This window comes from Ceratotherium simum, chromosome 8 (assembly GCF_057802395.1).
Source record: "Ceratotherium simum simum isolate JZ-2026a chromosome 8, ASM5780239v1, whole genome shotgun sequence".
Lineage (NCBI taxonomy): Eukaryota > Metazoa > Chordata > Mammalia > Perissodactyla > Rhinocerotidae > Ceratotherium > Ceratotherium simum.
In genome coordinates this window covers 19,279,677-19,423,855 of record NC_141907.1, presented here as the reverse complement: position 1 = coordinate 19,423,855, position 144,179 = coordinate 19,279,677, and the positions used below count along the sequence as shown (strand labels likewise).

The 144,179-nt window shown below is 38.4% G+C and overlaps 1 protein-coding gene across 1 annotated transcript; it reads left to right on the top strand.

Moving 5' to 3' along the window:
• The first annotated feature begins 41,697 nt into the window (after window positions 1-41,697).
• PPARGC1A (PPARG coactivator 1 alpha) lies at window positions 41,698-134,638 on the top strand. The gene is made up of 13 exons (XM_004432316.3): window positions 41,698-41,796; window positions 47,333-47,512; window positions 97,392-97,586; window positions 99,400-99,522; window positions 100,410-100,614; window positions 104,795-104,840; window positions 104,950-105,023; window positions 116,444-117,359; window positions 117,903-118,007; window positions 118,158-118,278; window positions 127,831-127,952; window positions 128,285-128,436; window positions 133,896-134,638. Exons 1-13 carry the CDS (start codon window positions 41,749-41,751, stop codon window positions 133,997-133,999), a joined length of 2,391 nt encoding a protein of 796 aa, XP_004432373.2. The 5' UTR covers window positions 41,698-41,748; the 3' UTR covers window positions 134,000-134,638.
• The last annotated feature ends 9,541 nt before the right edge of the window (window positions 134,639-144,179 follow it).

Below are 144,179 nucleotides of genomic sequence, written 5' to 3'. Positions count from 1 at the left end.
GTTATTAGCTCTTGAAATCATTTTAGTAGATTAGTTGGATCTAAAGGCTTTGTGAAGATATTGGCTTATCATTTAAAATTAAATGAAATGGATTAAACATTTTTGTGGATGTGGGCATGAATTAATATGCAGTAATGTCAATACTTAATATTCACTAAATTAAACAGATGTGCTAAAAAGATCTTACATGTCAAGAAGACAAGAAAACTTAATCCATTTGCCTTTTTGTCTTCTTGAAAAAATAGAATTAAAGGTCTGCTTATATATAGGGTCAACATTTAGATACTAACCAACTTTGCAATTCTCTTTTAAAGGTTCACTTCTAACTGTATACTAGGGCATCAGTTAGGATAGTGAAATAGTTAACGATATGAGCTTTGAACTTAGGTAGGCTGAGTTTGAATCCTGCTTCTGCAACTTACTAGTTGTGTTGCCATAGGCAAATCATTTAAACTCTCAATACCCATTGGTTTCCTTATCTGTAAAACAGAGATACTAATGCCTACCACATGGTTTGTCGTTATGATAAAATGAGATACTGCATGTAAATCATTTTGGTGCCTGGCATAAGGAAAGTCTTCTATAGAAACAGCCATATCGCACAACTCTGGGGGGCACTATTCACATTGTATTCTATGCTAATGGCATCCCTTTGAGCTGTGCAATAGGTGGCCCTGATACAAAAATTGGTTTCTGCTAACATTATCATTCTGATGGTACAGCTAGGAAAAGTGCCTTTGAGCCAGAAATACATGATCATCTGCTCTTTCTCTGCCAGATGTGTAAGCAGAAAAAAAATGGCCAAAATTGGAATATTAGATACTACTGGATGTTGTCTCTCTTTAATTTCACCAATTCATGTCTGAGAGATCTCCTGAATGTGTGTTGTATTTATCAATGATCAAGTCTGTGACTCTTATGAAACTTAATGGGGGAAAGAGCAGGCATAATCTCTTCTTGCTGGCTGTCCTGGTTGCCAGTGCTTGATCCTTCTCACCCCACCTCCCAGGCACGCGGGTATTGTAGACAGCTCTTTCAGGAGGTGGTACCAGGACACCAGTAGTATTTTGCAAGAAGGATCCTTGGCTTTGCCTGTGGAGCAGGGAATGTGATCCCTAGCTGGGAGCCAAACCACAAGCATGTGAGCGAATCTCGAGCTTGGTTTCTGCCCAAGTACATGTAGGGGAGTGGAAAAGACAGGGAACCTTTGTGAAAATGATGCAGCTCACATGCAGAGACAATTCCACAATGTCTGGTGGGATATTCCACCTTTGTGTCAAAGGAGAGAAATTGTTTCTTGTTTACCTAGAATCATCTCCACTGGAAAGGGAACCAGCTCATCCACTTCTCGGATCTGGGGTCTTAGGCAAGCCACTTAACGTAAATAAACCTCCATTTCTTCATCTATAAATTTGGACTAATAATATCTTCTCTGCCCATGTCATAGTGTCTGACCCAGAGTTGTTGCTCAATCAATATTTGTTGTAAGTGTAACCAATATGATTGGCTTCACCAGCATGGGCCACACAGTTATGTCTCTTATTATTGTTATTGATCAACAGAGTGTCTCAGATGCCATTGTTGCAGGAAGTTGAAATTGCCCTCCTGAAGTCTTTTCATCATTTCAAAGATCACAATCCTAATTTTTCCAGATAACTAGGGGTTTATTTAGTCTAAGGCATTCAGCCTGTTTTATTAAACACGAGGCTAGCGGGACAAGTGGATGCCGTGGTCTTTCTACTAGCACCCCTACTTCTGTTGCTACCCCACGGTGTCATTATTGAACGGTGAGCCTGCATGGCAGAGCAGAGGCTGGTCCACTGCTCTGCAGGGCCTTTTGTTGCTGCAGATCTCTACACAGACCCAGTGATATTCCCTGGCTTGGGCTTCAGTGTGCAACTTCCTTTCATCACACTCACATGCTAAGTTAGTGCTCCTCGTATCATTATACCAAGACAGGGTCGGTCACAGGGTCTGGGTGGATTTCCAGTCTCAGCCAAATCCAAATCCGTCCTTCCCCATGTCACCTAGTCAGGCTCCCTACCCTTCTTATGGGTCCTCTTTGAGAACTTAGTTGAGGCTGCCTCATTCTAATAGAGGAATTCCAATAACATTGAACATCAAATGAGACCTTCCAATTTTTCTTTCTGGGAGTCTCCTTATCCCCTATGACAATTTGTTCACCTCTCTCCAGTGGACAGTTATGCACAGCAAGGGATATTGGGAGATGTTTTTGTTAGACCACACAGGATACATTACATCTTTCCTGGAAGGAATTGGTGCTCATGGGCCTCATCTTGACATAGCTAAAGAAAGATTTGCTTTGTCCGCCCCTGGCAGATGAGTGGCCGGCAGCTGCCAGTACCCAGTGTCACATGAATGATTAAGTAATGTATGTGAACATGCCTTCTAAGCGAACACACTGTATATAAAATAAGCCCTTATGATTATTACTAAATGAGCAGGGATGATTTGTACACATGGCATAGGCAAGGCTAGTAGTCATGAACTTCAGGTGATAGCCAGAAAGCTGTCTGAAATAAAATGCTTTCCAGAGCCTCAGAGTATGCTGGGCCACTAGGCTATTTTCCTTAATACTGAATCGTGTTTCTACTTTTTCTCCCATTCTCTATGTTCCTCTGTCATCCACTTTCATATTAGTTTCTCTTGCTTAAGCTTCATAAGCCTCCAGCCAGTATGGGGTGAGCAGGTGTGAGTTAGTCTAACCAACAGACTAACATTTTATATGGTGAAGAAGAAGCTGCAAACACATGCTCCTGGAAGCAAAGGGAAAATAATAGTATTAATAACTTTTAATGTGCCAGGCACATCTATACTAACCTATTCAATCCTCAAAACAACCCTTTACGTCCGAGGTAAAAGAGATGGAGATGGTGAGCTTTAGGGACAGGCCCAGGTCCACACAGCTCTTGAGTGGCAAAAGAAAGAGGCAAACTTCATCATCTGTGATTGTTTTCTGTTGTAGCACACTGCTTGGCTTCTGGAAGGGGAATGGCTTCCACATAAAAAAAAAAATTCACAGAGCTTTCAGACATTTTGGCGCTAGAATAATTGGGAAGAAACTCCAGGCAATGGCTCCAATTCCTTCCTGCAGAGCTTCACCTTCACTTTGGGGTGTTCTAATTTTCATTCCCCTAGAGCCACCACTTGTAGGGAATAGTGGGCCTACCTGGCCAATGCAAGTGTTCTTTCTTTTTGAAGCACCTGCCTAATGTTAACAGTCTAGAACCAGCAAGACTCGGATTCCTGGAACCCATGTGTTGGTGGCTTGCCCTTCTTCAGAGCAAGCTGCTATTGGCCTTTGTCAGGGGAATCTTAGAACATGCGGTACCTGGATAATCAATAATCAGACTTGGGTACGTTAGCAGGAAAGGTCTAGCTTTCCTCTTTCCCAGTGGAATTCTTCTTATTTAGGTTTCTCCATGAAATTCTAGCTTCCTTGATTTATCTCCAATAAGATGTCTTTCTACTATATACAATTTTTATTTCCCATTTTTCAAATTTTTACTTTGTCAAATTACCGTTTGTGTTTATTGAAAAAAGAAAGCTATAGTTTTTTTTTATTTGCCCTATTTTAATCAGGAATTTTTGTCTGATGCCAATAATTAGCTTTCATTTAGTTAGTTGCTCGTGTTTCTTTACTTACATGGAATTTTTGTTATGCTTTTTCTTACCCACCTATCTTTCCAAAAAGAGCCCGCGCATGCTACTTCTTAGCTGTGTGATCCTAGAAAAGTCATTACAGATCTCTGAGCTCCAATCTGTAAAATGGGAAGCATAATATATTGACTCCCTGGAGGCAGAGGGAGGGTGGACTAGGTAATTTCTAACTAAAGGAAGTATGGTTAGTCCCCCTCAGGGCATTCTCTGATGTTCCCTGTCTTCTCATGTATTTGCATCCTTTTGGGAACCTTTCAATCTTTGTTGATCATTACCTTTGATTTTTAGTTATCTATTCACTATAACTTTGTATAATTTTACTTTTACTTGTACTTCTTGCTATTTCCATTTGATGAGTAAATGAATGAATTTGCCTTCTTGCTACCTACCTACCTACCTACCACCACGGCCACCGCCATTGCCAGGACCACCACCACTGCTACCACCACTGTTCCTGTCTACTGAAAACCTACTACATGCCCGACTTTGCGCTGAGTGTTAAACATTGCCTCTGTAATTCCTTTCAATAACCCTGCCAGTTGGGTATTATTATCCCCATTTTATAGATAAGGAGACTGAGGCTCAGGAAGGTGAAATAACTTGCCTGAGGTCACATACTAACAAGTGGCAGAGCCAGAATTAAGGCCTGGGTATCTCTGACTCCAAAGATCATCACAGCTTCTGTGGCTTCCCAGTAGCTACTATTTATCCAGCACCTACCACATGTTAGCTACTTAGCATATATCACCTCTTATTATCCTCACAGCAATATCATAAATTAGGTATTATTATCCCATTTTACTGCAGAGGATAATAAAGCTTAGGGAGAGATGTTAGGTAAGTACGCCAGAGGCACACAGCCAATAAATGTTCTCGAATCCAAGGTCAGATGACCTGCCTTTCCTTTCCCTTCTGTTCTCTGCTTTGTGAATGAATCAGTGAGTGAATGGGTCACCTTCCTTCCTTCCTCTTTTTCCACTATGCTTTGCTTCCTTTATTCTCCTTCTTGAAAAAAAAAGATATGACTTTACTTTTCAAATTCAAAATCTAAAATAGGCAGGAGGCAAAAAAAACAGAGGGACAGCAGAAAAGCACAAGTAAAACAGAGCCAGTCCATCCCAACCTTCCACCCAGAGGTAACCACTTTCCTTCCTTTTCTGCCCTTGCCTTTGGGTCCTCTTAGCCAAGAGTCACATTCCTTCTCTACCTCCTCCGGCACAAACTCCCTTTGGGGGTCCGAGTTTCCCTGCTGCAGCACTTGGCTTAACGTGTGACACACGCATTTGCAAAACTAATCAAGTGTGGAAGGGACAGGGAGTCCCAGCACAAGCTCAGAAAGGCAGTGCCCCCGCAGCAGCAGATTCCCTTCCCTGGCCCCAGAGGTGGGGGTGGGCAGGCGACTCCCTGTAACTGAGCCCCAGCTGCCTCTCACAGGGACTGTGAAGCAACAGAGGCCCTAGCAACGGAAAATGCCACTGGACACTCCAGGCGGCGGCATGTGCCGGGCCGCCTCTGGGAGTCTTTCGTTCTAAGCCAAAGTTCAGCTGAAGGGCAGTAGCCAAGCCAGAAAGTCATGTGGCTCTCATGTTGGTTAGTGTGTCACTTTGAACAGCTCTTATCTGATATTATTATGACTAACCCAGTGCTGACAGCATGGGACAGATTATAGGGGCCATGTGACGATTATTTAAGGCATCACGGAGGGCGCTGTGCAGCTTACATTAACCCATTCTTTCCAGGATCACTTTCCTCCATAGGTTTGTTCTCTTGAGAGTCTGAGTAGGGAGGGGGAGGGAAAAGAAACAAAAAAGTCCATTGGAATTTGAAGGATCTTACTGGTTCCTATTTGGGTGGCCTCTCAGCAACAATTTATTTTTGTCCCCATAGTGTGAGTGGTATATACACTTTTGGCTTAAAAAAAAATCAATGGTGATGGTTGTTCATATTTCAAAACCTTTCTTTTCTTACAGCTTGTACTGATAAAATTCTATGCCTTTGTTGTTGTTGTTGCTAAGGTTGATCTTTAAGATATTAGAGAACTGCATTGAAGTCTTAGCTAGAGAAATAGTCCTTCAGCGTTGTACCTAAATGTCAGCAGTGAGAAGGTGTTAGTCCCTACGATATGATTGGCGTCTTGGACGGTGCAAAGCAAACATAAGAAATGCTATTATTTATTATTTATGTGCTGCCCCAAGTGTACACGGAATGGCACAATGGTAGGCGGCTGCACAGGGCCTGCCATGCCAACAATCAAATTCAGAACCACTCACGTGCCGAGAGAGATTTTTGTCTTGCTTGAAGCCATGTGAAGCAGTGCAAATGATCTTTATGTTTGACTGAAAAGAAATTTCAAACCTTATTTGGGGACTTAAAAGTAAATAAAACAGAGTGTTTGGATCAAAATTTGGATAACGTCATCTAAAAGATGTCCTGGGTGCTAAAATGTAAATATGTTGAGTGGTGTCCCCTGGAATGACAAACAATGAAACAATGAGCTCTGCAAACCTATAGGATACGTTGGACAACAGCCATGTTTTGAAGATTTCCTTGGTGAGTTCAGACCCTGTTAACACTCAGCTGTAAAATGGAATAATAATAATACCTTCCTCAAAGGGTTGTTAAATAGATTTAATGAGAAGAGGCTTAGAAGGGCTTAGCCTAGGGCACAATGAGTGCTCACTGAAAGGTGGCAGGCGTTATTATAGTTATTATTCTTGTTGTTGTTATTATTTGCACGCACAGCAGCAGAAGGCAGAAAACTTTGAACACAGACCTGAAATGTGACATTTCCAGGATGATTTCAACCTTGGGGCCATTTCAGCCTTTTCCCATTGAGGGTGAAGCCATTCCCAACCTGCCCCTGCTGCAATTCCTCACCCTACAATGTGTACCACTCTTCTTCCTCTCGGTAAAGCGCCTGCTACTGCCTTTGTCAGTGGCATCCAACAAAGCTCACACATTGTTACTGCAGAGGGATCAGGAGCACTTGGAGCAAAATGATAGAGGGAGTGGGAGGACCTTGCCCCTCTTGCCCAAGCAAGTCAGCTCTGCCCCCAAACTTGCATATGCCACTCAACCATACAGAAGGCCACTACATCCTTAGATGGTGGTTTAAGGAGAAGGTGTTAGTCCCTACGGTATGATTGGCGTCTTGGATGGTGCAAAGCAAACATAAGAAATGCTATTATTTATTATTTATGTGCTGCCCCAAGTGTACACGGAATGGCACAATGGTAGGCGGCTGCACAGGGCCTGCCATGCCAACAATCAAATTCAGAACCACTCACGTGCGGAGTGGTTTAAGATGGTGGTTTAAGGAACATCTATTATGATGTGAACACATCCTTGGGCATTTCATTCTTCCATCTGGAGCAACTTATCAAAATTTGCCTTCCACCACATGTAGCAGACTCTTTCATTTTGTCTCCAACAGTACTTTAGCACCCTTTATAGATTGGTGCTCTGTGTACCTCCCCACTTGACCTAATATTTAACCCAGTTTGGGTGAGCTACTTATTCATTTATTTAAAATACTTATTGAGTGCCTGTTTTGTGCCAAGTACACTTCCAGGGCCAGGAGATAGAGGAGCAAAAGAGCCTAGGAACCTAGAATAATTTTACTGCCTCTGTTCTTCCGCCAGAGAGTGTGGATTTTCCCTCCAAGGAAATTCCGCTCAGTGGCTGCTGCACACAGGACAATGACCCTTGGGAGAGTAAAACACCAAATTCTGAGAACAGGCCAGACACTTTTTCCTGATATCTTTATTCTGATGGATCAGACCGGGGTTGATATTCAGCTGACATTATGGCAGTGTCAGTTGTCAAAACGTTGAAGTGCAACTGGGTAAATAGCTGCTGCCTGAGGTTTCTGAGTGCCCACCCCCCTGTCACCTTGGCCTCTGTTCTTGGAACTCCTTGGCTGTCTCAGGAACCAAAGGATTAATTGTTATAGCTTGGGCCTCTAGGACATGTTCTGATTGGTTGGTGTCCATTTCCATATTGGTTGTTATGTTTTTAGTCATAGCACAATTCCGTTCCATGATATAGAAGCCGATCATCTTGAGCTGAATTTTGGTTGAGGGCTGTGTAGTACACAATTGAAGAACCTGGATTGCATCAAGATTCCATCCCTTCTGACTTGTGTGGTTTGGATGAGTTATTCTCAATGCTTTAGTTTCTCTTTGTGTAGACCAAGAGAATAGTAATACCTAGACCCAGGCTGCCTAGGGCAACTGCAAGGACAAATTAGTTCAGACATCTAAAGCACCTAGAATAGTGTTTAAACAGAGCAAGTGCTCGGAAAGGATTATTATTTATTATTATTGTTCTTAGAAAGTTTGGCAAAATTCAGACTCAAATTGGATCAATTTTAAAAAAGAATGAAACAACTCTTATTACCCTCTTCCCTAACTGCAAAACAAAACAAGACCCAGGAAGAAACCATAAACCTTTTCTTGATGGATGTGAAGAAGTAAACGTATATGAAGTTCTTAATTTACTAGCATCATAAAATGATAATATTTTTAAAATAGCTATGTGTAGGTTATATGTGTGTATGTGTTTTTGTAAGAGAGATCATGTATTCAATTGTTTGTTCTTATGTGGATGGTGGATATAGAGATGAATAACAGAGAGCCCCTGCCATCAATGAGCTCATTATCTACTGGGGGAAACAGGTGTATAAAGCAATGATTATAATGTGCTGGGTATTGTAGTAGACGAGTACCCCAGGCACTCAAGATCCCTGAGCAGATGGACCTAACTTAGCTTCAAGGGGTCAGCAGGACCTCCTGGAAGAGTTGACATCTTAGCTGATTCTTAAAGGATAAAGAGATGTAAGGTAAGGAAAGAAGGCCCAGAAAGAGATTTCAGGTAGAGCTTGAGCAAAGGCATGAGAAAGGGCACCCTTTTGGAAGTTGGAAGCAAGAGGTGACAAGAATTCAGTCTGGAGGCACGGGCAGGGGCCAGCTCAGAGAAGCCTCCCTGTCACATTAAAGAGTTCCCTCTAGGTCAATGTGGAGGCACTTAAATGACGTACATGGAGGTGGAGTGTGGCCAGAGTTGTGTTTGAGAAAGATCACTGGGGTAAGGTTGATGAGGATCTGAACTAAATGAGGGCATTTAGAGTGGAATGGAAAAGAAGGAACAGATTTTTAAGAGTGATGAGGAATTAAAAGTGATGACTCTATATTTTTGGCTGGATGGATCTTGTTGCTACTTTCCAACTGATAGAAAAAAAACACATAGAAAACACAGCAGGGATTGGGGGAGGATAAAGTCCATTTTGTCTACTTTGAGTTTCCCTGGTCCTGCAGGATATTGGTGGTCGGCCGCCGGCTGACTCAGAGGCTGAGAGGGGGCGGTCTGGACTGGAGACATAGATATGGGAATCATTATTGCAGTGATGGTGGTTAAAACCTTGAGAGATAATGACATCATCGAAGGAAGAGTGAGAAGGATAAGCAGAGGGGGCTGAGAACAGAATCACAGGGAACACCAACACTGAAGGGATGGAACACCGAGAAACAGCGTTTGGAGAGGCAGAAAACCAGAAGACAGCGTGACTAAAATCAAGTTCAAGAGGGTCAGGTAGACATACAATCATGCACAATTAATACTGCTCTCTTACCGTACTTCTTTGCTAACAATTGCGGATCGAAGTTTTATAGGAACTGCCTTGACTGGAGATTTAAAAAAATTTTTTTCAGTATTTTCTTAGGTGTAATGTTTCATGACAGGTAACTATTAAGCAGTAAACTGATTTTGTTTTTTCTTTTTGCCTGTGGACTAAAACCAAAGTATAAAGTGGAACGTAAAAATGATCCTCCTATATCCCCTCATGTCTCACCCCTTCCAGTGAAAATCAGACTCATAAAACCTTTTGTTTGAGTCCCGGACAGAGTTTAGGTCAATTCTTTTTTTTTAACTGAATCCATTCCATTTTCTCTCATCATCCTCAAAATGTCTTCCCTTCACTGCTTTTCACATCCTTTTATGAAATGTTTGTCCTAAATCTCTTTTATTTTGAGTGGCACTTATAAACTAGACTCTAGCATGGAGCAGATGTATTCATTTAATAGTTTGCTTTGATGGCTCCTTTAAGAGGCTTTATAATCTTTATATTTTACCATTGGGTTTGGAATTTTATGTTCCTTTAACAGGTGTATTACCTTCATCAGATGTTTTCATTTTAAGCTGTTGACTTATAAACACATTGCCTGCGGGGATCGGTGTGCAGAAAATTTATTCACTTACAGATTTATTCTCCTATTCATTTTTGTATTTAGTGCAGGGATATGCAAAGAAGTTTAGATTGATAATGACAGTTCATTTGTAAAAATGACTCTTTCAATGACCAAAATAATTGTTTCCTCCAGTTGACAATGGGTCAGTGAAAGATCGCTCGTATTGAGAGGATTTTTAGAAAAGTTAATTAAAAACAAAAAGCTTTCAAGTCCATGTTTAGTTCTCTGGGTTTGCATTTTAGGATAAAATTGTGCTTACACATCTCTTCTGAGGACACTTGAAGGTTTGTCTTTTAAACTATTTAATTGTTCAAGTAGTTCATAGTTTTCAAAACATAATGTGTTTTGCTTCAGACTGATGTGTTCTGATCTTATGACCATAAACCCATCACGTTTCTATAAAAGAGAGGAAACGGGGAGAAAGCCGTCTTTCTTCTGTTTGGTGTATGAAGGAGCACGGAGCAGGAGAGTCTTAAATGAAAACAGTGTGTGTAACCAAAGGGGTATGACAGGTGGCCATGTCCCTTATGGATGGAGGAGGAATTCAATGAGTAACTATGTGAAGAAGTTGGGAGGAGGAATTCAATGAGTAACTATGTGAAGAAGTTGGTCCTTTTGCATGGAAGTTTGTAGAGGCAAAAGGTACATACTCCTAGAGCCTTGTGATTGGAGTTCTGTCTAAGAAATGAAATGGAATAAAAGACTCTTCCTTTACTTTTTGCCTTAAAACCTTGGACATCTACTGTGGATCTACGTTAATTGAGCAACCCTTCCTCCAAGCAGTGCTGACAATCCCTGAAAAAGGAGTCAGGAATCTCATAGGAGGGGTAGGGCAAAGGCTGGGTCTCCACAGAGAGGGATGCTAAAACGTTTAAGACTGGCCCATTCAGTGTCCAACCTGTTTTGCAGTATTACAAAATGAAGTTGATGGCCAAATCCATCTCCTGTGACTGATTATCTTCATCATAAAACCACTGTAAGTGATTCAACATAGTTTGGTATCATTTCTACCTGTGCCCAGGAGAGGCCAGGACTGAGCCAGCACTGAAATGGAATTACGCTCGCTTTCCAGCCTCAGAGGCGTCATTTATTCAACAATTGTTTGTTGTTATGTGTATGATGGATATAGAGATGAATAACAGAGAGCCCCCGCCATCAATGAGCTCATTATCTATTGGGGGAAACGGTGTATAAAATAATGATTATAATGTTCTGGGTGTTGTAGTAGATGAGTACTACTGTGAGGGTGAAGTAGGGAAGAATGAGGGTGTAGGAAGGAAATTTCATGATGTCTCCTTCCCCTCTGAGCTGTGGTCCTCTCAAAGAAAACTACGTGGCTTCAACAACAGTAAAAAGAATGAAAATATGAAGAAGGTATTGAGGGTGGGAATAGAGTTAAGGAAAAGGAGGTGGACAAATTATTTCAAAAGTGTAGTTTTTGGGAGATATTTTATCTCAAGGGAAAGGTGAGGGGGTGGATATGATGCCTCTCTTTCTCATGTGAGGAGGTCAAGTTAAAATTTTACTTCAGTATAAGTGGAGTATTTTTGGTATCTATTTCTAATCATATGCAGATCAGTTTATACTCCCTCCCTTCCTTTTTATTCTGACAACTCTTTGATGCACTTCTTTTCTAGCAGTCATTTCATTCTTTTTTTTTCATCAAAATTTTTTGATGTGCATTTTTCCTATGGGACTGTGACTTCTTTGAGAGGAGCATCCATACCTTACTCACTTTCTTGTTTCCATCACTAGCATCCTGTCATAATACCATAATCTTTCTCATATTAAGCGCTCATTTGTTGAATGAATGAATAAGTGGATAAATAAATGAATGAATGAGCAAGTGAAGAAGTTATAAAAGGAACAGATACCAGAATAGGATTGTTTTCAAATGGGCGAGTCAAGCCTAGGGCCATGTTCTTCAGTTGCCTCTGCTGACCTGTATACAATTTAACGCTCTAGATTTAATTCCATACCTCAGTCTGCCCATCTATCCAGCGTCTTCAGAAACACTTCTCTAACACTCGAAACTATGGTGAGATTCAGTTGCTAGGGACAAGGAACCTCGGTATCCTTTTACCAAAAAAACCTCCACTGTACTGGGGCTCTAATATTTTCAGAAAAAATAACCCAGGGTTGTACAGCACTGGAAGAGTTAACAGCAGTCAACAAAATGAAACCCAAAAGCTTCTGGGGAAAAGTATAGAACTAGAAAACGCAATAGTTAGCTGATAAAATGTCTGCTTCCGTTTCGGCCAACTTCCTTGAACCTTGCCCCGTTTCAGTGGCCCCCAGTTGAAGTGGTAAAGAGGTGTCAGTGATAAATCACCCTGCCATGAAACAGCACAAACTTTAGTAAATTACATGTGGAAGCCAGAGTGGGTACAATAATGGTGTAGCATGGGAGAGCCAGCAGGCCTCCAGTGGGGGTGAATATTTATCCCTCCTTAGCCACAGGATGCCCTCTGTTCATTCATAGAAGGAAAATGAGTTGGGTGTTTTTCATGGAAGCCTTCCATTGTATCTGTCAGGAGTAAACCAAACAAACACACAGAGAGCTAAAACGCAAGCAGAAGCCTGCACCTCAGACCCAGAGAGTTCGCCTGACCGTGGACTACTGAAGGCAAGTCCTGCTTTAACTCTCGGTTTGTTCTTAACATTAAAAAACCAAATGAAAGTGACCCAACTGAACTAATAAAGCTAATCCTCTTAAAACATGACAGAGTTAAAAAAATAATGAAGCTTAGCTATTGTGAAAACACATCTGCTTCCCTGCTGTTAACTGGGGGAAGAAAGGAGGAAAAACCCCTTGATAGCTATAGAAATTCAGACCACACATGGATGTGTACCTGCATATCTTGGCAAGAAAGTGAAGTTGTCTTGGAGATGCTCCTTTCTTGATGTGATGGGATGTTGAGGACTCCCTGTCTTCTGTTGGATACCATAGCTGAGCAATATACTTTGCCCCAGCTGGAATCAATTTCTCTTCGAGTGTCAAACATGCAGTCCATTAGGGGCCAGTTGCTAACATGCCTAACATTTCTCCCTTGCACTGAAGGATCTTTGGTGTTTGTGTATCGTTTCCCCTATCAGACTGCAAATTCCATAAGGTCAAAATCCAGGTCTGATTATCCGAGTATCCTTCCCTGCTCTGCCTACCTTCTAGCATGGTAGGAACATTTTATGAAGATTGTGGATATTCAATAAATATTTGCGGAATGAATGAATGATATTGTTCCCTGTCGATGGACAATGAGGATGGCTCAAACCTGTAGAAAGTTTCTCTAACATTTCTAGCACCACCTTATAATTTGGGGACTGGCAGAGGCATTCTGTTTAGTTGAATGCCATATTTTCCTTGAAACCACAGAATTATTATTATTTTTCCTTTCAGATTGAGCTTCCTTTTGAAAGCTGAGTCCAAATAACTCCCCCCTCTAATCTAATCCACAAAATTTGCACCAGTAAAATTTCGCTTGCATTCTGTAGGCTCTGTGTGCCTTTTACAATAAATTCCAGAAGAGCCCCACACAAAGTGTGCTTATCTTGTTAACCCCTCCCCTGCCACCTGCCTGTGCTTGATGGGATCTGAGCATTTTCAGACACTTCTATAGTCGTCAGTGAAATGTCAAACAAAATGGTGTTCAGTGTTCCCCAGGGGCTTTACACAAGGAGCTGCCTGGCACCCTGGAGTCTGGAGTCTACCGTGTAGTGTAGTGCATTTGTTAATGTAAGTGAGGGCAGCCGAATCAAATACCACGCCTGGCCTGGCTCAGGCTGAGAACTGGAGACACGGGAAGAAACAGTTTTAAATGACAAGGTGTTTCATTCACAAGCATTTCTCTTTGTGGAGACTTTCTCAGGAGTGGAAGAATCTCCTTATTCAATTCAACTCCTTACACTCTCCGCGTCCTCCCTTCCGACAAACACACACATACGCGCACACACACACGCACACACAGTTGGTTATCTGAGGACAAGAGTTGGGTTGTTTACTGTTTTCCCAGAGTACAAAGTCTTGAAGAGTTTAATTGTGAATGTAATCTGCAGAATCAAAGTCAGCCCCGTTCCTCAGAAGAATGTGATGAGTGGGAGAAAGGAATCGTTCCTTTGCCCGGTGCTCAGAGTGGTGTATCCCACTCCTTTCCCTTTGAGATGGGTGGTAGGAGGAGGGTGGGAGGGTGGCATGGAGGACTCAATCATCCTTTTTATAGACGAAGCCCTAGTCTTCTGGGTTGTTCCCTCCCAGCTCCTTGCTGTTTACTTGGTGGGCAAGTCCAGGCTGGGTCGTGTAGCTGGTATATCCTCTGCAGAGATTGAGTTCTGGCTGAGACAGGCTCCTGGTTGCTGAAACTGGTTGAAGAACGGGAGGAATCTCTTTGTTTTTTCCAAACAGGAACCTGAGTCTGGCCTGGCCCTGGTCATTTCAGTAGCAGGGCAAGCAGGAAGGAATATTCTAGAAGCTGAGTGATGACATTGTAGGATACAGGAGATCACATAAAAGAATTCCAGTAAAACTTGCCCTAATTTTCCCTTTTCTGAGTTTGGGGGAGGGTTGGGATGAGGGAGATGGGAGGAGGAAAGTTGAGGTGGGAAGAGGAAAAGACAAGAAGGATAATTTCAGCGTTCTTCGTAGACAAGTTTAGGGTTTCAGGGAAAATGAAGCTTTGGTTTGTTCGAGTACTACTTAAAGCAAAAAGATTATGATATTTATGCCTGAATCAAATTGCCCAGGGACAGGAGGCATTGCTTACCCCATCTTGGGTTCCATTTCCCTCAATGCATTGCCAAGCTGCCGGCCAAGTTTTCTGCACTTTAGTAGTTTAAGTATTAAGGGATGGCGAATTGAAGACTTGACCACAGGATAAACAAACTACCATTACGAGGACCAGTACAGATATGAACCTTGGTTCCATTTTTATCTTTTTAAAATTTAGATAGATCAAGTCAGAATAGCGAGACGCTCCTTCCTAGTATACCTTCCTAAATACCTGGTGGTTCACTGAGTTAGTTCATCACCTGCCACAGCAGAATACAGTCCACCAGTAGAAGCTTCTCTGCACTTGATCTTAACCCATACCCTTATATTTATGATGCTCCTTTGAACAATTTATGTTTTATCTTTTAAAATCAGTAGATAGTTTTTGATGGAATGTGATGGGATTTCTTTATACATACCAATCTTCTGGCTGAGTAAAAAATTATAGTCTTTAAAATGATTTCATTTACAGTTAATCCTACGTGGACCTCGAGGGTCAAACAGAACAAGTCAGACCTTTGTATCTTCACTCTTTTCTAACCTCCTACCCACCACTGGTGAATCTTGCTTTCCTATCCCACTGTCTTGTTGACTATGTTGGCTTCTGTTATATCCTCTTGGCAAGGTCTCTTATTAGCAAGAACCTTACAGTGCTGACTCAATTCTTCCAAACTGACCCAAGTTTCAGGTATTTTTTCTTTGTCCTCCATTTAGTCTGTGTGTTTGCTAAGCTACTTTATCAGCACATGAAAAGGGAGAACATTCTGTCAATAACAATGTTTTATCTAGGGCTCCTGACCAATTAGTGTAAGAGCCATCACTCAGATCCTATTTTCTATTAGTGAGAGGGTGGACTTTTCTAAATGGCTGAAGCAAGAGGAGAGAATCAGCATTCATTTATTGGGAACTTAGACTAGAGAAGAAGTGAATGCTGAGCTGCCTCTCAAGAGGATTTGTGATTCACTTCTTTTTCAAAGTACAAAAACTCTTGTTTTATTAGATGAAAAGAGATATTTCAAACTGCAAAAGTCCTCCTGGAAGCACAATATCCTCCAAAATATGTAAAATCCTTGAATGCTAGGTTTATTTGGGACCTTAGAGATTTTCTGTTGCCGCCTCTCTATTTTAGAGATGGGGAAACTGAGGCCCCAAATAGTTACGAATTTATGCAAAGTCATGCATGTGGTAAGTGGAGAGCTGGTATATGCAGCCAGATTTTCATGGCCCTGAGACTGATCCTTTCCCATGCAATCATACAAAAAGTATTTGTTGAGTACTTTTGATATAGCTGGCAGTGTGTTTAGTGCAGTAGAGGCTGAAAAGAATGAGGACAGCAGGTTGCTGCCTTCAAGGAGCTTTATGATTTAATTTACAAAAATAAGACATATCCAAATGAAGAAACTGGAGAAGAGTGAAGCTTGACATATAATCAAGTGCTCGACGGTGCAGCATGAATGGGGTCAGCACTCCATATTAATCATGTTGGGTCATGGTTTATAAAATAGATGGGTCCTCAAATAACTTACAAAGAGCCAGGAGCACAGAGTTATTCAGAGAGAAGAGCAAAGGACAGAGGGAAGATATGGAATACATAAATTTATTTCATATGGAATAAGAATGGCAGGGGATGGCCTGGTGGTGTAGTGGTTAAGTTCACGTGCTCCGCTTTGGCAGCCTGGGGTTTGCGGGTTTGGATCCCGGGTGCGGACTTACACACCACTCATCAAGCTATGCTATGGTGGCATCCCATATATGAAAGTAGAGGAAGGCTGGCACAGATGTTAGCTTGGGGAAAATCTTCCTCAAGCAAAAAGAGGAAGATTGGCAACAGATGTTGGCTCAGGGCCAATCTTCCTCACCCCCCCCCGCCCCCCCCAAAAAAAGGAATAAGAATGGCAAATACTTGATATACTGGCCACTTGCCCCACTCTCTTTTCATGGCAGACATCACTCATTTACTGCAGAACTTTTCCCCGAGTTCAGACATGGTTGAATTTTTTTAAACAATGAATTTCTGGTAGCCATTATGCAATAGCTGGTACAGGCAGGAGAGGATGAAATCTATTCGCTAACTTCCATGTTGGGATAAAAAGATCTTCCTCATGAGAGTGATGAGTTCCTGTTTTAATATTAGGAGATACAAATACATCAGCCCTACCTTTGAGCGTCATGAATAATATTTGTCATGATGACCCATTGTTGAGAGACCTGAAATGTTTATGTGTAATCTATTTGAATTTAAATTGTTATTTTTTGTCATGTCGGAACTCCCCAAATCTAGTGCTTACTGCAGTGACTGGTATGTATTGGGCATGCTGTAAATATTTGTTGAATGAATGAAAATTACAGAGAAGTTAATTGTAGGCTTGAAGAGGTGAAAGGCCAGAGTTTCATAAGCTGAATCCATCCAACTCATGCTGGGACCTAAGCCAGGAAGTAGAATATCCACAATATATCTCAATGCACAAACTGCCTTCTTCTGTAAAACTGGTACCAGCAGGGCCCCCTGTTTCCTGCCATGCACATTTGTTCTAAGTCACAACATTAATTAATAGAGAAAATTTATTGTAAAAAAAGAACAGTAATTCTAAATTACTTGTTTTCGTGGATTTGGATGCCTTCTCCAACTCCATCCTACCAGAAATAATATGGAAGTTTTTATTTTCAGAGAGTACGTTGGCACTTTTATTTTAATTTCAGTTATTAATCAATGAGATTGTAAAATATGTGAGATCAAGGACTTTGGACATTATTTCAACTGCTCACCCACAAGTGAACAACATTTACTAAGCATTAATCTTGTGTGGCATTCTATTAGGCAAAAGTGAGGCTACAAGGAAGGACAGGATGTGGTTTCTAATCTGAAGGAACTCAGAATATAGGAGGGGCTGTGATGTAAATTAATATAGCTGCAAAATCTGCAACTTACAACATGTGTACCTTACGTGGTAGCTACTCAGTGTTTGTAGATATCACCTTTTTCATTCTTTATATCTTCAACAGGGGGTGAGCAAATACACTTCATCTCTCCTGCCTGTTCTGTTGTTTCATAATGATTGCTTTGAGTTCATTGTCAAAAAAGATTCTGAAGCCATGGGCAGATTCTGGAAAGGGTAACAAGCAGTGAGAGATGTCAGTCTATGAGCAAAGGAGAGTGTGTGAGGTGACATATGCCAGGAAAAGGTACACAGTCTTTGTACTGAGAAATGGGCTTTTGGGAATCTTCCCCAACATCTTCCCCTAGTTCTGAATTAGTAGTTCATATGTTTTTTATGTTCAGATGTGGGATCCCTAAATGCCATGCTCTTTGAGTGATGGTGTAAATACAATTACATAGAAGCATCATTTCCAGGGGGTTAAAGAACTAGTGAAAGAAGACCTTTCAAGAGTTTAGTGGTGATGTCTAGATATTTATTTTAAAAATAATGGTGATGATAGCTAACATTTGTATATTCCTTTGTAGTTTACAAAGCACTTGCACAAATTGGAAACAACCTAACTGTCTGTGAATGGAGTATTGGCTAAATAAATCAAGGTACTTTTATATAATGGAAAACTAGGCAGCTATTATATAGAATGATGTAGATTTTTATTTGCTGATATGAGATAACACTCACGATAAGTTTTTAAAAAGCAGGTTTCAGAGCAGTATATTGTATGTGTCTAACTGTTTAAAAATTATGTTTTCATAACCACATATATATCTGTTTGTGGATGTGGCATAGAAAGAAGTCTGGAAATTTATACAAGAAAATGCTAGTAGTGGTTGTCACTTTACTGGGATAGTGAGGATTTTTACTTTCTCCTTTCCATCTTTCTGCATTTTTTGAAACACCTGCGATGAACATATGCTACTTTCATGAAAATAAAAAATAAGTCATTCATTAAAAAACTTAAGCACATTAACACTTATTAAGATCACTTCTTCCTTATGACTACACCAAGGGTAGTTATTGTGCATGTTTTACAAGTGAGGAGCAGAAGTTTAAATTCAATGCCAGAACTTAGTTTTACTATGTGCCAGGCATTGTTCTGATTGATTTATGTAAATAAACTCATTTAATTCTCACAGTAATCCTTTGAGGTAGGTCCTATTTTTACCCACATTTTAGAGGTGAAGAAACTGAGGCACAGAGAGGCTAAGTAAATTGTCAAAGGTCACACAGCTTATAAGCTTTTAGAGCCAGAATTTAAAACCAGGTTGCTTGGCTCCAGCGTGCATGTGCTTCACAATTATGCCATGCTGCCTAATAGAAGGCCCAGGGTGGGAGGAGGTGGCCTTGTAGCTGAACTTAGATTTTCTGGCTCCAAATTCTGTTTCTTTGCCACTAACATTTGCGTCTGCCTTTTATGTTATGCTTGTCATGGATTGTCAGGCCATTATCTCCCCATCCCAATAAAGCCTCATAGACTGGTGTAATTTATTTAGGGGACTTCTTGATAAACTTCTCTTGGAATTCAGTATTGAGAAGAAAATCACTTGACTACATATATATACGTGTGTGTGTATGTGTGTGTGTGTGTATATATATGTATATATGTCATCTACCATGGGCCAGGTACTATTTTAGGAACTTGAGATATTACTTTTACATCAGTATCTTCGAAACAAAAAACAAAGACTCCTGTCCTCGTGAATCTTATGTTATAGTGGAAGCGGACGGAAAATAAACAAAAGATATAGAATTTAGAAAATTGATAAATGCTACAAAGAAAAATATAGAAGGAACAGAGGTACTAATGACTGGGTCCTGGGAGTGGGGGCGGGGTTACAGTTAAACTAGAAAGATCAGGGAAGTCCTGTTTCTTTTTGTTGGATAATGAATATTTATTTAACCCAACACATGTTGATTTTTGTCCAAACAACCAAGATTCTTAGAGCTAAATTCAGAACTCAGTTACAAAAAAAGTAGTGCGTTCCAAGTATAGACTAGCATTTACTTCCTTGCTCCTTTTAACCTGATTTGATCTGGTTTTCAATTTTATTGTCTTGTTTCATATGTCTAACTTTCTATGTCATCCAGAGTCCCGTTTTAGAAAGTAGATAGGGTACACATTTTAAACATCAAAAAAATGAATGGAGTCAATGAAAAGTAGGAAAGAAACCAAACAGCCCATTTTTCCTTTAGCCCAAAGGACTCTCTGATTTTTACTCATTGACTGTTAAGTAACCTCCTCTCTGATCTGACTGGGGACTCTTCCTTTTCCTTTATTGCTTTCTCCCCAACATGCGCACAGAACACTCTCTCTCTTTCCTAATTTTCACTTCCAAGAAGGTCTAGTTTTGTGTTTCTTGGATAGAATTGGCCTTTTTCTTTTAACATACAAAAATCTTTACTCTTTCGTTGCTGTAACCTTTTTGAGTGACTGTCGAACTTTCTAGGACCAAGGTGATACTTAGCAAGAGGCATGTATGTGGATGGATATTGTAGTTTTCTCAAGTAGTTAAAACTACAGTTATTTATAAGGCTACATTTAGAAATTGTTGCAATATGTAGTTGCTGTTAATTGATGGCAAATACATGCCATTTATCAATAATGTAAGGTATTTATATCAGAATCTTCTGTTGTTGTGCTCAGACTTTTAGCATTGAGATCTTGAGAAACAATGCTTTATGCGAGCATTGTTACTGGAAAACAATTGAAAACACTGGTGTTGCTAGGTTCAGGCCACGTTGACCTGCAGTTAAGATGATGTCTAGTCCTTAGTTACAAAAAAGAGAGAGTTTCAGGGGCCGGCCCAGTAACGTAGTGGTTGGGTTCACATGTTCCGCTTCAAGGAGAATGGGCGTGGATGTTAGCCCAGGGCCAATCTTCCTCAGCAAAAGAGGAGGAGGATTGGCAATGGATGTTAGCTCAGGGCTGATCTTCCTCACCCCTCTCCCCCCCCCCCAAAAATTACATTCCTGGGCTTTTAGACATTTCACCAGTCAGTCTACTACTGATGAGAGGCCTACATTCTGTATGCTCATTTATTATATGAGAGTGGAGGTGTGAAACAGAGAGAGAGAATCAATTTAAGAGTTAAAATTCTTAAAATGCCTGGAGCACTGGTAGCACATAGCGAGCATTCAATGTGTTGAAAGATGTATTAGTCAGAGTTCTCCAGAGAAACAGAGAAGCAGATTATATATATTTATATATATCAGGACAGCAGGCTAGAAACTCAGGCAGGACTTCTAGGTTACAGTCTTGAGGCAGAATTCCTTCTCCTTAGGGCAACCTCAGTGTTTAATTGTGTGGTCTTCAACTGATTGGATGAGGCCTGCCCGCATTATGGAGGGTTATCTGCTTTACTTAAAATCAACTAATTGTAGGTGTTAATTACATCTACAAAAGATCGTCACAGCAACACTTAGATTGGTATTTGAACAAACCACTAGAATCCATAGCCTAGCTAAATTGACACATAAACAATCAGATGTATTATCTTTTATGATCCTTATGGAATCTTCATTAGACCTTAAGAAGTAGGTGCAGTGAGCCCTATTTTACAGATAAGGAAACTAAGGCAGAAAGCCTTCATACCTTTGCTCAGGCCACATCACTATAAGCCAAGGTCAGTGTTGGAGTCAAGGATGTGAGGTTCTGCTTGGTCCCGTGCTGCCTCTCAGCCCGGCCAGCAAACCCAACCAAGAACCTGCTTTTGAAAATGCCGTCTTTTCATCTGTAATTCTCTTTTTTTTTTAACTTTAAGACATTTTCCTACTTAAAAAGCTAGTTTCTCATACTGAGTATCTTTTCAAATTAATCCTAACGACCTCTCTGTGGTTCAACCTTTCCATGTTGTGATTATTCAGTGTGTAATTGTTTACATTTTGGGACACACTGTTCCTGAACAGCCCCCAGAATCACGTGTCTTTAAAAATGGGTGCTTTTTAGAACCTACCAATATGCATTTTAGCATATATTTCTTAATGAAATAATTCATATTCACATATTATCATTTCTCTAGCCCATCGGTGACATTGTCAATTTTTTGTCCAGTTGGAAAGTTATTGACTAAATATAGTTTAGCTTGTGTTTCTTGGTTAAATTTGTGGTCATTTATCTCAGTTTATCAACAGTTAACAGAAGAGACTGTCAGACTGGAGGCCCATTAGGAAGATCATCAGGTGACTATCAGAACTTGTTGGTGTGATTATGTCGAGACTCATTGTATAGCGTGTCTGTCATCTCAAGATCTAAGGCCATAACCACACACCACGTGAACGTGTATTAGAATTATTTGAGTCCATATCTCTGTCCCTACAAGACTGTAAATGCTTTCAGAGGATAGATTGTATTTTATTCATATTTGTAAGATCAGTGGAAAACGTCATTATCTCAATAATCCGAAGATGACAAAAGCAATTATTTTATTTTATTTTTTTTGTGAGGAAGACTGGCTTTGAGCTAACATCCATTGCCAGTCCTGCTCGTTTTGCTGAGGAAGATTAGCCTTGAGCTAACATTGGTGCCCATCTTCCTTTATTTTGTATGTGGGACGCTGCCACAGCATGGCTTGATGAGCGGGTGTGATGAGGTCCACACCCGGGATCCGAACCTGCAAACCTAGGGCCACCGAAGCGGAGTGTGCAAACTTAACCACTACACCACCAGGCCAGCCCCAACAAAGGCAATTATTTTTACTGAGTGTGCCACATGCTGCACTAGGCACACGTGGAATGGTTTCAAAGAAGGGAAGTTGGGAGAAAGGCTCTTTCTGATAAAGCCTGCTTCTCCTTCCCCACTCTCTTCCAGGCAGCTTGGGTTTCTCTGTTCATTGTGGTTCACTTACTATGTCCTGCAGATTCCTCTGTTGCTGCAGACTCATGGATTCCATGCTGCCTATTAGATTGTGGGCTCCATGAGACCAGGACCCAGGTCTTATTCAACTGTGTAGCTTGAGTGTTTCACATAATTTTAATGAGTAAAGATTTAAAACTTTGGCAGATGGTAGAGGGAGGGAGAGTGGAGGAGTTAAGGGCGTGCACTCTGGAACCAGGCTGCCCAGGTTCAAGTCCCAACCTGACCACTTATTTGATGTGTAGCTTTGGGCAAGTTACTTAGCTTTCTGTGTCTATTTTTCCATCTGAAAAAAAAAGGGATAACAATAGTTCCCATTTCATAAAATAGTATGTATAAAGCACTTAAAATGGTAGTGGATACATGGTGGACATCATAAATTAGATTTTATTTTTTAAAAGCCACCTATTTCCATTTTAAACTCCTCTGGATTCTGTATCTCTGGTTTTCTAGTGACTTCCCAGAATTTTGTAGGGTAAAGACTGATTTTCAATAAGATCACATAAGCAGCTGCAGCCCACTGCCTGGTTGAGAGCCAAATCTCAGCTCTCACGACTTTTCATATTTCTTTGTATTTCCCTTAGCAACTAACACTGGACCTTGTATGATTCATCATTTGTCACCAGGACTTTTTATTTTCCAGTCCCCTTGGTACTGAGGAAAACTAACATTTACCAAATATCTACCAGGTGTCAAGCTAGGTATTTGATTCTTACATTCTCCATGGGACAGTGATGTCATCTCTATTTTATAGAGGCCCAAGGAGATTAAGTGTCTTGACTCATTTCGAAGAGTTAGGAAGTGTCAGAGCCTGGTTCTGCCCCCAAGTCGGTCTTATTTCAAAGCAAATGCTGTCTCTCCCTCATTATCCATCCTCCTTCTGCCTCTTATCCTTTTGGGGTCCCAGCAGGCACCTCTCAAAGCTAGAGGAATCCACGTGCTCTTTTCCAGCCAAGTATGCCTCTTGCAACCCTCTCTTCTGGATCCCAGCCCATTTATTGGAGGGCCCGTGAATGGATGGGCAAGTTCCCGGCACACTACGTCTCTGTTTTCCTTTATTTGTCTGTTGGCGCCTACACAGGGTTACCCAATACTATGCTGAACTAGTAAGTAGGGAGCCCAGCAAAGCAGGGCATCCCTGCAGGGGCACCAAAATTTTTCCTTTGAAAGACTATTACATTTGATTGTTTAAAGCAATCATTGAAGCAGCTATTGTGACAAAGATTAGAACTCTATTGAGCTTCTCTTTACATACATAATTTGGTAATGAGTCTAGTTTTTGTTTTGAATTACATATGGGGCAGGGGCCTCTAAAAGTCTTCACACGGCCTGGCTGGCATACTCATTCTAGGCTGTTTATAACGTTAATTAGATCTATTTTCAAGCCCCTAACTGATCCCCATCTCCTCTGCCTCCACACACTTGCTATTGTTCTGTTCACGTGTGGGTATGTTGATTGATTGTGAGTCTGACTTTCCACTTGCTCTAAGACTGTTAGCACTTTTAAGGCAGAAAGTTATAAAATCTCACACAAGTTAAGCACCTGGCATGTTGCTGGACCACCTTTTGGAGCATAGTAGATTCTTATTGATTTACAGACTTGTAACAGCTGGCTGTTCCCTTTTTATCTTGTGTTCTATACTTTTGCAGATACATATATCCCCACACATGTGGCTAGGTGTAGAGAGATTTGTGATGGTGTCTTTCTCTTTGCCATGGCATCATGGAGCTAAAGGAGTTCTTTGACCCCAATGGAGTCTTTCAGCAAGGATTTTTAGTTTTAGCTTTAATTTTTAGGATCAACTTTATCTACCTTTACAAGGTAGGAAGACTGTGAATGGTTAGTATTTACTAGGCAGAGTTCATGTAGAGGAGAAGGAAGTCCATCTCACACCCTTTGGCAAGTCTAAAGTTACCGTCTGAGACTATAAATAACGACTGTAGACATGAATTGAAGAGACGGATTCTCTGTGGATAATTTTCCAAGCAGTAAGGTATTTTCTTTCCTGTTCTCCATTTCCCATTTCAAGTGGTGGTGGTTACTGATAATATTTAGAAAAACAATATATGGATTCTAAGAATACATTTCTTCTCTCCTATGTCACCAGTTTAATTTATTTTTCTTATTTCAAACTCTGGGCATTTCTCGAGTAGTTTTGTGGTGCAGATATTCAAAGAAAGCTTCGGTGCATATAAGTAATCTAACTTTTAGATTTTCCTTGTTTTTTCTGAGTCATAAATAAATGCATTTTATGTATTTTTGTATTTTCAAAATTTTGATATTTCATATTTAGTGCGTGATAATTTTGCCTATAAATACCTAAAGGATGCTTGAAGTTGGAAAATGTAGCCATTGTCTGTCACACGTTCTTTTGAAGAAAGTTACATTTGGTGGCAGTTTGCACTGTATCTGTCCTCACACGTTTGCCCAAACTTGCAATGACTAGACATTGGCAGTAAATCCAAATATCAGATTTTTCTTTCACATGAATCTTTGATCTTTAAAAATGCCTCTCTTACACATTCAATTGGGGCTCACTTGATGCTCCAAGCAGAGCTGTCATTCTTTCTCCTTTCTATATGTGGGCAAAGCACCCACAGAGAGCGAAACATGAGCCCTGTTTCCTATACATATTTGTGTATTCACAAATGTCAATGTCCACTCCATGGGATAATAAGTGTGGAAACCTTATTATGTATATTTTATTTTAAATGCTCCAGGAAAGGAGGGAGAGGAAAGGCTGAAAGGACAGAGAAATAGTTGGATCTGAGACCCTTGAACAATGAGGGAAATGGGCATTCGTGTAGCACCCACTACAGATGAGGCATTCTGCAAGCCCCTTACTACATCCCTTCAGCTCATCCTGTTAAGTTCCCATGATAAGCCTGTGAGGCAGGTATTAACCCCATTTTCTAGGTGGAAAAATGAAGACTCTGAGAAATTAAATAGCTCAACTGGTGGTATTGAGGTAGAGTGTATTGAAATGGCTTCATGCTCATATTTGTGTCCTTGCTGGTATTCCTTACTGAGTGCACAGCCTTCACAGCCAAGGTATTCTGCATCCATCTGAGTTACATTCTGCTTCGAAGTGTCTGTTCCTAGCAGCATAATTTGCATACCTAGAAAGGGATCATGAATGTGAACTTGGCTTAATGCTCTTTTAGGAAGTGAGTCTCTTTTTCTTAAATCATTACCTTTGGACCAGGTCTCAAAATATTACGTAATTGGAAGCATGCAACTTTTATTCTTGTTCGGTTATAATCAGTGTGGTTTTCATTTTTTCAGGTGTGGTGATGATGGTGGCCATGGGGATTTCAGAATTAATCATCACATGCCTACCTCCCCAAATGGCCATAGACCATTCCTGTTTGCCTCTGCTCTTCTAGACTCAAGAAGGTGTGAGAGTGTCAGAGGATACCACCTATTCTGGCTTTGTATTCTGGGCCATTTACTTTGGAACCTGCTCCATTGAGTGAAGGCCCTCCAGTAGGCCAGGTGACCCAGGGACTTTGGACCTTAGTTATAATTGTTTCAAGACCACAGCCACAAAGTTCTCCAAGCCTATATATTTTTGGAAATACATTCAGTGGAGTTTGTTTTACTTGTATTTTCTATATTAGAGAAGATTTGAAAGACTTCTACTACAATTTCTAAAGACTTGTATCACAATGAGTTTTGAATGGCCCCATCTCATGCGACCTTTTCATATTTGCTTCCAAGCAAAGCCTATAAAATATATATTGGAAGTTGATTCACTTATTGGTGTTAAGAGTCAAAGTTAAAGTCTATTTTCTGAGTTCTATTCTAGAGTGAGATAAACACATTGTTTGTATTTCATGGTATAGATTTACATGAAAATACATTTGTGGGATAGAAAACATCTTTGCAATATGGTTTCCCATGTGGTCTTAAGATGTGTTTTAATCTGGTCTTTATTTGTCGTTGCCATCTTCAAAAGAAGTCAATTTTATTTAGAGAGAAGGATGGCATTATTATAAGGGGCACTTCTCCTCTGGAAGTGCTCTCAATGATCTGAATCAGACACCCCAAGTTAACTTCAGAGGTTGATCCACAAAGAAGGGTGTGTTCTCTGAAATAATATGCCAGGTCACATTCATAGACACTTGGAGTATGGCTTCTTTTGACCAGAGCAGGATATCACGTGTTGGGTGTGCTCCTGCTTGATTCTACCTTTTTTTAATTTCCCTGGTGGTTTTCGCTAGATGTGTGTGGTGTTTTTCCGTTCCTTCTGTACGTGAGGCTATTGTTTCCTTCTGATTTGTGGGGAGACTCCTTGTTGTCTAAGTTATGTGACTGGCGGGCACAAACAAAAATGCCGTTTTGCTGCACAGCCTGCTCATTAAGAGCAAAATGTCGGGAGTCAGATAAGAATGACTTCAAGTCCCAGGTATCCCACATACCAGCTTTTGTCTTCAGAAAAGTTACTTAACCTCTCCAAGTTTCAGCGAGCTTATCTTTAAGGATCAACATAATAATAGTACTTGCTCCTACTGTTAGTGTAAGAATTAAGTGAGATAATCCACATAACTACTTAGCACAGTGCTTGGCACACAGCAAATATTCGCCAAATGTTGGATATCATTTCTTTGTTGCTATTATTTTTACTCTAGCTCAAAGAGCTATGAACTATGAACTTTAGCAAAGTCGAGAAGACCCTGTTCTTTGAAAGTTGAAGGAGGATGGGGGAAATAGGAGTATCGTGCTTCCTTTCCTGTTCTTCAGACTTGTTTATTACAGTGGTAGGTTACCACGGAAACTATCAGGATTAAGATGGCATTATTGAGTTAAGCATTCAATGAACACCTCAGGAAAGAAAAGCTATAACATGTATGCATGCCGTAAGTAGTTTTCAAATGAAAGGGTCATTTAGGGCTGAAGAGGGGATGGCAGTTACTGACTTCCTTGTCTCATGGAGTTTCCTGAATTCTAGAAGAGAATTATGATCAAGAGGCTGCGTTTGCCCCTTTGAGGACCATTCCATAAAGTTGTCAGTAGTTATAGCCAGAATTTCAAAATGGGAAGCCGCTCTTTACGTACCGGGGAGTGTGGCTTTCCAAAATAGATTCTGAAGTCGAAAAGGACTCTGAGTGTTTTTTGAGAAAGGTTGACCTCCTTTCATGCCTCTTACTGTGAATTAAAGCTGCGAGGGAGAACTAGTTTGGGCATGTGGTACAGCACTTAGAGCCGCCACTGCCAGGGAACAAGATTTGTGTTTCTAAGGAGATACAACAAAAAGGAGAATGCTTTAAGAGCCAGTGGCTGTCAGAGTGTAAAAGTATCTATGTTCAGAAAGGGAAATAGAAGTTGAATTAAGTAATTTTATACACACGTTACAGGGTGCCCTTCTGCTAGTAATTCTTAAATGCAAAAGCAAATAGTTGTGGCCACAAAGGGCTTAGTACATCTCAGCTGATTTTAGTTCTCAGATTCAAACTGGATATGATTGGTATGGACCTGCTTTATGCATGTGATTTTAAGATGGTCTGACTCTTGTCTGTCATTTTGTTGGGTTGTATTAGTTCCACGGGACAAAGGGTGACATATTCCAGCAGAGGTTTGGACAGTCACTTGACAACCTAGTCTAAATAAATGAGAGGAGGAAAACTCTCATTCTGCCAACCAGGGCTGCACACCAGAGTCCTCTACCAGTATCTTTAATGCCAGCTTGCACATGTTTAATCAGTTATTAGCATGGAAGGGTGCCCTGAATGGATTCCTTGGATAAAGTCTCATCACAGGACAGAAATCACAGGGAAAGTGCACCAAGGAAAAATTACAGTACAGCTATATTTACTTAGTGCCTCTGCAGTAGGGTTTTATTTTCCACAGTTGGAAAGGGAACCACCTGTCTCAACTGCTGATGTCAGAGAGCTCCCTCGAGACATAGTGCTGTTGGAAAGCACATGATACTGTATATATTTGCTCTTACGTCCATATCTGGCTAAGATTGGGTTTCAGATTTGTGCCCTATTGTGGAGTTCATTGAGCTGTGACTCCGAGATGCCCGCCCACGTCATCATGCCCTTGTGAATTAAAAGTAGCGTGTGTAAGCCCCCATCGTGAGTGAATGTTCCCTCAGATTGCGATACAAGTATTTGCACTGCAGTAAAATGAATGACACGCTTCTTGGGGGTTATCATCTATGGATTCGGTTTTGAAAGTGAGTATCAAGAGGCGTTATCTCTGTACTTAGGAGCCAGTGTGCTGCTGGCATTTTGGCTTTTGTTTTATTTCTAATGATCAGGATTTTTAAAACATATATATTAGATTTGGAGGTTTTATGTGTAGATTGTTAAAGAGGAAAAAAAAAAAAAAAAGAATAGTATGTGCCTGTCTTTTTTTTTGCTAGTAGTTTGTCAATGTGGAAAATTGTTGTAGAATGCATGAAATGCCTAATGCCTAATTTGGAAAGACTGGATATTCTGACCATGCATTTCAAGGGACTTATTGCATTATTATTATTATTCTTATTTTTAAGACTTTCAAAGAGTTGTATAACCACCACTCCAGTTCTTTGTGCCTAGGGGAGAATTAGGCTTTTAAACATAATTCCTTAAGAAAATGTGAGGGCCACTGCATTGCACAACTCCAGGGGGCACCATTTATGTCATAGTCAAGGACTCATGCTTAGACTATTCCACTGACCATATGCCCAGTCTCAGGAGATAGGATGCTATCAACATTACTCAAACATTATATAAAAATAGAATGGTAGCCAGCAATTTCAGAAGGCTTGCTATTAGTGAAGTTGTTCATTATTTTAATAGTACCATGCATCTGAATTGGAATATCTTTACCAACTTGCAAATTATATGGTTGTTACACAAAATAGGTGGAAAACAGTCTCTGAGAGTGTAAATTACATTCTTGGGCCACATCAAATCAATGTCCTATTAGGGATCAGAACCAGGGTTCTTAATTCCCAGACTTCCCATGATGCACACCTTCAATTAAATTAATATTTGAAATGATGCTTGGTATTTTTTTCTCAAATCCTAAAAATAGAGTAAATAAGATGGGCTAAGACCCCGTGGTTCATCTAATCTTTTCCCCAGTGTAGGATTTTCCTCTGAACCATTAAAAGTGTTATAATATATGATTGATATTAATTAGTTTTCTGTAAAGTACTGTACTCTTTAACATGAACTGAACTAGAAATAAATATATTACCATGAATTAAGATTTTATTAGTTGCGAAGAAGAATTGGATGAAGGCACCTATGTGAAATCCTAAGTACAGGCGTCAAATTGAATTAATGCCAGCACTGCCTTGAGATTAATTTGAGTACTGAATAAAAGATAGTATACCATAACATAACTGTGTTTACTGAATCATTTTTGACATCAAAAACTAAAGCTACATTATAGATGCAACAACAGGCTTTTCTCCCTCGGAAGAGAGAGGCGGGTGCATTTTGTAATTAAAGTGAATGTTACCCTCTGAAAAATGCCTCTAGTCTCCAGGAGGAAAACAGTCTTCTTGAGAACATTTCATCCCTCAGACTTTGTGTTACTCTGGCCTTCTTCGGCCTCCTTTTAAGGTTTTATAATAGATCAGCTCTATTTTCTACCCTCCCAACTTGGAGTACTGGGTAGACCTCAACTTTATACATTTGCATGTCATTATTACGTATACGTTTTGAAAACGTGTGGAAAATGTTGAAGAGATACATGGGGTTGCCTCAGGGATGTTCCAGAAGTGATTCCTGATTATGTAGGGAGGATGGATTATACAGCATTTAATACAGGGCTGTGCAAGCTGAATACTGTAAAGCTCCAAGGATCACTCTTCACAGACTGGGATGTGAGTGGTGCCCCCTAGAGTTGTACACTTCTGTGGCCCTGCTCTAATACCCCTTTTCATTCTGAAATTCCCTGATTCTGTACTTCATTAATCTTATTTGTGTGTATGATATCACTTCCTTGAGGGTGAGTGCAAAACTTTAGATCACCACTGTCAAATAGAAAGATTATGCACATCACAGATAATTTTGAATTTTCTAGTAGCCACATTTCGAAAAGGTAAATTTAATTTTAATGATATCTTTTATTTTTCCCAGTATCCAAAATATTATATCAACATGTAATTAATATAAATTATTAATGAGATATTTTCCATTTAATTTTTCACGCTAACACTTTGAAATCCTATGTATGTTCGACATTTATAGCACATGTCAAGTTTGACTAGACACATTTCAAGTGCTCAGTAGCCATATGAGTGGCTGCTGCACTGGACAGCATAGTTTTCCATCTATATGCCAACTTGTCAGCATTTCATTACACAGAAAAATTACCTGCAGGAAGAAAACCCTCAAATATCTAAGACGAAATATAACATATCCTTTATGTCATTTTATCAATTTAAGAAGTGATTGTATGATTGATCACAAATTTGGGAGAAGAGTGTGAATGCTAAGATGGTTGAGTGGATAGGCCACTGGTGGCTAAATTGACTTGATATTGAATTGTTTTGCTCCTGTGGCTTTGTTTTCCATTTTTCCCCCATAGATATCATCATTTTAAAACATGATTTTTAAGAACTTTGCGGTTCTTCTCGCATTTGCAAACTCATGGTATCTTGTCAGTTTTCGTGCACTATACAGATGTCTTGTTTCTTAACAGAAAATCTCTTGAAAGACTTTTGGCTCAAATAACTTTTGTGGCCAGCATACTGGAAACAAAAATGGTTTTCTACACCTGCTGCTTCTTGGTGTCTTTAGAGGTAGAGCCAGGTCAGGACTAGTATGAGGCTGGTTTTACTTGTCCTCAGGTGAGCAGAGAAACCAGCAGACACTTGGCATCCCAACAGCTTGGGTGATGACTCTGTGTGCACATTCGTAGAAAGTCAGCTAAATGTAAGACTTCAAAAGAAAATCTGCTCTGATTTGTTTCTAGATCTTTTTTTAGATGAGGAAGCCAGGCAAAGAGCAAACTTCTGCACCTACTCTTGTTGCTTGATGTTAAATTGAGTTTTAAGTATTCGTATGTACACAGCAGATGTCGTTATTGAATATTTATTATGTGCCAAGCACTGAGCTCATATACATCTCATTTAACCCTAACACCAACCATGTAAAATAGGTATTTATATAGGGGCCAGCCTGGTGGCGTAGTGCTTAGATTCACGTGCTCTGCTTCAGCGGCCCAGGGTTTGTGGGTTCAGATCCCAGTGAGGACCTACACACTGCTCATCAAGCCATGCTCTGGCGGCATCCCACATACAAAATGGAGGAAGACTAGCACAGATGTTAGCTCAAGGATGATCTTCCTCAAGCAAAAAAGAGGAGGATTGGCAACAAATATTACCTAAGGGCCAATCTTCCTCACCAAAAAAATAAAAGGTATTTATATTGCCATTTTCATAGATGAGAATGTGAGGTCAGATGGTTTAGGTAACTTCCTTGTTATCACACAGATAGATAACAAGTGGCAGATCTGCACTGACTGACCCCTTTGAAAGGTCACATTCTCAAAGAAGGGGACCGTGTCTTCAAACCAAGTCAATGACACCCTTCAATAATGAATTTTAACCCAAGGGCAAAATGCTAAAATTTTGGAGTTGGAAGTTTCCTTTACTTCTTTCATTTAAGAAATATATTCAGAGAATACCTAATCCTATCCCATCTTTTGATGGAAAATAGATCTAGAAAGTTGAAGTGGCTTTGTCCAAGGTCAAACAAACAAACCTAGACATCAGGTCCCTTGATTCCTATTCCACTGCTATTTGTCTATGTGGTTTAATGGCTTCTTTAAGAAGATAAATTGAACATTCAGAATTTTTTTTAACAGGTAGCAAACTTTAAAACTTTGTAATATAGGAAGACTCCTTTCTCTTCCTTCTCTACGCATTTTAGACTTTTTATTGAAGTATAATATGAATACTGGAAAGTACATATATCGTAGGGTTCAGCGCTATGAATTTTTACCAACTGAACATACCCTTGTAACCAGCATTGAGGGCACAAAATCAACCATAACCTGCTTTCTGCACAGCACCTAACCACCACCAAAGGCAAACTCTATCCTGACTTCCAGATGCATGAATTAGGTATATCTATTTCTGTACTTATTTGTATAAAGAAAGAATAATAACGTATGTACTTTTTTGGTGTGTCTGGCTTCTTTTGCTTCATATTACGTTTGTGGGATTGATCCACTTTTTGCTGTACGGTAGAAGTTCGTTCATTCTCATTGAAGTATTTGGCTATACTTTTGAAGTATAAAAGCACCAACAACCATAACATTGTAAGTGGAATTAATGGATTTAGTGAACATTAATTAGTACTTAAATTGTGTTTTTTTGTAGAACACGATTAGCCATAGTTTCACTTGATTCAGTCTAGAACAAAATAGCAAGGCTCAAATACGGTACCTTAGCGGTTGCAATGCAGGGTCCATCCCAGCAAACCACTCTTGACCTGTGTTTTTATGAAATATTCAACATAGGGTAATTTAACAGAGAAGATCAAGAGGGCACAGTCTGAAAATACCCGCAGGAGAGCGCCGAGTTGGAGTTCCCACTTAGCGGCTTTGTATGGCTGTGCAGAAGGTGAGGTGTGGCCTATTTTTAGGTGCCCGACGTAGAAATGGATCTACTTAGATGGTAGAAAGTTACACCTCAGGAGTTGTCAGAGATTTTTGTTTTGGAAAGAGGTGGGAAAAGAATCCTTTCTGATCATCTACTTGGGGCGAAGTACAACCTGGACTCTTTAACGAATAATAAAGCTTTTGGCCTGTATAAAAGGGAAACTTTTGTAAACTTTCGGAGATTGTTTCACAGGCATAGAAATCCAGCTTTCTTATGTTAGTTTTCTTGTTGTTTCCTTTCTCTGCGTGCAGGAAAATGTGAAGTTAAGTATGTCATGCTAGTGAATACTGTTTGAGCATCTCGCATTGTATGAGAATGGCTGGTGGTTTATCAAGGCTTTGTCCTTACTGAGGTTTATCATTTGCTTGGTCTTACTTTGCTTACTCCATTGTCACCAGGGCTCCCTCTCCTAATTTTCTATTAGGGAATGTAGTGTGCCTGTGGCTATTCGTTGGAAAATCTCCAAGCTGGGTGGTATTAGATGGCTCTGGAGCACAGATCTACCTCCTGCTAAACAGGATTGTACGTACAAAGGAAACAGCTGAACAGGAAAACTCTGTAACTCCCAGTGATACAGCAACTATTCTGTGATACAGCCGTGGTTTAATAGATTTGCTAATAATGCCGTGATAAAATATTTTAGGCATATGACCTTCTTTTCTCCCTTAACACCCTAAGATAATATCTCAGGTGATTCCCTTCAAATTAAAAAGAGGTAAGGTCTCCTTTTACCAAATATAATGAGCTTTTTATTTAGTGGAGGAGTGCTCTAGTATTAGGAGGCAAAAGGGTTGCTTTAAGCTCTTAGTTCCCTAGATGCTATAGACCTTATTCCTATTTACAAAACCCTAAATTTAGGATCTATCCTCTTTTCTAAATCTTCTCTCTCTGGGTAACATCATTTCTTACCTGTTGTAAAACCAATTCACATGTTAATATGTTAAATTGCATCCATATGCAGGCAGCAGTAAATATCCTCTATCACATCAATTGTGTGACTTTCATCCTTACTGTGCAAGCAGGGGCTTGGTCTTACACATGACTTGTGCCACTTCATAGAGTTAATGATGAACAAGATGAAAACTTGCTGTTTCTCTGGGGCAACTACCTGGGCTTTGTAAGAAACCCAGGTCTGTAGTAGCTGGTCTTCTCACAGCCAATATGTATGGTTGAAAGTATTAAATATTTCAAAAATTCTTTTGTGCTCTTTTTCTGGAATGGTTAGGAAGTTAAATATCCATATTGCAAGGAAAGTGATGAAGCTGTGCTCTTTTAGCAAAGTTGAGCACCAGTTGTCTTTCTTGGGCACCCTGTCTGATTTCCGGTCCCTCTGTACAATGAAACATCAACTTGTGCAAAGAAGTCTTCCCAAGTTGCCTGTCTCTGACAAGGCAGACACATCATTGCATTTGAGAGTTGGCAGGGATCTTAGATATAATTGAATCTGGCCATCTCCTTTGACAGATACGGAAACTGAGGCTCAGAATCATTAAGTGAACTGCCCCAAGTTGAATTGCGGACTAGTGACACAGCTGAAGCAGGATCCATGTTCTTTCTACCATCCTTTTTCTTCAATTTTGGGCTAAATCAAGATCCACTAAGTCATTCTACTTATCAGATAGACGAGCTTCTTGTAATCACTTTAAATCTCATGAACTTGTTGTTGGTTTCACTTCTCGTGAAAAATTTTTTAATGGTCAAAATAATGATCACTCAAGTGTAGGAAGAGTGATTTGCAGGAAGGCCCATGATACTGTGAGAACACTAACTCGAAGAAGCTAATAATAAAGCTTTCATTCCTGTGGAAATAGATAGTCTTCTGGGAGAGAGAGGATGGGTCTACCTCTCATGTCATATTTGGAGAGCCGAGAATGAGCTTCCTGCCTAAGAATAGGGCTGCAACATGACAGCATTTATACAGGGGCTCCACACTTAGGAAAAGATTGTGTTTCAAAAGTTCACTTGCAAGTCGCTGGTTTGCAACTTGGACTGCATTTTCCTCATTTGGTCAATTTCAGTCATCTCCAGTAGGAGCCACATCTCCAAAGGCTCCTCCCTGAGCCTTCTAAGACTACCCCTTCCTATTCTCCAATTGGTACCAAAAATCACTTCTCGAGAAATTTTCTTAACAGTTTAGTCATACCATTCTGAAGGCATTTACTATTTTTTTTTTCGTGGTATGTGCTTCTGAACTCTATTAGATGCTAGAAGGGAAGAAAAAATATGACTAACAAATAGATGCTTTTGTATAAATAACTGAAATCCCCTTAACCCTACCAAGGATAATTACATTTTTGATTGGAAAGTTTGTTTAACTTAGTTGGTGAAATTTCAAGCTGAGAAACAAAGTGACGATAGTAGTGGCATCTGGGGGTCAATGTTTTGGGCCCACCTAAGGCGAGTGAATAATAGTTGATAGTTTTCCTCTCCCTGTCATTCAGGGCTCAGAGGGTTTCCCAGAGTGCCACGTAGGAACTTCTCCCAAGATTGCTCATGCGTGGAGCCTTGCATGCTGAGTGGAGTAGCTGTTAGACTTGGTGTGATAGACAGAAGTGGCTTCCTTTTAAATATTTGATGAATATTTGAGACTTATATTGGATGTCAGGGGCTATTTCTATTTACTACATTCCCTGTATGGTAAGAAGGCATAGCTATAAGTCTGAATCTCTATATTTCTTTAAAAAATGAATAGTTTTTATTCTTCTTCTGAATATAAAAGTTATGCATGTGTGTCACAGAAAATTTCAAAATTACAGAAATGCACACACACACACAAAGAAAATTAAAAGGAACTTAAAATGTCCTCAGCCACTGTTAACACCTTGTTCTATATTCTCTTTGTCCTCCTCCTTCTTTTTCTTTCTGAGTGTATATATTTATATGTAAATTTGTTGGGATTATAATATTTTCAAACATAATTTTAAACCTTAATATATTTTGAACATTTTCTTATGCTATTAAATGTATTTTACAACAGTTTTAATGATAACATTGAATATATGTATATGAACGTAATATATATATAGTGTTGTATAGTTTATTTAACTAGGCCATTACTCTTGGACATTTACACTGCTTTCAAGTTTTCAATAACGTAAATAATGTAGCATTAACTATCCTCACACCAAAAATCTTTGTACATATGCCCCTGCTATATCCTTAAGATGAATTTCTGGGTCTATGGAGATGCCCATTTTTAGCATTTTTGATACATATTGCCTGTTTGTCCACTAGAAAAATTTGTACCCATTTATAATCCTACCAGTAGTATTTGACATCTATTTTTGATTGAGCTGCTAAATGTGGAGGTCAATCTTAGAAGTGTTTTTGGTTAAGAATGTTTCCTCCAAAACCCTGTGTCTAGTTGGGCTAGCAAATATAAAGTAAGATTTTATAAAAGTCATCACAAAATTTAGCTTAGGCCTTAAGCTAATTGATCTTAAGATGAGAATTTATTTTCTTTCTACATCTCCATATTTTTAGGATATATATTAGCTCTGCTAGAGTAAAATTCAAATATCAAAGCACTGGAAAAATCTACAATAGAAACAAAAACAAAATAACCTTTCCAAGGTTTGTCTGGTGGGATTAAAAAAAAAGGAAAAAAAAAAAACTTCACTTATTTAATTCTTCCATTTTGAGACTTGTTGAAAAATTCAACTTTCTTCTCTAAAATCAAGAAAAGTTAAGCTCATTAGGACCAAAGCTCTAGAAATAAGTACCAGAGGGAACTATTTGTCTAACAAATATTTTTTTTCAATTTAGTAATTTGTGTACCTCAGTTTTCTCTGGCCCTCACTAACTTTAGTTAGGGGATAAAATATCTTTCTTACTAAGTGAACTATTATGTTATTGAGGTTCAGTAGCCATTTAAATTTTTAAATAGTACCAAATTTAATAAAATATGATGTGCTTTATTTTCAGTTTCAGAAGAAAAAATTGCTAAATAATCCTATTGAACATTTCTTATTTAAATAATCAATAATTCACTGCATTATAGATGAATTAACTTGAAATAATTAAGGTAAATTAAAATGTCTGTAGACGCACAAATATGGCAGAGTTAAGCATCAGACAAAATCAGATTTTAACTGTCCTTTTATTATCTCTTATTTGTGGACCTAATAAGCATACTTCTTGCTTTATGTTTAGATTAATCCGATTGACTGCAACTTCGATTAATTTTCATGTTATTTTTAATTTTAATGTAAAAAATGTCGAGCAGATTTTGAGGACCATGTTAAAATATAGGCTGACTCAGTTGCATAAAGCTGGTCTGCAGAAGGTTTTTTTTTTTATCGGAGATGAGAGATGTATTGCTGAGGCTGTCTATCACCTCTAGTTTATGGAAAATAAAAGTAAATAAATGAATGCTAAGAGGCATTAAAGCTGTCCACTAACTTTTCTCTGTTTGTTTCTCCAAAGGTGCTTTATTCCCTTTGATATCACCATGGCAGTTTTGTGTAAAATAAGTCTTGATTTTAGAGTGTTTATAGGCTAGAGGTCTTTGTTATACCCTGCCCTGCTACCAACTTTTGTGCCCCGCACAGCCTCAGCTTCAAACACGTCCCAGAGTTTCAGAGCATGTGCTCAGAAACTGACATGGGGTATCAGGATCAATTGGCCCCTCTAGGAATTAAAAGCAAGCAATTGAATGCCTGTTAGCAATGATTAACTTTAAAAATATGAGCAATTCTGGGCAGATCCCTTCTCTTTCTGGAAGAATGCTCTAGGCAGGCAGCATTCCCCGGGAATGTTAGTTTCTAGTTATGTAGGCATTCTCTTGGATATAAAGTTGCCTCAGGGGTCTTTGCTGTGCTTTTGATTTGGGAATGAATATTATTCTTATGTTTGAAACTTTAATGCTTTCTAGAAGGGTTTTCTGAGATCTGTAATCTCTTTTCAGCTTCTATCTAAACCCTTGCTCTGTCTTTTTTTCTTAGTTAGAACATAGGTACACAGATAATCTTTACTGGGTAGTTTTGAGGACTAAATTGATTGAAATGTGGCATGTAAAATGCTGATATTAATGTCTAGCCCATGTAAACTCTGCTGTATAGGTTTTCTTCTCCATTTTTCTTTTTTGAGAAGTTTTAGTCTTAAATTTATTCTTATATAGTTTGTTGTAAGCTTATAAAAATGGGCAAAGATATTTATACTAGTAGCTCTTTACTTCTGACTTCTCACCTGTGTACAATAATGACATCAAAATCAATTGTCTTTGCTGTTGTCTACCTGGGTATTTGAGTATGTGTTGGGTATTAGAGTTTGATTGTGTTTATTTTTTAGAAGTAGCAGTTGTCTGAAATGTGGAAAGTGGGAAAAGCCTGTAATTTGGGGCAGGAGTGGGGAAGGAAACCTAAATGTTATGTACTTTGTCAAATAGTTTTGTTATAGAATCAAATTATTCTTTTGAAGGTTTATTTTCTCTCTTGTTATCAACTCTAAGGATAGATTCTCTAGACTCCACCAAAGTTGGAGCTTTGGGAATCGTTAACAGAATTACTAGGGGGAGAAATTCCATTGGAGTGGAATCTAAGCTCTGTGTAGATATGGAACATTATGGGCACTCAACAGATGTTAATAAATACCTCTTTCTATTGTTGAGACAAAATGGGGGTGATTTGGGTGTGAATTGTAATGGTTAGTGGAAGGACCTTGTACCTAAAAAGGGTGTGTTTTAAGGAGAAGAGGAATCTGGATATTGAGCAAAGTAATATTGTTTTTTCATATCAAATTATTCTCCATTTTTAAAGGCTGTCATCCCCCTAAAATTGTAAACTCCCTTGTGTCCATGTCATATGCCTTTTTGGCAATCCTTGCAATATGTTGCTGTGGACACAGTAAGGTTTCAATAGATCCCTGTTGATTGAAACCAAACATTTGGAAATCCTGGAGGCAGAGTTGACGAAGGGGTGCAAGAAGGGCTGCAGGGAGAGAGGAAGAGAAACAGTCAAGGCAGAGAGAAAATTAACTATAGAAACCTCCTGGGAAGCCAGAAAAGACCAAGGTTGGTCAGCAAGTAACAATTTATGTTCTCCTGAGAAAAGAAAAAACTTGACAGAAGAGAATTTTTAATCTGAAGAGCTAATTTACCGAATGATAAGACCTCTAAAATATCCTTCATGTTAGAGTTGTAATTTTGAGACTTAAAAAAAAAAAAAAGAGTGGAAGGTACTCTAATTTGTCCCAAGAATCTATTTAAATTTTGATGTGTACGGGAATAGAAATGTGAGGGAAAAATTGCAGTATGCTCTAGTTTATAAATCATTTCAATGTTTTGACTCCTAACTAACCCTCTTTGTGATGGTGAAGGAAAAATAATAGCATATGTAAAACCACCTCTGGTTTCAGTGGATTTGCTGATTTGATTAAGAAAAAGTGGAATTAGGTGGCAAAAAGACAAACAAGAAAACCCAGCAAGACAGTGTGAGCAGATTAAAATATCAAAAACAATAGTACAAAATGTTCCAGTGTAAAGAACTTCTCTAAAAGGTGTGAATAGGATTTAAAAAAAAATAGATACTAGATGCCTAGCATTCGATGAACACAATTAAAAGTATCAGAGAATATCACGACACGGGGATCACCTGATAATAATTAATAAACCAATTCTTCATGGTCAAGTGACTAATATTATTTCACAGTTGACTGTGTTGAGGGTAGAGCCAATGACCTTTGCCCTGAGTTTTAATAATTTACTGTAGTTTTACATTAAATCAGAATATAATTGGGAAGAAAATTAGTGTTTCTTTGTGGGGAGGGCAGAGTAATGCCACTAATTGCATGTATAAAAGCCTTCCCGAGGTTGTATTTTCCTGTTCTTTCTTGATTTAGAAAATTAAAACTACAGTAATTTTCCGCTATTTGTAGGAAGGAAAATGTGCCAGTGAAATGTATTCAGCTAACTTAAAATGTCCAAGCTTTCGGCCATCTTTTTATGTCCCATAATGACAGACTGTCAATTTCATCACATTATTCAGGAATTTACCAGCAACTTGTTGCAGATATCAGAGTAGATAAATCCCTTATAATATATGTGATCTGAAAGAAGCTGAAATCTGGTGGTCTTTGTTTTGTTTGTTCTTTCTTTCAGTTTAATATTTGAGCAACTTTATATTTAAAATATATGTTAGAGCAAACCACCATTTTTTCTTTATAAAGAGATGGACAATAGAGAATACATTAAATTAACATTAGTAGAACAGGAGTTTAAGTTGATAGTGTTTTAAAAATTATTTTTAGATATCTGGAGAATTTTTTTCAGATAAGTTATTATCAAGTAAAAGAATTGGGCTGATTTTAAAAGCATATTGGGCTTAAAATTTTATAAAAACATATATATAATGTGTACATCTCCCTGGAACTTGGAAGGGTTAAATCAGACCACTGTATGTTATGGAAAGGGTTTTTTTGGCGGTGTCTAGTACCTTGAGTTTGTTATGTATTCAATATGTAGTGTCATCATAAAACAGTCGCACCTGTGTTAGCCCTCATTGTTTCAGGGTAGAAGCTGAAAAATAAAGATAAAAAAAATTAAAAAGCTCAAGAAATAAATCTTTCTGCTAGTAGCATGTCGGTATTTTTCCCTTACTCCACGGACATTCTTGATCTCAAGTGCAAACTGCACAACCCAGGGCAGTAGGGTTGAAATCCAGTGTTTATTCAAAAAGCCACCCTAAGGCGGTTAGAGAGGAAATGCTACATGTATGAAAAAAAGACAGCCGGAAAACTAAGCGGATCTGGGCAGAGCAGCAGCAAATGTATTTACTAACACTTGTTTTCTGGGAGCCTATGAGAGAAATGGAAATAATTACAAGGAACCTGAAAGGATGGGATTCTGTTTCTTGTTCTCCTTATATGGAGCAAAGCAAACTGCAGTAACACTTCTGGAGCTGGTATTCCCTACTGCCAGGGGGACAGCCGATTTCTGGGTGGAGAAGTTTGTTTATACCTTAACAAATACAGGCTGTTTTGTTGATTAAACAAGCAAAAAAAAAAAAAAAAAAAAAAAAGCTTCATGCCCCATTCCTTGCTTTCAGACACTTCCCCCAATTAGAAAATGTCTCATAAAAATGCATCATGTGATAAGCTCTTGCTTTAGTCCCAAACCGAGCAGGAATCCACTTGGAGGTCTTAGAATTCAAGTCCTTAGAGAGTACACATTTTAGCTAAGAATATAGTTACTCTGTCATGAAACAAGGAGCTTTGCCACTTGCTTGTTTGGGAAGGAAAATAAATTAAAAAAAGATTGCAGGGGATTTTAGTTATTATATGGCCAGGGCTCCATTTAGAGTCTGTGGCATTCAAAGCTGGCTTTAATCACAGCATGATGCTCGAAGCCTCCAAAAGTCCAAGTGTTTCCTTTCTTTCTTCTTTCGGGATTTTTTTTTTTTTTTTAAGCGTTACTTCACTGAGGCAGAGGGCTGCCTTTGAGTGACGTCACGAGTTTGAGCAGCAAGCTGCACAGGAGAAGGGAGGCTGGGTGAGTGACAGCCCAGCCTACTTTTTAATAGCTTTGTCATGTGACTGGGGACTGTAGTAAGACAGGTGCCTTCAGTTCACTCTCAGTAAGGGGCTGGTTGCCTGCATGAGTGTGTGCTCTGTGTCACTGTGAATTGGAGTTGAAAAAGCTTGACTGGCGTCATTCAGGAGCTGGATGGCGTGGGACATGTGCAACCAGGACTCTGTATGGAGTGACATCGAGGTGAGCTGGGACTGGGCTCGCTCGGCATTGCAGCCAGAACTGAAGCTTCCCTCGCGATGCAATTATTCCTGTAAGGGGGGAAGGGCTTGGGCGAGGAGAGGAGATAGAAAAGTAGCCCAGGCAGGAGCTTTTGGGAGAGAATCTCAATCTTATCTTAACTCCAATAAGTTTGCTATTTTAAGGTGGCTCTGAGATGCCTTGAGCAAATCAAAGCTTAGCTGCTGTCATCAGTATCTGTTGCAGTTAGAAACTCTTTCCATGTGCCATTGGCTCTGTTTCTCCTCATATGCAATATTTATGCTCTAAGATATTGATATGAATCAGAAGCTGAAGTCTTTCCAGTGGTGTTTAGTGGCCTGGTTGGAAAAATGCCATTTCTATTTATAATAAGATGAAGATTAAAATATTAAAATGGATGTGCTCAAATATAGTCAGTTTTGACTGTAGTCTGGATTTTTTTCCCCCTCTCTCTGTTCATCAGACAGAGAACTCACAAAATCCTAAATAATCCTGGTGGGCTATTTTAGATTGCTTTTCCCACAGAACACGAAATCACGAAGCTGGTTCCTTTCACACTCCTATAGGTGGTTGAAAGATTTGGCCAGCAAATTAAAAACATATACCTTACTGTGCAAGGGTTTCCATTAGCGTCGGTGGCAGGGAAGCTAATGGTTAAATCTCGCTGTACCACGGAGAGCTGCCTGAAGCCGAGAGAGAATAGAGTTTATGCAGGACTGTGTGTGGAGCTGCTCGCTGCTTGTGTAAAAATAGACGGCAATACATCAATTCCACAGTCTCTGCCGGCTACAATTCATACAGGGGGAAAAAAAGCAAGCTGTTTCCTCGTCATCTCTGGAGTCTAGAGTGACTAGCAGGGGGACAGAGGACCTCGGCGTGTTTGCCTTCAACACAATGGAATGTTCTCGGAAAGTTTGGGCAACTTGGAAAACAAGCAAAACTTTCTGTGGACTCTGGTGAGATGGACCCGAATTGACTTGCACGGAGGATCTGAGCAGCGAACAATGAATCTGGCAGAGGACTACGAGTGCTTCCTCTGGGTGGCTGGGGGCACGTAGGGTAAGGGGGAGGATCAAGTGCCACACGTGATTTGATTAAATAAGATGTCCATGTGGTGCCGCGATACACATCTAAAGTGAAAATAATTTGGCTGAGGCTGTCGGCAAATGCATTTTTCCTATCTAGCGAGGCATACCCTGGATTCTTAACTCTTTGCTGGGTTTGCAAATGTTGGCTCCGTGTGCCCTCTCTTTCCTTGGCAGGTCTATTTGCGGATTGTAATTGTTCTTCTCGTGTTGTGATTTCTCAGTAAGGCGGAATAGATATGGATAATTCATATGTCCTGTAGCTATTATGAGTCAGGGTTGCAAGTGGCTTCAAAGTCCTAATTGTCTTCCAGTAGCTGGAGCGTCCTGTCGGTGATCGCCTGGCTGGCTCTGGGTCTCAGCTGCTGTAGTTTCGTTTTTCCATCATGTATTATTCCTGATGCTGCTAGGAGTTGAATGAGGAACTAGATCATATGGAAATATGGAAGACTTCTTTTAATCATTGGAATTCTGGCAATCATTTTCACATAAGCACCAGAAGCAGTTAGAACAGTGGCCTTTTAATTTTTTTCTTAAGGAGGTGAGGTCTCGGGCTAATCGTCCAGCCGTGGATTGAGTTGTCGGTCGGCTGAGACTGGCCAGTCGCCTCTCTGTTGCTCTGGAGGCAGCAAGCGGCCGGGAGCCCAGCCTTCGCAGCGGCAGCTCTGGGAATCACCTCCGCCGGTCTAAAATATTAGGAGCAGCAGGTAGCTGAGGCAGCTTTCATTTTTGGAATCGTTAATGTTTGCTGTCATCCTAAAACGTCGTGTGCCCTTTTGCACATAATGACAGGACAGCACATTGGTTAATAAAGGCCTATATCACTATAGCCACTCACTCTCCAGTGTTTCACAGTTTAATAAAGGTGATGTACAACAAGGTTACTAAGATTGATAGAGACCATTCACATGACATGCACTCCCCAAGACTGTCATTCTTTACGGCCCCCCACCCCACCCCTTCCCTCTGTCTTGACTATTTTTTTTTAAGAAGTGAGATTCTTTTTTCATTAATATAATTAATACGGCCAAGTCCACTCTTTCTTCTCTCTCTCTTTAAAATTTACCATCAATGGCACAAAAAATCTCCAAAAGGTTAATGGAGAATTATACTTAATTATAATGATTCATTATCATCAGTGCAGTTAAGCTAATTTATTGTCTGCTCCTTAACTAAGAGAAAAGTCTGTTGGGGTGAAATAGTGTACAATAATTAGCCTTTTGTGTTTAGTGAGTGCTTTATCCTCTTAAATCTTATTATAAAATTAAGGCTACGCTTGTGAAATAGCTGTCATAGTTGCAAAGAACCAGTAGAATGTGTCTCTGTAATTGCAATAAAGCACACCTGTTACAGATGTATGGGGAAGCAGTAAATATCAGCATGTCAGATGAGGACAGTTACAGGGCTTGGACTGTTAAGTCTGGCATCATCCAAAGGCCAAATATAAATTAATAACAGGAACACTTGCTACCACTAATGTGTTTTAGATTATCAGGATAATGCCACATTCAGAAGCACTGATTTTATTAGCATGTCAACGTTGGCAAGAGCACATGCACATTTTTCAACCATAACAAAAGCAGAAACGAGAGAGAGGGAAGGAGGGAGACAGGAAAGGAGAGGAAAGAAATATGTGAATTACAGCATAGTCAAATACAAAACAATTGATCCAGTTTTTTCAACGGTTTTCAAAAGTTACTGAAAAATACATATTTCTGAAAGATTAAGGGGTGTTGAAGAAGCCAGGCCGAGTAAGGGCAGTTAAAGAGAGAGAGACAGCAAGAAGTTGTTCGCTAGTCGGTAGAACATTTCAGCATTCCAAAATGTGGTTTCCAAGTTATGCACTTCACAACAGGAACTTAAGCCAGATATAGAGATCCTACATTTTCTAACTCATTTTTATTTGTTGTTGTTTATGCTTTTTTTTTTTTTTTAAGATAAGGACCATCTCCCAATGAAATTCTAGTGGTTTTGCACCATCGAAAAAGTTATCCCCTTGTCTCTGAAGTGGTCGTGTGGTGGAGGAGTTAACACGGCGTGTTTGTGCGGGGATAAGCTGGGTGGGCAAGTATGGAGACTGGGAAGTTTTACACCCATAACGAAGCACGGACATTGTACCAGAACAAAACCTCCTCATCAGCCCAGCCTCCGCTTACTTATAAACCTGGTCAAGCATACCAATCTGTAACTTTGGGCTAACTCGGATAATAAAAAAGGAAAGACCCATAAAATGATAAGGGAAGAGTTTAGATGGAGAGGACTGCCCTTTCTTTGTATTGCCTTTGTGCCTGCAGTTTGGGAGCTCTCTGGGGCCTGGTGGTTTTAAGGAAAAGCTACAGGGATGTTCAGGTTCCTCGCAGACTCCCCTTACCAACTGCTGACTCCATTACCCCGTACCTACTTCTCAGCATGGTGCTTATGATCACGCTGCTGCATATGACCCATGTATTGTAGCCCGCCAGGGATGACAGGGGTGCTTCAGAAAAAAAATCTGCATGAAACTTATTTTATTCAAAATCTAAATGTCAAGCAGGATCTCCAGCTTCATGCCCAACTGCTGCCTGGATGTGAACACCTCCACAGCATCTCTCCTGACCTTGGAAGGTAGGGCCACGAGGGTGCCACTTCAGAGTGTGTTCCTGCTGATTTAGACACCTTGGCTTGCAGGTGGATAAAGTCCTTATAGCTTTGGCATCCCCAGGCCCCTGCAATAGGAAGTTTCTGCAGGGTTCTTCACAGTAGGCAGTGAGGAATCAGCAGTTAGATAGCCAATTCCAAGTTAGAAGACTACACCATTGGTAAGGAGGTCCACTTTCCTCAAAAGGCCTCAGTATGGGACAATTAAAAGACCACCTACCCCATGCAAGGAGGTGAAAGACTATGCCAATCTAAAACAGCCTTGAGGGGCCGGCCCAATGGCGCAAGCGGTTAAGGGCGTGCGCTTTGCTGTGGCGGCCCGGGGTTCGCCGGTTTGGATCCTGGGCGCGCACCGAAGCACCGCTTATCGAGCCATGCTGTGGCGGCGTCCCATATAAAGTAGAGGAAGATGGGCATGGATGTTAGCCCAGGGCTAGTCTTCCTCAGTAAAAAGAGGAGGATTGGCAGATGTTAGCTCAGGGCCAATCTTCCTCACACACACACACAAATAATAATAAAATAAAATAGCCTTGGTGACAAGCAGCCCAGCCACGGTATAGAATATTTTAAACCTCTCAATATATTGAAATCATTTTAAAATGCCAAAGAAAAATAGTTCTTTTGAATTCTCTTAGAGCATAGTTTAGGAACACGTTAAGTGATGAAAAAATATAGTTGTGCTGTGCTGTAGTGGTTTTTCTTTCCAGACATCAGGTGTTCCCAACCCTACACATACACACACACCAACACACATGACTTGCAAGTTATGCATAGTGAAAGATATAAAGATCATATAGGAAAAAATGTGATTTTTGTCCTTCATCTCAAGGAACTTGCTTTTGACCTGTTTGAGATGAAATTCAGAAGCTCGTGAAAAGTCAAGTAAGACTAAAAGATTTAAATAACAAATCAAGAGAACCAAGTTAAAAGACTTTGCATCATTAGTTGCTAGATGAACTATATGGATTATAATGGTTAAAAGGAACGTAAATGGAGAAAGTTTTCCTAGTATAGTTCCTGTGTTCTATTTTTCATTTAGCGATTGTTTATTTCGTCTCTATTATGTGTGATGACAATTCCAAGCTAAAATCAAATTTGGACCTTTCCCTCAAAGGGATTATACTTTAAAAGTAGAGTGAAATTTGAGCCATCTCTGATGGCCTAGCAGTTAAAGTTCAGCGTGCTCCGCTTTGGTGGCCTGGGTTCGGTTCCCAAGTGTGGAACCACACCACGCATCTGTCAGTAACCATGCTGTGGCAGGGGCTCACATAGAAGAAACAGAAGAACTTACAACTATACACAACTATGCACTGGGGCTTTGTGGGCGGAAAGGAAGAAAAAAGGAGGAAGATTAGCAATAGATGTTAGCTTAGGGCGAATCTTCTCCTGCAAAAAAAAAAAAAAAGTAAAGAGAAATTTTGCATATAGTAAACCAGAGGACAATTTGTGACTTGGTAACTGCTAACTTTCAAAGAGGTACAAACAAATCCAGTTGATTTCTGAAAAAAAGAAAAAAAATCAGGGAAGGCTTCCCTTTCTGAAAAATCGGGGAAGGCTTCATGGCATTTACCATGAAGAATTGAGGAGAGAATTTTGGATAGAATGGATCAGGTGAAGTGTCCTTTGGAGGCAAAGTGAGTAAAAAAATTTAGGATGTTTTTTCTGGTGACTAAAACCCTGGAAACCAGCTTTGATAGTGTCGTTGAGTTAACCAGGCTTAATTCCCATCACATGCTATTGCAGTTTAATAAATTCCTGCAGTTAATGAAAGTTTTTTCCCCCCCTGCCTCCTGCAGTGTGCTGCTCTGGTTGGTGAAGACCAGCCTCTTTGCCCAGATCTTCCTGAACTTGACCTTTCCGAACTAGACGTGAACGACTTGGATACAGACAGCTTTCTGGGTGGACTCAAGTGGTGCAGTGACCAATCAGAAATAATATCCAATCAGTACAACAATGAGCCTTCAAATATATTTGAGGTAAGGACATCCCTTGGTGAAAATTAATTTCTCGTTGAACTTGGCTTAGGCCACACTAACATGATTATTGGCCTGAAACTGCAATGGATTCTTACTTTGCTGTCTTCAAAAGACTTTTTACCACAGTTAGGTACTTCTTATTTTGTGAAAAACAATGTTTGGAAAACCAATGATTTTCTTTTTTTTTTTCTTCAGAATTAAGGGGCTAGGAACCAGCAACAGAGTACGTTAAACTGTGTTGAAATACTAAGGGATTGTGAAAGAATTAGGGACAAAGAAGAACAAAAGTCTAAACCTGTTTATTCCTATTTCCCACAGAAAATGATGCCTAATATAAGTTAGTATAAAATGTAAAAGAATGCATTTCTTTTTAACCAAGGAGTTAGATGTCTACCTTTATTTGTTTTACGAAGTAAGTGAGCAGTTATTATTATTATTATGTTTTTGATCATACCTCTGATTTCTCTATACTATGGAAACTTCTAAACCCAACTACTCTAATGTTTACTTATAAATTCGTCAAAATTCATTTACCTTTCGGTAATGAGAATTATCTTCTAGACTCTAGACTCTAATTATAAGCCTACCCTATAATAAAGAATGTTAATCTACTACTATTAAAGTGTTACTTTGAGAAAAGAAGTTCTTTCTCACAAGATCAGACTCATTTACTTGAAAATAAATGGTTTCTTACAGGGACAAGCATGAAGTGAGTACTCTGTCAAATGAATTGAATAAAGATTGTCAAATCAAATAGTTTTCAATTTCACAACCAGCGCCATCATCATCATCTAACATTTTCTCCCCACTATGTGCCAAGCTCCACACAAAGCACTGTAAATGTATTTCTTATCCACCAGCAGAGACATTTCTTATACTTCAGTGTTATTTGGTTGAAATCTTGAGTCATTAAGAAAGCCAATTTTACAATATTTATTGAGTTTTTCCAGCACCCAGCACATAAACGGCACTGAATAAATGTTTATTGAGTCATTAAGAAAACCAATTTTACAATATTTACTGTGTTTTTCCAGCACACAGAAGGTGTTGAATAAATGTTTGTTGAATAATGAGTGAATGATGACTATAGCAATGTTAATAACAATAATAGTAATAACAACAATGGCCAACATTTTGGAGCACTTGTCTTTATGTATGTCATCTCACTCATCCCTCAAAACACCCTATTATTTAGGTACTATTATTATCATTCTCATTTTACATAGGCAGACACTGAGTCTCAGGTTAAGTGATTTTCACCAAATCACACAGTTGACAAATAAAGAACTGAGACTTGAACCTCAAATTGATCTGAGTCCAAAGTCTATATCATTGATAAAAATAGAATAACAGTGAATTTAGGTGACAGCCATCCTTTACAAAGACATATCAAGCTGCTTCTTTGCTCAATATATTTAAAAATAGAACAGAATCTTTCCTTTCAGTGTTGGTTGACATGGGAGCGGGGAGAGCTGGTGAGCTGAGGTGGCTGTAGGTTCTGCCGATGGCTAAGATTTTACAATACGTCTGGAGCACTAAGTGGGTCTGAGAAGAGTGCCTAAGGTAGTGGAGTGAGGGCTGGAGAGAAGGAATGAGGTGGAGGAAACACTGGAGGTTTGTGGTTAGTTACACTTTCCCAGGCTTCTCAGCCGGGTCTTAGAAAGTTCATGTGAGGACTTGGCTGGTTAGAACTGGTAAATTGAACATTCCTCATTCAGTACACTTGTCAGGTTACAGGCCCATTTTAAGTCATGCTGCATTAAATAAACAGTACTTTAAAAAATGTCCATCTGTATAGACCTCTTATCTAAAAATCGGCTATTCCGTATTGGGTGAATGCCATGCATTTTGTAGATGATGGTTACGGAATAACTAACAGGCGGGGGGAGTTGGTGCGGTAGTCAATACCTCCCTGGTGGGCTTGTTTCAAAAGAGACAACTTTCTCCATGACCTTGTGCCCCCATATTTCGTGTTGCAGCCTTTGCATGAGGTACTTCTCATTTACACCTTCCGGAGTCTTGGTTCAGCAGCTAGTTAGTTACATATAGATGCTTAATCTACACAAAGACACCGGTTTTGTTTCCCTATATAACTTTCTCCCACTGGTAGAATTGTTTTCAATGCTCTAAAACACGAGGTTCATTTAATTTAATCTCTCATGTGGTCATTTTAAACTAGTGACTCTCAACCAAAGGCAATTTTGCCCCCCAGGGGACATTTAGCAATGTCTGGAGATATGTTTGATTGTTAGGAGTAGGGGCAAAAGGATGCTACTGGCATTTAGAGGTTGGGAGACCGAGGACAGTTGCTAAATATCCTGTAAGGCACAGGACAGCCCCAGATGACAAAGAACTATTTGGCCCCCAATGACAATAGTGCTGAGGTTGAGAAACCTTGCTTTAAAAAAGTCCCTGAAATTCCCCTTTATAAAACACTAAAGTTGAATTGGTCAGCTTTTTGAGAGAAAATATAGTTAAGATAGAGGATATGAAGACTCAGAAGCCATATAAAATTGTCGAGATGCCCAGGGCCTCGGGACTATATGTCAGGAATTCTCTTCGTGACAGACAGCAAAAGTGACTGTTTAGATAAGTCTCCTATCAGTTTTCTCTGCTGTCACAAAACCCATTCTTCTTTGTCTATGCAAAGGCTAAGGACTTATGTGGCAACACTGTTAACAACCAGTGGCAGCTTCCTGAGCATTTGCATACAGCAAAGATGCCTCTACTCTTTGCCCTCTAGCGTTAAACTCAGACATTTTTTCTGTAAAGGAAAAAAAGTGTGTTTTGAGCATAGGTGGAATTCTAAAACTGTGTCTTTCCCTGTGAAGAAGGTCCAAATGCAGCAAAATAACCTTTGAATGGCCTCGGCTTTGTGTGGCTTCTACCGAAGCTGCATTTCCCTGAAGTCCTTTCCCAGAGCCTGTGCCTTTAAACCTCTCACAGTGGACTTTCACCCCTGCTCGCTTTCTTCCAGTTCTCAAAGCCCTGCCTCATCACATTTGTGAAGGCCTTGTACTTGAGCAAGCCAAATAGTCACGGTCTCTGCCATCTCTGATCTGCCAATAACAAACATCATTTACCTCAGATTTCCAGAATAAAATAAGGCACTGAGTCGTTAAAGACTTGCCCCCGACTCAAGTAGCACGTGGATGATACCACTGGAAACTGGCCACTGGGTTTCTGAATTCTAATCAAAGCAGAAAGAAAGGAGTATTAAGAGCTACAGAAAGCATAGCAGAATGTTAAAACGTTGCGAGTAAATAGATATTTCTTCCTTTGGCCTCTTCCATACATTTGAATCTAAGTTTAATTTTTATTGGACTTTAGAAGGAAAAAAAAAGAATGAAATCCAATGTCACAATTTGGGAAAGAGTGAATTCCTGAGTGGGAACAAGTTGGGCCAACACGCAATTGTACAGGTTGGTTGAGTAACTGGACACACAAACAACGATCTTTGCACAACCTACGTTTGGATGTGTAAATGCAGGTGACCAGCTATGATTCAGAAGCCACTTAGGAAAACAGGACACAAGGCCTATAGGTGCAGCCTCCAGTGATTCTGATCCATGTGTCAGGAAAACAGGATGCTGTCCCTGGACGGGCTGGTAGCAAGATTTATGTTTCAGAATATTGCAACATAACTTCCTTCCCTCTTTGCCTTTGTGCATTGTTTGAAGGAGGAGAATAAAGGACTACTTTTACAACATGGCATTGTGTAAAGATGGGTGGCCAGGGGTTAGTTTAAAGAGCACATTGGCCCTTCTGGGTCACTGTGGGCCACCTTGTCTCTGCTTTATTTTAATATCTGCTTTAATGCCTCTGTGATACAACTGAATGGGCATCTTTCGTTCATTCATCTGTTACTTCTGAATGCAGCCACTTGGGGTTCTTTAGAACATGGAGAGTGAGAATGTAGTTGTCTCTAGGTCTTTACTTGTAATATGTTCTGAGGCTGCCTTTGCTAATGGGGAGAGAAGGGCTCACAGCTGTAGCCAGCATTCACGTTGGGTAATTATTGGAACTCCCAGTAAGTCTGATGCTCTGAAATTTTGCAGGAGAAAAAGGGGGGACTGGTTCCTGTTGTCTGTCTGCAAGGTGTCCTGCTATATATGTCCTGCTACCAAAGGAATGGTGGGTGGAACCCTTCGAGAACACTTGATCATTCTGGTGGGAATATAGATGATTTTACATTTCTTCTTTTGACTTTCCAGTTATGTTCTAAATTTTTCTAAAATGGGCATATATTGTACCTATCAAAAAGTTAAAAAAACAGATCTTGGCTATTCATAAGACTGTGAACATTTTGGGAGCAGGGAACCTGCTTGTCTTGCTCACTAAAGTTTTTCTAGACATTTTCTTAGAAAACAGCAGAAAGTACTCAATAAATATTTGCAGCATAATGAATAAATTGACCATCGTGTATTTATTGATGGTGTGAACTGTTAGGTAACGTGAAGATTACATATAAAGCACAAAAGATACCTCCTAAAGAACTTTAAATCCAGTTTGGGAGGCCAAATGAAGAACTCTGAAACAATTAGCAAACAATGCAAGACTGTGTATACATACAGACGTATATATGTGTATGTTGATATAATTAGCAACTAGAAAACAGTGTAAGACCACGTACAGTTGGAAGTGTTTAGAGTTTTCTTAGTAGGAATTAGGGTGCTATTGAAGATTTTTAGCAGGAGAGCGACGTAGTGGAGATGGTATTTAAGAGTGCTAGTTCTAAGAGTTGTAAGAGCTATGGACAAATGGCAAGTAGGGGAAATCTGACAGCAGGCCCTGCTGCATTCCAAACCCCATGTGAGGCAGGTGCAGGGAAGGGACAAGGTGACAGCAGAGGGGATGGTGTCCAGGGAACAAAGATTTGGAGCACCTTGAAGGAAAATTCCATCAGCTCTGATGAATATGAGTTAGGTTAGACAGGGAGGTGGCAAAGAATGCTAACTCAAAAATATTCCAATGAGAATCAGAACTTCATGGCAACTTCCTGGTTAAGTTTCTCCTCACCTTTAGGAGCTGAAGTACTTTCTTAGACTTGTGAGTCATTTTACAAAGGGGCTCTCCATCTCCCTGCTGCCTCAGGGGCAGAACATATTTAACCCAATCCACAAATTTGCGTGGTGTCTGCTTTTTCTCACTTGTCTCCTTGGAGGAAATTCTGCAGCCTTCCATGGTAATGAATTCCTGCTTCTGACTGTGCCCATGGTCAGACAGACTTTTCTATGAATGGCAAACCTCTTGGAATTTCAACAAAACAAACAGAGAAAAAAATGTATGTCAAAACAACCTCACCTTAATTTAATCATCAGGAGAATAAATTCTTCTTTGTTATGTGAAGAGACTGAATTAATTTACAATAATTGCTTCTTCAAGATTTTCAGAATTTCCAATTTGCAATCAATAAATGTTTGTCATTTAAATTAAATTTACAGCCCACAACCAGATTTTTGCCACACTTGGTAATGACACTTACAGAGAACATAGACTTCAAGGAAGAAAATAATAGCCATTTAAGTGGGGAGATAATTGGCTGTAACATAAGAACATTGAAGAATGTTGAAACTCATGGAGACTTATGGAGTATTTTAAAAATTTATGCTGTACTTATCTTTGCATTTGTAGTCTACCACAAAATTCCAAATTCTAGGTATAAATCAGTTAGATGTTCATCTTGGAGAGTCACAAATCAGGACGCAACAATCTGACCCAGCCTGTGTGCTGATTTATTTTCAACTTCTACTGTCAGCTTATCTTGCAGGGAGACTAAATAGTGTTGTTCCTGTTTGTGTGTGTATGTGTGTGTGGTTGTGTGTGTGTGTTGTTCATCTACACACCTCAGTTAAAGACTATTTTAGACTTCTTGCCTTGATAACATCTGCCTTATCTTGGGAACATCTGGTTTGTCACCCTATTTCCTCCCTGCCATTATGCTGACCACTGGAAAAGTATGGCTCAGGAGTTCTGACCCACAGGGCTATGTCTTTTGGCATCAACCCCTACCCAATAAATAGTAAGTCACAGGATGCCAGTTACATGGCCATCTTTCACCACCACTAACTTTCCCAGTGGTTGCTTTTGTTAATCTAAGTTGTGGTTACAAGAGATGAGGTTGGCTGCTGTTTTTCATGGAAGTCGATCCAGTTCTTAGCTATTTGCAATTTGGAAAGTGAGAATCTATATGTTTAATTAGGCACAATGATTGTAGAACGTACTATTTTGTGTTTTTTCGGTTAGAGACCAACTATTTCATGTCAGATACTCTGGGTATTCCAAGAAGGAGGTAAGCCATTTTACGGGCATATCTTAGGCTTTTCCCACCTCCTGGACTCTCAAGTGGGTCATTTAACTAAAAATTATTCCACCTGGATATTTTGGGGGCCAGAAAAGTGGATACCCACATTCACAAGGAGGAAAACTTGGAGAGGAATCAGGAAAAATTGGCTCATTGCCTCTTAGATTTACTTCAAAGATATTAGTCTAGGTTAAAGTAATCAAGATTCAGGATGCTGCATTGGACAAACCGTCTATTTGTATAGCAACTGTGTGTGCTTGTGTAGTAACCTTATACATATGCTGTGTCTATTTGTCCATGTCCCCCTATCTGTATGCAATGTCGTGGAAACATAGCCCAGCAGATGGCTCACCTCTGAATGAGATCAACACACAAAGCAGATAAAAAGATGAACCTTAAAGACCACATTGTTAAACGGAGAGCCAAATTGTTCTTTCACTGTTCCCTACCCCAGACTTTACCTTTTTAACAAGGTTAATTTGGCCCTATAATTATGTGCCTATTCTTTGAGCAATGAAAACTTTTATTGTGGGTTTTATAAAATGAATTGCCTGTGATATAAAACAATTTTGTAAGGACCATTTTTTTTTTCCTTCTTCTTTAACCTCTCAGGTTACTTTCAAGATTGTGCGCTCTGAAGTATAGTTTGAAAGCAAAGCAAGAAACTGTGTTTTACTGTAGCCTGCCAAAGATGCTGAATTACAAGTAGCTAGAATGGGAGCAAGGGAGAAGGGGAGAGATACACAATGAAATACACACTCTTATTCTTGGCAAGGGCAAAATTTTACAAAGATAAATGCCTTCTTGTCCGTTACAGCATTTGTCCCAAAACGATGATAGGAGGTACTTTTGTGCCTCTTCTGTTTCAAAATGATTGAATCATTTGCATAGTTTCAGATTCTAAACACTAATACTTTGTAGACCTGCCCATCTCCATTACTACTGCAAGTTATTCATTCAAGGTTTGCCTCCAGATGGATTAATGAATTACCAGATCTTGTGTAAAATGACTTGGCCTGACTTTTAAACAACTACTTTTTTTTTTTTTTTTTTTTTTGCCGGTCTTGTGATTGGTGTTAATGGCCTCTAGAGACTGAGCTCCTATAGAGGTTTTTGTTTTTTTTTTTTTCCCCCAGAAGTAGCTTCGTTAAGTATTTCCCCTACTCGCTCATTCTACCCCAAACTTCTGGTCAGAAGCAGTCAGTTCAAGGAAGTACAGGGAGACTGATAGGGCAGGAAGGATGGAGGAGACTCTGTTGCCAAATTCTTGGTGGCTGATGCCCTTCCCGGTGCCAAATCAGCATGATTTATCAGGGCCCTGCCTTCAGGACATCTGAGTTTAGAGTGAGTTCCTTGGTGTTCCTCACACAATATGCAGAGCTGGAGCTCTGAACTTTGAAGGAAAGCCTCAGAGCTATTTGCAAAGTACTGGTGCTTAGTGAATACTAAATTACATTTAGGAAATAGTCTACTGCGACCAGCTATACTTCATTTTTATTCTTGACACAGACACCTAAATCAGAGAACAGTAACATTTCAGAGATTATGGAAGCAGTTTGGGTATGTTCCAACACTATAATAGGATCAGAATTTTAAGGCCTTTTGTATTATTACCAATAGTCACTTAGTTTCCACTGCAGTGTACTTTGTAGGGAATTACAGCTTTTACTAAAAAGATTAAAATGCTATTATGCAAATGATTGCAGTATGTTATTATGTTTACAAATTAACATCCATGGCTCAACACACAAATTAACTAACTATTCTATCTATGTTATTAAGGATTTAATAAAGTAACTGTTAATAAAAATGGGTAGCTTGGAAGACTTAATAGGAAACAATCATGATTTAACACAGAACTCAAGCATTGTGTTTAATGTTCTAGGTGATATAATGGTAAAATAAAGTTGAGCAGAGCACACAGAAGAACCGGAGCTGTGTCAACTGCAGGCTGCTTGTCTGAGATGCTGAGGAACATGAGCTATATAGCTTCAGGCTAAACATGTACAGTGGGCAACATATCAATAAATCTAAGCAAAGCACACAAACCATCTCCTGTTAATAAATATTTCATTGAAATGATAATTGCCCACCATTACGTGTTTGATATGTTCCATACGCACAGAGAATACTTACATTATTCTAAAATGGAGCTCACAGCAAATTTTACTATGGCAAATGGGATTTAGCTGCAGAATCTCGCCGTGTGATAAAAGAGGAGAAGGCTAGGTTCAGACTAAGATGGCTTTACAAACAGGCTGCAAATTGCTATTCCTGGCTGTTCATAAGAGATCATAAAAGCAAGGAGATAAGAACTGCCAAGGTCCCTGAGAAATGAATGTATGTGATTATGTTATCTTGTGGGTTGTATTTACTGGACAGATCGACAACACCTTCACTTTAGTGTGACAGGAAAAGTAGAAAGAGATGCAGATTTTCGAGAGCAAACTTTGTTAGAACGAGGAACTTCCGAAACACCATAATTAAATGTTTCAAAAGAGATCCAGCCCCGTGGCTTAGCGGTTAAGTGCGCACGCTCGGCTTCTGGCGGCCCAGGTTCGGATCCTGGGCACGCACCGACACACTGCTTTTCCGGCCATGCTGAGGCCGCGTCCCACATACAGCAACTAGAAGGATGTGCAGCTATGACATACAACTGTCTACTGGGGCTTTGGGGGGAAAATAAATAAATAAAATCTTTAAAAAAAAAAAAAAAGAGATCCAGGATTCCGGCCACTGAATCCTTTACTAGATCTTAAAACAAGAGCTAGGGGTGTTACTTAATATTAAGCAAACAAACAAACAAAAAGGAAACAAAAGAATTACTAGAATCCTGCAACAATTCGTATTTCAAATATTTCGGATTTATTTTTCTTAATAGTCAAATACAGATGTTGAAGACTTGTATGGAAACAGTCACCTTTTAAAGTCTCCTTAAAAATAAGTAATTAAATGAAGTAATAAATAAGCAGTTACCTTTTTAGGTCTACCTACAGGGGGCAGCTCACTTGAGCTTCTTAGCAGGAATATCTGGGTGTGCTTAAGAAACTATGAGCAGGGAAGCAACCGCAAACTTGGTCAAGGTTGGTGCCCTTGCATATAATACAAGCAATTTATTTTGTTCTGAACAGCACCTCTGTGGTTGGGAAAGTATTTATGCAAATTTTTGATATCTAGCTTTAGCAGGGCACCTGGTTCCTTCATTTCCTTCCACATTTGGATAAACTGTGTTGTTCTTCACTTTTCCAAATTTGTCCTTGTGGAAGCGAACGCTTGCAAATTGGTTGAAGCTTGCTAAGAGAAAGAAAGAGGGAGGGAGAGAAGAGGAGGAAAAAACCCGACCAAAAACAGTTGTTGGGACAGCGTCTGATTTGATAGTTTGTGGTCTTGCCCGGTTCCCAGGCACCTGATCAAGAAAGTGGTACAATCCTGTTATGCAGGCATTCCGGACCCCTTGCCAACATTCACCTGACATGACCAAGGTTTAAAGTACTTGCTGTAACTTGACACAGTGTAGTGGAAATGTGTGCCTGTGTGTGTGCATACACATTCTTTTTTTTTTTTTAAGGAAAAGAAAGTGATGCTTGCCATAGAAGGGTGGTAAAATAATTAGTCCAGTAGACAAATGTCTTGGCCCATGTTTAAACAGAGCTTTAAGGACACAGTGTTCCCAACAGTCACATATCTAAATACAAACCAGTGTCAGCTGCCATGCAGACCAAAATGTAATAGCCTGTTTTCACATAGGTCATCGTCAATCCATTTTGGTCGCAGTCACACTGCACATCTGTTTCTGCACGCTGCAGCTTCTTAAGGTGGCATTTGGACTTCATAAGAACACAAACAACCAAGCTATAAATTGCCACTGCTGGAGTTATTTTGAATAAGTGTATACTGTTTCATATTTATAATGGTGAGGCTTCATAATATTCATAGTGAATATATAACACCGATCAGTTCAACAAGCATGAAATTGTATGTTGTCAACTTGTCACATAAATAGAGTCATATTCTGGCTTGCGATAATGTTGAACTAACATTTTTTCTCCCCAGAATTGTCGAGAGGGTCACAAAAAAGTGGGGAGGTAGCACATCCTTTGGATAGATAAACAGTCAGCGCTATTGTAAAGCTGATATTACTGTTGATGAGTTTCTTTTCTTCCCTCTCTCCAAAGTGCTTGCTTTTCTTGGGTGAATGCTAATTGACTAATCTGGTGTGTTTCTTCTGTCATCCAATGGTATTATTTTCAACCAGTGCTAGAGGGCTTTTTTTGGGTTGTGTATGTGTGAGTAGCTTTTTTTGTTTTCCTTTAAAACAGTTAAAAAAATTTTTTTTCTATTCTTGTAGTGCAAATCAGTGCTAATTGTCATGAAATTCTCTAACATACTCTGGCAAGCTTTCTTGTTGCATTTGTAACCCAGTTAACTCTTAATTCATTACCAGAGTACTGGGGAATAGTGAATGCTGGGCATTTTGGTCAAACTTTCGCACAATAGAGAATTTAGAGAGATGCAGAAAAGAACTTATTGAACCAAATGTGCGGTTACTGAAAGGAGAAAGGAAGAAAATGGAACGTACTCACCAGCAGCTAGAGAGCAATTGCAAAGACCCGTTTCCACAGTAGCTGATATTCCTGCACCAGAGGCATGAGTAGAAACTGATGCCAAGTACTTTTTCACTTTGGAGAAATTCTTGGATGTGTTCAATCCTCCCCATCTTCCTTCAAATGGCCTGAAGACGGAAGGTATACCAGTCTGTATCTGCAATCATGTTCCTTTATCTGGTTAAGTTGCTAACTTGAAAACCTCAGGACAGTGCTTTAGAATGCAAGTATTACCCAGGATTATTACTAACACTAATCTTTTCATGCCCTATCACTTGTAGTATGAGTGGTCATTATTTTCTCATATGAGAAATGACTTGCCAGCCAAAACTCTTGGTCTCCAACTTTTGCAAGTTATCACATTTCTTCATTCCTCTGGAGTTTAAAAGTTCCTCTGTTCTCTCACGGATTTATTTACCCAATCATGAAAAAAAAATTGTCAACCATTAGCATGCTCATCTCTTTGCCAATTTCTGGGGATATGGTGGTTAAGAGTACACACCGTCTGTGTGCCATAAAGTGCATAGCTAGTAATGAAGACAGGTCTTTAAAATCCATGGAGATAAGCTCTCTGATAGAGGAAGCAAAGCGAGGACTTTCTCCACCTGCCTGTTATCCTGCTCATCGCTAACAGATAAATCCTGCTCTTCTCTGGATTGGTGCACTTATCGTCTTCAGAAATGCCTTCACCTCGAAATGGAATTTTGCTGGCAAGTATTTCTTCTAGCTATTGGGACAGTCTATACCAAACCAAGAGCCCAGGAATAGGGTCGCACAAATACGGGGTGGGGGGACAGAATATTTGTAATCAGGAGACCTGGGATTTATGGTGTCCTACACATAGTGTATTGAGAAAAACAGCAGTTTGCTCATTGGAATTGCTGAGGGATGACAAGAGGAGGCCAACCTAAGGGAAGAGAGCAAGGCTGTCAGCAGAAAGTTCTTTAACCCATGTGCAAGGCTGACGTGACTGGAATACTGCACCCCTGGCAATGTATTTGGGGCTCCTTTGGACGAAAAGCATTTTGTACCATTTTAGGCCTGTTGACCTTTCTTTCTGAGAATGATATTTCAGTGGAGCTGGAAGGGCTGACATGCTTTTTGCCTATATGCGACATCCTGAATCTGTGGCTTTTCTATCTCTTGGAGCCTTCTTCTCATTGTGTCCTGCGATGGTCCTACACAAGGACTGTCCTGTTCTTTGAATGAGGCATGCACGGGGAAGAATGCTACCTATCCCTTTCCTCCCCTTTCTGGAGGTACCAAGCATTATACCTCTACTGAACCTTATTCAGTTTAATCTCTTTCACCTTCCTGTAATACTCCAGCTTAAATATCTTCTCCCCAGTCCTTTCGGAGAAGTTTATTTCTGCTTTTGAATGGTGCTTACATAGGGAAAAAAGTGCCTCTATTATAGGAATGCCCTTGGTTTTTCCATGGACTCTTGGCCTAAGGACATAAGCTTCCCCGGGTGCCTTCTCATTTGTTCAGACGTGAAGTTGGAGCTTCTGTATTCCAGACATAGTTCTCCTGGGTGTCCACGGATCCTCGCCAGCTCAGATTCTGTCCAGAAATGTTCTCATGTCAGGAACCTCTTGTGTCTTGCCAGCACATGCTTAGCGGGGACACCCTGCTCTCCTCTGAGCTGCATGCATCAGCATGGCTTTTTCTTTCCAGCAGTGCTACCTGATGGACAGGCTCATCTCCTGTTCCCACTGGAGAAGAGTCTGGGCAAATGCCTGAGCATTTGAACACAGTGATGCTGCACGGGATAAGTGACTTCTTTCCACTGCTGGTCCCCAATTCCAGGGCTCTGCGTGTGGCAGATTTGAGAGTTACATTAGGTCACAACACCACTTTCTAGCTCCTTTAATCCTATCACTCGGCAATTGCAGCAATGTAGCTGAGGTGGCTGCCCCTGTCTTAAAGGAATTTGTGTCAGTTTCTCCTGGGACAAATCTAGTCTGGACTGCTTTGCAATATTTGTTCCAACTGAAAATTTTGACAAAGACATTCTGTCCACACAGAGCCAAAAATTCTTCTGTGTTTAGATGCATTTGGAGGTAACTGAAAGTTGCCTGGTCTTGGCAGATAACTAAGTTTGGTGATCCACATAGCATGAGCCATGCCCCATTTAATTTGTCTTTGAATGGCAAATGTGTTTCTTCTCTGAGTCAGCAAAAGGCATGATACCCTGCTGCAGTACTGTGTGACCTCCTGCTGCTTCTGTGGCTCAGAAAAACAAAACTCTGATCCTACTTTCGCCTTTAGTTGCTGTTTTATTTTTATTTCCAGCTATATGTTTCATAGCGGAAAGAGAAGATGTATGTTCCATAGATATGATGCATTTATACTTCATCACAATGGTTATTTTTATAATTCACATTAGTAGACGTCGTTTCTCTGGCCGTTATTAACTTAGTATTGTTAATTGTCTTAAATATAGCCGAGAAGCACACCATTTGTAAAACTGCCTTTGAGAAGCCAAACCAGGTGCAGGAAAATCGGACTCCCAAACTTAACGCATTTTATACCCAGATAAGCTTCTCCAGCCGCCACTTACCACTTACTTCCTTTTATTTTACTTATAATTTCAACCAATCTAGTTATCTGTTTTCCAGCATGGGAGATTAGAAGAAATGATTTAGAAAGTTAACGAGCTGGTAGAGGCAAGCAGATCATATCGAATCTAGGGGTAGGAACTGACCAAAACAGATGGGACTAAAAAGTACAAAAAGGAGACAAAGACTCAAAATATGACTGTCTGGGGCCATTTAGTTTGAGAGCAAATAGCCCTGTATTTCTCAGGGCTGTATTTCTAAATATCTCCCTAAAATCATTTTGCAATATCACACAAGGCCACAAAAACCAATTCTCATAATGTTTAAGCTGGGGGAAATATGTAAATGGTTTGGAAATCTTTCCATTGAATGCTTTAATAAAAAATTGGCTGCTTAAGCAAGGCAACTTCTTGATTCCTCTGCTCTAGTGCCTGTGTGGGTTAATGCCTGATGACGAGAGATAAATGAATGTATATACAAACACACATACGTATTTTTAGATCTAAATGATTTTCATGGAGTCTTGCTATCATCCTGTAAGTCTTTTCCATGTTGCAGTGCTAAACAAGAGAATGCTGCATGAAATGTTGAACTTCATTGTATGATCTGTCAGACTACTTTCTCCCTTAAAAAATACAACTGTTAAAATTTCCTCCGATGAAGAGACTTGTCAATAGTAAAGCTCTTTAGCCAAAGGGCCATTGGTCAAGACAAATACAGCTCAGCAGAGTTACCCTTAAATAAGTAATTACCCACATTACTTTAGAATGAAATTACCTATGGTTCCCCATTCATTGCTTTCCATCCTTATCCTGCCCAGTCCCCAAATAAACCACCACCCCAACAATGCATACTCCATGTGTGTCCATTCTTTGGAAGCACACTAATTGTAATATTGGTACTAGGAGTAATTCTTTCCTTTTTTCCCATTTTGTTTGGAGATACTTAGAAATACATCACCAACCTTAGGGCTTGCAAAACAATCACTAAAATGTGCTGCTTGGTTTTGAATAAAGGATTTCAGATAATGTACAGGACTCAGTTCCCTAAATCTAATTTCTGTCTAGAAACCCAAGCAATGCTAAAACTATGTCTTTTTTATCCAAACTCTCTCATGCAGCTCTGTCACCTTTCACCTGAGGGGAGAGAATGGCAGCTTGGGTTTCTCTATATGGACCCTGAGCTTTGGTTAGGCCACAACCCCTCATTCATATTCAAACTTTGGCAATTTCAAAGATTGCTGTCCTCCATGACTGCTGTAAGCAACGCAGCAACCTGGTACTTTCTCACACTTATCCTTTGTATGAAGGCATTTGTGTTTCTCTTCATGTCCCTTTCAGGAGTAATTCTTCCCTTGTTCAATTTTTCCCTTTCTCTTTATGGCTGTCATAATAGTCCCTGATACAGTCAGGCAGCGATGACCCTGTCCATCACTCACCTGCAAGCTATTCTTGAACCAGTGGATGGTCCCTTAGTGACCAGATTAATTGTGCCAGTGGTGGGCCTTTCCATCTGACCTTTCATCCGGTAGCATAAAAGCTGATTCCAGGCTGTGTGCAAGGCTGGCTGCCCTGCCATCTCAGTGTCCTCCATGGAACCAAGCAGTGGAAAGGAGAGTATCAATGCAAATTAAGTGCTGAGGCAGGGATAGAATACGGTGTGCAGTTGGGGATTGTCAGAAATTAAATCTGTCCTCCTTTGAGTGCCAGTGGAAATATGTCTTAAGGAGTGAGAGTCCAAAGGAAATTTTTTATAGACACCATTTCCATAAACTGTACTGTAACAATGTGCTATTCTTGAGGCTGATTGTTTTGGTCTATGTTAGTTGAATGCTTTACCAGGCAAAGGATAAACTATTAAGTCCCTAATTTTAGAAAAGTATTTGTGGCCCTCTTTGGCATAAAATGAGTTTTTATTGTCACATGTGCAAAAGAGCATCTTTTCCATTTGTTAAGGCCTCTAAATTGTGACTGTATTTGTCAAGATGATAGCTTTCTGGCACTGTCCCTCAAGCTATATTATAAATTGCATGAGGGAAAGGATGTGCCTTAAGCTGATGCCTCATCATCTTCTCAGTGCCCAGCACAAAGCCATGCACATATGGAACTGTATCTCTGATGTCTGTTAATGGATGGATTTACAGTGGTTCTACTGAATTCAGGGGGAGAGAGAGAGAGAGAGAGAATTAAATGACCTTCCCGGCCGTTCAGACCAATCATGCTGAAAATAAGACATATCAAAGATCTGAGAGCATGTTCTCCAAGAGATGATTTGTAAACAGAGCCAACAGTGACAGCAGTATGTTGTGTGCCTGCCAGAGTGGCTGTGAACTTACCTTCTAACTCACTGAGAAGACTTGCTGCTGATATTAAGATATATGGGTGGTTTTAATGGCAGTTGTGAGACATGTGGCTGTGTTAAGCCAGTGTGAGTTGGTGCATAAAAGCACTACTGTATGTCTGTAATGGACATTGAGCATTTGCTCCTCTCCCCTGCAGAAGAGGGAACATTTCTCACACTCAATGAAGAGCTACAGAATAGATACTTTTACAGGGTTCCAGAGCATCACAGTAACTCTGACTCTGTACTGGGAACCAGCTGTTATCTGGGATCTCATGAAAATGCATGGCCACAGGTTCCCAACATGCTGTTCCTAACACTGTGCCCATATTTCCTGGCCTGTTTTAACTCTCTCAGTGGATCCAGACTTCAGACTTTTGCAAATATTTTGTTGTTGTTGTAGATTCCTTGTCAAAAATTGCAAAAAAGAATTTACCTCTTGTGGAAATGTGATTTCATGATTGAACAAGTTTACTGTGCTATCGTTGTCTAGCAGTTACCTGATATCTTGGAAGAATCAAGAACAGAAGGTAGAAAGAAATGGTGGGATGATGAAGGACGGCTGATTTCCCAAGGCGTTTGCACTTTTCAGAAGTTGTGAATGTTTTTGGCCTTGCTTTCATTTATAGGCTGTGATCGTGGAAACCATGGTGCAAAAATAGAGACAGGATCCCCTTAGCCTGAATTTCTTACTGGTTTCTGTAAAGCAATTGAATTCCTGGTCATCTTTGCTATTTTAGCAAAGGTCGTGGTGAGCTGTCTTTGTTGAAGGGAACAGTTTACCCAGCCCAGGACTTTAGGCTGACTCATGTGTTATAATTCAGTATGCTGTTATACACGATGCTCTAACACAGGAACTAATTTCATTCATTCTTAACTTGACCCACTTATCAACTATTTAAGAGCACCACCTATGTGCCAAGCACTAATTTAGGTACTCAAAATACAAAGATGTATTATGTACATAATACTTAATACACAGGACGTGGTTGTCTAGTGAAAAAGACAGACTTAAATGATTAATTAAAAGATAATGGTGTGAATTCGGTGGTAAAGTTAGAAATGAAGTGCCATGAAGACACCAACAGAGGAGTAAAAATGTCTACTGAAACGGTAAGAAAAAACGAAAATTGGTAATTGTTGGTAGATTATTTACTTGAGAGACTTTACCACATCATCAGAAGTTAAACATACTCTTACTTATTTACAAAATGTGGTAAACTGCATTTCTCACCTCTTAGGTGGGAAACAGAATGGTGAAGAAAAGAGATGCACATCGTAGGCTCTTAATAACATTTTCTGATGAATTTGCCTTCTAATAAGTCCTGTCTACATTGTATTGGGCAATCCAACAGTCCATTAGGTTTTAACAAAAGCAGCAGAACTAAATAAGAAGAATTCCTTAGTCAGGCACCCTGGGCGGTGTCTCTGAGAGCAAACGTGACAGATAGAATCAGAAGTGAATTAAATAGTCAGCTACAGCAAGCCAAACTTAAAAAAAGCCCCGAAATGACCAAAAATGGAAACATATTACAGTTATCTGCATTCACAGTACAGAACGAGTTTGGTCGTATTTAAGATAATTCTCTAGTGCCGGCTATTTTTAGCCCGAGGGTAAGCTCCTCTAAGAGCCTTTAGGCATTGCATCCCTTTAACCTGGCCTAACAAACTAAGCCAATAAGCCGTCTGATTTTCCTCGTCGGTCCGGGAGGAAGAGAGATAGCTAAAACAAACCATTTGCAGGGAAAATGTTCGGCCTATCTTGTATTGAGCTTTTTTCATATAGATTTTTAAAACATCCCAATATTAAGTGTTGCCTGTCAGAGACCAAAATGTCAAGCTTTGCTGTTTTGAAATTGTAGGCTCATGGTTATAAAAAGAGGATTTTATAGGCCTAGTCTAATGGAAATAAACATTACTCCATTACCTTCAGTAAAACCAAATCTTTACAGTTCAAGCTATCATTATTAATGTCTACGAGAAGCAAGAAACATTTCCAGGGGGTTTATTTATTTTTTTCAGGCAAAGAAAGACCGGCGAGCTGTACCATAGCAAATGAAAGTTTTCTTAAAGCTTTCTCCTCAGTGACTTTGCAGTGTGTAATTTAAAAGCAGAAAGCAAAGAAAATGCAGTTTTAAAACACTAGGCTGGCTGTTCCTGGTATCTTTCTTTCTTACATATTAACGACCCTGTGTGAGACTATTGCTGTCGATTCTTGTCTGTCTGTCTCTATATAGTTTATACAAACAACTTTATCAGCTCTTTATTGTTCACAAGCTTCTTCTTAGTGTATGTGTGTCTGTGTGTGTCTGGAGGCATAGGTGGGAGCTGTCTCAGTTTAAATCAGGTAACCACATGTGGATTACAACACTTAACAATGCATTGTCTCCTACTAAGTTCATCAGATACAATGCTGCTAATCATCAAGGTTTAAGATTATTCCAAGGTTGACCAATTTACTGAAATTCAGAAGACTGAATTTGCCAATTCAGTATGGGGTAGATTTTAGCCACAGATCCTACCTCAAGCAATCGTGCGCCAGGTATTTATTGAGCTCATATTATATGTAAGGTGTAATGCCAGGTGCAGTGAGGGGTACAAAGGTATTTCAAGCCGGACCTCAGTCCTCAAGGAGACTTGTCACTGAATTGCAGAAATAAGACATCCATGCCCACAGAGTGGCAGTCAGAAAAGTTTAGGACATTTATAGAGATCCTGCTATGTCCCAGACACCATACCCAGGCCGTCTCTCTGTCAGGGTGACTCTACCTCAGTTACCAGCCTTCTGATAAACATTTTATTGGGCCCCTGCTAAGTGCTGATCACTACCCTTGGTTCTGCATGGTTTCTGTCTTCCCACAAATTTGGAATTTAGGAGTTAGTATTTAACCAGAACTCAAATTTCCTGGTTCCCACTGCTTCTCCTCAATGTCAGGAGGATGGAGTGGTATTTTCTATCAGGAAGCCTCAGAAACACTGGCCAGTCATTTAGCTATCTCTGAGGATATATTTGCTTTATTGAGATGCTCTATTGACTGTTAAATGGCCAAATGGTGCCTATTTCTGCGGAGAACTGGTAGGATATAGGCCTTCGTCGCCCTGCAGTTGCAGTCTGCTGCCAATGAGGTGTTTGCCCCTTTGCAAGCTCGCTCCTGATCTTTAGTCCCCTTTAAGGCCAGCTGTTAATCTTTAGCACGGGCTGACTCTGCAACACAGCGCATACCAGGTTGCCTAATTTCTTGTTTGTGTGCTCCCAGGGAGCAGAAACCAGTTTGCTGTTTTTCCCCCGAACCACAATCCTTGGGGTCACTACCGCTGTCTCTCTGTCCTTTCTTCTCCACATTCAGTCTGTTGCTAAAGACTTCCTTCTCGTTCTTAGGTGAGTGTTCACCATCTTCCTCCATCATTTCTTGTTCACTCTCACTCCTTGTACTTAGGTGATCACAGCCTCCTTTACTGCTTCCCTCTTCCCTCTGTCAGTGTTGTTCCCGCTACCTCTGAGGATATCTTATCCTGCACATGCCATACTTGATTATCAACCCAACCATTATTTTTCAGCTTTTGCTGTGTGCCTAGAACTTTGCCGGAAACTATGGTACGTATCAAAGAAGTATGTGGACTTCAGAAATGATCTTCCTTTGGGAATGCACATCTTTATGAGGAGACAAGACCTGCCCATGTGACACAATCAGACAATGGGGTCAAATGTGGATGGTCACTCAACAAAGTCCTATTCTAGGCACCAAGTGGCAAAAAGAATCAGTGATCCTGCCCGTTTTCAATTTTCATTAAAAACTACCTGTCCCATATGGAAATATGTGTTCATTGGCATGATATTAGCTAACTTACTCTAAGAGTTTTAGAGGTGGAAAGAGATCCATAAGACCTGTGGGGGAAGAGGGAAGCCAGGCTGGTGGAGGCAGCATCTGAAATAGATCTTCAAGGTGGAGAGAGATTTCCATCAGCAGAGAGGAATGGGAAGTATTTAAGACATCAGCTTTCATTGAATTATTTACTTAACACATACTTATTCATCACCTACCACCTAGATTTATGTTAGGTGTTGGCATAACAAACTGGATAGGACAGAGACAGTGGTATGAGCAAAGTCAGAGTGGTGGCAAAGCCCAAGGGATGATTGGGAAATAAGGACTCATCTAATTGGGCAGAAGAGAAAGTCGATACAATCGAATAGAGTCTTAAGATTGTACCAAATTAATATGAGGAGAGATTTAGTCTAGCAATAGGGAAACTGAGGCCCAGGCATGTTAAGGGACTTGCATAAGAGATATCAGTGTTAAGTCAGGACAAGCAGGAAGAAGGCAGATTCTAGGGTTTGTTATCATGAAGAAGGATCATTTTGACGGAGGTTGCAGGCAGGGGCACAGTGAGGAAGCTGTTGTGGTTTGCAAGCTCAAGGTAATAGGGCTTGAATTAGGGGGTGAAGGTGACAATAAAAGGAAGGGATGGATGTGGGAGACTGTGAAGAGAGAATCGATAAAGATCTTTATCACATAAAGTGATAGGTTCGATGCTGCCGTGAGAGAAAAGGGAGGAAAAATGACTGTGGTTTCAAGCCTGGGTAATTTGGAGAATTTGGGATCAGTTAAGGAAAATAATAGAATCAGAGGAGGATTTGGTTCAGGGAAGGAGCCAAGAGGAAGGATCTAGAATGTAATGGGTGTAGATTGTAAAGCACGTGGGGTGGCTGCTATTGGAAGTCTGTGAACAAAATATAATAGTAATTCAGCTCGGGAGTAGTCATGGAAGTCTTTATGAGGAAAGGTGTCTTAAAGGAAATATTTGTTTGGAGGAGGGGTATCAGGGTTCCCCTTTGTTGGACGTATTCAAGATTTTTCACTTTTGCTTTGATGTCAATCATTTGCAGACTTCTTCTTGTCAATAATAATTATAATTTGAGGTATTTTTATGTGCCAGGCACTGGGACTAAACACTTTTAAACAGTGTTTTAATGTAAAAAAAATTAGTTTTATAAAGTTTAATTTAAGAAATTTTACGTTTGGGGAGGAAGAAGAGGTCAATGATTGAGGGGCATGTGAGGAGAGTCTTTTGTGGTGCTGGTAATGTTCTAATTCTTGACCTGTATGGGTAAAACAGGGGTTTATTAATTTTGTGAAAATACATTGAACTGTTCACTGATGATCTGTGTGTTTTATACTTGCATTAGAAAAACAAAAATACATCTTTGATCAGAAAAATAAATGATCTCATCTGATTCTCATAATCACTATCATGGGTTGGAGGTGTTACCTCATTTTACAGTTCAGAAAGTGAGGCTTAGATAACTAACTTGCCCAGGGCCGAGTTACAAAAAGTAACCAGAAGAGCTAAGATTGCCTAACTCCAAGACTTAAATTTTTGACCACTCCCTTACACTGCCTTTTGCTTAATACCTCTATTGCCAGGCTCTAAGCTTCTCATCCCCTCCTACTCCCAGCCTTTTTCAAATTTTCCAAATGCTTGGAATTATTTCTGTCCTCTTGTTTTCAATCCTGAATTTTAAAATCACAAGAACCTCTCAAATTCAGGAAATGTTCCCTGATTAATTCCACCTCTACCTTAACAGCTAGCAGAGCCCAGACCTGATCTTGCTGGAGTAGATGTCATGTCATTTAGCGGAGAGATCATCATGAATCTATCCTGCCACAGACTGGCCAACAGGTCAGAGTTCATGCCCTGCTGTCCGTGGATCTGTAGACGTTTTCGTTTGCAGAGGATTGCACTTGAAAGCATGTATGGAAATTGTAAGGCAAGGAACTGTTCCTGATATTCTTCATCCCCACTGTGTATATTCTTGATACTTGTTGACTGATTGACCATGATTTTTGTTGACATTCCGTTGAAAAGGAAGGCAATTACAAAGTATTGATAATGCATCTTAAAGGCTTTAATGTTCCTTATGGAACTCTTGGGCATGTCTTCGTAAACTAGGTTTGATAGAATATGCCTGTAAGATAAGTCTCTCAAAAGACAAGTTTAGTAGGGAATATAACTCTCTTAAAATGCAATTGAAAATATGCTAAACCATTTCTTACAAATTGCACTTAGCTCTGATCATTCTCTTCCCTTAGTGGACAACAAATCATTTTGCATTTGTGGCTGTGCATTTTTTCCTTAATGTTTTGGCTTTCTATGGCTCCTGGGTTAAGGAGTGAAACCGTGTCTTGTTCATCTTTTTATTATATACAATGCCTTGCATGTAATAGGAGCGTAACAAATACATATCACAAGACTGCATGTTATTTCCTCAGCTAATTTGTAAGTAGGGATGATGATTTTTATTTATTTTGGTTCCTGTGTTCTCACATCAGTTCTTCAGTTCCTAGTTCAAAATTCTGTATACAAAAGGTACTCAGTATTGCCTAATGAATGAATGAATGAATGAATGGCATTTAACTTGTGATCTAACCCATCCTAGAAATATTTTTAGGGGCCTGAAGAATTACCTGAATAAGAAAATCTATGGGGTCGGCCCGGTGGCGCAGGCGGTTAAGTGCGCACGTTCCGCTGCGGCGGCCCGGGGTTCGCCGGTTCGGATCCCGGGTGCGCACCGACGCACCGCTTGTTAGGCCATGCTGTGGCGGCGTCCCATATAAAGTAGAGGAAGATGGGCATGGATGTTAGCCCAGGGCCAGTCTTCCTCAGCAAAAAGAGGAGGATTGGCATTGGATGTTAGCTCAGGGCTGGTCCTCCTCACAAAAAAAAAAAAAAAAAAAAGAAAAAAAAAAGAAAATCTATTGAGTAGCTGCCAGGCTGGGTCTGGTGACTGTAGCAAAATCTTAGGCCAATGATTCCATTTCAGCTTGTTCATTCTTTGTTTCGAAAAATACAGTTTTTTGTGCATTAATGTTTAAGATAAAGTGGTGCCCATTTTGCATTTCTGGTTACGTTTACAAAACAGTGTTTTATTGCTGTCTAAACACGAGAGTGCTCACAACCACTCCCACTGCAGCACACCGAGGAAGGACTGTTACGTGTACTTGCCCTTCATTTGAAATATGTCATGTTTAAAGGTCATTGTGTTCTGATTTGGGTAGCAAATTATTGATCAGGGTATTATGGTAACAGTTATATTGCTGACTGGATAAAGATAAATATCCAAGAATGCAACTAGTCTTACCTGTCTTTATTGTTTTTCCTGGGAGCCTGGTCATCTCATGAAGGCAGTAAGTGAATATTATAGGCAGAGTGCAAGCCACTGGTAGCCAATGTCCTCCAAGCACCACTATTTGGATTCTGGCCCTTATCAGGTCCTGCCTCTCTTGTTATACTTTATTTAGAATTCTTTGACCTTTTAGAGTTTTTTTGTTGCTCCCCACTCTTTCTTTTTTCTTCTCGCTTTAATACTCATATTTTCATTTATTTTTTGAAGGATTTTGAGGAGACAATATTATCGTGTCTACTCCCCTACTCTTGAGTTTAATGGTGCTTTCTCTGATACCATCAGGGAATTCTTAATTGTCTAGTATAAAAGCCCTTTATTAGGTCCCCATTCTTCTGGAATTTTCTGTGCTGTTGGACTTATTCCCCGTTGACCAGGAAGTAATGAAATTCTTTGCTTCTTTGTCATTTTATTTTAAATGTTTTAGTTTTTGTTAGTGTTCTTCTTTGCAATCATCTAGTTTTCTTCCTATTCCTTTGAACACATCTTTTCTCTTTCCTTTGCTAAAAGATCCTAAAGGTACTCTCCCTTCACTCTCAGCATGCCGGCTGACTAGAGCTAATTGGACAAGTGGAAGATCACATCTGGAAAAGCTCACCAGTGGCTCTGTGTTGACTGTGTTGGCATCCTCTCTGAGTTGAGCTTCGTCTTGGTCTGACTTTGGGATTGGCATTTTAAGCAATATCACTCTTTCCTAATTAACACAGGCAACCCAAAGAAGAATTACTTATGATATGATGCTTGAGCTGTCTCCTAGTATAACTTTATTCTCTGGGAAGTCCATTGAGTGGATAATTCATTTGAACAGTGTACTGAAGTGGGCTGGTATTAAACGTTATTATAATAATGTCTTAATTTATATTTATAACTATATTTATATTATATAAATCTATATTTTTGTTACCTTAATTTATATTTATAATTTATCTTATAAATTTATAATTTACAAGATAATTTATTTATAATTATTTATAATTTATTTATAATTTAAATTTACATAATTTATATTTATATAATTATATATTTATATACCTTAATTTATATTTCAACTCACAGAGTCAGTCCATACAACTTTCACTAATTCTTTCTCCCTTCCTAAAAGGACTAGAAGGCAAATGTTTTGTAGTGTGGAACACAGAATCAAAAGGCTTACCAGTTCACAAATGAGCAATGGCAGTCTCCTCTCCCAATTTTAATATCTTATCATTACATGGCATTTTCCATATGTCTAAAAGCACTATCAAAAGCCTGTAAAAACCAAATGAGGGCTATATCTCCAGTTGACAGTGAAGAAACCAGAAGTCAGAGAGGCTTGCTGAAGCTCCTAGACGTCGGCAACCCCTTTTCTTCTCTGTATCCCAAGAACCTGAAAGCAAGATGGTTAGGAGACTGGGCCCTGGAGTCAAACAGGGCTGGGTTTTAAATCCTAGTTCCACAACTTACTTGCAGTGGGACCATGAATACGTTTGCTTAACGTCTCTGAGTCTCTCTTTTTTCACATAATAGTGCCTGCCTCATAGGATTAATCATTCATTCAGCAAACATTTACCTGTTTCACTCATTGCATGTGAAAAATCTGCTGGACACCAGGGATTCAGTAATGAACAAGGGAATAAAAAATCCTGCCCTCCTGGAGCTGATGTTCTTGTGGTTGGGTTGTTGTTAGGATTAAATGAGATAATGCATTGAAAGTGTTTTTGCACAGTTCCTGGAACATAGTGGGTCTTGCAATAAATATTTTTTGACAAAATGAATAAAAAGTCTATAAATAGCTAGAGGTGATGATACTTGCCTTTCATCTATAAGTGTACTTATAAAGGTAGTAATAATGTTAACAAAGCCTCTACTTTTCCAAGAATCAGTCTATTCCATGTAAACCATTCAGAATTTGGCTGTAGTAGCTGAGATTTATAATTTAGAGTTTTTTGATTGCAAGCAACAGAATAAAAATAAAATAGAATCAGCTCTAACTTCCTCAAGCAGAAGAGCGGAAGGATATCAGTGGCTGATGGAATTGAAGAGAGGGTGTTGAACTGGATTCGAGGCCTTGGAACCAAACTGCAAGAGGATTCTGAGAACAATTCAAATTTCAGTAGGTTTCCCTTGGATTCTGTGCCAGCCCCTGGGTGGTGAGCAGAGTGTGGGTCTTTTGCTTTCTGGCTCTCTGTGTGTATCTAGTGGAGAAGGGATAATTTTGCAAAAGGAAATTGTGGTGCTGTTACAAACATATCGGGCAGTCAAGAAACAACACAGGAAAGCTATAGGGTCTTAAAGGAGGTTGGAGGGTCTTATCAGCATAAAGTGCTTGACATTAAGGAAAGGAATGGGGTTCTTACTCCCAAATAAACAGTGGGAATTCTACCACCCAGTAGTTATCCTCTGAAATTCCAGGAATTGAAAATAGTGCTGATATTTTAATTATTTATTCCTTTAAAATATAAATATATATTCATATACATGTATATATACACACACTAAATACATTTTATGAAACCTTGCCTTTGACATTATTTGCCAAAGGTGAGCTCTCCATCTTGTGGTCTGTGCATCTAATTGGCATTTGACATTAAGCACTCAATGCCTTTTCTAGTGATCCCCAAATTCCAGAAACATGTATGGAGCATCAGCGATGAGCATCTTCTATGAACCCAGTGGTGTACTGGCTCCGGGAATATGGAGGGATGTCTTACGTTACATTTTATAATCATGTATATTTGCTATCCCTGAGAAATCATTTATGTATCTTTGCCAAGAAACATCAGTCTTTACATTTTTTAAACATTTTCAAATAATATATGTAGAAATAATATAAGGGAAGTGCATAGTTCAATGCTTGTACATAATTGGTAGTCGATAAATGGCAATTTGTAGGAACATTCAATATCCTGAACTTCCTGGATAGCTCTGTAAAACCAAAACTGTCCTTGGGAACAAAACTGCAAGAGAATTCTGGACAAGGTTCAAATTTCAGGGAGGGAATGTCTAACAGCCTGCCCCTGGGCTCTGTGCCAGCCCCTCGGTGATGAGGGGGAAGTGGGGCTTTGCTTACTGGCTTCCTAGTGCATATCCAGTGTATACCTTTAATCCAAGGTAAATTCCATGGGGGAGGGACCGTGTCTCTTTTATTCACCACTGTACCCTGCACTTGCATGGTTCTAGCACATGGTATGCACATAAAAAATATTTGTTGCCCAAATTGGGAAGCACTAGACAGAGGCCAAAGGGAAATGACTAAGCTACTTGCTTGAGTGGCTATCATTAGTGCATAATTTTCAAAAGCAATCCTAGAATGGCAAGACGTTTAATCTCTGTCATGAAATATAACCTTTGGAGGGAAGACAAGCAGCCCCAGTGTGACTTCTCAGAGTCCCCTGCAGCTTTGAGCACAGCCTGGGCCTCTCTCTGATGTGGCTGATGAGAGCCAACAAGCAAAGGCATTTAGTGTGTTCAAGTGAACCACATTTAGTCAGTGATGTTTGCAATGACTAATGAGTCCCGCGTAAGAGGAAACCAGGAAGCAGTGGCCTACACTACAGAAAATATTGACACGGAGGCTCCTCGCTCAGAAAACTGGTTGCAAAAGTTCAGCATTTGGCATTTTCAACAACTGCTGTTTGATTTTCTTTACGGTTGTAGTAGCACATTCTGGAAAGGCGGTAAGCTCTAATAAATATTGTATGAGCAATTTGGGGTGGGGTTAGTGGATATAAATGTTTTTTGTTTTATATTATAACTATGGAAACAAATTTGCAAATACTATACTTTCAGGTAGTTAATGTCAGATGGTTCTCATAATATAACACTTATGTAGTCATTTACTTATTCAATGACAATTTATTGAATGTCTACTATATGCCAGGTTTGGTGACACTTGGGGTTTTTCTTTGCGTAAGTTATATTGTTTTGTTTAGATGTAGCATATCTCTTTATCCATCTCTTTGCTTGCCTAATTCCCCAATATCAGCTGGACTTTCCCTTCTACATCACTTCTCTTAGACTATCTCCCTCTGGTATCCTAAGACATGTAGGTGCCTCTACTGCATGCCCTATAGCAACTGTATTTTCCCCCATGATTTCTCAATCTGTTTCTAATCTATTCTGCCTTTCCCGCTGGATGGGACGCTATTTGAGAATCTGAGCTGTGATTTTTACTAACACAGTTCCACCACCTAACTCGGTGTCTGAAATATCGTAAGTTTTTATTAAGTATATGTTGAATGAATAAGGAATTAAATAAATCTGAAATATTTTTGGAGTACATTATACAAAGGCTAGGTATTTGGAGAACCATCAAGCATGAATAGGTGCTAGCTTGTCCTAAAGGAGCTTCTATTTCACTCAACCATTCTCGTATATTTGACAAGTGCTTTTTGAATGCCTACTATGTTCAAGGTCACCATCTGTTTGGAAGTAAAGATGGCTATTTTAAAAGATAACTAATATTAAGTGTTGTTCGTCTTGAGTGCTAAATGATAGGTTCAAATGAGACAACCAGAAGTGTAGAGTGGCAGTAGTGGGAAGATCACTAAAAGAGGCTGGTAAAATATTTGAACCTATTTTATTTTGAAGGGAATCCTTTCTTTCTCTTCCTTCCTCTTTTCTTCTTCACATTCATTCATTCATCCATCTGGGATTCAGTATCTGCTGTATTAGATACTCAGAATGCAAAAATAAATGGTACTTCCCTCCCTAGGAAATATACACAGTTAAACATTCTTTAAGGTGAGCCCTGCCTTTCAGCCAAACATTTTAGTACAATGGGTATTATCAGTATTAAGACGCATCTTTATTATTGACATTCAGATAATGAACTAAAGGGTATAAATGATAGCAAAAAATATGTATTGCCATTTTTTTGTTGGCAAATGCCAATATGTGAAACTTTTTATGTGGAGTTTGTAGGCTTCTATTATATAATGAATATCAATGAAATCATACTTTTTTTTTTCAATTGTGGCTTTCCATTTTAATTTTAGATCATTCCTAACTTGTATACATGCTTCTGACTTTACTGGGTTTATAATTGCAAAATATGTAAGCAAAATAATACTTTACTCCTGCATTGAATAAAAGGTAAATAGGTTGTTAAAAAAGTAATACATAAAAATAAAACTCATCTTTGTGGGATAAGGGCATCTTCGTTCATAGAGTTTTGTTTTTTTAATTCTCTCAAGCTATGTTTCTTTGCCAACCTGTGGAATTATTTGACTGTCTGGCCACTCCATCAGGCCAGACAACTTGGGAGGCCATTGGAAGCTTGTGCGTGTTTCTGGTAATTGGATAGGTCCATAATCAAGTTTTATGTGTAGTCTGGATGTGTTCACGATGTGCCTTCATTCTCCAGGTCAGAGGGAAAACCTAGATGTTTTAGCACATGTTAGGAGAAGTCTGTTTTATAATAGCTGTCAAAGGGATTTCCATGACTAAAATAATGTGACTATGCTAAAAATTCTATGACTTGATAAGAAATCGTCTTCCTTGATTCTTGGCAATGTTATTTAAAACTAAAAATGATTCTCCCTTCTCAGAACTAACCCTCAGTATCTGAATGACTTATCTGACACTTGTCGTATACATGACCTTTTGGAATTATGTTTTCAATTGTTCCTGTCTCACTTTTTTGACTAGATTATAAAGTCATTGAGGATAACTAAAATAACACTTAGCAATATTAATATCTATTGAAGGCCTCTATGTGCCAGGCAGTATTCTATGTACTTGACATGTTTTAATTCATTTAATCTTTACAACAACCTTGAGGCAGATATTTTATAATTGTCTTTGCTATAGATGGAAAACTAAGTCCCTGAGAAGTTCAGTAACTTGTCCTAGGTCCCCAATTCTAGTAAGTGGCAGAGCTAGGATTCACGCCCACACAGTCTGACTCCAGATCCTGTACCCTTAGCTGTTTCATTATATGACTTCTCTGGATATCCTGTGCTTTATTGCATGATGACTCGTATATGGAAAGGGCCCCAAAATATTAAATCATTGGTTTATCAAATGATTTTCCAAATGTTTTCATAATTTTATCAAGTTTTGATATATCCTTCTGGATAGGAGATACAAAACATTTATTATTACCTTAATATTCTTGGTGAGAGTTTAAATAAGGAGCAAGGATTATTTCAGGTACAGCATAAGAATTTTCTGCAGAAATCCCCCCTCATTATCACCGCCAAAAATTCCCAGTGGCTAAGTGTTCATCAGGTTCAGGTATGGAAACATGTCTGACTCCCAAATGTGAGATTTGTCTGGTACACTTTCCCTCCTCAAAATGTATCTCATTTTTTCTGAGGCACCATAGTAGATATTGGTGCCTCAAAATCTTTCTTTTTACTTGTTTAATAAATAATAATAAGTTGGGTCATTGTAATAGAGCATATAAAGTATCATGACCCTGGGCCGGTCCCATGGCTTAGCAGTTAAGTGAGAGCACTCCGCTGCTGGCGGCCCAGGTTTGGATCCCGGGCGTGCACCGACGCACTGCTTCTCCGGCCATGCTGAGGCCGCGTCCCACATACAGCAACTAGAAGGATGTGCAGCTATGACATACAACTATCTACTGGGGCTTTGGGGGAAAATAAATAAATAAATAAAATTATAAAGTATCATGACCCTAATGTAAATATCACTTTATGCTGAATTTTCTGTACCACCTTCTTTCTTACACACCTCTCACTTTCCCTACTCTAAGAGATGTTTTAGAGAGTGCCTTCCACTAAAAATGATCCCCTCTATCTGTGTTTGCCTTTTATGAAGTTTTGAATAGTTAAAAATTTTGACTATTTCTTTGTTTCCTATAGCCAAAATCTTCTTCTAACATAGATAACCAATATTCTAAGTCCTAAATGCTTAAATGAAAAAAAAAAATCCTTTATAAATCCCTTATGCAGAAAGGAACACCTGTGAAAAGAGATCTAACGTAGTTCCAGAGTAAAATCAGCAAATAATTTTGTTTGTGGTTACTTCATGTGGATCATCCTGTTAACCTGCAAACACCATGACGCATTGTAAATTCCCTGAGGACAGTGACAATCTAGTTGAAAGTTGAGGTAATAAGTATACAAATACACACACACACACACACACACGCATATCTGAGTCGTGTATCTTGTACATATCTATTTTACTACATAAAGGCTGATAAAAATGTGCTTATGAAAAGATAAAAACTAGGCTTTATACAATAAGCATGAAATATGGTATGATGTGCTAAAACACTTTAAAAGAGTTAAGTTGGTGTGCTTAAGTAATATTTAATGGAACAGGAAAAATCAAAAGGATCTTAAGCCATACTTAGGATTTCTATGAGGAAAAAAAAAATGGCAAAGACTTACTTGTACATTGGAGATACCATAATGAGAAGATAGGAAAATGGAAAAAAAAAAAAGGAAGATCAGAGGAGAGAGTGACTCTAATGTCAATGGAAAATACAATGAGGATGAACATGGAAACTCAATGTCAGGACTGTAAGGAAGGAAGAGAGAGTGGAGAACTGGAGAAGACATCCCCCGTGTAAAGTGATGAGCTGCTCCTCAAATCTTCTGATCTTCTGATTTCTTTTGAAAAAAAATTTCAGATGAAATCTCCAATTTAATAAATATTATTAACTAACCTAATAATGTTTAAAATCTTTTGTAGGCAAACACCACGTTATCCAAACAAAACGTATGTGTAGGCTAGTTCTGGCCTGAAGACCTCCAGTTTGCAACCTGAGCTAGAATGAGTGAAATGATATAAAAATCTAAGTCAATTCAAAACGTTATTTCTTCTAGTGAGGATGAGTTGTAATTAAACAGAATTTTTCTGCCCTGCATGATAGGGGCAAGTACTAGAGAAAATGTGCGAAGCAAATAAAGAAAACTGGAGTCTTGCAACTCAAACTGTGGTCAATGGAACAGCAGCGTGAACATCATCTGAGAGGTTGTTAGATATTCAGAATCTCACCCCCTGAATCAGAGTCTGCATTTTATCAAGATCATCAGGTGATTGGTCTGCACATTATTGTTTGACAAGGACCAGATTTAGTATACTTAATGTTCTTGGTTTTAAATAGCCCCTGCAAGACAAATGATACAGCAAAAATTTGAGCAGATAGCAAAATTTTTAAGAACGTTTAGTATAACTAGTGGAACATGGACCCAAAGAAGTTCACTCTTCCTGAACCTTGAACAGAGCCGTTAATATGGTAATGTTGACATATTTAGTAATTCTTTCACAGTGTTAAGTTCTTTACGAGAACTTGGAGAGCCAAATACAAGGCTCAACACAGGTAATGCGTTTATTTGGTAATCAGTAAATTGCCTTCTATAGTTAGTAAATGTTGAATCCTGGACAACAGATAAGATCGTTTGCTTTCATGTGTCTTTTTCAATATTGTGCTCAGCCTCAAGTATAAATTGAATAGAGTGACCTTTTGATACTCTATGAAATTGACTGCATTTCCTAAGATTCTGTGGTTTCAATTACCATAAATTTTTTATATTGGGTCCATAACTACTGCATTGGCCTCAGCATAACAATATCTTATCGTTGGTTCTGATAATGTAGTCAGCAGCGGTACAGCAAGTTGTTACCAATATGTGTGTAAGCACGTGCAAGTGTTTGTTCCCAATCAGAACTTCACGTCAAGTACAGGAACAATATGCAATTTACCCAAGTCAAATCTAATCACTAAGTGGATTGCAAAATGGGAGCGATTTTTGTCCAGTGATGGAAATTGTGTTCTAGGGTGCTAGCTGGGTCTTGAATTTGTGAGATGGATAAGTCAATTAGTGGTTCCTCAGTTTATTAGCAACTTAATTGTCAGAATGTAATGGAAACTTCTGAACTGCAGCAACTCATTAGAAGCAATGAAACATGTGACTTTTTTTCTAGAAGAATATTTAGTGAGCTGTGTTTTTTTCCCAAGAGATCTTGAAAATGAAATTAACAATTAAGTTTAAATTCATACCTGTGAATTCTGCCACTGGAAAAATGCTCTGGAAAAGTTGGGGACATTGAAGAGAGGGGCAACCTGGGCTCAGATTTACACTCTGCCATGTTTGTTGTGTAACATTAGGCGAGTTTCTTAACCTCTTTAAGGCTCAGTCTCTTTATCTGTAAAATGGTGATATAATAGCTTTTTCAAAGGATTGTTATGCAGATAAAAGGAGATAGCATGTGCAACGTGCTGAAAAACATCCCTAGCACACAGAAAGAGCTCAAAGACCATTATTCTCTTTTATTTGTCAACCTAGATGTTTTTCTTCACTTGCCCTTTATCTTGAAATGAGTGATTTTAGAGCAACCTTATTTTTCTCAAGATTAAAGATGCATTCATTAAAAAGCATGTAGCCATTGTATTATTTACTAGAAAGAAAGCTGTATCTTGCTGTCATGCTTGTACTTTACAGAAATTGGCAGTTTCTGCCAACACAGGAGTTTACTTTTTAGTTCCCTAGTTAATTGTGGTTTGATTTTGTTGGGTGTTTATGGCAATAATACTCTGATCACTGTCACAGAAGCTCAAAGAAAGATCTTGGTTCTCCTCTAATGTTTTATTATAGCTATAGCTCCCAAGCAAAGATCTTGGCAATGTTTAAGAATAAAGAGCAGTTGAAGAGTTGTGTGTGGTGATTAAAACTTTAATTCACACTTCAAAGATAGTAATTATTTTCTGAAGCCCACAGCCCAAACGAAGAGTATAATATGAAAAGAGTATTTCATTTCCAACCAACAGTGTTGATAAAACTGTGGATTCTTCATTCTCCTTCTAGTTCCCTTTTCTCAGATTTTTTTTCTTTTTCTCCATATTTTTGTTATTTAATCTGTTTTTTTCTTTCCTTCAACATTTAAATAATTATATTATATTATATACCAATGTCTTCTGGGCGTCTAGGATGCTGTAAACATGAGGACAGAGACTGTGTCTATTAGCACTATTGTTGTGTGCCTGAGACACCTGCCATCCAAAAAATATTTTCTAAATCTACCAGTGAATAAAAGAAAGAATGAATAAATCAAGCCAAATAAAACATGGCCATAGACTTCAAGCAGCTTAAATATCTATTGAGATCTTCTTTCCTTTTTTCTTAAGTCGTTATAAGGAATTTAAGTAAAATACCTGCTGTGTTTACTGAAGACTCTATTTTACCTAATCTTTTTTTTTTTTTTTTTTTTTGCTGAGGAAGATTCACTCTGAGCTAACATCTGTGCTGATCTTCCTCTATTTTGTATGTGGGTCACCACCACAACATGGCTGCTGACAAGTGGTGTAGGTCCATGCCTGGGAACTGAACTCGGGCCCTGGAAGTGGATTGCACAAACTTAACCGCTAGGCCATGGGGCCAGCCTCTACCTAGTCTTATTTTTAAGTAAGGTGAATTAATTATTTCTTCTCATTATCATCTTCAAACACAATAAACTTTTTTTTTCATATGTATCTCCTGTTTATAATTCCTATGACTCAGTAGTACTTGATTTTTTTTTAAATGATATTTTTGTCCTAGTTCAACTATTCCAAATTGAAGGCAATATCTGTAAAGTTTTATCAGTTACTAAACCCAATTTATTATATAAGTAGAAAGCCTATTTCATCAGGGGTAAAGATTGTGAAAGGGCTCATCTTAGGTAGTAGATTAAGTTCTTATTACATACGGTTTCTTAGGATTTCCTCTTAAGTTGTGCTCTTTTGTTGACAGGATAACATTTTGAAAACGATTTTTAAAAAGGAATATCATTAGAGAAATAGTAGGAAATATGCAATAGTGTTTCACGTGCCTCTTATGCCCAATATCTCGTTTTATCCTTATCACAATGTTGTGAAGCAACTATCTCCATATTATAGTTGATAGCACTGAGGTCACAGGGCCCAAATGCCTTCCCCAAGGACGCAGGCTAGTATGTGACAGAATTAGAACTGAACCCCATTCTTCTAAGGCCAAATCCCATAAGATTTTGACTACTGCTTTGGAAATATTCACAGTGGACATGGTAATCAATAGGAACAGAAGCAAAACGAGAGACCTTGGGTTAATGTTTCAGGAATATTGATCTCCTGAACGCTCTTCTAGGGACAAACTGAGCAGCAATTGACACTGTCATGGCACAGAACTCTTTTGCTGTCAATTGCTAAAACTTGATGTTTCCATAGTGTGCCTGGAGGTAAAAGAATCTACTCCAGGGCCACCCTTAGTTGATAACGTCAGATCTTTCACCCCTGAGCAGATTACAGCTGGCTGACATCATCTCGACAAACAGACCTGGAAAGTTTGTCTACAACCGTTGATGTCAGCTGGGGACTGAGGGCTCCAGGGAGAGGGCTTCAGAGTGGTTTTCTGTCCCCTTCCATGGCTTTACCATGTCATTGTTCTTATACAGGTTGTTATAGTCTGCTTGATATTGTGACGTGTTGCGAGGAAGAAATAAATTTAAGTAAAGTGTTCAACTATATAAGTATAGTACAAATTTAGTAAATATCGTTTGAATGATTTGATCTGAGATGCAGGTGTATTTAACACTACATTTTCATATAATGCTCCTTAACTCTTCCTCAAAGCATATAGGTATCATGCTCTTGTTACTTCCGATAAGCTTAGGGGATAGCCATGGCATATTTCACTGCTGCCATTTTACATATGAGAAAATTAGAAAATCAACGAAGGCCAATTCTAAGCCAGGGCCACAAGTCGAGTAGACCTGGACTGCCCTTGATGAATGATTTCATCACACTTAAGCATTTTCTCTTGTCCCTTTTATCATGTGCTACATATGCTTTTTATTTTTATATTTTTAATTTGTAAACACAAAAATGCTCATTACAGAAAGATTAGAAAAAAGACAAAATGAATTAAAGTCATCTGAAGTCTCACTTCCTTGTAATATTTGGTGTTTATTCTTTCCGATGTTGCCCAGTAAACATGCATAGATCATGGGCTGAACAAGGGGTGTTTGCTAACTTTCTTGATTGACTTAATAATATTTAATGAGTATGTTTCATTTTAACAATATACGTATATCATCATTTTCATGGATATAGCATGTCACAGTGTGAATTCTCCTGGATGTCTTTTTACTTTAAAGTCAAGTTTTCATAAGCTGCCCAGCCTATGGTCAGAGGCCACTCTAATGTGATCTGTGATGATTTTTTTTTTAAAAGGGATCCAATCTGATGGCATCAGTCACAGCAATGAGGCTCTTGTCTGGTGGGTATCCCTGCCATATACCAAAGAGATCTATTTGATGGACTTATGAGTACTGAAGAAGGGTCCAGCATTGGAGAAAGATACTGCCAGGAACTAACCAAGAGGTTCAAAGCTCAAAGCTCCCAGCCCCTAGTCTGAGTGTGTAACTGAAGTGAGAACTGGGAACCAGGAAAGAAATCCCCCCAGTAAAGGTGCCAGATTTGATATGCACTGATGAAGATGAAGCATCCACATTCTGTGGAGCACTTGAGGGGTTCAGGCTTCTCAATGTGCGACACTGGTCTGCACTGATGGGAAAGCCTGTGAGATGGATCATAGCAAATATTTTCACCTTCCCTCTACCATTCATTCTTTTATAGGAGTGATTCTCAGTTCTGGTTCCTATTAGAATCCTACCAGGGGAGTTTTTAAAAATACTAACTTCCATCTCAAAAGATACTGATTTAATTGCTCTAGGGAGGGCGGTGGCAGCGTAAATATTTTTTTAAATGCTCGCATGATTCTAATATATAGCCAAAGTTGAGGCTTAGAGCTTTACAGGCATCTTTCATGTTGTGTAAAAAGATAGTCTGCAGGAAACTTCTCTTTGAGTCAAGTTCTTGTACTAGGAATTACATTTTCAACAGTTTTAGAGATTTAACTGTTTCTAAGTTATTCCAGTATGAAACCTTTTCTAAGAAAAATATTCATGCCCTGTTTGGTAAATAAATCTGATTTTTAAAAATACTTGGCTTTCCTTAAATAAAAGTAGAGTTATTATTGCTTTATCCATTTGTTTATTCCTGACAAATGTTTATTTTTGTTTACAGTAATTTATTTTGTTAATCATCCGTCTTCTCTTGCTAGAATGTGCTCTGTGAGGGCAGAGACATTTAATTATTTTGTTCATTTTTTATTATTTTGTTCATATCCCCAGTGTCGAGAATGCCTGGTACATAGTAGGTACTCAATAGACATTTGTTAACATTTTTGGCACTCAGTTTGCCACACAAATCATGATTCTTATTCCCAAGAAGCTTATGATCTATTGAAAATTACAGACATGGAACTTAATTACAGTCCAATATTGCTATAGAAGTCTGAGCTGGGAACTTCCTATTTACGATATTTTAAACAAGGTTGAGGACTAAAGAGGAAAAATGGCAAGTGTAAGAGAAAGATTCTTTGCTATTATTTTCTTTTATTCTCCTGGGAAGCAACGTGGGTTAGTAGAAAAAGTAAGGAGCCCATAGGCTCCAAACAAGTACAGTTTTCAATCAGTCACTAATTGACCTTGAGAAAGTCTGCTTAACCCTTTGGGTGCCAGTTTTCTCATCTCCAAAATCATTCAGTTGGATGAGTTGATTCTTTTTAGCTGTCACTCTTTGGTATTTCTGTTACTACTTCCTATCGTTATGGGAGCCTATTGTTAGCTGACTTGTTTTCCCCTTTTGTTGTTCTGTAACACTTGAATTTTTATTCAGTTTGGTTTGTACTTCTCTTGTCGTTTCTTGTGTTGTTACAGGCAGATATGCTTTTTAAATCTAGTTATCAATGTCACTTTAAAAAAATGTCCCCTTTGGTGTTATTTGCCACTTTGTCTAACCAGATGTCAAATGCTACCCTAAAGTGCATGCTCACCACATTTGCATATAAGTCACTGACAATTATGAATGATTCCGCACCTAGAACTGAGCATAATGTATTTAAAGATTCTTCACAAGGGGTGCACTCAGTCTGGCTTTAAAAGAAGCTCAGTCTCTAAATCCTAAGAGATTGAAGACTTACTCAGATGCTTTGGAAACCTAAGCCCACCTGGTACACTTAGATAGAAAGTCATTGAGAAGATGAACTTATATTGTTTTTATTTGGCAAATATTGACAACCCATTACTCTGTGCAGAACACTTTAGTGGAAAATGAAAGTTGCTCGAGGAGTCTGAGACCCAATCCCAGGCTCTAAATGGCTCCTACTCTCTTGGAGGAAGGGCCAGGAGTAGCACAGAGGATTACCAGGGAGCACACTGGTAATTTTCTTCATCCTAGATGGCCCCACAGAGAGGACAGCCTTGCCTCTGAATAGCTTCTAACCACATTGAGACAGTTTTCTCTCATTTTAATGCTATTACCAGAATATTGCAGTCATCAGATCATTTGGCATCACCTGTGTCTTGGTGTCCCCAACCTTAATATACGGGATAGATCCCGGTGCTGGGGACCTGCAGCTGCACGGTTTGCACACACATCTCGTGGAGCTAAGTCTGTGTGAACAAACAGCATTGGCCACTGTGATGGTGCCTTCTAAGCAATTCTTTTGGGCAGAAAATGTGCTATCTTATGGAAACTTTATAGGTTCTAATGGCAAATTATTATAAATCATTTCTTATAGAGTCAGTCTAAAAACATTGCTTATGCCCAGGTTAATATAATCTGCTAATTTGCGACAATAAAACTCTATGAGTTATTTACAGTAGTCCTCCTTTCTGAAGTCCTGGTGCTGCTGTTCTCATTGATTAATGCTCATGTGTAGTGTTTGTTAAATATTTTCAATATCACCTCCCTTCCACTTACACTTGTATGTAAGCTATGAAAAATTTGTGTTACTCACTGCAAGGTCTCACCTCAGGGCCTTTGCACTTACTCTTTTCTCTGCTTAGAACATTTATTTCTCAGTTATTATGGCTTACTACTTCAAATGCTGCTTCTGTCTCTGTGTATATATACATGTATATATATATAAAATCAAATATATATATTTATACTATCAAATATGTATATATACATATATATATACTCTATCCTCTCTTTCTATATATATTCCAAATATATCCTCTCTGTCTATATATAAACTCTATATGTATTCTCTCTCTCTCGCTCTTTCTATATATATATATATATTCTCTATGTGTATATATATGTATATATACTCTATAAACTCTCTTTCTCTCTCTCTATATGTAAGTGTGTATGTGTATGTATCCTATCTGTCACTCTCTATCTATCTATTTTTGGAAGAGGCTCATTTGTCTATTATCTGGCATTCTCTCTCCACCAAAATAAAATCAAGTTCCTAGAAAACAGATTATAGGACATAGTAGGTACTCAATAAATATGTGTAAGTAATAAATATATGTGTATCTGTAAATATGCACATAAATATGGTATAGGTCTGCATATGTGTGCATGAGTGGAGGGTGTGTCAAGTGTAGATATCATAGTTCAGCTTGGTGTGGATTTCAGGGGATCCCTCCATACAGGAAGCATGCGAGCAGCTAATGATGATGTCAAACCATGCCTGTTAATTCCAGCATACCAACCTTAATGAGTAACAGGTAGACAATGATCTTTATACAAATTGTGAGAATTTCTGAGCATTCATGTATTTAAAAATTTTAATACCACACCTAAAATCTCTGTATTGCATAGGCTTCTCTTTCAAAGAGAAGAATGTTCTTGCCTTTCCTCTTTATTTGTTCCTGTCCTATCCCTACCTCAAAGTCTACTTTAAATGTTCCTTACATTATGGGATTTTTTTTTTGTTTCACTTATTTTGAACTCAATCTAGTGCATGAGGAAAATAATATAATAATGATAATATTAATTATAGCAAACAAATCCTCACTATCTACTAAGTACTATTCTAAATGATTTGCACAGATTAGCTCAGTTGATGCTCAAAATAACCGTACAATGTAAGTCTTATTATTATAACACACTTCTCAGACATGAAATCTAAGACACAGAGAGGTTAGGTAAGTTGCTGAAGGTCACACACCTTGTAAGTGATGAACTCAGGATCCAAACTCAGGCAGTATAACTTCAGAATCTGTATTTTGCCTCACTGCCTCTTTCATAAGGACATAAAAATCTTATAATGTTTTTATGCCCTTTTTGAGCTGTAAAAAATAATCTTAAGAAGTCTAGAAATGTTTAAGAACTCTGTGAAAGTATATGGAAGAAAATCTTCAAGAATCATTTAGTATGTAGTTTATGTAATCAAATAGAATACAAAACCAAAATGAACTTTATGATAATGTTGATGGTCAGAAAATGTTGAAGAAAGAGAAGAATGAATGGCAATAAAAAGAGTGAAATGCCATAGGACTAATCAAAAAGAAATTCAGGGCGTAAACAACCAATAAGTTGTAATCAACAAAGAAGCATGGACTATAAAACATCTAGGCACATTAATATAAGATATTGGGAATAAGAATTCACATAGGATAAATAAAAATATGTTATTAATAACTATTAAGAACCGCTAGAATTGCATGTGCTAGAGGTGATAAATCTAGCGTACATGGAATTATGAGATCCAGATTGATTTATACACTATTCAATAGCCACAAAATAGCAACTTAGCCAAACTTGCATGATTATCAGAATCACTTGGGGTGCTTATCAAAACTGCAGAATCCTGAACTGTTCCTCTAGGGCAATCATTGTCAATTGGAGACAATGTTGCCTTCTGGCAAATATTTGATAATATCTGGAGATATATTTGGTTGCCATAACTGGGGAGGTGCTACTGGCATCTAATGGGTAGAGGCCAGGGATGCTGTGAAACACCTTAAAATGCCCAGGACAAACCCCCAGAGCAAAGAATTATCTGGCCCAAAATATCAAGATTGTCAAAGTTGAGAAACCCTGATCTAAAGATTTTGATTTTGTGGTCTGTGATGGGGCCCAGAAATCTGTATTTCTATCCAGGGATCCAGATTATTCTTGTAAAGGCTTTAGGGGCTTGAAGATACCAGTACGAGCTGGATTTATTGAAAAATATCCCATTAAAGAAGAAACATTTAAAGTAGGCTTTGAGGTAGGAATAGGATATGAATGAATGAAAGAGAAAGGGCAGAACATTCTAACAGAAGAGAAGATTAAACCTGATAGGACTAGATTGGCTGCATGGTAACACTGGGCCAACAATGAATAGTGAGAAGCAATCTCAAAGCAACTTCCTCCTCCTCATGGAAGGCCAATGCTGCTTCATGATCCCATGATCATTCATTTCCCCACCTTAGTTCTTATCTGTTGATAATTAACTGATATGCCTTTCCAACTCATTTTGTATCCTCTGATATGAGGATACAAGATTAGATAGACTAGCCCATGCCCACTCTCATTTTTGTTCTAGTAATCTCTTCCATAATTCCAACATATAAAGAAAGGGAGTGAGAGCAAGATTTTATCAGATATATCTGGTTTGATAGCCAACTCTACCTCTCATTAGCCCTGTGCATTTGGGGCTAATAATAGGGTTAATGGGGGATTTAAATGAAATAAGACATGTAAAGAAATTAACTCAGCACCAGGCACGTAGGAAGCGCTCAGTAAAGGTCAGCTGCTATTTACTATTTTTTAGAATTAAAATAACATTTATCTAAAATAACTATGATACTATTTAAATGAACAGAAAACAGGAGAAGTTGGGTTTAAGATGATGATTGATATCTTATATCAATCTTAGCAACTGATTCTTTTGTACTTGGTTTTGATTGAAGAGGATTGAGAAAATTCTGTTTCCTAGAAATGAGTATTTGTAAATGGCTTCAGGTTTTAAACTGCTTACCCTCACTTCTCAAAATATTTTTAATCCTGACACCAACTCAAAATGATTCAACCACGGTTAAGACCGTGGTGGTCTCTACCGTGTTTGTGATAAGATAGCACATTTGAGTGCACATGTTGCTTTCTAAACCAAATTAGTTATGTTGGCATATGAGTTCAAATATAAAAATACATACAATATATCATGTATTACAATATTTATAATCACTCCTTACAGTAACTGTACTGATGTTCAGGGTTCCTTGGAACAGAGTTTGAAAAAAACCTCTGGCTAAGACTAATATATATTCCTAGCTTGTAGATGAGTGTGTTAAGCAGTATGAAATTAGGAAGCTCAGTCTAGTGCAGGTAGATTATGTAGATGGTTTTCTCTTGATTAGTGAGCCTGGTGCTCCTGCATGGACAGATAGTAAGGTGGTCTGGCATGATTTTCTCTTCACAAACCACCTTGGCTCCTTGGAGATATTTGCAAATTAATTGCTTGATGGTGCATTCCAGTATCCTCCCAGAGTTGATGTGAGTAAATCTCTGCATTTACAAGACCCATCCCAGCCTCTTCCTTTACGAAAGATGAACATTACATTGACTTACAATTCAGTGCTTTGGGGCTAATTTCAGAATTAGCCCCTCTGTAGTTGTCGCTGTTCGTATTTCCTTCTTTCCCATCAAGAACATATTGGCTGCTTGCCTGGCCTATCAGCTGTTGTATGAGAAATGAGTGTAAGCTAATTTTAAATCATAGTCTAAGGTAAACATTATTAAGAAGATAAATCTACCGGGGGTGGGAAGAGGTGGGAATTACAGAGCAAACAATGACGATGACAAAAGGAGAATGAAAAGTCACTTAAGACTGATTAGACTTTTTAGTTATTATTCTTATTTATTTTCATTAAGCATCTACTATATGCAAAGTGCCTTAATAGTGATCAGGCAGACCTCACAGTGCTTCCATTTTAGATAGACTGTGAACAAGATAAGTCAGTAAAATATATATTGAGGTATAGAAATAAGTGTCAAAGGGGAACATAAACCAAGAAGATGGATAGAATATGTCTGGAGTAATTGGGAATGTATCACTGAGGTGACATTTGAGTAAAGGAAGAGATGAAGCGGCAAGCCATGTGGCCATCTGGCAGAAGAGCCTTCTGGTAAGAGGAAACACCAGATGCAAAGGCCTTGTGACAGGAGAATACTTGGCAGTTTTGTGGACTAGTGAGGAGGTCTGAGTGTTTGGAAAGGATTCAGACAGATAAATTGGGGTGTTGACACGGTCAGATGGTATAGGTCTCATATAGGGCAACCAACTATACATCTTAGTTGGCCTGTGATAGTCTGGGTTAACCTCTGAGTCATTGATTATTTATACTACCCCCCCCCCCCCAAAGTGTTCTGGCTTGGACAATCAATTATATGGTGATCCTAGGCTAGTAGGTCACTCTTGGGGTTTTGGCTTTTACTCTTAGAGACATGGGAAGCCATGGAGGGCTTGGTCAATAGAGTGGCAAGATATGACTTAGGTTCTATCAGGATCCCTTAGTCTTCTGTGTTGAGAATGGACTATTGGGATGGGATGGCAGGGGTGAAGACAGGGAAACCGGTTAGGAACCTATAGAATTATTCTAGCATGTGCAGTGCAGCTAGAGTTGAGTTGTTTCACTTGAGGACATGCAGCTAGCTAGTGGTGCAAATGGGACTAGGATCAATTCCCCTGACTTCCAGTCTGGTTCTTTCCAGTGCCCAGTTGCTCTCTTAGTTTAAACTTAAGGACTAATGGAGTGCCTTGCTGGCTTTCCACAGGTTTATAAAGCCTCCTGGTTGGTGACACAACTCAGTTACTTCTTCATGTTGTGAGAAACAGACATGAAACATCTCCCTTTCCCCCTCGTCCCCTAGAAATAGCTCATTTTGAGAGTATCAACCAGGATTTTCTTATACATTTCTCTTGAACCTCTGCATTTACCCTTTTGGCTCATGTAACCTCTTCAGAATTATGAATTCCACATGTATGGTGCATGTTTATTAACTCATGAGTATGTGACACAAGCTAATAAGTTAGAATGGTGCCTAAGTACAGATGTGAACATACATTTTATGCCTACTTAAATAGGAGCATAGGTGCTAACAGGAATTAAATGGACTCCCACTGGTGTAAGTATATCTATGCAGGGAATTCTTCAGTTTTGCTTGTATTTATCTCTACTTGATTTTTATTTTATTTTTGCAGGAATTATCTTCAGTTTTTGATCATTGCTTTCCTCATTTAGAGTAGATAATTGGGAGGAAGAATTTATGTGCTGATTATACACTTATATGGTCAACTACAACTCAATATATGAGAGTACACTCAAGAGACTGAGATGCACATGTACATTGATTCTGTTTTAAATATGTATACTTGAGATGCGAACTTATGTGTGTTAGAGGGGCATTGTATGTATAGACACATTTACATACATGGTATTTTAGTAGCCTACATGTCCATGGAGAGTTACCCAGATAGCGAAATTAAAATTTGTGTTCTTTCTGCTAGCCACTATTTGGTACAACCTTGAATTTCAGAAACTATGGCATCAGACACATCAAATACGGTATCACATAATGTACTCATCTCTTCTGGGAATAACAGGGTAATAAGCTAATTCTCAGGCTATTTGTAAGAAATGAATAGATAATAAAAGTATTTGTTATAAGAAATGTGTGATATAATCTAAGGTGGTTTTTATTATGTTGATTATTTTTCTGTTGCATGTATATACTTGAGATTTCTTAAGTCATTTGTTTTCTACCTTCAAGTGCTCATCCCATTTTCAAAGCCCTTTATTGCATATGCTAAACAAAAAGTTAGTGCGTTGTTTTAGAGACTCTTCCTATCGAATGAGGTAGGAACCTTAGCAACCTATAAGAAGTGCCATATCGGGGTTATGACCATTTTCTGTCAGGATGTGAGAAGGTGGGCAGACATGCTTTCGGTATCCATGCCTAGGTATAAAATAAGCAAGAAAAACCACACTGGATTGTAGAACATTCAAGGAGAGAAAGAGAATAAAGAGAGAAAAAGAGAAAGAGAGTTGTTTGAAAGTGAGTATTCAAAATATTTACCAACCTCTTCAGCAAGTGCTCAGACCACACAGAGTAGATATGTGCAATAAACAATCAGAGAAGTGGTATCTGTCCTCATAAAATGGTTCAAAGACAAAAGCTAAAAACCTCAAATTCTATTTCAGTGGTCTAATTTGAATTGTAGTTTTTTTATTTCATTTCAGAAAAAAAAACTTATTGTTTTTAATTTAGAATTCAGCTTCTTTCAAATCTTGAATCAAACTTTATACATTAAAACCAAAATTTATACATGTAAATGTTTTTTGCCTTTTTGTGCGTGAAACAGAGGTACAGAGCTTTATGTATAGAGATTCAGGAAAGAGACTCCTATGATCACTTGTATTCCTTATATGAACCCCTGAATCTATCATAAAAGTTGCTTTCTCATTTTTTCTTTCAACTCCCGGTGGGATCTAGTGGAACAAATAATCCAAAATAGTGGATAATCCAAAAATGTCATTTATATTTGGCTTCAGAATACATTACCAGATGTTACTCTAGCAGATTTCCCATTCTAATTAGGCCTCACTTAAAGTAGGAGTTAATTTTGTCTTCATTAGCTGCTTCCAAGTCAGTAGGATGGGGCAAGGAGGAAGCCCAAGACATGCTGGGTATTGGGAGGAAGCTGGCCCAGTGCTAAAAGTTGGCGATAGATCATGCTCAAAGAATGAAATTCAAATATGGTTAATCAAGATGATGGGCATATACACTGGAAATGTTTATTGAGCACCTTCTTGAAGAATTCTCAGGCCTTTTTTTTTTTTTTTTGTGAGGAAGATCAGCCCTGAGCTAATATCTATTGCCAATCCTCCTCCTTTTTTTTTTCCCTCCTTTTTCTCCCCAAAGCCCCAGTAGATAGTTGTATGTCATAGTTGCACATCCTGCTAGTTGCTGTATGTGGGATGCCGCCTCAGCATGGCCGGACAAGTGGTGCGTCGGTGCGCGCCCGGGATCCGAACCAGGGCCGCCAGTAGTGGAGCGCGTGCACTTAACCACTAAGCCATGGGGCCGACCCCTCGAGGCCTTTATCAGCAACTCTTTTTTTCTCCCTGTTAGTCATGAGTGCAGAAAAATTCTATAATAGGAATTAGGCAAGTAATAACCTGAAATTTTATATAGAAAAAACTAAAGGCTCAGAGAAGTTAAGTGACCTCTCACACAGATTGATCTCTGGGTAAACAGTACCTCAGGTACTGAAACTGATTAATGAATGATAAGAAGACCCCACTGTTTCCTTCTTATTGATGATTTGAATAATGAGGAAGCAAGAATTCTCCTGGCCTAATTCGCATTAAGAGAGCTAAGATAATGAAGCTGTGATTAAATGGCCATTAAACTATTTTTATCAAACAGAGATCAAGCGAGTGTGAGAATCTGGGGACGCGGAGTGTAATTGCAATTCTACAAGAAGTGGAAAAAATTACTATCATAAGCAGGGCATGGTCCTTCCATAATAGCCTGCATTTAAAAATCTTTGGGAGACCACATGCTGTTTTCACTCTGCGTTTTCTCCCTTCAGGTGTCTCTTAGCATCTCTGAGTCCATCAGCTCCTCCTTAATTTAGTGGATTTATTCACTCTCTGTGTGCAGTTGGGTGAGTTGAATGCACTGTCTGCCCCACCATGTGTAACCAATTGGAAGATCCTTTTGCCAACTGCTCACAAAGGAAGAGGGCCCAGATATTATATACTGGATCCCGAATTTCAATCTTGAGATGACTCTGGGCACCTGAATGGGCAGGATCTACCTCCCTTCAACTGTACCTTTGAATTATATCACATTTAGTGTGGGTCATATGGGGACCCAGCAGTCCCAAAGAGCAGAAATGAACCTTCTGATTTTGTTGACTGGTCTGAACTATCATTAATTAATGACATAGCATTGCTTTGGAATTGTTGCACATTCAGCATTTGGGTTGTTAGTATACATGCATGTGTATCATCTTCCACTGGAAATTCTTTACACCTTGAGTGAGTTTTTGTTGATGTGCCTTCTTTATTCCTGGAGAGCCCTTAGAGAATGAAGTGTTACAGGGAGCTTTATGTAGGTTAGAAGAATAGCAGCAGATTCGCATTGTGTAAGGAGAGCACAAGCTTGAAACCTACCATGGCAAATGCTGCTTGATAGCCAGAGAGCTCACCTGGAAATGCCTGTTGGCCTGGTTTCTACCTTTACATCTATGTCTCTGCTGCTGGCTGCAAGACAGCTCAGTTTGTGTGACTGTAGATCACTACCCAGTTGGTGATCTGCTGTCATTTTCTTACCTCTCTGATTTTCTCTTCTTTTCTTTTTTTAACTTATTTGAAGCTAATAAATATATTTTTGTAAAGACAATCATTTCACACCATTAGAAAGCAGGATCTGAGCCAAGTCTTTGAAAGGTTATCTTGCAATGTCGTTTTACTGACTTGTGTGTTTCCAGACCCTGTCACCTGTGGACAGACATGTGTGAGTGGGCCAGTGTGCTTCATCTGCAGAGACTTTGATTTATTTGCTCTGTAAATTGGGACCGAAGCAATAATGGAAAGTGACATTAATTGTTTAACACAGTCCTTTTTGTCACATCCATTGTCTTCTCTGGGGCGTTTGATTGTTGAAACTCACACTAAACTAATTGAAATTGCCACAATGAGGGGCAGTGTCCACTCAACTTTACATATAGAAATATCTGTTGAGCTTCAATACAGAAGTGTCATCAGTAAATATCAAACTTTCTTCCCAGTCTTTTTTGATTGAAGAAAACACAGAGAATTTGAAATAATAAAATTCTTTTCTTCCTTAATTCAAGAACAACTTTACTAAAACATACAGTCTTGGAGCACCTCTCTGAGTCACCCACCTAAAAGGATGATAATAAAAAGGTTTAATAAATCATTTCTAATGGACACTGATGATAAATAATGATTACAGCCCTACTGGTCCCTACTGGTTGAATTCCAGCCTGTCCTACCCATGTACCCCAACACACACACACACACACACACACACACACACACAGCCAATCTTCCATCCCACAAACCCTCCCCTTGTGGCTCCAATAGAGAGGAGAATTTAAATAGTTGGTGATTTCATCGGGTCTTGTAAATTAATTATGACATTATCAAGCTCCAATATTTCTGCCATTGTATTTGGTATACATTCACCCAGGCTTATTAAAGAAATTGGAGAAAACCAGTTAATTTAAGTGTTCTTCAGCATTTTGACTTGATTGAAATTATCTTAGTTTGTTTACACTAGGAATGGAAATAAGATGCTATTGTATTATGTGATTGAAAGCAAATAGAGGCTTGTAGTATAGCTGGAAAGCCAAACACAAAATTTAAATGGGAGTAAACAAAATTACTCATTTATTGGTATACATTCTTAGCTGTTTTTCTTGAGGTATTTTTGAAGTTCAGTGAAATAAGCCTTTCTGAAAATCGCGATACCTGGAAAAATGAAAGCGTGTGTATGTACGTGTGTGTGAGCATCCACGTGTGTGCTTGACGTATTTTCAAAGATTTTTTTAATAGGTAGTATGGAGATATTTATATTAATGGAAACCTCATGGTTTTGAGATGATTTAAAAATATATATACTTCATTTAAATATAATTTTATTCAGAACGGTTTAATTACCTGAATTCAGTTTTTGGTATGTAGGGAAATCTAAATTAAAATAAAAAGGGAAAGATTAGAATCTTTGGATACCAGATTATGATCCTGGGCAGAAAATAAGGGAAAATCATCTCAGTATTTTTTTTTTAAGCTTTTTTCTTTCTTCATTTCTCTCTCTCTTTTTTTTTTTTTTTTTTGAGGAAGCTTGGCCCTGAGCTAACATCTGTTGCCAATCTTCCCCTTCTTCTTTTTTCTCCCCAAAGCCCCAGTACATAGTTGCATATCCTAGTTGTAGGTCCTTCTAGTTCTTCTATGTGGGATGCCGCCTCAGCATGGCTTGATGAGTGGTGAGTAGATCTGTGCCTGGGATCCAAACTGGCAAACCCCGGGCCACTGAAGCAGACTGCACAAACTTAACTGCTATGCCACTGGGATGGCCCTCGGTATTTTTATTATTAAGATTACATGGACATGGTCCAGAAGAATTGAGAGGAAGGGATTTGTCGGTAAGGTTTTGTTATTGTATTGAGCTATTTGGACTTTTAAAAATCGGTCACTTTATGGAAGGAAGTGGTGCCATTTTGAAGTTAACAGTTCACCCCTTCTGATTAGGATTTGCCTTCTGCATTAGAGCTTTGAAACTCATACAATTGTCACTCCACCCTGTGTGCCCCAAACCACTTGCTTCACAAAATCAAGTCAGGGGCATTAAGGAGATGCATTATGCAAGTGTAAAAAATGCTGAGTAAAGTTACCATGAGTACGGATGGCTCTTCTTAGCCCTTGAATCCAAAAGAGAAAAGTCTGTAGTTTTACTCCTGGATGGAGACTCATCAGTAATGAGAGAAAACAATTTTTATGTGAAAATAGAATGTATACGTGATAAAGGCCTGCCTAATTTCTCTAGTAATACAATTTGATTTTCTGATTAGCTGTCTTATTCTGTGATTCTTGTAATTTTGTCAGGTCAATTAACTGGAGTTCAGTGCTAGAGAGAAAGGAAGTGTGGGCACTGCCAGCCTCATTAGATGTCAGCAGCTTAGGTGCATTTTGTAATAGAATCTGTGTGGGATAATTTAGCTGGTATTGTTAATGTCATGAGGGTACAGAACTTAAAAAAAAAAGACTTATGAAGCAGGTCCAATTAGACAAACAATGTGAAGTGCTAAGAGAAGGAAAAGAAAGTGATCTACACAACTTATATTCTAGGCAATACATGCAGATTAATTATTATTCAGCAAGTAATCAATGACTATCTGTACTGTGCGCCCAGCATCAGCACTGGTTGCCCAAGTGCGTAGAGTATAACACGTCCCCCTATAAAAAAAGGTCCTCCAATTTGGGAGATATTGAAAGTTTTTGTACAGAGTACTGAAATGAACATTGTCTTTTGTAATAAATTGTTCACAGGTTCTTCCCTTCCACTGGAGGGTTCTTGGAGGGATGGAGTTTTGTCTCATTTCTCTTTGTATCTCCAACACTTAGCACGGCCCTCATGTGTAGGTGTTCAAAAATATTTGTGGAATGAATAACTGAAGATTAGCTTTCCAAGGCTGTGTTGGTGGGAATGAATGTGGGAGGTGGGAAAACGAGATAGACTGTGTTTGCAGCAGCCGCCATTAGAAGTAACGTTGCGTTACTAAGAATAGTGCCCTGGGATACAAGAAATGAATGCATTTAAGAGATGTTACAAAGAAAGGCTCTACTTAGTGACTGACCAGATAAAGAAGACTCAAGGTAGATGCAGAGTTTAGGTCTGAAGAATTGTTACCCAAACTCAGGAAGTCAAGAGAAACAGCAGTTTTGTTGTGAAAGCTCCTAAGTTTGGGTTTTGGAGATGCAGGAGCTGTTATCAGGTAGAAATGTCTAGTCGGCACTTAGGGATTTATGACTAAAGTTGGGAGAGATGTCAAGGAGAGAAATAAATGCCTGTGGAGTGTTCAGTGATGAGATTATAATTGAAACCATGAAAGTGTATAGTTTCAGTTTCAAACAGAGTGTTATCTAAACATTTCAGTGGGCATGCTGTACAGGAGATTGAAATGCTATATCTGAAGATGAACTAGATGACAGTTAAAATTCTCTCAAGCTCTGAGATTCTCTAAATCTTCTCTTGTAGTTAGGGAAACAAGACATAAACACGTGGAAAACGAGCGTAAACAAGACAGAATCATATACAGCAATATTAAGCACTGACAGAATAAATTGCTAAATTGGACAGCTCGACGATCAGAGATTGATACAGTAGAGGTACTAATTAATTGTGCGATTCAGACCAAAAGTGAATTTGGAATTTGAGGACAACATGATCTTTGTATTCTGGCATGAGCACTCAAAATTTCGTGTCCAGTTTACTCATTTGGTTAAACACGTTCAGTCTATACTGATCAATAGTGTTACTCCTATCTCCCAATGTCAACTCACTCACATCTTCTTCTGTTTTTTGTTTTTGCAGAAGATAGATGAAGAGAATGAGGCAAACTTGCTAGCAGTCCTCACAGAGACACTGGACAGTCTCCCTGTGGATGAAGACGGATTGCCCTCATTTGATGCACTGACAGATGGAGATGTGACCACTGAGAATGAGGCTAGTCCTTCCTCCATGCCTGACGGCACCCCTCCGCCTCAGGAGGCAGAAGAGCCGTCTCTAGTAAGAACCCTTCCTACTGTTTAACAGGAATTGGAGTTGCCTCTGGCTACCCGCTGCATGGGTATGATGTAGTAACAATAAGGTCTGGATTTTTAATTTAGACTAATTCCAAAACAATTCCCAAGCATACTCAGAGTTGCAAATTCTGTGATTCTGTTTAAAAATGTTGATAATACAAGTCTTCATGTGGTCTTACTGCAGTTTTTTTTAAACTACCTTTTGCTGTTTATGTGTGTGTATTTTTATTTCTTAGTGTTATTTATGTTCATTGTAGAAACTTACAAAATGTAGACAACTGAAAAGAATAGACTAAAAATTCTCCTGTAATTTCAAATAACCTCTAATATAAAAAGTGATTGAAATCTCCTCCTGTTTTAAGATATATCATCAATATGTCTGTGAATTTTAAACATATGTATAATTTTTAATGGTTGCATAGTATTTTATTATTTGGAGATGTCCTAATTTATTAAGCAATCCGTTATGGTGGGATATTTAGTCTCTTTCTTATTTTTCACTATCATAAATTGTATAACATTTGACATATTTGTAGTTTTATTCTTATGCATACAATTCTAGAAATAGAAAGCAGAGCAAGGGGAATGCAATATTTTAAGACTTTGGATCCATAATTCTTATGAAGATTGAAAAATAATAGCACATTTGCAACCTAAGTTACCTAAATTTATGGTAGGCAATGAAGAGTGAATTTGTTGGCAATGAAGAGTGAATTTTCTTTTCAATGCAGTGCTTGACCAGAATTTTATTAGTTCTAAGACACAGTTTACCTTCTCATCTGTGGTAGCCGTTTGTCATTTGCCATAAATCTGATGTAAGAGCATACTATGTAAATTATGGAATGCCATCCTCCAGATTTTAATAATCTGCTGTGGCATGCCATTTAGAGGGTGTTTTTCTCCCATCTCTAAGTTTTTAAATATTAAAAGTACTCCACGTAAACATATGGAGACCCTACTTGCATTTCTTTGCATTCTGAGATTTCTGGTCTAGAGACTATCTCATAAGTAATTGTTGCTTATTTCCCAATTTCTCCACTTGTCAGTGTCATTGGATTTGCTGTCTAGTACTCTGATTCTTTTCATTGGTACCAGATGATTTTCATCCACACAATTGGTTTAACTGGGAGGGGTTGTTGACTCAGAGTCATACTGCATGTCTGAGCAGGGAGGTCCTGGGAGGCCATCAAATCAAATGAAGAAACAGAGGTCAAGAGATGGTAAATGCTTCGCCTGAGCCAGAATCCACATCTCCTAACTCAAGTTACTTACAAATCCTTTTTGGTGATACCCACTCTTTTATCACAAATATTCTTTGAATCAGTAAAGTTTTATACTTGATTGTGCAACATGATTCAAAGCATTACAGAATCTTTCATTTAATGCCCCTTGATTCATTTGGGTTATTGAGGGAAAATATATTCCTTCCCCAATCCCAAAGTTCTCCTTTAGCAAGGCAGCTTTTCTCACCTAGTAGGTGTTTGGAAATTCTTTTAGGAAGATCTTTTTCTCTTATTTTATCTAAAAGAAAAATTAAAGTAGACAATACTAAGTCTTGAATGTAGGAAAAGGACATACTTTCATAGTTGGTAGTGCAATGCCAAACTTTTTCTTACTTTTTAAAAATATGTTTCCTTTAGTGCTAATGTGCTAAGGTGTGATATAATTAAGAATGATAGAATTAATTTTTATAATTATAATTAACTAATTTCAACTGTAAAATGTCAATAACATATTTTAATGCTTAAAAGATGCATAACTTTTTTTGCTTTTCCCCTTCTCTGATATGTTTCTAGCTTAAGAAGCTGTTGCTGGCACCGGCCAACACTCAGCTAAGTTATAATGAATGCTGTGGTCTCAGCACCCAGAACCATGCAAACCATAATCACAGGATCAGAACCAACCCTGCAGTTGTTAAGGTACAAATGTAAACTTTTTGGAAGTTTAGGAAGGAATGAGGAATTAGGAAGGAAAGTAACAAAGGGTTTTTGCTTGAAGCTATAGAACAAATGATAGGCTTGTGTATATGTGTTAAATCAGCTGGGATCCTGCAGTTGCTTCATGATGGTGAAACAAATTATGAAATAGGTTTCCAAAAGCGGCATTCTAGCTACTTTAAACCAGAAAGAGTTCATTTACAACTTGTCTTTGGACGATTGGAATGGAAGTTTCGCCGTCTGTTACTCCTTGCCCACTTTATTAATATATGCAGCAGTGTGAGCTACAATAAAATTTGCTGATAGGCTGGTATTATCTATGAGTGACTTTAAGATGCAGGATTGCCATTTTGCCAGCTGTCTAACCTGAGAAAGATTGCTCTGGAATTACTGCAGAAGATCTATCTCTGCCATTAATTGGATGGAATGCTGGCAGTGACATAATTCGGTTAGCGGGCTGTATTAAACAATGTTTGTCTTGCCATTCACTGTGAGTGAAAACGGAGCGTTAAGGGGTACTTAAGAGAATTGTGAATACTGGGCTCCAGCAATCAGTGGCAAATTAAGGTTTAAACCAGCTTATTTTTTTTTATTCACAGTAAAGGCGCTGTAGGGTCTTGTTAGTTACATGTTGCTGAGTAGGAACATTGAAATGTAGGAGAAATGAAATAAAAAGCTGCATAAATGTCATTTAGGAATTTTAAATGTAATTTTCTCTCCTTGTTCTGCAAACAGTTATTCACAGCTCATAGATCTAGTACACTTAGACTGAACACTTCATTGAAAATTGCATCTCTTCAGAAAACCTATATCCATTCTGATAAGGTTCAGTTCACTAATTTTAGTTTTCTTTATGCCTTCTTTTTAAGACTGAGAATTCATGGAGCAATAAAGCAAAGAGCATTTGTCAACAGCAAAAGCCACAAAGACGACCCTGCTCGGAGCTTCTCAAATATCTGACCACAAATGATGACCCTCCTCACACCAAACCCACGGAGAACAGGCACAGCAGCAGAGACAAATGCACCTCCAAAAAGAAGTCCCACACGCAATCGCAGTCACAACATTTACAAGGTGGGCTGGGGACCAAAACACGCTCTGTCACAAATGGCAAGATTTTGTCTTTTTTAATGGCTGAGTAGTATTCTATTGTATGTATATACCACATCTTCTTTATCCATTTACCTGTTGATAGGCACTCAGGTTGCTCCCAAGTCTTGGCTATTGTGAATAATGCTGCAATGAACATAGGGGTGCATATATCTTTTCAAATAAGTGTTTTTGTGTTCTTTGGATAAATATCCAGAAGGGGTGGGGGAGAGACATTCTGTTAGTGAGGGTGCTGGAGGCTAAGCAAGCATTCACCGGGCTGAGAATGCCCAAATTTCAGGCTTTTGTTCCAGGGGTGTCTCTCCGGAAAGAGAATTCAGCACTTTATTAGAGCTGGAAAAAAAACCCTCCCTTGGACACAGGTTGAACATATCCTATTCAGCTGATATGCAGCCTAATTCACAATCTCCAAAAGGCACCTGAAATGTTAGCTGGGTGTGGGGGCAGGTGAAGGAGGCGAATTGCAACATCAGATGAGCTTTATATGAATCTCTGCAATGCTGAGATAATTGAAGTTCTAAGCGAGCTGGGCTAGCCAATTCATTGAAGAGCTTTTATTTTTTCCCTTCCAATAATAGAAAAAAGTGAAGCATTGTTGATTTGCTGTATATACCTTAAGAAATAGTAAATAGTATTTATGCAGCCTCTCTCGATAATTAAGTGCATTCTTCTTTTTTTAGAATACATATTATGCGCACAGATTTTATTTTGTAAATAAGGATTTGGAAATTCCTGGAATTTTTTTTGTTTGCTTTCTATTTTAAAAAATATTGCCTAGATTAAACTAAACATCTGGGTTGATTTTTATTATCCCCATACGTTACTAGAAGGCTGACACTTCTGGGACAGATTGGGGTCATTTTGGGAAAACTCTTCGTGGCAGAAATATAATTTTCCTTCTTTTTGGCTCCTCTCAAAATATTCCAGTCTTAAAGGCCCAAAGACGAGTTGGTGAAAGTTGCTGTGGTTTAAGATAGTGCAGCTTCCACGTTAGTGCTACCTCTAAACTTGTAGTGGAATTAGGCATATTCTCAAATAGCAAATATAAACATCCACCTCTTCTTTTCCTTTTGTTTCCCCAATTTCCCCTTCCAGCTGCAGAGTGGTAGCCCCTGATCCCTGTTTTGAACCATGATTATTTCATACAGGTATGCTGTTGCTGCTGCTTTTAATAAGTATTTTCTTCCCCAGTGTTTTGAATTTCCCTCTCTCATCCCTACTTCCCCATAAGCCTGGGATTTTCAGGAACCCTCCTTTAATATTTTAAATTGACTTTCAGTTAAGTTTTCCCTGGTGAAAACCTCAAAATCATTGTCCGTTCCTCAAAATCATTGACTGTTCCTTTCAGTTCAGGGAAATATACTTATCAAAATGGGCCGGATTCTCTTCGCTTGCTTCACCTTGATGGGCCCCTCATACACGTTGGCTGGAACAGTTTTTCTTAGAGCATAACGAGCCATGCTGTGGGACTCCTTGGCGCTGAAGGCCTCAGGTGAAGGAAAGCTAGCTGGGCTCGCTCCAGTGAATGAACTGAAGAATTCACTGGGCTGCTCTCCACCTCGTCCTAGTCTTGTGTTCATTTTCTGGAGCTGAATTTGAAGTCCCAAGCTTGATGAAACCCTGTAGTCAGTGAACCCAGCCCAGCAGTACATGTTTTAAAGATGTTTTTTTGAAATTTTAGTTGGTCCTTTTAGATTTTGAGGGTTTTTTTATTTTTTAAATCCACTTACCACTAAATATTACTGTAAACTGTTACAAACCATGGCAGTGAGAAATTAAATTGGCCTGTGGAGGACATATTCTTTAAACAAGACCTGCTGTATGTGTTTTTTTTTTAAGGTATATGTCTGTGGTGAGGCATAAAAAGCTTATCCCAGAACAAAGCCTATTGACAAAAAAAAAAAAAAAAAATGTAGTTACTAAAGGTTTAAAAGAAAATAAACATTGCTGGCTGTTAATAACCAACAGGAAATAAATACTCAGCTTTAATAATTTAAATTATTATTCAAAATTTAAAAGTAGAAAATATATGAGCAATTAGAGACAATAACTAAGAGGATCTACTGAGGTTTCCTTTGTTAATGTATTGTAATTTTTTCTCATTGAACTTCATGTGTGTTTTCTGTAACATTGTGGGGTCAAGGTTCTTGTCACTTCCTTAGGATAATGGTCTGTGGTCTGGCCTTTAGTGCGTGTTGGTGTCCCATTTATTCATTCATCTGCTAATGCATTCATTCATCAAAAATATCATGATCTGCCTGAAAAAGATGCATTTCTGCCCTCAAGGATCTTAGATTCTCTGGTCTACCAGTCATTGGAACAGTGTGGATTAAACTCCCAGTAAACTAAATCAATGCTCCTCTAGAGGTAGCTTTTGTGAGCATGGGCTTATTCAGGGATAAGGTTCTGTGTGTGGTTTGGGGCTGTACCCTTCCTATGGCCCTCATTGCTGTTTGTTTTTGGTCCCATTAAATATGGCTGCTGCCTATTCCTCTCCTTCCATTGCCCTTGGCCTTACCTGTACTCAACTATCAGAATTTTGGGGGTCTTCCTTTGAGTGTTTTGGATAGCCTATCCCACACCTTGAAAACCAGAATTCCAGTGACTGATTTTCAATGTACATTTCATGTGTGACATAGCTCATAGTTCATATCTGGTGATATTTTATATAGAAACTGTATGCATTATCCTAATTAATCGTTGAGCACCGTGAAAGCTGGTAAAGTTCTTTCCTAAGTTTGTTCTTTTTGAAAGGCTCATTATATCAGACATACTAAAAAAATTAATGTAAAACCAGTTCATTTATCTGTATATATGAAAAATCCAATCAATCAATGTACCTAATTTGTAGAAGACAGCATGAGCTTCATATTACTTGGATGCACATTGGATAGATGATAAACCATTCAATTGTTTAAAAACTGAATCTAAATCTACAAATTAAATATGTAAATACTATTTATCCAAGTAAAGTACCTAATTTCAGCCTAATTTGGACATAAATAATATTTTCACATTTCAAAAGATCTTAATTACTGGGATTGATTAATTTACTTTAATATCTATTGAATGCAATTCATTTTGGTAATAGGGGAAAGGAAACATATTCTGACCTGACTCTGCCAGTAACTAATTTTATGACCCTGGAAATATCATTTAGCATCTTTAGGTCTCAGGTTTTTCATCGATAAAATAAGAAAGTTTATTCTAAAGAACTTTTTGGTTTCAAGTTATGATTTTCATTACATAAATGACTATCTCTTGACCTTTTGAAAGTAGTTATTTTAATGAGAAAAAATTGACATAAACCTACATACATATAAATACATCTTTATAGATAAGCATATGTATACATAATATGTGGATGTATATCCCAAGTACGTTTCTCATCATGTTTTCCCCTCCTTCTGTTCAAAATACAAGACTGCCAAGGAGAAGCAATTGAAATTTTGGAGTGAGAAGAAGATTCTTACTCCATCCTTCATAATTGGGAAATGCCTCCTGTAGGAGGTAAGATTTAGGAAGCATAAAAGGAAGTAGATGAGCTCTCTTTGCAAGTCTATAGGTCTTTCAACTGATAAATATAGTATCTTACTTTAGTTGTTTTATCAGATATGGGGATCTGAACCCCTTTTAAACCATCTGAGTCAATGTCCACAATTTGCCACTATCTCTTAATTAATTTTCAGTGAATGGAATGGTTATTGCATGAGCTTTGGCCTCATAGAAATAACGTATTCTCAGGGCTATATATAAAATTACACATTTTAGGAGAAAAATCAACTGAATATTCATAACGTTCTGTCATCTTGTAGTTACTCTGCTGTTTTCTTGCCTAAACAAACCGTGTACTGTATTCCAAATTAAAATAGCAAACATCCTTTCTCTCTGATGCAAATTTTAACAGGGATGCTACATTTTTGGGAAAATTCTGTTTTTGTGTTTTCAAATGATAGTTTACTGATGCAATGTTGTTTGGAATTCATTTTAGCATAATAGACTGTTGTCTGACTTTGATCCAATATTCAGAATTTCCTTAATTTACTTTTCCAGTTTCCAGTTTCCAACCTGACTGTAGTAGAAAGAAAACAAATCTAAAAAACACTCAATATTTCATAATTAGTTTCCTTTTTTTTTCCTTTAGCCAAACCAACAACTTTATCTCTTCCTCTGACCCCAGAGTCACCAAAGTAAGTATTAAGAAATGTAACCATGTTCAGAAAGGGAAGGGGGTTCTAATACATTTGGCTACAGCAACTCCATTTCAGTTTGTTTTTATAAATGTGCCATATCTTCCAGTGACCCCAAGGGTTCCCCATTTGAGAACAAGACTATTGAACGAACCTTAAGTGTGGAACTCTCTGGAACTGCAGGTAAGCCTTACATTTCACTTGGAACTTTGTATGTGTGTGTGTTGTGTTATATATTAAATAATAAAATATTTTCTATGTGACTAATGAAATTAACAGAGTACAAACATTGGATAAGAAGTTATCTATAAATATTTTCAATTGTTTATTTTATTTATTTATTTTTTAAATATTTGTTGCTGAAATCACGTCGAATAAAGTGTTTTTTTTTTTTTTTAATGTTTGAATGTTTGAAAGACATTTTTTCTTTTGAGAAAGATTGGCCTTGCAATAACATTTGTTGCCAATCTTCCTCTTTTTTCTTTTTTCTCCCCAAAGCCCCAGCACATAGTTGTGTATCATAGTTGTAGAGTTGTAGCTCTTCTATATGGGACGCCGCCTCAGCATGGCTTGATGACCAGTGAGTAGGTCAGCGCCCAGGATCTGGACCAGCGAACCCCAGGCCGCTGAAGCCGACTGCACGAACTTAACTGTTACACCACCGGGCCAGCCCCTTGTTTTATTTTTTTTTTTAAGAGAAGACATTTGTTGTGGGTCAGGCCTGGACCAGACCCTCTGAAGTATACTATTGCTTTGGATCCTCAAATAACCATATTTCAGATTAAACCATGAATACTTGAATAGGAGGAGAAATTAACATTTATTGATATCCCACTCAATAAATGTGCCAGGCATATAAGAGTTTTTGATTAATTTCACAATGACTTCATGAGGATGGTAGTAGTTTCTCATTTTTAAAGTGAGGAAATAAGGTTCAGAGATGTTAAGTAACTTGCCCAAGATCACAGAGCTAGAAAGCAAGGAGCAAAGGTCCGGACCAGGTTTACTAATTACCAGTGCTTCACTTGGAATATTTTCTTACTTTCCACTATACATAACAGTATAATACGCTCTTATTTATGTTACCATTTTTATATCTTTCCAGCAAAGGAGAAAAATGAAAATACATCCATTCACCAAAACAAAATGTTCTTATATATTTTTAAACAACAGCAATTTCCCTCACCATTTAGACTTTTGAACTCATTTAGCCAGTCTTTACTTCACATAATGAAGAGGAAGGAGTTTTAAAAACTTGGACTAATCCTTGAGAAACTTATTAATCTTGAAGGAGGTCCTGGGCAGACTTCTAGGTTGGTTGTAAATGGTGCCTTTGCACTAAGTGCTTTGGGTTTACATTCTTGAATCTCACCAGGAAGTGCATCTTAGGATGTCTGAACAAGAAGTTCCTTGGCTCTGGCCATTGCTGATAAGGGTAAAGGAACAGTAAGTTAAACAAGATATCTTCAACCAGAACTATGGTGCCTACACGCACTGTGGTCATTGTCACTAAGTTTAATTTCACACTTTGAGTTTGCTAAATTGCCTCCTTATGAAGAGTGTATTGCATGATTGTGTGATTTGATCAAGCAGTAGAGTAGTTAATTTCATGGTATTTATATATATTTTATGTGTGTGTGTGTGTATATATATTCATCTACAAATATATCTTTATATGCATATACATGTATACAACCATATATTCACTTATAAGCATATGCATATCATTTCTTAAATAAATTATAATTTACATATATGATAAGTAACTTTTATGTGCGTATATTATATGGAGTAGAGGCCTTCTTATCTGACCAGTGAGAATGAGTATTTGATGGGTTTATCTAAAAGGTGATCAAAGTGTACATAGTTTTGTCTCTTTACTTTTGCTTAAAACCTATAAATATACATTCAAATATGAAATTTTTAGTATAAGACAGAGACCTTTGCCTTTAACTTAAATGTGCTACTTGGGGATCCATTCATCTTTTGGCATAAACTGTAAGAATAATGCATCATAGATGGTAGCCACTTTTTGTTTCTTGCACTCTGAAGGAAAAGAATTAAAGATATTTGTATGGTAATCTGAGTACAAAATTGTTCTAGATTTTTATGATTTTTGTATAAATCATAATTATAATTCCCCACGTTTTCCCAGTGTTTTCTGATACCACCCACCTACAACTAATTTGACAGTCCTTCTTTTAGTGATATACCTTTATTGGATCTTTTTACAGAAATGACTTTTATTACTCATATTTCATTTGTTTATGTACATTTTATTATCTTACATAATTTCCCTCACCAGTATAATGGATACTAACTAGTTTGGGAAAATATATTACTGTGGCTTATAGTAACAACTCAACTGAAAGGACTCTGTTAACTAGGGTGTTCAGAATCTTGTGGGTATTAGTTATTTTGTTTTGGAGAGGATTGAGAGAGCTTCCACTGTTTATACTGATACCAAGCTTTCCGTTAAAGAAAAACTTTTTATTATTCTCTGACTATAAATAATATAAGCTTAGTATAAAAATGTCAAAAATATAAATAGTAGAAAAAATTATTCATAGTTCTAAGATGCAATGATATCTATAGCATTGTTTTCTATGGATATTTGATATATCTGTGATCATTTTGTATACATATAATTTGGAATCCTGATTTTTCAATTAAAATTTTAATAGGGAATTTTTTTATCATCACAGACCCTTTATTATCAGGCTTTTAGCATGCTATATAACATTAAAGTAGGTACATCAAAATTTATTTAATCATACTGCTATTGTTATACGTTTAGGTTGTTTTAAAGTGTTACCATTTTGAAATAGCTCTGCAGTGGAAATCTTGGTTCACAAATTTTTAAATCTTATTTTATCAAAATAAATTCCTAGTAGTTATTAATACTAAATATAAGGATATAAATATCTTAGAGGCTTCTTACATATATTGGCACATTGCTTTCTGAAAGAAGTATTTCCATTTGTAGTCCTATTAGCACTATTTGGATCTACTTGCTTTATTATATCCTTGCTAGCATTGGGTAACTTCATTTTTAAAATGTTTTGCTAATTTATATGTATGAACATATTATTTAAATTTCATTTCTTCTATTAATGAGATTAAGGTGTTACAAAAAAGCACTTACTTTTATTTTCTTCTTTCCAGAAGTTTTAATATTTCTCTTATTGATAGACACTTAATTTTAAACATTTTAGTTATAATTTTGAAAGGTTAGTACTGTACACTATTGAAAGGCAGGTAGAGATTTATAAAAGATACTTTTTTTAAATACTTAGAATCCTTAAAAACACATACACATATTTCAGTCAGTGAACCAGAATTTATCTTATAGTTTAAATCCCTTTTTCTTGGTGCTTTGAAAGATTATCAGGTACAATGGAAATCAATTCCCAACATATTTTTAATACCTGCTCTATTCTTATAATATCATAGGTCTTAGTGGGTGTACAGCAAGTGTAAGACATAGAGAATAATCCATGTAAAGCATGGAACATTGTGCTTGGCCCATAGTCGGTGCTAAATAAATGTTCTTGTGATTAAGATATGGGCTTACAGTGTGTTGGGAAAATAACACATTGTACAAGTAGAATGAAGGGAAAATATTTATTATTGATGATGTTTTGCTACCTTCTAAAAAACGTGGGCCCAGAGTGTGCCGTTTGGTTTGTTGATCATGGTGGTTATAAGCGTGAAGATACAAACTGGGGAAGCTGAGAGGGCCAAAATGCATTACGTAAGAGAAGGAATCGCGAGCTATAGAAAAACAAAGGGTTGCAGAGGAACTCGGAGGATGCTAAAGGAGGCTGGAAGGAGAAGTTTGGAACATGCCCAGAGGTGGCATATGGAGGAGGAGAGTTTTTTTTTGATAGAGATATTGTGGGTTTAAAATGCTATGCAGTGTGTGATGTTTACGATCTCCATCTCCTCTAACAATCTTTAGTAAAATTTGTTGCATAGTAGTGTTTGGAGGATGTGACAAACACTGGTTGTGCCTCAAGAGAATCACTAAAGGGAGAAAAAAAGTTATGAAAAGGAACCCTGTAACACTGCTTCAAGTTAAATACAATGATTGTGCACGAGATTGAAAAGAATTATAAAGACAGTTCAGGACTGAAGGAAGAGTTCAGGCAATACTATTACGCTGTGAACGACAGAGGTGATCCACGGACAGGAGTCGGGAGGAAATTGAGCTCTTCACAGGCTAAGCTGACTTCGGAAGCCTTAAGGGAGAAAAATAGTTGTATCCGATTTTGAAGTGTACAGGTGGAAAGGGGAGAAGATGTTGATGGAGCAGAAGCAGGAAGGCAGGAAATCAGAGATGTTTAGGTAAAAATGAATTTGTCATGGGCAGTGAAATCTGTAAGGAACGACATGAGATTCTGTGTTAACTTCACCTACTGAGGTCATTGTACCCGGCCGCTCATCTTTTCAAGTTTTGACCATCTTTACTTGTCCCTTTTCATTGACCTTAACGCTGTCTCCTTTTTGGCACTCTCATACATAAAGTTGTATATTCTTTTTGTGGCAAATCCCCTTAATTCCCCATGAAATTGACCATATACTGCTTTTGGTGTGAATTTACCAAATCCAGGAAGAAGAAACTCCTCTTTGATATTCTTTCAACAACAGCTACTTCTGCTATTACTACAAATCCCAGAGGTTAGATGCTCCCTAATAGGCACCTCACATGTATTATCTTTTTTGACTCTCTGCTCATTTAATTGTTGAGGAAAAAGCTAGATGTTGATTCTAGCTCTGTGGTGGACCCTGGGTTCAAAGCAGTTCTCTCTGAGTAGAGATTATGTCTCTTTCCTAAAGCTTGAATTTTAAAGATAGTAGTTGACATCTGTTATGTTAAATAGCTTTCATTTCACTTGCCAAGTGTCATTGATTGCTATTGGCTGCCAGGAGCATTGTGTTGAGAAGGATTCTAAGGCCAAGTCTGTACTCAGTGGGAATGTCATGATCAATTAGTGATGTCTGCCATAGGTGCAGCAGGGGGTGGACGGGGTGGAAATAGCATTCATGTTGTTGATTTGTTGATCCTTGGTCTACACGCTTAATCTGTTTGGTTGTGGCAGAGGAAATGGATCAAGCTGTTGCCCAGACCTTTCTGGTGTCTTCTTTCACTTTACTTTCAGTGAAATTTTCCAAACATTGAAGTGGAAATGTAAAGAGTCAACAAAATTCTAAGACCTCCAGCATAATCCCTCTCCCCCATCTGCAGAGTCTTTGGGAAACAGGAGGGATGAGATAGGAAGTTTGCTTTATTAGGTATCGCCAGCTGGTCTGACTTTGTGATTGTCCTAAACTAGCTCATTTTGGCTGATAAAAAAAAGCGCTTCTCTTTTACAGGTGTAAAAACTAATTTGATTTCAAAATAGCTGTTAGTAAAGCAAGACGAGAGAAAAGAATGCTCTTTTGGCAGAAGGCATTTAATTCTATTGCATATGGAGATTTTCAGAGTGTTAGACTTTTTTGTTTCTGAAATGGGAATGGCAAAAAAAGTCAGCTCAACAAGATCATGGTTTTAACCACAAGACATGAAGGAATTTGGTTAGGGACCAAAGTGACTGACCCAAATTTCATATATATATATAGTTTTTATTGTTATTATTATAAAAGTAATAAAAAGCAACATAAATATTTTATAACTAATTAGGGAAATGAGAAGAATAAAATAATCAGCCATCTCATTGGCTTAATACACTAGGTCTTAGCAATTTTTTCCTCCATTTATATATCTTTTTTCCCACGGTTTTGATGATAGTGGACGTGTGATTTGGTGTCATTTATTTTTCATTTAATGTTTTCCCTCGGTTTAAATCAGCAATCATTCAAAGGGTACTTCAGTGGACTTGTGCTTAAAAGAAAACGCACTCATTAACCAATCAATTTGTAACTTCTTCTTCTTCTTTTATGTGGAGGTTTTTTTTTTTTTGGTTAGGAAGATTGGCCCTGAGCTAACATCTGTGCCTATCTGTCTTCCTCTATTTTGTATGTGGGATGCCACCACAGTGTGGCTTGATGAGCGGTACATACATAGGTCTGCACCCGGGATCCGAACCCATAAACCCTGGGCCCTCGAAGCAGAGCACGTGAACTTCACTGCCACAACACTGGGCAGCCCCATATGTGGAGTTTCATATTGTCTTTTTGGGACTTCCTCCCGAAAGTTTATTTTGCTGGATAGAATGTTGACAAATAGCATAAATTTGCTGTACTTTTAGTATATACTTCTTTTGTATGTGACTTATCTTTAGGGAAACAGACCAAAACAAAATATGAGCAGTAGTTGGTAGTTTTAAAAAGAAAACCACAGCACCAGAGAACTGGAAAGTGATTGTGACGGGTCATATAATCCATTCTTGTGCCTGAGAACCTGAGAAAGGGAGACCCAACAAATCCTCTTTACAGCCCATTCCAATGTTTGGCAACTCTGACTGTCAGGAATTTCTTCCATATTTCAAGCACAGCTTTCATTTTCTGTTTTTAATCTCATTCTTCTTGACCCAATGTCTGGAAAGATAATTCCTTTGTTCCTCAGTTTTCTTTTCTCAAAATGATGCTATTCAATTTCCTTTAAGGATAATGAAACAATTTCCTCTTTCCCATCAGTTTGAGGGGTTTGGTGCTAGACACCTGGAAAGACAGGCTCCCCTCAACCCCACCCTCTTCTTCTCTCCTGCCCCAGCTCTGTAGGAAAGTGCAGGAGGGCCAATTGATAATGTCTTCATCTTCCGTGAGCAGGAGTTGGGGAATTAGGCACATGTCATAGGAACGTTCTGAAGCTTTCCTGCAAGGCCAGTTTGTTCCCCAGTAAACAGCGGGGTTATAGGAAATACTTAACAAGCAGTCAAGACAGGGGCACTCAGTCAGAGGGAGGGGAGACTGAAGCCAGAGGGAGCACCAGAGCAGGGTGTGGGAGGCCCCTCTGTGCCAAGTGTTAGCACTTTGGTTGCTGGCTCTTGTGGAGCTCATGAGTCCTTGTGGATGTGGGGGGGTGGGGTGAAGCAAGAGAGGAACTTTAATCAAAGAAATATTTTAACCACTGTTGTAGCAGTAACAGTTCATAGTGTGTGAGTATCAGCCCTCCCTATGTTCTCTTGACACCCATTCCAAGTTCTTAAGGCCTAAAATATGTGAGTAGAACAAGTCACACCCCTCTTTGCCCAGTCCTCATTTTTTGGTGAGTTTTTAAGCAAATTAGAAACTCATCTTTTCAATGTTTTTCCTTAAGAAATATCTGAATTGACATGCGGCATGAGAAAAATCCCACTGTCAAGTAAACTTCAAAGCGAACCACAGATTTAGCAGTAGATTCTCTAAGATGTTCTAAACTATTTTAAAAAATCCTACTGAAGTCATCGGGTGGATAGTAGAGCATAAAAAGCAGAACAGAGGAGTCACCATTTATCAGAGTCATTCAATTAAACAAACAAACCCAAAAGAGAACTCCTCAAAGAAAATCGTTTTATAGCACGTAATGGAAAACCAAACAAAACAAAACTTGTCTCTGATTTTTTTTTTAATAAAAGGGCTGTTTAAAAAGATGACTCTAGAGTGTGTACCACTTCTCCCAGATTTGCTGTGCAGAAGTGCATAAGTGTGAGTGATGTAGAGGTGCTTGTTTATTATAGAGCACATTTCAATGCAGTAATCATAAATATTGCTAAGGTTGTGCTCTGTTGAAATATGACCTACATACTCTTGATTGTTTGTGTTACGTGATTTGTCTGACACCCATTACATTCTGGGTAATAGCAGCCATTTGTTGCTCTGCACAGCAGGCTCTTTTGACAAAAGAAAATAGGCAGCAATAAAAAAGCTATAGTCTGAATTACATTCTGCACAGCGCTGCACTGCTGAGAGTTTGTGCAAGTGTGTTAACAATGCTCTGAACTGCCTCTTGTCAGCCTTCAGCCTGTAATGGCCATCTGTCCTCACATAAATCTGTCAAAACCTGCTAAGTTCAAGAGAGAGCATGGAATATACCTTGTACTGTCAACACCAAAATGTACACATTCCCCAGAAAATCAACACACAGGAAATAATCCGGAGGTTATAGGAGGCATTAGCACTGTTGATTTAGGCTTGTGGGATGAAATGGAGAGTCTGGCGATTAGTGGGAAGATGAGCAAAGGTAGTGGCATTAAGGAATTGAGTATTGACGGCCCTCCCACAGCAGGGGAAGAAATTCTGGGTAGGGGAGATAGGGTTAGAGAAATCCGGTTAGTTCAGGGGCAGCAAGGTGTTCCCTGTCCAATCAACGGCTCTTAAAAGTTTGACACTATGTTAAAAGAAAAAAAAAAATGCTTCCTACACTTTTGTTTTGGCTTGTATTGTTTGGCTTTGGATCTCAACTATATCCAGAAATAGATTTTGAACCAGGCCCTAGTGATAGGAAGTCTTGTGATCCTTGAGATTTCTCAGTCTTGATCTGAGCTATTCTCTAATTAAAGACGTTTCAGAAAGTTTAGGGAATTATCTGAATTATTTTCCCCTCCCCACGTACTCACTAATCCTAAAACAACTTCCATCCGCTAAGCAAGTGTTCTTTATTTGTTTTAACAAGGAGTGTCAACAGAAATTTATAGCTCTGAGATTTTCCCTCACAGGGTATATTTGGTTATCTCAGAGTATTTCTGTAAATTTTAAGCATATATGCAAGAAAATATACTTACTTCAAATTCTAAAGAATTGTCTCTTTATTAAAAAGAACTGTGAAGTCTTTGGGACTGAGTCTCTGAAAGATTACCATCTGCCGAAGTATCTAGCACATAGTAGGTCTTCAGGGAATGGCTGTTCAGTTGCCACAGGCTTCCAATATGTGAAGGAGGTGAAAGGCTTTGTTTTTAACTCGGAGATGTTACAATCAGGGTGTCGCCACTCCCAGGAGCAACTGGAGAATCAGTTATTTAAGCGATAATGAGCTTAGGTACTAGGACAAGGGTTTCAAATGTTCAAGACTAAAAAGAATTTCTATATTTAAAATCCCTAGATAGCTGAGCTATTTTTAGAACTAGTCTTTAATAGTGCCCTAATTTGGTGTTTCTGAAGTTTAGGGTTTCTTTTTATAAGTCTAGAATGTCAGTCAAAACACATATACCTGAGTACAAGACAACGTGCCACATAGGCACTATAGAACAGTGGCTCTCTACATGTGGTCTGCAAACATCTCATTAAAAACGTTTAACCAGCTTCCCGAGTGATCCTTGGGCCACTGAAATGTGAGACCTGCAACTGAAGGAGGATCTAGAAAAATAAAAATCAAAATGAGTAAAATTTTTTGCAAAAATAAGCCCAAGTGACATTCCTCTAAGAGTTTATAATCTATTTGGAGAGACAAGATATAATTCACATTCAAAAAAGATAGGCAAGAATATATAGCAATGTCTGGTAAGTATCAAATGAGTGACCTTGGCAGTAAATTATTGGAAAAGTAAAAGTACCCTAATTTGGGGTATCATGAAAGGATTTATGGAGTTGGATTTTAGGATGTTGAGTGTCATTTCCCCCAATTCAAGGGCTTTGTCATTTGGAATGTTTTGTTATTTACTCAGCAAAGAGAGCTTATTCATCATTATTTCTTGGAGCATCTTAGCCTCATATGAAAAATATTGGAGAACTTGTCATTTCTTTGCTGGGCATTAGTATCTTTAAATTTGTTGTAATGGTAATTGAAGGTAATATGGGGTAGAAATCAGTATGTATGAGTAGGACAGTGCAAAAGGAAAAGACAACAAGGAAAAAAAGAGAGGCAGAAGAAAAGATTGCCCATATAGGAATTTCTTAGATTGATAACAAACGTATTTTTCCATGAAAGAGGAAACAAAGGGAGAGGTGTACTTCAATGACGCAGATGACTCAGTCAGTAATATGTCACCTCCCTATTATCTACAAGCAAAGAGAGGGGTAGGCATACAGTAGGCTGCTAATAAAGGGAGGCTTTTTTGAGACTCAGCTGTGTCCCTTCTCTTTGCGTTTGCATTTCCCCATCTTTATGAACTTTTCTAGGATAGATTTCCAAAGTCAAACCACTTTGCATTTTTGTACCTTTTCTTCCCTCCTTTAGGGAGAATTTGCTATGCATAACAAAAATCGCCAAATATTGGTGTAAAATATTTTATTTTAGAGAAAATATTAATTTCTTCCATCTCTTTATTGTAAAGTAGGAGAGAGAGACAGCATCTTCCTGGTCATACCAAAATTTCATGTGGCTTTCAGTGACCTACTTGGGTCTTTGTATATGTGTGTGTGTGTGTAGATATGTATATATATACACATTTTTTTTTTCCAGCGAAGTAGAATTTCTCTGCCTTTCCTTGAAATGTGCAGTTGCCTTAAGTCTAACCCCAGGCTTGTTAGAGGACTTGAAGTTCTTTTTCGCTGAATAGCATTCACCCATCCTCCGAAATAGAAAGTGTATTATAAACTAAAATGTTCCCTCATAAGCATAAAGTCATTTGAACTCCAGCCCGCCCTTCTTCAAAGTTTCTTGGACTCTGGAGTCGTTTCACAATTATTCTTCCTTGGCGTAGAGGGATGAGTAGGACTTACTCAGAGGTGAAATGTAATGGAGGCAACTCCACTTCACAGACTCTCTCACAGTGATTGCTGATGGAATTGTTGGCTCTTCTGTAAAAAATCAGGAGAAGCGACAACTAATGAGTTTTCTCCCTCCTTCCTTTATGTTTTATTCTTTTAATTAGTTGCTGAAGCTTAGATTCTTTTCAATCCTTCAGCCTCATACCCCGCCCTGCTGTTGTGCTCTGAGTAAAATGGTCCGCTGGCACTGCAATATTTAGTGTTACTGTTCACTTAGGTTTCTGTTGCAGAACCGTATTTTAGACAGAATGTATTAGTTATGCTTACAAGAATGTATTATACCTACATTAGCCATGGTTTACTAAGTTAATGAACTGTGGAGACAAAGAATCATTGCCATCAAGTTGTGGAGTTGTCTAGTTCTCTGCATTCGTCTGTCGTATTTTACTGGACTTACTTGGAAGTTGCCTGTGTCATTCCCACACTGCCCCACATTTGCTGACATCCCATCTTCTTTTTTTTTTTAAGTTGCCTAATTCTTTGGCTCCACAGGTAGATTTCCTTGATTGGACAAAAAGCCCTGGCCACTTGCGTCCTCCACAGCGTTCTTTGCAGACAAATGCTACCAAAGCTACTCTGTAATTCCCCGGAGTCCCACCGCGCTAATTTTCTATAATGCGGACTATATGATGCCCTTGAAAATGCAAGCTTTGGTAATGCCTGGCACCATCGAGGCTGGTAGTGATGTGTTAATGTTTTCTGGCAAACAGGATCTGTTAGCATTGACGTTTGAAATACAAAATATCACGGCTCTCACTGCTGCCTGGCATTGTAGATCCATCTTTTCTTGGTGACAGAGGCTTAGGGGAAGAGTTACATTTTCAGGTCTTGTCATGAATTTAGTTTCTTTCTTCTTCACTCAGTTTTAACCATTGACTGAAATCTTGGAAAAGTTAGGAAATGTGTCCTAGCATTTAAGAATATTATCTCTCTTTTTTCTCTTCCTTTCTTTTTTTTTTCTTTTTTTGCCTTAGGCTTAACTCCACCCACAACTCCTCCTCATAAAGCCAACCAAGATAACCCTTTTAGGGCTTCTCCAAAACTGAAGTCCTCTTGCAAGACTGTGGTACCTCCGCCGTCAAAGAAGCCCCGGTACAGTGAGTCTTCTGGTACCCAAGGCAATAACTCCACCAAGAAAGGGCCCGAGCAGTCTGAGTTGTACGCACAGCTCAGTAAGTCCTCAGTGCTCACCAGTGGACACGAGGAAAGGAAGGCCAAGCGGCCCAGTCTACGGCTGTTTGGTGACCATGACTATTGTCAGTCAATTAATTCCAAAACGGAAATACTCATTAATATATCACAGGAGCTCCAAGACTCTAGACAACTAGAATATAAAGATGCCTCCTCCAATTGGCAGGGGCAGATTTATTCTTCCACAGATTCAGACCAGTGCTACCTGAGAGAGACTTTGGAGGTGAGCAAGCAGGTCTCTCCTTGCAGCACCAGAAAACAGCTCCAAGACCAGGAAATCCGAGCTGAGCTGAACAAGCACTTCGGTCATCCCAGTCGAGCTGTTTTTGACGACGAAGCAGACAAGACCAGTGAACTGAGGGACAGTGATTTCAGTAATGAACAATTCTCCAAACTACCTATGTTTATAAATTCAGGACTAGCCATGGATGGCCTGTTTGATGACAGCGAAGATGAAAGTGATAAACTGAACTACCCTTGGGATGGCACGCAATCCTATTCATTGTTTGATGTGTCGCCTTCTTGTTCTTCTTTTAACTCTCCATGTAGAGATTCTGTGTCACCACCCAAATCCTTATTTTCTCAAAGACCCCAAAGGATGAGATCTCGTTCAAGGTCCTTTTCTCGGCACAGGTCGTGTTCCCGGTCACCATATTCCAGGTCAAGATCGAGGTCCCCAGGCAGTAGATCATCTTCAAGGTAAACTTTGTCAAAAACCACCCAAAGCATAAGGTGCTCCCAGGAAGTCAAAAAACACTTTCAAAACCCACAGGCAGCCCAGCCCCTCACCGCTGCATTCCCAGTGCCACTGGAACTAACAAGATTATTGTTCCTCATACATTCCTCCCATCTTCTCTTAAATCTGTCAGCCTTGAGCACAGTGCCTTGAGCCAGTCAGATCAGAGAGAGCAATTTGTAAGGAACTTGCTCATCTAACTTTTTCCATTACCTGGAGAGCTCCCTGTGCCAGGATAGTTGAGATCCACACAAGATAGAGCTGACAGTGTATCCGACTGGTGTTCAGTGTTAACATCAATGAGAGACGCTGGGAGAGCACACATCACTCCCAGACTTCTAAGCTGACTAGATGATCACAGACTGTCACTGGGAAATCTCACTAGTAGCTAGGAAGAAAAAGCTGGTTTACGTAAATCGGTGTTCCAGGGGATGTTCAGTCGTGCCAATAAACTTGGGTTCAGTGGCAGTGGCAAATGCCCTTTTTGTTTTTCTTCTCTCTCCCAGATCTTGCTACTACCACGAGTCAAGCCACTGCAGGCACCGTGCTCACCGAAATTCTCCCCTGTGCGCGAGATCACGTTCAAGATCACCTTACAGCCGTAGGCCCAGGTAATGATGCGCATCATTTCCTTCAGCTCCTCTCATCCCCACCGTTAGATGACAAGATGTTATCTAAAACCCTACCCCTCCCCAGTTTATTATTCATTTTGCTCGTGCATATGGAGGTGGTTGACTTAATGATGAAGTTATGTTTCTCAGGTATGACAGCTACGAGGAATATCAACATGAAAGGCTGAAGAGGGAAGAGTACCGCAAAGAGTATGAGAAGCGAGAGTCTGAAAGGGCCAAACAAAGGGAGAGGCAGAGGCAGAAGGCAATTGTAAGCAGCTTGGAGCTAACTTTCATTTTAAAGGAGGGTTTCTTTTTTTTTTTTTTTTTTTTTGTAGATTAGAAAATAAACTAAAGCTAAGTCTTTGTTCAAATGTGCAATATTCAGCCTTTTGGCTTTGGAACATCAGTGAGTCTGCAATCCCTCTTAACACTGATTATTGGGAGACAAAATGTTAAATCAGTATATTTCTCATTCATACCTCGTATTTCTCATTCATCTTGAAGCTCGTTACTGTTTTCAACTTCTGTGTTCAAAAATGGAGGAAGTATGGATTTATTCAGTCAAATACTGATTCCATCTGGTCAGAGGATGAGTTTTTCTTGCTGTTCTCTGCTGCTTTATTCTCTGAGTGGAAAATGAGGAGGTATTGCTGTTTGGTTTCAGTTTTTGTCTTTTTAGCAAATGTGAGGATTGGATTGTCCATGAAGAGACTGGGTTCAAGTTAGATTTAAAGGAGGCAGTAGAGGAAGATTTGCTAAGAAAGTCATCCTTTCTTACTTGTGCTGTGTCAACACCTAACTGGGTAGTTGACACATCCACATTTCTTATGAACTACTTTCCAATAACCCATTATGTATTTCAGCATCACTTACTGTGGGTATTACATTTACTTGACATATAGACGGTACTGACCCTTTGGTGTAAACATTTAGATTATGTTAAACCCGTTCCTTCTCTGTGGGTCAGTAGCTTTTCAGCAGCTGCTTACTAATGGGTAGACTTTACCCCTCGTTGCTTATCAATCTAGACCTGGGGTGGCAAAAATGGGGCACTCCAATTGTCAGCATCCAGTCTTGTCCGTGGCAGACATTACTAATCAATTATGGAACTCTTTCCCACTGAGCCCCCACAGAGACCTTGGATCTTTCCCAACTCAGTGCTCCAGGGAGCCCTACTAATCAATCAGAAATGGCACTGCTTTTGTTCATTGCAGCTGCCTCTCTGTGCTAGCTTCTAAGAGTCATTTCAGTGAAGATCAGCTCTTGACATATCTTGCATATAAGCTCACCAAGGTTTAGGGAAATGACTTTTAACTGTACAGGTTAGATTTACATGGTGCCTTTAAAAAAAACCCGCTACCATCAACAAAATCTTGAAAAACCTACATAAAAGTGCTGATTAATGGAGTCAAAATCAAGTGTTGCCCAACAGTTATCAGTTAGAGGAAAAAGGTTAACTGAGAGGTTTGTTAATCACAGGCGCTCAAGGAGAAAGAAGAGAGAAGTAATTGAATATGCTTAGGCTAAAGGTCTAGGGTGTTTGCTGCCTTTTAACTTTGAATCTACCTAAGACTGAATCAGAGGCCTTGTGCAAATTATAGCACTTTTCTTCATTTTTTTCACCTTTCAAATGAGCTGTGATACTAAGATCTGCCCAAGTAGCATTTGTTAACACTTAAGAAGACTAATGAAAATTAAAAATTCAATGTTTCTAATTTTTCTGTATTTAATTAATAGCCTATTCAATAATTATAATAACTCACATTTATATAGAGCCATACAGTTTACAAAGCCTTTTAATACGGCACGTTACAGTTAATCTTTACAAAAAAGAATCATGTTGGGCAAGCATGTAGGAAAATAGTTATTTCAATGTTTGAAAATTCATATTTTATAAAATCCTTCAGGTTTCTTCCCAAAAGTATGATATTAAAAAGAGAGATTAATAGTGTCATCATATATTTGCTCATTTGGGCAAAATACACCACCACTATAACCAAAGCTGTGTAGATAAATGCAGATAAATGACAGGTGCTTATTTTGTTCCTTCCAAAAATAATTTAGTGCCAGATACTTAATTAGAGTGCATAAAGGGAGGGAGGTGTCTTTTTGTTAGTTTGGCTCTTCCCAAAAAATCAAATAGTATAATTGGTCTGCATTCTACAGTTGATGCCTATGCCAAAAGCACTCTTGAGCTGACTAACCTCAGACTGGAAGCAGATACCACCCTGCCTTTCCTTTGTGTCACAAATGTTGACCAGTTCCTTAGTTCATTCTTTGACTACGACAATCTTTATCAGCTCTCTTTGAAAAATGGCTTATATAGTACAAATGTCGACTTGGCTTACATTAAATCGCTGTAAGTTAACTAGATATTTGTGAGAATTTTGGCTTTGAGATTTTTTTCTTTTTGTTTTCAAAAAGCAGATTAAAAAAAAAAAAAAACTAACACATAGAGATTATTTACTTTACCAAAACTGTAGACTATAGGTGGTAAGTGCTTAACATCAAGATTTGGGACTTACTGTTAAACCAGTTCCCACTTGGACAATTATATGCTATTTCTGCTTAACATAAGTGAAAACTCACAGCTCTTTATGTGACAAACATTTGCTAGATGCTTTGGATTAAAATTAGGTAAAACCTGGGGCCGGCTTTGGATTAAAATTAGGTAAGACCTGGGGCCGGCCCGTGGCTTAGCGGTTATGTGCACGCGCTCCGCTACAGGTGGCCCGGGTTCGGATCCCGGGCGCGCACCCAGACCAACGCACTGCTTGTCCGGCCACGCTGAGGCGGCGTCCCACATACAGCAGCTAGCAGGATGTGCAACTATGGCATACAACTATCTACTGGGGCTTTGGGGAGAAAAAGGGAAAAAAAGGAGGAGGATTGGCAATAGATGTTAGCTCAGGGCCAGTCTTCCTCAGCAAAAAGAGGAGGATTGACATGGATGTTAGCTCAGGGCTGATCTTCCTCACAAAAAATAAATAAATAAATAAAAATTAAAATTAAAAAAAAAAAATTAGGTAAGACCTGGTCCCCATATCCAGTGAGCTACAAGTCTACTGGCAGATAAAGATGCACAAATAGGCAATAGGGCCTGTTAAGTGCTATTGTAGCAGGTACATCTAAGGCACTGTGGTGCATATGAGTGGACATCTAGACCTGGGAATTAGGGAAGGTATCCCTGGACAGAGTGAGATTGATCTGAAACCTAAAGGGAGGGAGGACAAAGATTTCTATGCCTGTGCTGTCCAATATGGTAGCCATTAGCTACACAGCAAATTCAGCTAGTCCTGAATTAAGATGCACTATAAGTGTGATTGGATTTTGAAGACCTAGTACAAAAAAAGAGTACAAAATACCTCATTAATATTTTTCATATCAATGACAAGTTGAAATGATAATATTTTGGATATGTTGAGCTAAATAAAACATATTAAAATTGAAGTTCTTATTTCTTTTCACTTTTTTAAATGTACCTCTTGGAAAATTTTAAATTACATATGCTGCATTATATTTTTATTGGACATTGCTATTCTAGGCAGAGGCTATAGCTCATACTAAGTCTCTGGAAAAGAGTGAGGAAAGTGCTAGTCATTTAACTTGAAAACTGGGACAGAGGAGTGGCAAGAAATAAGTCTGGAGGGCTCTGTGGAAGCCAGATTCTTAAAGGGTCCTGTAAGTCATGATAAAGATTTTGAAGGCTGTGTCTTGAAGGCATAGTGGAACTATTTAATGAGTTTACCTATAGGAAGATTTTCTGATTGATTTCCTTCCCCAGAATGATCTGCTTTCGTGTGCTATCATGCATTTGCAAAGGGTATTTTTATGGACTTCGGCATGGAGATACATGCAATGATTTTGACTCATTTGACTAGATTAGCTTGAAAAGTCATTCGTGAAACAGCTAAGGAACTAGGACAGTCTGCCTAAGTTGGTCGAGTAGGTGATTTCCATTCAGATTTTGGAGATACTCTTAAAGTAATGAATAAGTAGCAAATTACATTTGGAATATCTTGGGTGCAGTGCTGGATTATCCATTAATTCAGATCAATCTTATAATTAGGGATAATTAGTATATTGCTTTTATTTTGAGTTCCATGAGAAGGAGATGGTTTAGGAGGTCTATAAACTTTTCATTGTTTATGCCTCTTAAAAGACTTTATCCAGACCAACTTGAGTGCACCAAGTCAGAGAGTCAAGAGAAGACTAATAATTAGTAATTACTAACACAGAATCATATATTGTGGTTGAATATTGCCATTGTTTCAGTTGCTACTTTCCACCAATTTCCATCTAAACTCTTTCTCTAAAAACCAATTCACCCTCTCTGCCTTTCTCAGTCTCATAGGCTTGAAATAACTCAAGTTATACTAGAACTCTGCAAGCCAGAGTTTAGTATATAATGTCTAAACTGTCACTGCTCTAATTTCTTGTGGAGTTCTAAGTCCAGCTCCATTTGCAATCTGCACTGTTTTCTGCCAGAAAACATGATAATGGGATGTTAATTTAAAGGGCAAATCTAGGCATTATGATATGGCTCAGTGCTTAAAACCAAAACCAGATGTGCTTGGGAGTGACTGTGCCATTTCATTTCTCTTCTTCATTGGTCAGTGTGCAGCCCAGCAGCCAGGACCAGCGCATCATTACTGATAATTATCAGCTTCTTCCAAGTGAAAAAAGAGTTGTATGATTTCTCATAGTAATTTTTTTGGAGAAAATAAAGTCATTTTCTATTCAAGCCTTTTTCAAGTCACATTTCATGTGGGTGAATATCTGTTATGTTTTGAGTCCAAGCTCACTATTTAGAAATGATCGGTTTTATCAAAAGTGGTTATACGTACTCTCAATCTATAGTTTTCATGTTTTCTGACTTCTCAGTGTGTTTACTTACATCTTAGCTCTTGCGTATTAGCTCTTAAGTAGACTAACCTGAATTTATTCACATTTAGCCAACCTTAGACACTAAGGAGGAATATTCCTGTAGTAGTCGGATGGAGGTAACTTTGGAAAACTGACTGCTGTAGTTTTGTTTCTCCCCTGAGAGTGCCCCCAGTGGTAGACACTTATGGAATGCCTGCTGAATGAAATGAGAGTAATCAATTTAAGGACAAGAGAGAGAAAACTTTCTTTGGGCATCTTGTCAAAGTTTTGGCATTTCTTTCTGTCCCTCGTGCCTTTTCATGACCATCTCCCCCTCACTTTATCTTTTAGATAAAGGGCCTAGCTATACCATTCAAGCTAGAAATGATGTGGGTTTTATCCATTCATCTCATCTATAGTATTTGTAATACCTTTGGGATTTTTGAAGAAGTCAGGTTGTGGCTAATCTGGAAATGAACACAAATCTTTCATTGCCAAAGTTGGCATGCAGTTTCCTTGGCATAGGAGGAGGAATTTTTACATTGTTGTGACTTGGAAGTGTAGAATAAAAGTTCTGAGAACCAAAATCTAAATTATATCAGGTGGTTCCTTGTTGTTACCTAGCATTGCAGAGCGTTATAGTGAGATAACCCGCAAACAAGCACCAAGCACAGTATTTGGCATATATTAGAGTTCAATAAATGCTAATCTCCCTACTAATTTCCTTTTTTTCTTAGCCAAACCCCTTTTACCAGGAGTGGCTTATTTTTTGATGAGAAACAACCATTGTATGTTTTCCCCAGCTGCCTGGGAGTCATAAAAAAATCTTTTTGATGAAGATTTTGATAAAGCAAAGTCAATTAATTCAGTCAGATTTTTTTTCTTTATTTATCCCCTGTGTTTTGATATAATGAGGATTTACTATACCTGTTAATGCAACATAAGTCTTCGATTTGATTATCCACCCCATCAGCAAACTAGCTTTTGTGAAAATTGAAGCTAAAAGATATTTGATAAATGTTCCATCCTCCTCAATAGTGAAAACTGGTCTGAAAATCATTTTTCAAGGAGCTTTTTCCAAAGGTTTAGAGTTCCTCCGAGCCTTTAAGAAGTTGGAAATGTTATTAAGCATTTTGATTTCTTTTCCTTTCATCTCCTGTTTAGAAATTAACGTCTTGAAAAATTGGCTGCAAATGTTAAGGTTTTTTAAAGATATGGAATCTATTCATCTGTCTAATAAAACTGTACCATGTTAAAAATAATCGGTTCTTTGCTAGACATTTTGACCAATCTTGGAAAGATTTTTGTCTTTGCTTTTTAGGCCTTTAGATGCCTTTTAGTTTCATTTTTAGCACTAGGAAAACCAAGCACTCTAATCATTTTTTCAATGAGAATTTCAACATATATTCAATCTCTGATCTTTGTAAGGTAGCAAGATGTGGTCCCCTTCCTGTGTTTCATAAAAGTAGATAAATAGGTAGTTTAAGTGATTGTGGATCAGCTCTTTGGATTTCTGTTTCTTCCATCCAGGTTGTGTCTCATTTTTACTGCAGAATGTATCGGTATCCATTATAAAAGGTCCTCTGGTTTATCTTCTTTGTGGGATCATTGTTGCATACAACTTTGTATAAAGAAGCAATTCAGAGACTGTCCCAATATGTCTGCATATGGACGTGCATATGGTCGATTTTAGCTTTAACTTTGAATTTCCTTGAATACGTAGGCTGTGTGTATTCCCATAATGGTAGTTGAGCAATTTCTTTGTGATAGTTCAATTTCTTTCTCTCTCTTCTACATTTCCCCCTCCTTTTGCTCTCTACAGTAGTAACCTTCCTAAAAAGGCTCATTAAGAAAAAAAAATCCATAACACCCATGCAAGCAGGCGCCAGGAAGTTTAGATAACAGTCCCATCACATTTGACTGTTTGGCTAGAGCCGGCTGCGTAAATAGAATGGAATGTGGTGTTATGATTCCCTTGCTCAAGTGTACAACACTGCCCCAGGATGAGCTTCACCGTCCATTTATATGTATTGACCTCCAGGATGCGCTGGGTGCTCTGGAAAAACACAATTACAGCCTTCGATTGAGACATACAATCTACATGGAAGTGAATCAGGCAGCCCACTCTGTTTGCAGTACTTCTTGTGGTCAGCTATTTAGGCTCAATAGCTGTTGTCAGAGGAATTGTGTTTTAGCAACTGTTTCAGTGGAGCCCCACCTCTGATTCTCTGGGTGATTTTTAAGAGTGAGAATCCTGCAAACATGTAGCTACTCCACACTTCTTACACTGAAATCTCTAAAAGCAAATCATGGAAACCTTGTTAATTCACTCAGCTGAGCTACCCGGGCAAGGTTTTTCCTATGACAAAGCACCAAATCTGGCTTTCATTCTCTATTGTCTTAGAGAGTCTCAGAGAGTAAGGGTCACACTTAGGCATTTTTGATATGGGGTAAGTGTTAAAAATGATTGATTGACGATTGATTGATTTTTCAACAAATATTGAGACTCTGTTATCTTTTAGATACCCTTAAAATATAGTAGTCGGTAGGAGAGAGATGGTCTCTGCTTTCATGAAGATTTCATTGTAGGGGGAGATAGACATTAAACAATAAATAAACTATTAATTATTTAATTACAATTGAGCATAAAACTACAAAGGATAAATAGAGTGTACTGTAAGAGCAACTAATAGGAAGCCAGACCTCATCTCAAGTCTCACAAAGGAAATGATTGCTGTGTTCAATATAATTCTAGACAGTTTGTGTTTGTTGGTGGAGTGGAAGAGAGGAATAGTCAGTGTAGGAAGGATGTCCCAAGTAGCAGAGAACAGCTTGTGCAAAAGCCTTGGGAAAGGAAGGAGCACAGTATATATTAGGGACTGATAGAAGCTCAATATGGCTGGAAAATAGGGTAAAGGAAAGAATGGGATGTGGGAGATAAAGCCCTTGATGAAGACCAGTCCAGACTATACCAGGCCTGATAGATCCTGTTAATGATTTCTATCTTCCCTCAAAAGTTATAAGACGCCATTGAAAGGTTTTAGACAATAATTGGCATGATCAGATTCCTGTTCCCTTAGCAAAGACTATTCTGATTGAAGTGAAAGAGTAGATTGGAGGGGGGTGAACATAGACACAGGAGCCAAGTTAAGAAACTGTTATACTAATCGAGAAAGAGATGCTGGCAGCTTGGCTCAGGGGAGATATAATAAAGCAGACAGACTGGAGAGAGATATAGGAGGTAAAAATCAACAGGACTTCATGAGTAATTGGGTATGTGGAGGGGAAGAATCAAGGAAGACACTCGGGTTTTTGTCCTGAATCACCGGTTAGGTGTTGTTAACTTCACTGATACAAGAACATTGGAGAAAGACTCGCTAGGGAGAGGGTGGAACTGGAGAGTGTGGTTTGGTAATGTTGGTCTAGTTTGAGGTGTCTAGGGGACGTCCAACCTGAGATGTCAGATAGTTGGCTATATGAGTCTGAAGCTCAGAGGAACTTCCCTGATGAAAGTAGAACTATGAGTTTTGCATATGGTAAAAGAAGATGAGGCATGGATGATCGGATCACATAGGAGAATATATACTAGAGAGTCTGTGAATTGTTCAGTTATGTTTCACAAGTGCTTATTGAGTGCCCACTTTTTGTTGGGTCCTTTACTAAACACTAGGCATATGAAAAGGAAAGACATTCAGTAAATAACATAGGACATCTCTTTGCCTTAAGCCTAGATTACTTTTTATATCATCCAAGACAGGATTCTCTCAGTACATCCAGAGAAAACTCTTAAGCAAGCTAAATCTGTACCTTAGTCCTCTGTTTCCTAGTCTTTGCTTCCATCTCACTTAAATCTCTGCAACCTTAAGTTCATTTCATTCTTGTTTGTCCTTGGTAGACATATAGACTCGTTGTTAAGCACATTCTTTATAGTAACTCCTTACACTTTGGAAAAACTTTTTCTCACTTTTGAGAGACATCCTCATCTTTGGCCTTGTCTTCTTGGAACAAGAGATAGAGGATTGCTTCTTACACTAAGGATGCATTCCTGTTGTTTAAAAAAGGAAACCATCCTCAAAGCGTAAAACATTCTTTCCATATTTTGTAGGTTATAAATTGCCTATGACTTTCCGATTATGATGATATTGACTTCCCTTGTGAAAATTAGGCCACACCCTTCTAGTCTGTTCCTAAAATAGGATTCATTGGCAAAGTGAAATTTATAGGCTCTTTTACAGCTCTCATTCTTCAGAGACCCATGGTTTAAAACAGCCTACACTTTCAAACTGTAGTTTTCCAATTATTGTCTTTGGACCACCTGTATCAGAATCACTGGGATGTGCTTGTTAAAAATGAAGATCATGGAACCCTATCTTCCAAATATTTTTTAATACAGCTGGGATAAACCCCAATAATTTGCATTTTTAATAAGCACCCCAGGTAATTTTTATTTATACTGAAATTTAAGAATCATTGTTTTGAGGGATGTCAAAATTTGCATATCTTGTTATTAGAATTCTGAGTTAAGGAGAAATTAAATAGTTTTCCAAGCCAGATCAGTTTCTTACCAATTTTGAAGATTAACAATCAAGTTACAAGTATTAAAATGTTTAATAGATATTGTTGAGCTATTCAGTGATAAAAAGATCACATTACACATATTTCTTTTCTCATATATATAAGTTCATGTGAGAGAAGAACAGGGATGGATAGAAAAAGTAGAAGAAAGTGAGATGTAGAAAAAAGTGCATGAGAAGAAGAGAGTGATATTGAAGAAATGGAAAGTAAAACTTGGTTCAAGTGTAGTCTTTCATTCAGTTTTAGTATATATTTTACTTTCATTGGCATGCTCTGTGCATTCTTATGCATGATCGTACATTTATGGATGTTTCTAGAGGTTCCACTTCCTTCCTGTCTCCAGAACTAGCAAGTCTCTCCTTATTCCCCTCCCCCCCAGGAAGAACGTCGTGTGATTTATGTTGGTAAAATCAGACCTGACACAACACGGACAGAACTGAGGGACCGTTTTGAAGTTTTTGGTGAAATTGAAGAGTGCACAGTAAATCTACGGGATGATGGGTGAGAATCTTCAAGATTATTTCTTGTTTAGAAGCTGACATATGTAAAAAATTATGGCCATAAGATTACTAGGATGGGAATGCTTTGACAGATGACATGTTGAGTTCAGAACCTTATTTATTTTCTTTCATCCCTATTTATTAATCTTTCTAGTTGAGATTTCCTGTCCCAGAAATAAGTATTTAGCTGCTTGACAGGACAATCACACTGATAAATGGATTCAGTGGTTCAGACGTTGGCACCAGCGAGGTCTCCCAAAGTGGAAAGGGTTACAGTCATATATGCTAAGGCTTCCTCACTAGCTTTGAGCTTCTCTTCTTTGTCCATTGCAGAGACAGCTATGGTTTCATTACCTACCGTTACACCTGTGATGCTTTTGCTGCCCTTGAAAATGGATACACTTTGCGCAGGTCGAATGAAACTGACTTCGAGCTGTACTTTTGTGGACGCAAGCAATTTTTCAAGTCTAACTATGCAGACCTAGGTATGGATTTTATTGTACATGGAATGAGGAATCTATATGTAGAGCTGAAAATGGAAGCAAATGTAAGCCGTAGGCACATTGGATTGGACCATCACTTTATTTTTCTAGAGGGAATATTTGAATAGAGATTTATCGTATTTTTTATCTTTTATTGTATGAGACAGTTTTAGAAGCAAGGGGCTTAGGTTTTGGCAACAAAGGGCAGAAGTAACTTCTTTGTACTATCTGCCTGGATGCTGAAATTTTGTGTGGGTGTGTGTATAGTATGTTGTATTTTGTGTGTGCATGTGTTGTGTGTATGTGTATGGTATGCTGTGTGTTTATCTTCATGTGTTTGTGTTGTATATGTGTGTGTGTGTATGTCTTTGGATATGTTTGCAATCTGCTTCCCGTGCCTACCCTGAATGCTTTTGAACAAACCATTGCATTGTCCTCATTGTTTTATTGAATAGAATATACGAAAGTGTTATTCTTTTTCCTTGTTATCTCACAAACTCTTAGAAATGTTATTTTCTACAAATAACACTTTGAAAAGAGAAAGTAAAATTTCATATGCTGAATCACACTATACTTTCTTTAAAACAAAAGAACAAAAAAATCTATTTTTTTAGTGCTTCCATGTACTAGGCACTGTGCCAGACGATTCACAAGCATTTTCTCATGTAATTACTAGAACAATCCTAAAAGGTAAATATTATTGTTAGCATCTTCATTTTACAGATAAGGAAACTGAAGTATACATAATTTTTATTCATTTTTCCTGTGATCAGACTTGAGAGGTAAACTTTGGAAAGCATAAAAAAGTATTAGGAAAAATAGTAAAATCACCTATCGTCCTATTACCTGGAGATAATGACTATTACCTACCATTTGATTTGCAGTCTGGTATTTTGTCTTTGAATGTCTAATTTCTTATAGTCGAGGTCATACTATATATGTATAAACTTTTAAATTCTACTTTTCTCAATTAATATTATATAAGCTCAGTTTCCACTGTGATTAAAAATAATTTATCAACATATTTTAATGGTTACACAGTATTCTGTTCAGTGAATAGTGCCATTATATTTAATCATTCCATTGTAGCTAAACATTTATTCAATTTTAAGTTTTTTGATATTATAAATAATGATGCAATGGACATCTTAATTTCCTTTCCAGTTTTAATTTTGTTCCTTTGCATGTCATTCCCCATCTAATGTGTGTATTGTAAGCCTTTTAAGTTCTTTGATGAAGGAATGAAGAAAGGAAAGTGGCAAATGTCTTATGCATATGACATTATTTTAAATCAATTTATAATAATAATCGTAAAATTAATATATAAATCTATTCCTAAGCATTATTATATATCTATCTGTACTTGCTTTGGCTTGGTAGAAAGAAAGAAATTAATACCAAATGCAGGGTTTTTTTTCTTCCTTCCACTGAAGTGATGTCTTCCTAGAGTAATTGATATAGGTAGCATGCATTGTTCAGGGGAAATATGCTATAATTCACTTCACAGGCTAAATAGATAGTATGAAGCAGGGGAGAGGCAGCTGACTGTTAGAGAGATAGAGGCCTAGGGATGAAAATATAAAGGGTGGCAAGTCATTTGTTCAAATGTTGGCTGATAAAAACAGTCAAGACAGATTGAAGTCTTGAGTTGATTTGACTTACTTTCTTCAGTGATGAAGGCCAGGGTGTTTCTAGTCTCTCAAAACATCTACAGTTTAAAATAAGCTACCTAGAGGGCCCTTTAGATCACGATTCATCACTGGTAGAGGGAGGACTGGATGGTATTTCCAAATTGAACTGAAGCCTCCTTGAAATATTTCTAAGAAGAATGCTTCCCCTCTCGTTGTCTCTCTGCCTAGCCAGCAGCAATAGAAACTTTGCCATCGCTAAGCTAGCTCTGTGTTTTCAGAAACGTGTGTTTGATGTGCATTGTAGTATCATGGGTTTTTCCAATTCCCTCAAGCCCTGCAATTTCATGAAGAGTAGTTGATCTGAAGATAGGCGTGGTGTAGTCGAAGAGCTCTGCCTTTGGAATCTTGCAGACCTGGTTTTGAAACCTGACTTAACTTCTGACCTTGAGCAAACAATTAAACTCCCTCTGCTTCTGATTCTTCATTTTTAAAATACCTTATAGTGTTGTTGTGAAGATTAAATAAATGTTTGTGAAGCTTTTAACACAGTGTCTGGCATAAAATAGGTGCTCAGTAAATAGTAGCTATGATTATAATTAGCCAACTCTGACTGCCACGGTCCAGGTTCATTTCCCGGTCGGGAAACCACACCACCTGTCTGTCAGTTGTCATACTGTGGTGGCTGTGTTTTGCTCTGATGCTAAGAGCTATGCCACCATTATTTCCAATACCAGCAGGGTTACCCATGATGCACAGTTTTCAGCAGAGCTTCCAGACTAAGACAGACTGGGAAGAAGGACCTGGCCACCCCCTTCTGAAAAAATTGGCAACAAAAACCCTATAAATAGCAGTGGAGCATTGGCTAATACAGCAGCAGAAGGTGAGAGGATGGTGCAAAGAGACCAAGCAGGGTTCCGCTCTGCTGGCCACAGGGGCCCTAGGAGATGGAATTGACTCAACAACACTAACAACGATTATAATTAAAAATGATGGTAGCGAAAGGAAGTTAGAAATCACAAGTTATTTTAAAATGAAAGAATCAACAGCAGGGGCCAGCTTTGGAACTGAACAACATTCATATGTGTCTTGTCTTTGTCAGGTCTTGAACCCCTGAAGAGTTCAAGTTAAATGTTTCAGGGCGTGGCCACTGGATATGGTGAACATAAGCATATACTGGACTCTTAAAGGGATTGGGAGCTTACATGTGTGTCAAGAGTAAAGTGAAAATGATGTGATATAGATTAATTTTACCAAAAGTAAAGTGACATCATTTTAGATAAATTTAACCAATTTTTTTTTCTGTTTTTATTTGCTCACCCAAATTAAGTTAGCTCACACATCCTATTTTTCTACTATTGAGGCCACTTAATGGTTACTACATTACTATTAGTGCAAAACATAATGATTCCATTTACTATTTATGAGCCAGTTTTGTAAATGAGACTCAGAATTTAAAGGGACAATCAAGGTTACAAGATTTAAGTCTGGTTTCTGTGAATCCGTAATCTGCGTGTCTTTCTATTTAGCGTCTTATAAGCAAATAGATTTTTCTGAAAAACCTAGATGAAAATTCTTAAAGAGGAAAGATAAAAACTAAATTAGAACTGTAGGATTAGAACAGAAGGATGGGTCAGTATTAAGTATATAGTAATTTTGATCAAGAATTCGTTATGGTGTAGAACTTACACTTGAACATAAAAGAAAAATAAAATAAATAACATATTCATCACAAATTCTTTGTTGACTCAGAGAAATGTGTTATCAGCATCTAGAATATAGACATAACTTTTCATATACCCTTGCCATTCATTGGTAAATCATTCCCAGATCCCAACACAAATATTTTCAACCATGGTTTTTATAATATGCTGGTGTTCAAGATTAATACATTCATTCAACAAATATTAATTTGAGTACCTACTTTGTGCCAACAGTTTTCTAGGTTCTAGGAATACAGTTGTAAGGTGATTTATTTCTATTAATACAATATCATTATTTATAACAATTTATTTTTTGAAAGAATTAGGGTGGCTTTCGAGTTATTCCTATAAAAATTTTATTACATCTTACTTGTGTTGCAATAGTCTTCCTTTAGTAGAGAAAAGGGATGGAGTGGCTGTTGTTGCCTCAGGAATTGCGTGTAACCACATTCTATCTTCAGGCAGCAAAAAATATTTTGTGGATGCCCACTGTGTGACATAGTATGTCCGTATAAATAGATATATATGTAGACACCAAACAACATATTTCATAGTGAAGAAACTCTTGAGAACCATTGTTTCAAAATATTTTTAGTATTTACTAATGAAAATACAGAAACACTGAAATTTTGGCTTTCCTGTAGAATAATCCAAAGTTAAGACATTTTGAATATTCTCCAAATTTCCTCTGAAGAAAGATATGTATTATGTATGTTCTTGATACTTCGTTGCTGACCTTAATGTCACACAGACTCCGGTCATTAGGAAACTCTTCCCTCTTCATCTACGGTGCAAGTGGAATGCTGCTTTGAGGCTCATCTCTAGCGATGAGCAGGACTTTTTTGTTTGTTTGTTTGTTTCTACAAAAAAGATTTTGATTGGAACAAGAGCTGCTTGTGAGGCCTTAGCAATACAAGCAAACTATTCCTCAGGCTATGAGGAGAAGGGTGGAAGCCAGTGTAATTTAAGATTGACCATTTAAGATTTTAGTGAGGAAAGATTGGTCGATTTTGTCCTTGCTTTTGTGTCTGAGGCTGACTGTAATTGTTATTGTTGTTGTTCTTACCTGGAAAAACTTGCTGAAAGAAAAGCAGTAAAGACAAGGATGGTGAGAATGACAGAAAACAATAAGTGAAGGAATTTCCTTGTCTTTAAATCTAAGATGGTTAAAGTAGATTGAAGCTAGGTGGGAAAAATCAGCCTGGTTCTGGAGGCCTTGAGGCGTTGCAACCTTTTCAGCAGAACAACTTGTGAGGTCAGTGATTATACCTCCATATTATCTCGTATTGCAGTCTTCTGTCGCTTTGAGCGTTTCTGGGTAAACCACGGAGATGTTCGTATTTTAGTAGGATATGCTAATGTTTCCCAGAAAGGTCTTATTTTCCCTTCAAGTAAGTGTTTTCGAAAGAATGAATGTATTTACAAGAGGTTTTCTATTTCCAAGATATCCTTTCTCACTTGCAAGACCAGCAGAGAGATCTGACTTTTTTATATACATGTCAATGGAGAAAAATCAGAAACACTTAACAGAATCTCACTTTACGTCCAACATTGGTGGAACACATCGATTTTGTTAAGGGCTACCTGAAGTAGCTGGTGGAACTTGGCACAAGAGCTGACTTGGACTAGTTTAAGGATCCAAGAAAGAGCATGGCTTAATTTATACCTGCATATTTTTCCTCTCTTATTAATGAGTAAAGAGGCTGAATTTGCCCTAAAGCATTTCTGTAAACCTTATAATTTGGGGAGATTTGGCACCACTGTTGCTGGGGTACCCCAACGTATGGAGTAGATGACTGGATCATATGTCCCTCTGCCTCAAAACAGAGGAGCAGGTGGGAAGTGGGTGAAGTTCTAATGATTCTGTCTCCCTCTCAACTGGATTTTCTGCTCAATGAAATTAATCCCATTGAATAGGAAAACTAGTTCCAGCTTCTACTCTTATCTATCCATCTAAGCTGTTGAGGAACCTCATGTAAATCATTTAACACACCAGGAAGGGAGTAGGGGGCTTACTTTTAAAGTGTATTGATTGAATAAGTTGCTATTGAATCAAGTAATCTTGAATTGGATGATTGAGTTAATGACCATCGGCCAAGGGTGCATCTAACCTGGCTTGGGTTTCTTTCAGATTCAAATTCAGATGATTTTGACCCTGCTTCCACCAAGAGCAAGTATGACTCTCTGGATTTTGATAGTTTACTGAAAGAAGCTCAGAGAAGCTTGCGCAGGTAACATGTTCCCTGGCTGATGATGACAGAGGGACAGTGAATACCTCGTGGGACAGCGCGTCCTTCCCTAACAGACTATTGCAAGTCATACTTAGGAATCTCTCCTACTTTACACTGTCTGTACAAAAACAAAACAAAACAACAACAATACAACAAGAACAACAACAACAATGGTTTACATGAACACAGCTGCTGAAGAGGCAAGAGACAGAACGGATATCCAGTAAGCACATGTTTATTCATGGGTGTCAGCTTTGCTTTCTCTGGAGTCTCTTGGTGATGGAGTGTGTGTGTGTGTATATATGTGTGTGTGTGTGTGTGTGTGCCTGATTTGGGGGAAGTGTGTATGTACAGGTGGGAACTGGGGGCACCTGACCAGAGTGTGCAAGAGCAAACCACCTCAAATGGCAGCGGTTCCATGAAGACACACTTAAAACCTAGAACTTCAAAATGTTCATATTCTATTCAAAAGGAAAAAAAAAAAGCATAAATTCAAAAGGAAAGAAAACTAACCAACCAACCACAAACCACCCTAAAACGACAGCCGCTGATGTCTGAGCATCAGTCTCCGTACTCTGTTTTTTAAGAAAGTGCAAAATCAACTTGAAGCAAGCTTTCTCTCATAACGTAATGATGATATGACAATCCCGAAGAAACCCAGGTTCTCTAGAACTAATATCCTTTCTCTCTCTCTTTTTTTTTTTTTTCTTTTTTTCCTTTTGCCATGGAATCTGGGTGGGAGAGGATACTGCAGACACTGGAATGCTAAACTTTCCTAACATTTTGAAGTTTCTGTAGTTCATCCTCTATCTTGACACCCATGTAAATGTCCAACATGTTGATCTTCCACTGCAAATTTCAAAAGCCTTGTCCATGGTCAAGCGTGCAGCGTATTCAGTGGTTCTTTCTGAGGAGCGGGCACGGTGTTACATTACTAATGAGAGTCGGGTAGAACTCTCTGGGGTGTGTTCAGATAGTGTAATTGCTACATTCTCTGATGTAGTTAAGTATTTACAGATGTTAAATGGAGTATTTTTATTTTGTGTACATACTATACAACAATGTTCTTTTTTTGTTACAGCTATGCACTGTAAATGCAGCCTTCTTTTCAAAACTGCTAAATTTTTCTTAATCAAGAATATTCAAATGTAATTATGAGGTGAAACAATTATTGTACACTAACATATTTAGAAGCTGAACTTACTGCTTACATATATTTGATTGTAAAAAAAAAAAAAAAAGACAGTGTGTGTGTCCTTTGAGTGCAACAACAACAAAATGATGCTTTACGCACATCCATCCCTTCTTAGGTGAGCTTCGATCTAAGCATCTTGTCAAGAAATATCCTAGCCCCTAAAGGTATTAACCACTTCTGCGATATTTTTCCACATTTTCTTGTTGCTTGTTTTTCTTTGAAGTTTTATACACTGGATTTGTTAGGGGAATGAAATTTTCTCATCTAAAATTTTTCTAGAAGATATCATGATTTTATGTAAAGTCTCTCAATGGGTAACCATTAAGAAATGTTTTTATTTTCTCTATCAACAGTAGTTTTGAAACTAGAGGTCAAAAATCTTTTTAAAATGCTGTTTTGTTTTAATTTTTGTGATTTTAATTTGATACAAAATGCTGAGGTAATAATTACAGTATGATTTTTACAATAATTAATGTGTGTCTGAAGACTATCTTTGAAGCCAGTATCTCTTTCCCTTGGCAGAGTATGATGATGGTATTTATCTGTATTTTTTACAGTTATGCATCCTGTATAAATACTGAGATTTCATTCCTTTGTTTACTAAAGAGACATATTTATCAGTTGCAGATAGCCTATTTATTATAAATTATGAGATGATGAAAATAATAAAGCCAGTGGAAATTTTCTACCTAGGATGCATGGCAATTGTCAGGTTGGAGTTTAAGTGTTTCATTTGGGAAATTCAGCTTTTGCAGAAGCAGTGTTTCTACTTGCACTAGCATGGCCTCTGATGTGACCATGATGTTGTTCTTGATGACATTGCTTCTGCTAAATTCAATAAAAACTTCAGCAAAACCTCCATTTTGAGCATCAGGATTTCATCTGAGTGTGGAGCCCCTGCAATGGAAGTCAGGAAAGTTTGGAGTGTGTATTCAAGTTTCTAAATTGAGATTCGATTACAGTTTGGCCGACATGACTTTTCTGGAAGACATGATATACCTACTACTCAATCATTCTTTTCCTTTCTCTCTCCCAACACGATCTTCTAAAACGGATGTCACCCCCAGGCCAATGCAGCTAATTTTGATAGCTGCATTCATTTATCACCAGCATATTGTGTTCTGAGTGAATCCACTGTCTGTCCTGTCGGATGCTTGCTTGATTTTTCGGCTTCTTATTTCTAAGTAGATAGAAAGCAATAAAAATACTATGAAATAAAAGAACTTGTTCACAGATTCTGCGTTACGACAGTAACACATCTTTAATCCGCCTAATTCTTGTTGTTCTGTAGGTTAAATGCAGGTATTTTAACTGTGTGAACGCCAAACTAAAGTTTACAGTCTTTCTTTCTGAATTTTGAGTATCTTCTGTTGTAGAATAATAATAAAAAAAGACTATTAAGAGCAATAAATTATTTTTAAGAAATCGATATTTAGTAAATCATATTATGTGTTCAAGGACCAGATGCGTTCTCTATTTTGCCTTTAAATTTTTGTGATCCAATTTTAAATACATTCTCCTTTATGCCCTGGATTGTTGACATGAGTAAAATACTTGGTTTCTTTTTTTACTTATCAAAAGACAACACTGCAGATTTCACGTTGAGGATTAATTTATCCCCCCCTCTGGCCTGACAAATATTGTTACCATGAAGATAGTTTTCCTCCATGGACTTCAAATTGCATCTAAAATTAGTGCAAAGAGAGAATCACTAAACCATCAGAATAGAGCTTTTGTATTTTATGCAGACACTGTGGGTAGCCCATCAAAATGTAAACTGTGTTCCTTTTATTTTTCTTTTTAATTTTTTTGGAGAGAATATTTCAAATAAACACATGCACCCCATCATCACTGGAAGCAAATTTCAGCATAGATCTGTAGGACTTTTAGATGACCGCAGGTCATTGCCTTCATGCTGTGGTAAGTACCACATCTACAATTTTGGTAACCGAACTGGTGCTTTAGAAATGTGAGGGTTTTTTTTTAAAGAGATGTAGCAGAATAATTCTTCCAGTGCAACAAAATCAATTTTTGCTAAACGACTCCGAGAGCAACGGTTGGGCTGTCAACATTCAAAGCAGCAGAGAGGGAACTTTGCACTATTGGGGTGTGACGGTTGGGTCAGTTGAAAAAAGGAAACCTTTTCATGCCTTTAGACGTGAGCTTACAGTAGGTAATGATTATGTGTCCTTTTTTGATGGCTGTAATGAGAACTTCAATCACTGTAGTCTAAGATCTGATCTATAGATGACCTAGAATAGCCATGTAATATAATGTGATGATTCTAAATTTGTACCTATGTGACAGACATTTTCAATAATGTGAACTGCTGATTTGATGGAGCTTCTTTAAGATTTGTAGGTGAAAGTGTAATACTGTTGGTTGAACTATGCTGAAGAGGGAAAGTGAGCGATTAGTTGAGCCCTTGCTGGGCTTTTTTTTCCACCTGCCAATTCTACATGTATTGTTGTGGTTTTATTCATTGTATGAAAATTCCTGTGATTTTTTTTTAAATGTGCAGTACACATCAGCCTCACTGAGCTAATAAAGGGAAACGAATGTTTCAAATCTACTCCTGCTTTTCTTATTTATCGTAACCAAACTTTTGGTATGATTCTCAGATCAGTACACATTACTTGCTTATTATTGTTCTATTTCCTCTCTGGATCTCCCTCCCTTCCTTCCTGCTTTTCCATATTCCTGGATGGATTTCAGCTCTAAGGTAATGTGCTCCTTCTGTATTTTACCTTGTCTCTTTTCAAATGGCAAAGGCAGAAGTGGTGATTTCTATGAGGAGAAGTGACGTGAGACTTTATCAAATGGATGAGCTCTGTTTTTGTACTTAACCCTGGAAAGTATGTATTTTTAAGTACATGCCATTGCCCCTAGTGAGAAACCTACTAAATATTCAGCTTCGAAAGCAATTCTATTGTAGGTGGACTGAATATGTTTCAAAGACATAATAGGATACAGCCCCCCATCGTATGTAAGTCATCAGGTTAAATATGGGACAAGATGATAGCTGCTGACATGTCAGCAGGTTAAATATTGGACAAGGTGATAGCTGCTACAAGCACAGGATGTCCACTGTGCTCGTAGGTGATTGGTGGTCCTAATGACAGATAATGCATTATCAGTACTCGGCCCTCTCTCGATTTCAGATGGTCATCCCCACCCCAAACCACTTGCATTGCAAGATCCAACATGAGCATGGGGGGATGTTGGCTAAATATACGGATTTGGGGGGAAAGGTAGCTAAATATATCCCAGCCCTCGACCCCCATCTCCTAGAGAAGAAAGTGTTTGTAATTATCAGAAATGTGACAGAGCTTTCAATAGTACATTGAAATCTGCTAAATAACACAAGAAGCATTTCCCATGGTTCTATTTCTATTTTATACCAATGTAAGACTTGCCAATTATTTTATCAAAATAGAAAATAAAAACTTACCATTATCTTACCCAAATTTTGTATGCATCTACAACTGTGGGTGCTAGCACTCAACATTCAATGGAGATAAGTCTCAGATCCTGACTTGTCTCCATTGATGCTTAAATTGTGTAGGGCATTTTTAATTTTCTGGCTGGAACAAGCAAGAATATTAGAATAATACAAGTCTTCCTTTTAAAGGGTTAACTTTTTACCCTGAAAAACCTCTTGAGGGTAAAGAGGGATTTTTAAGAAGCAGCAGTAGTAGCCACTAGTCTGGTACAGGGACATCCTGATTAGAGATAAAGGATTCATTTGATGTTGTCCTTAAGCATTAAATCACTTCCATCCTTGATAAGGCGAATGGTAAAATAATTATTGAAACCAAAATTAGGCTGACAAAAATAAATGAACACTGGATATGAATATTTTATTTAAAAGGAGCTTGTTTCAATTCAAATGTCCTCCAAACTAAATCTGTCTAAAGTGTACAGTGTGATATTGGTTCAAAATTCTTTCTCAGCATTGCCAGTTTTCTCTTCATTGTAGCATTATTTAGCTAATCATTGGGTATAATTTACAGCTCTAACAACATTATTATACTCATTTGACACTAGTATTACCAGCTACACAGTTGTAACTCAGTATTAATTATAGAATATTTTAACCAAAGCGTACTTTTTGCAATATTTACTTTATATTAATCTTATATTTTGCAATTCTCATTGCTATTCCTTGTCTTCAAACACATTACACACCATTATAAATCAATCTTCGTACTTTATCAAACAGCAGAGAGTAATAAAGAAGGTCACAACTCATGGAGGAGTTCCTTGGAGGTTTGTAACATCATGATTTAAATCTCAGAAAGATTTAATCAAAAGCTGAATTAATCCCTAGGGGAAAAGATGCTATATAGATTCTATTGATGGGCACAAAGCAGCCTATTTCTTTTCACTGGTCCCTGTTAACATGTTAGGGAAAAAGAATAAAGTTTTCTTGCAAGACAGAAAATAAGATTTCCTTGTTGGGGGAAGGATAATATGCAATGATCTTTGTGTCTTGTTTCTTTCCATTCATTCAAAATGGCCCATTTTGTTCCACTTACTGTGCTACTATCTGTTCTTCTAGTGCGTGAGTAAACGTGCTCCACCCTCTTGCTCTCCTCAGTACAGCCCATGTGATTCCAGTAATTCTGCAAAGTTCGGAAAGCTCCACTCCAGTCAAGCATGTGGAATGTGTAGGTCACATGAGCTGGTTTCCAGGTCTTCTGTTGTAATCAGGTGACTGGCCCTGGGCAAATTCTCAGGGACACTGGAAACTTGCAGGAAGAAATAATCATAAAAGGCAGGTATTTCTAGGATGAGTTTCTACTGAAAAGCCTAAGATTGTTCCATGACTAGGATGTATGCTAAGGACAAGAGGCCACCTCCTTCCCATATGCTTCTTTTCTGTCCATAATTTCATAGGAATACCCTTTTAGCTCAAAAAGCATTACTTATCATCAGCTGACTTATCGAAGGGGCAAAGTGGAATTAATTAATTGAAAAAAGTGAGAGAACTTTTAGAGGAGAAAACCAAATGATCCTATAATATTTTCATGATTAAATTAAATGAGCATAATTATACACGCACATATGCACACCAAGGCATTATTATAATCAAGAACCTTAAAATATTGTATTGTTTCAAATTTATGCATATAGCACTTACTGAAGGCAAGTAGCTAGTGTGATATTTTAATTTGTATATTGACCATTTTCATATATTTTCATATATTACTTTCTAGTAGGAAGAAGCTGAATTATTAGGAAAATCCTGGGGTGATTTAGAAAAAATATTGTGCTTCTGCTCATTTTTGAACGTCAGGGGCACTTAGCAACATTATCTTTTTTTTCAACATAGTTTTCTGTGATGGATTTTCAACAAGATGACATCCAAGTGAAAGCCAAAATTAAATGGGAAGGAAAGAATGTTAAGTGGTAAAATCCTAACTAGCTTACAAGACTACTTAATTGGAGGGAATTTATTTTTGCTGCTATTAGGAACCCTATAGTCAAGCTTCTCTTTAACAATACTATTGATGGAAAAAAAGTGGCTATAGTAATATAGTTACCGCACAATACCCTCCAGCAACTCATTTAAGGGAATTCACAGGTACTTTCCTTTGATTGACTTCGGTGTTGTTGAAAATCAAGTTCATTCATATCATTGCTTTCTCATTTCATTTCCAACCAGGTCTCTTGCTTATTCCTACTAGGGCTTCACAGTGCACTTAAAAGACTTGAAAGAAATGAGGCTATGCTTGTTCCTAGTTTAACTGTTTAGCAAGTTTTCAGCTTGATTGCTATACCCTTTAATCAAATGACTAATGTTTCATAGTGCTTAGGGGTATTGCCCTCTGTAAGCACTTCACTATTTCTTGGTGGGAATATGTGTATGCTATTACAAAATGATGATTAATTATTCTGCTTCCTAGAGAAGGATAAGTTAGTAAACTGGTCACACAGCATGTGATGTGGCCATGTTACTTTCATGTCAGAGAACTTAATCATCAAGTGCAATGCACGGGCTAATCAAGAACCTTAATTTTCCTCCAATTATTTGGCTACTTGGGACAAAACATCCTGGTACCTAGTCAATGAAATGCCTCTCCCAGGGTCAACAATCTGAATCGCAGTTTGGGCTGTCCAATGGGAAAATAACTGCAGGGAAAGCAAAAATGGGAGTTCACCATCCAGTGTTTGGCCTCAGTGTCTGAGGGTGGGAAGTACCTGTGTATTGGGGCTGACATTTTCCCATTTTCAACGGCAATTATGGTGGCATACAAAGGGAGTGCCAGTGCGTGCACCTGATGAATGAAACAATTCATAGACAGCTCATAAGAGTTCTTTGTCACATGGTGCCAGGGTCTCATTGAGCCATTTTCTGCCTTGGCACACCATGGCAAAGACTAAGACTAAAAAGGTCAGCTGAAGAAAAGAGAAGAAATAAATAGAAGGTTAACCAAACACATTTGAACTTCAGGTACAAAGCAAGGTTTGGGCAAAGATTCCTCATGGTCTCTTATTTGCCTTTACGCCAACTCATTCTATGGGGTGATATAAACAGAAGAGGTGATTGTACAGCTAGGCCAGTAGAGCTCTGCAGAAGAGAATGGGCTTGAAAAAGCTCATTCCGTGTGTGTGGGGTTCTGTGTCAGCTAGACAATAATTGTCCTTTACCAACGTATTTGCTCAGAGGAGTTGATTAAAATCCCGTTTATTGCTTTAGCTACTAGATTGGTGGGAGGCTCTTAGAGCTTTCCAGAGTCAGGTTTTTGGATACAACTTTTCAGTTTTAATTTTGTGGAATGATAAAAAAGATGCCCCTGTGTGAATATAATAAACAGGGCTCTTCACATTCCAATGATACATTGTGAAAGACCTCCTTTTTTTCTTCTAATTGATTCAGTTTCACTATCCCAAAGTAGCCATCTGCAGCAAGGGACCTTCACAGACTTTCCGCATTTTGAAGGTTAAACTTGAACCCCCTCAAGAGTCATGTCTGTTAGATAACATGGAGACGTTTAAATTCATGGCATTGGGATGACTTAATGGCATTATTTGCTTTTTTCGTGCTCTTAAAAACTGAACCTTACAACTCCATTTGGAAACTTGCTCAGCTTGGAGACTCCTCTTCTTAGAGTCAGCTCTTGGTGATACACCTGGTTATCTTGTTGCTCAGCAATTCCTCCTCAGGTGATGATGTTACTTAATCTGACCCATGTTCTCTAACATCTTCATTTTAAATTAGACTAATCTTCATATTGCAGTAAGAAGGCTAATATGAAAAGCTCTCCTCCATTCGCAAGTCCAGTATACTCAGGGTGTGATTAAAACAGTGAGGATAATAGTGATGACCATGATGGTATCAGCTAACGTTTATTGTGGGCTTACTATCTTCCAGTCACTTTGCTTAGCTCTTTATGTGAATTTTCTTAATCCACCTAACTAAAGGATGAGGTAGGTATACAACTATTCCCATTTTATAGATGAGGAACTGGAAGTGTAGAGAAGTAACTGCCAAGATTTGGGTAAAATCCAGTTGACCCCAAAACTTATTTAATTGACTATTATGTTATACATAATGCCTCCACAAACAAAATACTAATGCCCAAAAGAGAACATTTTTCCATTGGAGGTAATTGAAATTACCAGTTACCATCCAATTACCATCTGGTTGAAGCCAAACTTTGCATATAATGTGTTCATTCATTCCACGTTTATTGAACTTTTCCAATGAGCCAGAGACCACACTAAGCACTAGAAACAGAAGGGGGATTTAGGCATGGTTCCTACCCCAAATTCTAGCTGGCAATTTAGTAAGAGAAAATTAAAATGTGTATATACTAACAGTAATAGCAGGGCACTCTTGCCAGGACCCTTAGTGTGAGTATTTGTGTGTGTGTGTATGTGTGTGTGTGTATATATATATATATATATACGTACATATACAGTTATATAGATATAAAGATATATGTATATGTGTGCATGCATGTGTGTTTGTGTTTTCTGGAAAGTGTATTGCTATATAACCAATACCCACGAAGATTGAGCCCAGAGATCCTCATACTTAATGGGCAGGAATGGCAAATTGCTGTGATCCCATGGTATACAGTCTAATTTAAAAGGACTGATAACCAACTTTAAAAAAAAAGTAGACCTCCTTTCTACATTAAAATGGATTTGGAGGTTTAATTTGGCACACCATTACCACTTAGGCATTCAATAACAAAAATAATCAATATTTTGTAGATCTTTATGGTTTTCCAAGCTCTATTAAAAAGTTTCTGGTTTAAAGCTAGCATATGTGACAAGCCACAGGCATAGTGACAAGCCACCTTTTGACTGAATGCTTCCTCATTCCTGTGGTTATATTCACTGTTATCTTGAATATCAGCTGTTCATGGTAGAGTACCTTCTTAAAATTTCTCAGATGTATTTGTCTGGATTTCTCTCTACAGTGCTAACCTTTCTACAGTTAGGGCTTAGGATTACTGTGGAAATCGATCACTAGACACTCGCAGTCCCAGCTCATGGATGGCCTTCTTAGGGTGGTGTCCTCGTTGTACCCGGCACCAATAGTAGAGAAAAGAGGGCTCAGTTTCTAACATTGCGGTATCTGGGCTCCATTTCCAATCCAGTGGCCAACTCAACGAGGTCAGTTAAAATTAGGAAGTGGGAAAGAGGGGTAGCTGATCATGGACTTTGGTCTTTGGAATTCTATAAACCTTAAACAAAATACTCTAGGGCTTGTGGTCTCCACCGTGAGAGAAAAATGTTCAGGAAGTGACTGGTTTAACAATGGCTGCAAAAAGGGTATTGTCACCGACTCTTAAAAATGTTTTTGTTTTAATTAGAAAACTTTTCAAAGAAACACATAAGAGCACAAATAATAGAATAGAACCCTGTGTACCCACGTCCTAGATTTATGAGATCTTAACATTTTATCCTGTATGCTTAATATCTCTTTTAAAACAAATCACATACCCATCTCTTTTTCTCTCCTTCCTTCCTC

Excerpts from the sequence above, each read along its gene's own strand:
- PPARGC1A (XM_004432316.3), top strand. The coding sequence starts at position 41,749 with ATGGCGTGGGACATGTGCAACCAGGACTCTGTATGGAGTGACATCGAG. Across the intron at positions 97,587-99,399 it reads AGGCAGAAGAGCCGTCTCTA|CTTAAGAAGCTGTTGCTGGC; the intron begins GTAAGAACCCTT and ends ATATGTTTCTAG. Across the intron at positions 117,360-117,902 it reads GGCAGTAGATCATCTTCAAG|ATCTTGCTACTACCACGAGT; the intron begins GTAAACTTTGTC and ends TCTCTCTCCCAG.